Here is a 144179-nt window from a genome sequence, read left to right on the forward strand (position 1 = left end):
GGAAATGCTCCTGATGTTAAGATAAGAAGAGGAGAAGGCGCCTCTAAGTGCAGTATTAAAAACATTTAATGACAACCAAAGTGCATTGCACTTACAGGATCACAGTTTAAAATGGGCATCTCAGATCGTCACAAAGGGTTCCATTCCTGTCCCTGTGGCTTCATCTCCTTGAGCCGACCAGCAGCAAGAAGGGGAGGTGGATGTGGTGAGCCGACCCAGGGAGGTCCTGTGGTCTGAGGCCATGGTGGAACGCATGCCTCACTCGTGAACAGCACGGGGTGTAGTGAGGTCCGGGGGCGGTAACCCGTTTCAGAGCTGATGAAGGAGCTCAACTGCGCATGCTCCGAATGGAACCCTATGTGATAATCTGACATGCCCATTTTACACTGTGATCCTGTAAGTGCAATCCACTTTGGTTGTAATTTAACGTTTTTAATACTGCCTTCTCCTCTTCATATCCTGCTAGTTGGAGTTGCTTCTACTCTTTATAAGAGCTGCCCTGGTGTCAGTATAGCACCCCCTATATGGATGACACTACTTCTCTACATTTGTGGATTGATCTCCTGAATAGAAGTGCCCATGAATAGAAGTGTTCCATGAAATGCGCCTGATGTTGCTGAGGCTCCGAAGATGTAGAAAATTGCGTGAGAGGACTTTGTCGCTACTGGACTCATCCATTGATGCACGCAAGAGCAAGTGGTGAAATTTGTGTTATTTCAAAATTTTTTATGTTCAAAAATGATCGGAAATGTTTTCCCCTTTAAAAATGCTTATAAATGCAGTTTACCACGATTACAAGTAGTTACAAGCATTTGGCATTTGAAATGCCGGTAAACTACAGCCCTGAACGTGACTTTTCTGCTTTTAAAAAAATGCCAGTAACCTCAACTGCCTCTAAACCACTGAATGTACATGTACAAATAAGATAACATAGAGGAGAGTTCAGGGGCTGCTGAAAAAAATTCCCAACTGCTCCTAAACTTCAGTTCAGCAGCTGTAGTGTACATGAGACCTAAGTCTGGCAATTGAATCTGTCAAAAAATTTCAAAAAAGCAGCTGGGCAATGTTTTGCAACAACATTGCTTGAAATAAAAAAAAAGAAACATTGTTTATTTTTGTATCTACTGTTTTTCTTCATCTACAGGTGAAAGGGATGAACTTCGATCTGAGGATAAAGCATCCTGTGGAGTACATAAAAAAAAATGTTGCGTGTTTTTTATTAAATGTTCCTCTGCTTCACCCCTTATTAACAGCTAATTTACTCTAATCAGCCTTAATTAACTCCTTATTCTCCTCAATTGAATTATTATTTTTTCCTGCTGATTTTTTTTTTTTTTGTTCACTTCTATTTTATCAACTATTAATAATTAAAACTTTTTTTTGCTTGATTTGTTAATATTTTTACACCTTTAATATATATTTACACATTTCATATTGAAAAAAACGCAAAATGTAAAAGAATAAAAAAATGATTTCATTTGTAACCATTTTTTCATTGCTTTGTACCACTGCTGAGTGTAAACAAAACAGTTGCGGTGGGTATTGGTAATAGGTATCGGCGAGTACTAAAAAGAAGAAGTATTGGTACTCATACTCGTAAAAAAAAAATGGTATTGGTGCATCCCTAAAGCCTCATGCACACGACACGCTGGTGCAAACTCTGCTGAACACAGGTTTTTAAAAGCTGAAACCGGCGTTTAGAAACGCCCGTTTTGCCGGGTTTGCATGCCACGTTTAGCCGCGTTTGCGTCTAGAAGTGTCTGCAGAGCAGAGAATGACATTTTGCAACCCAACTTTGGGGCCTGGTATCTCAGGGCCACTTGGTGCTAGGAACCCCAAATTTGGTGTGCTAACACAGTGGAACAAACACTACAACATATCCTAGCACTAAGTGGCCCTGAGATATGGGGCCCCAAAGTCGGGTCGCAAAATGTCAAGCACTTCTGCAGCAGAGAATGGCATTTTGTGTCCCGAATTTGGGGCCCCATATCTCGGGGCTACTTGGTGCTAGGAACCCCAAATTTGGATATGTTATATTGTTAGTCCAACTGTGTTAGCACACCAAACTTGGGGTTCCTAGCTCTAAGTGGCCTGGGGAGGTCTGAAAGTGCACCAAAACTCCTGCATGGCTCAGTGCAGGTAATCCAGAGTGCACTAGGTGCACTGTGCTGAACCTGCCAATGCACTGTGCTGAACCTGCCAATCCCTTTGAAAGCAGCCTAGTAAGCACTGCATAAGAGATATGCCCATATATACACTGAGATTTTAGTAATAAACTTACCTTAAATAATAATCTTCCATTCAGGAATCTCCCTTGCTACAGCTGTTGCTGTCCCAGGTGGAGTGCAATTGGTATCACTTCGCCTGTGACAAGAGCTGGCTCTATACAGGAAGCATCGGCTTATGCAGGCTCTGCTCCCTCCACAGCTGTGCTTTCTCTAGCGTTGGCTCTATTCAGAACACTGATGCTCTGGAATGGAGGGACTGGGGCCCGCGATCTGGGCTTACCAACCCGCCATTCCAGAGTAGGAGGTCGCGGGCAACATCAGAGGGCTCATTGGGCCAGTGGCTGGGCATCCCTGATGTATAAATAAATTTCTTTTCTTTATACGTGATCACATAACCTTTGTTCTTAGCTGCATAAGGAGCTCAGAGAGCTAGGATAGGAGAAACAGCAGCACTCTGATCTTCCCAGTGAAAGGCTGTGCAGAGGGGTTTGCCAGGACAAGTCTGATCATTGGAGGAGAGCACACTGAGTTCTCAGCACAGCTAGAGAACTGACCACGGTGTGTTCTCCTGTTTAGTGTGGTCAGTTTTTAATAGGAAAACAGAGGGACTGGCAGGAACATCAGATTATTCTTCGTTCCTCTCAAGACCTCCTGCTCTCTAGCTCCCTCGTCACCTCCTCCCATGGTTGCCTCCAAGACTATTCCAGAGCCTCTCCAATCCTATGGAACACCTTCCTTACCCCAATCTGTCAGATTATCTCCTACTCTATTAGCTTTTAGATGATTCCCAAAAACCCTTCTCTTCAGAGAAGCCTATTCTACCCACACCTAACAACTGTATTTTAATTTTCTCCATCAGCTCACCCCCCACAGTTATTACCTTTTGTTCCACTTGACTCTCGCTCCTAGATTGTAAGCTCTAATGAGCAGGGCCCTCTGATTCCCCCTGTATTGATTTGTATTGTAACTGTACTGTCTGCCCCATGTTGTAAAGCACTGCGTAAACTGTTGGCGCTATATAAATCATGTATAATAATAATTTTACACAAAGAGAAACAAATTAAAGAGAACAGGAGACTGGTTCATACGTGGTACAGCAGGTAATATGAGGAATATGAAATGTTGGGGTAACATTATGATATACTTTCCTACATTGGTGTGCACAGCCTATTGTATTAGAGTGTGCACCCCAGAGCACAAACACACATGTGTGTATATCAGCAGAGCAGCAGTTGGTGACAGTAGAGCAGAGATTGGTGTCAGTAGTTTTTATTTTTAAATTATTTTTTACAATTTATTTTTTTTTAATTCTTTTTTACAATATATATATCTCTACAATTTTTTTAGGAGCCCTGCTAGGGGGCTTTGGTGAAATATCAAGGGACAGAGGACAGAGCTTCCCAGTCCCTTTTTCTGCAGCCTCAGCTGCACTGAACAGTAAACTAATGGGAAGTGCTCTTTGCTGAGTGGCTTTCTGTTCATTCACAAACTGAAGCATAGTAAACATAGTTTACTGTCCTTCAGTTAAAGAGGAACTGCAGTCCGCTCACATAATTTGTAATAAAAACATCTTTGCCATTCTGAAGCTTCCCTCCAACCACTTTGCATATTATAATATTTTATATATACTGTGATTCTGTACTTGCCAATAAGGATGAGCTCCGGCGTGTTTGCACAGCCCACATGCAGAGTAAGGTGGAGCACCGGCGTGTTCGCACACTCCACGTGCAGAGCCCGCCAGGAAGTCGGTGCTGCGCTAATCACAGGCAGTGAGACATTTCCGATTTCTGCAGCTGCACATCGGGAAAATGTCTCACTGCCTGTGATTAGTGCTGTGCTGACTTCCTGGAGGGCTCTGCACGTTGAGTGTGCGAACACGCCGGAGCTCATTCTTAGTGCAGAGCCCGCCAGGAAGTCAGCACTGTGCTACGCTAATCACAGGCAGTGAGACATTTCCCAATCTCTGCAAACGTGCATCTGGACAATGTCTCACTGCCTGTGATTAGCGCAGCAATGACTTCCTAGTGGGCTCTGCACGTGGGCTGTGCGAACACGCCGGAGCTCATCCTTACTTGCCAAATATGCTGCAGAAATCTCCCTCCACTGAGTCTGGCTGCAATCATTTTAACTGTGGGCAGCTGAAGCTGCTGCCTGTTCACTTCCTGGAATTACACAGACACACAGAGGCACACCTACAGCTCTGCAGTCCTCATTGGCCCTCTTATGACTCATCCTCCCTCCCTTCCTGGCAAACTCTCACGAGAGTTGTGCATGATGCCATAAGCCTAGGCTAATGAGCAGACACGAAACAGGAAGTGTGCTGTATAAGGTATTTACTGGCCGAAAAAAAATGTTTTACAATCCAAAGTTAAAACAACAAGGGCAAAAGATTTAAGAGATGGAAAGTTGAAAAAAAATGACTGAAAGTCCGCTTTAAGAATGAACACAGGAGTGATCAGTACAGATCACTCACTATGTTCATTCATCCTGAAACATCCCCCATGGCAGCTGGCGGGAGAGGAGAGGAGGGAGACATGAACAGAACATTCCATAGCTCAACTCACCAACCTGTCTGCTGACCAATCAGATTAACCTGTCCAACAGTTTGCGTTAAAAAACAGGGGTTTAGTTAGCACACATTTGCAAACAGGAGAGGAGGGAAGCTGGCAGCATTGCGGGTGAGCAGACAGGGGGCGCCATGAAGCAAGGGAAATCAGCTCCACACAGAGTGATTAGGGTGTGCCCAGGCACACTCAGCACACCCTGTGCACACACCTATGCTTTCATATTTACTGATGTAAGCAGCATAAGGATTAGGAATAGCCAATGTTGATTAAAAGACTGAAGTTTCACTTTAAAAGTTCTGTCCAATTGGGGACATTCCTCTTACACCCTATCCCTGTGACATTCATAAAAGAAATAGGCAGAGCAGTTGTCACTAAGAAGGGTAGGCACTGACACCAATCATAAGCATGCCTTTCCACAGCAACATCTGCACACATCGAAGTTCTGCGCTTTACACACGCTCCCTCAGAGAACTGGCCTCCCGGAAGTTCACACCCCCTAAAACCATAGACTCGCCAACCCAGTGCCTGGCAAGAACGTCTCTCTGCCTGGCCTCCCATTCTGCGAGAACCGGAAGCGGCGTCCTACAGCCGTGCACGCTTCTCTCTTTGGTGCCTCTGGAGTAAGTTCGAGAAACCGGGCGGCCAATCAGAGTGGAAATCCGTCGAAGCCCTCGCGAGATTTTCCTCGTACTCTTGCGCCTTTCGGAGCCGAGCTCGTCCGCTATCTACACTGAGAGAACGGTAACCGGGGAGCAGCCATGTCTCGGCGGAGGCACAGCGATGAGAGTGATGGTGAGCGACTCTCTATGTGTGGGGCTGTGCTGAGGGAGCTGCTCGTGGTGGGGCTGCAGAGTGTTTGCTTTGGGGGGGTGTGGGTGTATGTATCAATTCATACTCCAAATATGCAGCGCTTTTTTTTTTTTTTTTTTTGCCAGAGAAAAATCCTCTAATGTTGCGTATGTACGTGCGTTTTATGCGCATATGATCAATGTAAATGCATTTTCCGGCCTCTAAATCTGAACATAGAAATGCATTTACTCTCTCATGCACTTGTCTATACACGTTTACACAGGTATATGCATACATTACGCATCTCCTCTCTGCAGCTTTGCTATTGAAGTGTTTTTTTTTTTTTATGCCTCTAAAATGTGCTTTTTAACATGGAAATTCACTCTCTCAACCACTTTAGCTCCTCTCCCAGGCCTTTTTTTTTTTTTTTTTGGCGATACAGCACTGCGCTACTTTAACTGACAATTGCGCGGTCGTGTGACACTGTACCCAAATAAGATTTGTAGTTCCCCCCCCACAAATAGAGCTTTCTTTTGGTTTTATTTGATCACCATTGCGTTTTATTTGCTTTGCTCTATAAACAAAGAAAAAAAAAAAAAGGCCAACAATTTTGTATTTTTTACTTTCCGCAATAAAAAAAAAATCAAATTTCTTCATAAATTTGGGCCAAAATGTACTCTGCTACATATTTTTGGTAAAAACAATCCTGATAAGCGTATATTGATTGGTTTGTGTTAGGGTTGCACCGATGCCAAGGATTTGCACAAGTATCGGTACTCGTGCAAATGCTCCGATGCTTGGTCCGATAACTATTGCCAGGCATCCTCAGCATAGCAGGGGGGCCAGGCAACCTCACAACAGGTGATCGATGCGGCAGTGGGGGGAGGTACAAGCACCGACTCCCTCGTCGTCCTCCGGTTCGCCCTGTTCCAGATATGTCAGGATGGAGAGTGGAGGAAGGAGCTGGTAAATCTGTAATTTACCAGCTCCTTCCTTTTTCCGAATGCACAGTCATTGATCACTGACTGTCCGTTACTGAGCATTGTAAACTGTCCTGTCCATTCGTATTCAATGCAGTTGGGGCTGCAGAGAAAGGGACTGGGGAATCTGTGTACTCCGTTTTCCTGTCTGAAAGGGGAGATGTCAGGGGTCTGTTTAGACCCCTGATATCTCACCAAAGCCCCCCTCCCCCAACAGTGCTGATTTAAAAAAAAAAAAAAAAAAAGAATTTTGTAATAAATATTTTAAAGCTTAAATTGTGAGGGGGGGGGGGGATCAGTACTTGTACTCGGTTTAAAAAAAAAAAAGTAGTATTGGTGCAACACGGGGGGCATGGCCTGGAGAGCGATGGAGTAGGATGTGGTTAGCGGGAGCTCCTCTTGGCGTTTCTCCTGTCTAAAATCTTGACTGCAAATCGGGGTATATATTCACCCACAAAGCCGCCCACAGATACCAGAAGCAAGGGACACCATGTTGCCACCAAAAAAGGTGACAAACTGCAGCGGATAGATTGGCAAAATATTGCCGCCAAGAAAAAGACATGCAGGCCAAAGATGGCGTTGACACGTGTCCAGACGAGGACCGCCATGCAGCAGACACGGCTAAAGTGCTGGACGCCATAGCCACGCTTCAGGGCACACTTACGGCCAAAATTGATGAAGTGAAGATGGATATCTCACTCCTGAGACAGGACCTTTCCAAACTAAAGCACAGGGTTACTGAGACGGAAACCTGTATTGGCACAGCAGAGGATATTTTACACCCCTTGCAGCATGCCACCGAAGACATGCAAAGACAGAATCAACATTTCCACTCACACCAGGATGACATGGAGAATATAATATACTGATGCAATCTCCGATTTATAGGATTGCCAGAACGTACGGAAGGTAAAGACCCGACCGAGTACCTAGAGAACCTCCTCACAACATATGGCCGAGAGGCATTCTCGGTAATGTTTGCGGTGGAACGGGCGTACCGTATACTGGCGAAACCTCCACCAGCAGGAACACCCCCCCCCCCCCCCAAACTTTTATTGCTAAATTCTTGAACTTCAGAGACCGGGACAATTATGAGACTCGCCAGAGAAAACGGAAATAAAAAGGAAATATACAAGTGGGCAATGCCCACGTGGCGTTATTTTCCTGATTATTTTTTTTTTTTTTCCCAATGAAGTGCAAAGGAAAAGATCTCAGTTCCAGGATGCTAAACATCGCCTTCGGGAATTGCACCTTAAGTATGCCATGTTATTTCCGGCCAGACTCAGAGTGGAGGAAGATGGCTAGGTACAATTCTTTGAAGACCCAGCCGCGGCTGCGGCCTGGATAGACCGGCGGGAGCGGCCGGCCTAGTTGATGCACAGAACGATCGCCTCAGTAAGTAAGCTTTGATGCATCCACCTGCGAGCTGATATCCCCTGGGGTCCCCCCCCCCCCCCCATCACCACCTCCTTGACACATGGTGTCATATCTTTCCCTGATTGGCCATGGAACCAGGGATGCAATACAGCAGCAGACCTGGCTTGGGCTGGGGGGGAGTGCACGCAGGGGCACACATATACTGTGTTCTGTAACATGTAGCCTGGGTTGCTCAAATAAACTGTTTACTCTCAATCTTGGACTGGCGGAACAACTTTGTTTTTCCCTATATCGTTCCATGCACCTTGCGCACACAGATCTGGCTTTAAACCTGCTGACAGGCTTGTCCTACTATGCCCTTATATCTTGGAAGCAAGAGACTCTCACAGCAGCGGACTCCCAAGGAGTATTGTTCTCCCCCCCCCCCCCCCCCCCCGTCACTTACCACTCACTGTGCAGTGAAAAATACCCCCCCCAGAAATGGAGCTCACTACTACTCTACACCAAGTACAAGTGATAAGATATGCACCTCCAGGCAGAATAATCTGCTGGACGACATGTTCGTTTTTGGGTACAATATGCTCTCACCAGGTTGGGGAGGTGTGGAGCTGGGAGGGAGGGATGTTGCCCATCTAAGGGGCCAAAGTTATGGATCGTGCTGTTATATTGAATGCAAGTTATGGTTTTGGCATGCACTTTTGATCGCATATGAAAATAATGTATATCCTACAGGTTTATTAGAAATGGTGTTATTAATCTATTATGATGCTGTCTTCTTGATCTGCTCCTCTATATACCAATAAACATCTAAATGACCACAATTAAATTCATGACATGGAGGGGGGTGCATGACAGAATTAAGCACACTGCGACCCTCGCATCTGAAGGCGCAGAGGGCAAATATAGCGTTAACAGAATCTCATGTCACAGGACATTTGCAATCTGCTTTAAAACGTCCCTGTTTTGGATGGGCATACCATGTACTTATACAAACCTGTCCAGGGGGGGTCTCTATTTTGGTGACCAAAGCAACCCCATTTGAATTTGTGTCGATGGAGTCGGACCAGCAGGGCAGGTACTTGTTTTTTACATGCAGCCATAGGAGGTTTTCCTACACTAATAATTGCATGTTATACCCCCCACCCCCAAATATAGTTTGGAGGTCATCAAGGCGGGTCTGTCATTTATTACCCAACGGTACCTGCTATATGGATGGGGGATTTCAATATGACTATGAACCCATTTTTAGATCGCCCAGTGCAAACTGGAAATCGACTCTGTGGGTCAAGACAAACTAGATTAAGCTGCACATTGACAGAGTTTGCCTTGATAGATGTGTGGCGGCATAGATACCCTGCAGCTAGAGCATACACTTGTCACTCTACCAGTCATGCTATCATGTGCACAATAGACTATATATATTAGTTTCTAAAACGCTGCTCCCCAAAGTCACAGGGGTGGGATTTGCACCTAGAGCCCTGTCAGACCATTCCCCATGTTGGATGCTGGCATCACTTCTAACCACAGCCCCCAATCACGTTTGGAGACTTAACCCATACTGGCTCTAGGTACTAACAGAACATGACACTATAGCAAGAGATCTACAGATTTACTTTACTGAAGGTCAAAGTATCGGTGCAACGCTAGTTTGTGCAAATTTTTAGCGTCTTCAAACTATATCATTTTTATTACTAGTAATGGCAGTGTTATGGTGGTATGGGATGCTCCCGAACTGTGCGTGAGACATACAATCTTCTGGTACGCATTCCACTCACTTTGCAACAGGTGTTCTGTCAATATAAAACGCTCGCTCTCGAATAGCGCGTGTGCATTTAAAGAAAAGCCATTTTTCTTTAAATGCTGTTCGTAGCTGCGCATGCACTATTGAGGACATTCGATATCAACAGAACAGTCACAAAGCAAGGGTATGGGACGCATACCGGAAGATTGTATGTCTCATGTGAATGCACACTTTGAGAGCGTCCCATATCGACATGACAGCGGCAATCAGTGACTTATAGTGGGACTGCGATATTGCGGGGGACAGTCCAACTCTGACGCTTTTGAAACTTTTTGGTTACCAGTGACACTAATACAGTGATCAGTGCTAAGAATATGCACTCAGCATGGGCACCATTCAGAGAACATGTATGAATGTAAGGTGTTCTCTGATGTGGAGGTCGAGATGCCTCCACCTCAACTAATCTTTGAAAAAATACTTTGACTGTGATTACTATGCAACAGGGCAGCCGATCGGCACGGTACCTGGAGGACATCAAGGATCACTGCTGTAGCGGTGGCTACTGGAGGGATTGGCCAGGTATGGACTATGTATACTTACATTTGCCCAAGCAGAACCAATTTAAAAGATAGGTTCATCTTTGGGAACATGTTACATGGTCCACCTATGGGTCTTCTTTTTTCCCATTTCCGTCTTTCAGGACAGCACCATAGAGAGACCTTGGCTCCTCCCCTTCTGAGGAAACACCGCCTTCAACTTAAAGCTTTAAACCTCACCGCTCTCCCCCGGCCCCTCAGTTCTGGTGTTTCCTCCGGTGGGGAGACATCGCAAGGAACCAGGGCCGCACAGCTAGGGAGGCTGAGGCTAATTGCAGGCTGACCAAAGGGGGCGCTCTCTCTCTGGCTCTCTCCTGCTCATTTTTTCTAAAGAAAGCTGCAGTCTAAGGGGCTAGGGTGGCTGAGTACCTTTTAGAAGACTGCACATCACGCTCCCCCAGCTTCTCTTAGTGAAGTTGTAAGCTGGGGGGGTCCGTTTTCTTTCTTGCCTAGCAGTGGCATAGGTGGAGGCACAGAAGACCGCCCTGCACTTGCAGCCAGCGTGGGAGCTCTGAGCGCTGGGTCGGAGGACGGGTGACGTCATTTCCGGCGGAGGTCGGTGTTTCCGTCTGACCCGTGACTTCCGGTTCCGGTCGCGGTGTTGAAAACGGACCGCGCGTTCGGCTGGTGCTGCCTCTGACTTGCTGTGGGGACAGTACACAGGGGCTTGGATCACCACTGCACTCTAAGGAGATGTCGGAAGCAGAGGCTTCAAGAACCGCTCCAGGAGAATCCTGCACCAGCCACTCTAAGGTAAGAGGAACCCTGGGGTGGTGTTCCCTTACCGCTTCCTGTAAAGCTCCACAGGTGTAGAACTCCCCCTGGTGGTGAAGGGGGGGAAAGGGTTGTGTCTGGGTCCCTGGTGATGGTTGGTCCCGGGAAGTGCACCCCTGGTGGCCCTCCGTGGTAGTGCTGGTGAAAGTTTGCTGATTGCTCCCTACTTTTAACTTGTTTTCCAGGGCAAAGCTACAGAGAAAAGCAAGTCGCCCCACAGTGCCAAGAAGAAATGCCCCTCATGTAAAATCACAATGGGGGAATCTTGGTCTAAACCCCTTTGCAGGGATTGTATAGAGGGGCTAGTAAGGGAGCAATCTGGAGAACAGTCTTCAGATTTAGCAGCATCCGTGAAAGAACTTTCCAATACGGTGCAGACTTTTAAGACATTATTTGCCAGTCTTCAGTTGCCACAGCCGCAGGTTGTTTCTCCACCAGCACAGCAGAGTGTTCCTCAGGCCTTAATGGATGCTCCCTCGGGAAGTGGAGAGAATCCAGGAGGTGCCAGATTCGAGGTTGAGGAAGAGCCTGATAGCGGGTCCTCAGATCCCCAGGGGGAATCAGAGGGAGAGGAGGCGGAAGGGGAATCCACAAGATCCTCTCGCTACAAGCTTTCCCTGGAGGAGGTGGAGGAGCTCCTAGGAGCCATTCATACCACCCTAGGAATCCAGGAGGAAAGGAAAAAACTTTCACTCCATGACCAGATGTACAAGGGACTAGGGGAACATAAAAGGAAGGTGTTCCCGGTCCATGAGGTCTTAGTTGACGCCATCAAAAAGGAGTGGCAAGACCCCGAAAGGAAGCCTTTCCTTTCAAAGGCACTTAAGCGTAGGTTCCCCTTTGCAGAAGAGGAGGCGCTGGTATGGAACAAATCGCCTAAGCTAGACGCAGCCTTTTCGCAGGTCTCCAGGCACACTGACCTGGCCTTTGAGGACATGGGGGCACTCCCAGATCCCATGGATAAGAGGATAGATTCCCTCCTGAAAAAATCCTGGGACTCTTCCATAGGGAACCTCAAACCTGCCATGGCGTCCACGGTGGTGGCACGAAACATGGAGTATTGGCTAACGCAAATTAAGGCGCATATAGAGGCGGGCACGCCTAAGGAAACAATCCTTTCGTCTTTTCCCATGCTCCTTAAAGGAATAGCTTACCTGGCAGATGCGTCAGCTGAATCGGTGCGTATGTCTGCAAGATCAGCCGCATTGTCCAATTCGGCAAGAAGAGCCCTATGGCTTAAAACATGGCAGGGAGATACCGCATCCAAGGTTAAGCTCTGCGGCATTCCTCTCACGGGGGACTTGCTTTTCGGGCCAGGTCTGGAAGCTGTATTGGATAGAACGGCTGACAGAAAAAAGGCATTTCCTTTTAAAAGAAAACCGGCAGAGACTAAAAGAAAGTCTCGGCCGTGGAAGAAGTTGGACCCCCCAAAATCTGATCAACAGAAAAAGGGGTGGGGACAAAAAGGGAAGGGGCGTGGGGGGGCTATTTTTCGCCCTCCTGAACAGCCCAAAAAGACAAAGTGACAGAATAAGGGTGGGAGGAAGACTGGGGGCCTTCCTGCCACAGTGGGAGATGATCACCTCCAACAATTTTATTTTGGAAGTCATAAGAAGAGGGTACAGGTTGGAGTTTGCAGAACCTCCACCATGCAGACTCCTCGTAACCACGCTTCCGAAATGTGCAGAGAGGTCAGCGGCTCTCCTTTCCTCCCTCCAGGAGTTGGAGGAACAGGAGGTGGTAGTTCGAGTGCCAGAAGGAGAGACGGGCAGAGGCTTTTACTCCCACATTTTTGTGGTGCGCAAACCCTCGGGGAAGTTCAGGCTCATCCTGAACCTGAAGCCTCTGAACGTCTCTCTCACCTACAGGAGGTTCCGAATGGACTCTATCTATTCGGTAAAGACACTTCTTCCTCCAAACTGCTTTATGGCATCGATAGACTTGAGGGATGCCTACCTGCACATTCCCATTGCAGATCAGTGTCAAAGGTTCCTCAGGCTGGCAATAAATACCAGAGAAGGGACCTTTCACTGGCAGTTCAGGGCCCTTCCCTTCGGACTATCCTCTTCCCCCCGCATCTTCACCAAAGTCATGGTAGAAGTCTTGGCTTTCCTACGGATCAGGGGCATTTCTGTGATCGCTTATTTAGACGATCTACTACTTTTTGCCCCTTCCGCGGAACAACTGTCGCTGGACCTGCAGTTGACAAGGAACATCTTAGAGGGTCTAGGTTGGCTCTTAAATCTGGAGAAGTCCAATCTGACTCCTTCGCAAAAAGTAATCTTTTTAGGTTACCTGTTGGACTCAACAAAACAAAAGGTCTTCCTGCCTATGGAGAAGATCCAGAAGGTAGACAGGGCAATGTCGTTACTCCAGGGCAGCCAACAAATATCAGTAAGAAAGGCTATGTCAGCCTTGGGGTTACTGACGGCAGCACTTCCAGCAGTCCAGTGGGCAGGACTACACTTTCGCCCCTTGCAACTATTTATCCTGAGCATTTGGGACCACAGTCAGGAATCTTTGGATTCCCTGATAACTGTACCGGACCAGGTCAAGAGATCCCTATGGTGGTGGCGGAAAGAAGCCAATCTCTCTCAGGGTCTGGAATGGGTTCTGCCGGTGTCCAGATGCGTCACGACCGATGCGAGTGGCATGGGTTGGGGGGCGCATATGGGGGACCGGGTGGCTCAGGGAGGCTGGCGGAAGGAGGACGCAGGAAGATCCTCCAACTGGAGGGAGCTGAAGGCAGTAGCCTTGGCACTCAAAACTTTTCAAAAGGAACTTCAGGGACAGCATGTGAGAGTCCGGTCGGACAACTCCTCAGCTGTAGCCTACATAAACAGGCAGGGGGGTACCAGGAGCAGACCTCTGTGGACCCTGGTAGAAAGCATTCTCAGATGGGCCGAATTAAACGTCCTATCCCTCTCGGCAGTGCATCTGAAAGGAGATCAAAATCTGGTGGCGGATTACCTCAGCAGGAAACGGCTGAGGGAAGGCGACTGGGTTCTGAATCAGGGGGTTTTCGAAGCAATATCCCAGAAGTGGGGGAGGCCATGCATAGACCTCTTTGCCTCGAGAGAAAACAGGAAGGTGCATCTCTTCTTCTCCCTAAACAGGTGGGATGGAGCTCTAGGGATAGACGCACTGGCTCAGAGTTGGGCTTTCGACAGGTGTTATGCCTTCCCCCCACCTGTACTAATCCCAGCCGTCCTAAGAAAATTCCAACTGGAAAACACAACTCTCATTCTTATTGCGCCACATTGGCCCAGGAGGCCTTGGTTCTCCATCCTGAGAAGTCTGGCAGCGGAACCCCCCTGGCTTTTGCCAGTTCAGGAGAATCTCCTTTCCCAGGGGCCAATCTGTTGTCCCCAGGTGGGGAGATGGAGCCTCGCGGCTTGGCTACTGAGGAAGATCTGTTGAAGAACAGAGGGTTCTCAGATAGCTTGGTAAAGACCCTCCTTAACTGCAGGAAAAAAGAAACCCAGGTCATCTACCAAAAAACATGGAGGCGCTTTAATAGCTGGTGTACAGAAACTTCTTTTGATACTCACAGCTCTATAGCGGTCTTAGAGTTCCTGCAGGCAGGGGCGGACAAGGGGTTAGCCCTTGGCACCCTGAAAGGGCAGGTTTCTGCTTTGAGTGTGTTTCTGGAGAAACAACTAGCCTCCGATCCTTGGGTCATTAGATTCTTTAAAGCATTGAGTAGGCAGAGACCTCTGAAGGTCCCCCCCTTCCCAATGTGGGATCTTTCCTTGGTCCTACAAGCACTTACAGGGGAACCCTTTGAGCCATTGGAGACGTGTACACTAAAATGGATTAGCCTCAAAACGGTGTTTTTGGTGGCAATCACTACAGCAAGAAGAGTAAGTGAACTCGAGGCCCTCTCCATTAGGGCCCCCTTTTTTCAGGTATTCCCGGACAGGGTAATTTTTAAGGCCGATCCGGCCTTCTTACCGAAAGTAGCCTCGGTTTTTCATAGAGGCCAGGAAATTGTTTTGCCCACCTTTTGTTTGAATCCTGTGAGGGAACAGGAACATAGGTTTCATAAACTAGATGTAAGAAGGTGTGTCCTGCAATACTTGGAGGATACAAAACCATTTAGAAAATCTGATTCCTTTTTTGTGTTATTTTCAGGAACCAGGAAGGGAGGCAAAGCCTCGAGGCGCACTTTAGCTAGGTGGCTAAGGTTAGCTATCAGTCAGGCTTATATATTTAGCGGGTTAGAAGCCCCTAAGGGTATCAGGGCACACTCCACAAGGGCAGTGGCGACCTCTCAGGCCGAGTGGGCTGGTGCGTCTCCGGAGCAGATCTGTAGAGCGGCAACGTGGTCTAGATTCGACACGTTCGTGAAACACTACAGATTGGACCTTCTGTCAGCAAAAGACCAGGCTTTTGGGCGTAAGGTTCTGCAGGCAGTAGTCCCACCCTAAGGTAAGGTGCTCGCTTATCCTCTCTATGGTGCTGTCCTGAAAGACGGAAATGGGAAAATCGGAGTTACTTACCGGTAACGTCCTTTTCCAGGAGTCTTTCAGGACAGCACAGTTACCCACCCTACTGTAGGGATATTCGTGATGGAGTTCATCGCAGAAGAACGTCAGGTAAGATCAAAGTTATTATGACGTGTTCTTGTGTCTCCCCAGCTAACCGGAGGTCCTCTTGAAGAACTGAGGGGCCGGGGGAGAGCGGTGAGGTTTAAAGCTTTAAGTTGAAGGCGGTGTTTCCTCAGAAGGGGAGGAGCCAAGGTCTCTCTATGGTGCTGTCCTGAAAGACTCCTGGAAAAGGACGTTACCGGTAAGTAACTCCGATTTTTTTTTTTTTTTTTTTTTTTTCTTTGAGGGGGTTGTAGGGTGATTCAGCTCCTGTAGCCGCTACGTGTGTCATTCATCAGAGATCTGTGAATGAATGAACTACAACTATTGTGCCTTACAGCTTGCAGTTCTCAATGAACTACCAGGGCATTGATGAGCACTCTTGGTAGTTCATTGATTCTTCCTGTCACTGTCATCTCGGAGGTACAAGCAGACAGCTTACACTGACAGTCTGCTGTTTGCAAGTGGAATGCTTTACAGGCTCCTACAAAAAAAATAGTAAATGCATATTTTTTTTTTTTTTTTTCTGCAAAAAATAGTTTTTGCCTGGAGTAGAGCTGTTTGTGGAATGATAAAATGAGTGTGTCACCTGAGCTGTATTGATGTGGAACATTGGGGGTTATTTACTAAAGGCAAATCCACTTTGCACTGCAAGTGCACTTGGAAGTGCAGTCGCTGTAGATCCGAGGGGGACATGCAAGGAAAATAAAAAAACAGCATTTTAGCTTGCACATGATTCGATGAGAAGATCAGCAGAGCTTCCCCTCATTTCAGATCTACCCCTTAGATTGAGAGCGACTGCACTTCCAAGTGAACTTGCAGCGCAAAGTGGATTTGCCTTTCGTAAATAACCCCCAATGTGTTCTTCTATAGGTGTCTCAGGTTGGCATACTTGTCATGGAGTGCTGGTTGACGCTTTTCTCTGCTCACTGCATATTAATAGATTTTATTGGACAATGTAAGCAATCTTCAAACAGGTTTAATTATTTTATATAAATATTAAATGTGCAAATGCAGGAGTTTTAAAGTATAACCAAAAAGGAAATAAGTTTTGCTTATAGAGGAAGCATAACACTGTGTTGGATTTTTTTTTTTTTTTTTGTCTATCTCAGGAAGATTCCCTACACTCCATCCTGTAGACTTGACAGAAAGTGAGAGGCTATCTTTCCAATGTGCAAGAAATTCCCACTTAGTAACGGAAACAAGTGCCCCCATTGCAAGAGTTCCCCTCTATTCCTGTTCTGGGGGGAACTCAACATTTTGGATTTACCCTCCCTTTCATTTGCAGTGACACTGGCGAGCAGGATAATTGGAGAACAAATCACTGTAATAGGGACTCGGACACCAATAAAAATCTGACAGTGGTTCTAATCTATTACCACTCTAACCAAGTCTAAAGTTATTCAGCTGCACCAGATTAGCGGGTTCCCCCCCCCCCCCAAAACACACACACACCCACCCAGCAGTGGTGAGGGCAAGGATGCAGCCTTTAGGGGACTATAGCTACCAGGGTTTAAGTGTAGTATACTGATTGGCTCATTACTTAGAAGCACTCAGCAGAGTTATCACATTGATGAGCAACCTTTGATGCTGTGCTACTTGTCAGTGGCTCTGTGGGATCTTGGGTGGCGAGTACAAAGTACCAAAATGTTGCTCCCATAATGCTTATTATTGTGTGTTTTCAGCAGGTGTAGACCTCCAAAAGCTTGTCCTGAAAGATCAAAGCCTATTTCTGGGCAAATAAAAAGATTGCTCATTTTTGTCTAGGGGAACAATATAAGGAAATATACCCAAGCCTCCACTTCTCCTCAGAGCTAGACCGGTCCCTGCAGCTTCTGCACCTCTGTGCTCTTGCAGTCTGGGGTCCTGACATTATCAAGACCAGAGTCCATACATATGTCCTTGGGTACATGCATAGCATTCTCACTTGTCTTATTTTTTATGTTTGTTTTTTTTTTTTTTTTTTTAACTTGTCTGCTTTTACTGCAAAGACAATGTATTCCCAAAATCATTATTTAGTTTACCATATAGTAGTCAGCAAGAAGATACTTTTTAAAATTTTTTTTTGCTTAGAAAATATACAAAGCATAACTTCAGTTCCTTCTTCTCTCTCTCTCTCCCCCCCCCCCCTTTTTTATTTTTATTTTTTAAATTTTTTTCCCCTGTATTCTGCTTTCTCTGCTGTAAGTTTGATGGTTAAGGCACTTTGATAGTAAAGCTGAAGGCAATGTGACCCTGAATGCACCTGTTTTTTTGTCTTTGCACACAGGAGGGCAACCTCACAAAAGGAGGAGAACATCTGAACCACTTGAAATAGAAGGGCGCTTGGAGTCATTGATATGCAGAGTTGGAGAGAAGGTATACATTTAGATCCCAGCCTAAACCATACCCCAAAAAAATTGGAGCCCCATCAAACATAAACACACATCGGCGCTCCCACGCACAAAAACGGTGATTGCGCTACACATATAGGATTTGACCACGCACGCCTGAGTGCAATAAATCTAGTCCCATTATGCACAATTAACTCTAAACGTATGACCTGTAGGGACTTTTTAACTGTCACCTATGGAAAATGTAGGTTATTAAAGTTTTTGGTTGGTGGGTTATGATTCTGTTGGACACTAGGGTAATTTAAAATTATCTGATAGCGAAGATTTTTTTTTTTTTTCTTGAATAGAAGATTTTTAGAAAAGCAAAACTATTTTGCTAATTATGCGGTCTTTAAGATGTGGCTGTGTTAACTGTAAATCAAACTTTGTGGTCTGTTTTTGTCAGAGCTCATCATCACTGGAAAGTAACTTGGAGGGCCTTGCTGGTGTCTTGGAAGCTGATCTACCAAACTATAAAAGTATTATCTTAAGAATCCTCTGTGCAGTGTAAGTGTGTGTCTCCATTATATTTGGAATGCTTTCTAAAATACTGTTTTAGTTTGTTTCCTTTCAGCTGGCCTCTGTTGCACCATAAACCGGGAATATAGTAAATTCATTAGTACCTGTGCTGCTCCATTAATCTAATTCACACAGAATTTGTGATTAATTGGTAATTCTGTTTATAACTAGCTTATAATAAAACCTGTACATGTAATACTTTTTTTCTCTATACTGTACTGTATGGAATGGTAAGAACCTCTTTCAGGTTTTATTGCTATCTGAGGACTCATTGAGTTTCCCTTCACTTCTTGTCCCTGTCAAAAGTTGCCAGACAGAAAAGTAGAAAAATCTCCAACAGCGATACAGATGACCACAGACAGCAATAAAAAGTCTTTGTAGATCAGGTGAAGTGTCTCCTGCCACTGCGAGCAGTACTGGTGATGCCAAAATAGGAGCAGCGGCCGCATTAGGCTTAGAGAGAGACACTGACACCCTGCTGTCTGTTTTTTGTTTTTCATCCTAAAATTGACAAACAGAATGCCCATGCCCATTTATGTGCCCATAAACAAAAATAGTGTGCAGCTTGCCAGTCCTTTCTGCCCCACCCCCCCTTTTTTATTTTTATTTTTTTTAAACTGAGGCTAAAATCGCAGATTTCTTGGCTATAAAGGATAGGAGTGTTTCGTTTCACTGCTCTTTTTGCATTCTGTCTTTAACTTTTTGCAACAGTTTCCAGAGCAAGGACAACAAATGAGTACAAACCATAAAGACAAAAAATAAAATTGGTGGACAGAATACTATCCATAGGGTTCTCTGGGGGGGGGGGGGGGGGTTGGTTTAGTTCTACTTAACAGATTTACCACCCTTTATGACCAGGCCATTTTTTTTGCAATACTGCGCATTACTTTAACTGACAATTACACGGTTGTGCGACACTGTACCCAATTTTTTTTTTTTAAATTCCCCGCCCCCCTTGCAATTGCAAATAGAGCTTTCTTTTGGTGGTATTTGATCACCACTGCGTTTTTTTGTTTTGTTTTTTGCCCTATAAACAAAACCAATCTTGGGGGGGAAAAAAAGAAATGTACTTTCTCTTATAAAAACCTATCCATTTTTATCAGTTTAGGCCAATATGTATTCTGCTAAATATTTTTATTAAAAAAAAATCCAATAAGCATATATTGATAGCATCTACAAACTATGGGATATTTTTTATTCTACTAGTAATGGCGGCAATCTGCAACTTATAGCAGGACTGTGATATTGTGACGGACGCTTAACTGACAATTTTTGGGGACCAGTGACACTAATAGTGATCAGTGCTAAAAATAGGCTACTGACACTGCCTGGGAAGAGGTTAAACTTCAGGGGTGATCAAAGGGTTAACTGTGCCTAGCCAGTGTTTGTGCACTGGGGGGAGGTGCTTTTACTACAGGAAGGCATTTATCCATGTTCCTGCTTTGCAGGAACACAGGAGCAATTCCTTCCCTACTGACAGAACGGCGATCTGCCTTGTTTACATAGGCAGATCACCATTCTGGCTCTCTGCCTAATGGTTGGCAGACATAGTGTGTGGTACCACCAGATAAGCTCCCACTGTGGCTAATTGGAGGGAGCAGGTCGCTGGTGGCACGCTTACGCGCCCCGGAAGTGTCGGATCACATACTAGGTACGTGGTCTGGCACAGTGGCCACCCTGCCGCAGTATACAGTATCTCACAAAAGTGAGTACACCCCTCACATTTTTGTGAATATTTTATTATCTTTTCATGTGACAACACTGAAGAAATGACACTTTGCTACAATGTAAAGTAGTTAGTGTACAGCTTGTAAAACAGTGTAAATTTGCTGTCACCTCAAAATAACTCAACACACAGCCATTAATGTCTAAACCACTGGCAGCAAAAGTGAGTACACCAAAAAGTGAAAATGTCCAAATTGGGCCCAATTAGCCATTTTCCCTCCCTGGTGTCATGTGACTTGTTAGTGTTACGAGGCCTCAGGTGTGAATGGTAAGCAGGTGTGTTAAATTTGGTGTTATCACTCTCATACTGGTCACTGGAAGTTTAACATGACACCTCATGGCAAAGAACTCTGAGGATCTGAAAAAAAGAATTGTTGCTTAACAGATGGCCTAGGCCAGTGATGGCGAACCTTGGCACCCCAGATGTTTTGGAACTACATTTCCCATAATGCTCATGCACTCAGCAGTGTAGTTGAGCATCATGGGAAATGTAGTTCCAAAGCATCTGGGGTGCCAAGGTTTGCCATCACTGGCCTAGGCTATAAAGGTTGCCAAGACCCTGAAACTGAGCTGCTGCACGGTGGTAAAGACCATACAGCAGTTTAACAGGACAGGTTCCACTCAGAACAGGCCTCGCCATGGTCAACCAAAGAAGTTGAGTGCACGTGCTCAGCATCATATCCAGAGGCTGTCTTTGGGAAATAGACATATGAGTGCTGCCAGCATTGCTGCAGAGGTTGAAGGGGTGGGGGGGTCAGCCTGTCAGTGCTCAGACCATACACCGCACACTGCATCAAATTGCTCTGCATGGCTTTCATCCCAGAAGGAAGCCTCTTCTAAAGGTGCTGCACAAGAAAGCCCACAAACAGTTTGCTGAAGACAAGCAGACTAAGGACATGGATTACTGGAACCATGTCCTGTGGTCTGAGGAGACCAAGATAAACTTATTTGATTCAGATGGTGTGGGGCGGCAACCAGGTGAGGAGTACAAAGATAAGTGTGTCTTGCCTACAGGCAAGCATGGTGGTGGGAGTGTCATGGTCTCTGACTACGTGCTGCCGACGCTGGGGAGCTACAGCTCATTGAGGGAACCATGAATGCCAACATGTACTGTGACTGACATACTGAAACAGAGCACGATTCCCCCCTCCCTTTGGAGACTCGGCCGCAGGGCAGTATGCCAATGTGATAATGACCCCAAACACACCTCCAAGACAACCACTGCCTTGCTAAAGAAGCTGAGGGTAAAGGTGATGGACTGGCCAAGCATGTCTCCAGACCTAAACCCTATTGAGCATCTGTGGGGCATCCTCAAACAGGAGGTGGAGGAGCGCACGGTCTCTAACATCCACCAGCACCTTGATGTCGTCATGGAAGAGGACTCCAGTGGCAACCTGTGAAGCTCTGGTGAACTCCATGCCCAAGAAGGTTAAGGCAGTGCTAGAAAATAATGGTAGCCACACAAAATATTGACACTTTGAGCCCAGTTTGCCCATTTTTACTTAGGGTGTACTCACTTTTGTTGCTAGAGGTTTAGACATTAATGGCTGTGTGTTGAGTTATTTTGAGGGGACAGCAAATTTACAAGCTTCACACTCACTATTTTACATTGTAGCAAAGTGTAATTTCTTAAGTGTTGTCACATGAAAAGATATATATTTACAAAAAAAAAGTGAGGGGTGTACTCACTTTTGTGAAATACTGTATGTGTAGTGGTTAACTCTGCAGCAAACACTTTTATGGGGGCTACAATATATCGATAGAGAGATCTCTCTACTATATTTAACCTTTGGGTTAAGATGTTATTTGCAAGCATTGGGGCATGTTCACAAGACATTTGATATTACTTTTACACATTTCAAGCCCATTTTGTTTTAAATATAATTTTTAATTTTTTTTTTTTTTTTTTTTTTTGCAGGTCTCGATGTTTGCCAGAGAAAATGACTGTTTACACTACGTTAGTGGGGTTGCTAAATGCTAGAAACTACAACTTTGGTGGGGAATTCGTAGAAGCCATGATTCGTCAGCTCAAAGAAACTATAAAATCCAATTTGTATACAGAAGCTTCTTATGTTGTAAGCAACTCTTCAAATAATGTACCATTGACAAGCGGGATCTGTAAAATTTAGGCTAGAACTACACAGGCCATCATCCTAGTAAAAGACAAAACTTGTTGGCAGGAATTTCATTGCTGTGAACTTAAATCTGTGTGCTGTCAATGATTGTTATATCTTTAAGTAGCAAGAAATTAAAATGCTTATGCTTGGGTTTAAGAACTTTGTTGAATTTCATAGGAAATCTAACCCATCTATTTTTTTTTTTTTTTTTTTTTTCCCTTTTCTGATTTGTCTTTTTCACAATCTTGCCACACAGGTACGCTTCCTGTCTGATCTTGTGAATTGCCATGTTATTGCAGCACCTTCTATGGTTGCAATGTTTGAGAACTTTGTTGGGGTCACTCAGGAAGAAGATATACCTCAGGTAAAAATTTTCAGTCATGCTTATAAGAAGAGGCAGTAATCTTGAGCGGAGATTAACCACTTGGCACTGGTGCCTTCCTACCCTTTAAGGGATTTAAGATGTCTGGAGTCTAGGCGGGGTTTATGATCATGTAACTGCCTTGATTGGTGGCCACATGATCAGAAAGCTCCCAATCACAAGTAGCGATGGAGAGCTTTCTGTTAGCTGCCAGTAACTATGCAGAGAGCACGTAGGGCTGGTACGCAAATATGATTTTATACTTTCACTTTAATCATTCATTCATGTTGAAGAAAGTTGAGTGAGGAAAAAAGAACTTCCCTCTGTACGTGTTTGGGTTTCCGGCATGAATGCAGACTCTCCTCAGTTAGCGTCACCCCATACCATCTTTTAAATGTAATGGGTATATCCCTCTTTGGTCTGCATCTATTAAGTGGCAGATTGGCCCTTCCACAGCAATAAAGGAAAACGCCACTTTCGTTAAAGACCAAATGCAGAAATAGGCAAAGCTCTTTTGGCAATATTTCTCCTGTGGGTCACAGGAGAGCACTTAGTTCTGCAGTCCTGTTAAACAGATTCATCAGACAGCAGACATGTTCGGCTCTGCAGGGTTCCCCACAATAATGTTGGGATCTGACCAGTAGCTAGCCCAGCTTTTTGACGTGCTGCTGAGAGCGTGCGCCAGCCACTCCCACCCCATCCACAGGCCTGTGCTGCAGGGACAGAGCACAGAGTGGTGAATGACAGTTACGACTTTGTGCTCAGTGGACCTGAGAACTGATGAGCAGTCCTTGATTGCTTTGCTCTTGGTGTAGAGCTAGCAGGGGACAGCTGCAGCCATTGATCAATGCTGCATCTGCACAGGTGATAAAACCGATACAAAGCCATTTTGCAATTAGTTATTAAAAATTACATTTCTATTGCAGTCTGCAGCCACTATATATTTTTTTTTTTTTTTTAACTGTCCAAAAATTGAATGCAATATTTTAACCTGAAGGTGTTTATCCCCAGCAATGTAATTTCTTGCTTCAGTGATTGACTGATTTTCTCAGTAATCTGCACTAGGATACAAGTAAAATTTTAGGTATCCCCTGCATTAGGAATTTCATTTTGGTGAGATACTCCCTACATCTTCTCCACTAAAGGGATGCAGACACTACAACTTTCCTCAGAACAGTGTGATTTTATGCAAATGGTTTTGATGAACCGGACCATAACATTCAGGTATAATTCTATATTGAACATAGTGGGGGGGAAAAAAACTGCAATTTTGAACAGGAAAAAGCAAGGCTCTACACAGCAACCTATATTTTATGAATAAAAAGTAAAAACAAGGCCTCAGTGTGAAGTAATGTTGCATTGCTAGGCAATAGAACGTAAATGGGGGTTTCAGTTTTATTCTGCTTTGATAATTGAGTTTTCTGTAATCGGACTAGTAGTCTCCTAGTTTTTTCTGTTGTGGTCTTTTGCCTTCCAGACAGAAAACTGAAATGGACAGCAGGAGATAAACGTGTTGTGTACAAGCTATAAAAATGTGTTCAGTTTCTTATAAGTTGTGGCTTTCACTCATATATCTTAAGGTGGTGATCTTAGCATGTTTTCTATTTTAGGTTCGATCTGACTGGTATGTGTTTGCTGTCCTCTCCTCCTTACCCTGGGTTGGAAAAGAACTTTATGAGAAGAAGGATGTTGAGATGGACCGTATTTTCTCACAAATTGAAAGTTACCTCAAGTATGTATTCTGTTCAGCCCTCCTGATGGGCAGGCATGTTTTAGCACTTCATGATTATGCCAAAGTATGCCGGCCCCTTCCTACCTACTGCAAACAAAAATAAAACCTTTCATAGTAATGAGCCAATAGGAATGTGTGAAGGCAGGTCTTTGCGGTGCTTGGAAATGCCTAAAAATACACTTTCCCTTAGGGTAAATGTGCTCTATGTTAACCATAATTGACTGAAGGCTATACTCCTCCTGTACAAGTGTACTCATGTACACCTATTGTGCTGAGGTGGTAAGATGGTGTGTCTGAAAAGGTCTGTTAGCTTTTGGAGTACACTGAGCAACACTGTCAAACACTCTGCTTATTGGACAGTGTGGACATGGTGTTTAGTATAATGTCTGTATGATTATTTATTTGACCACACTTTAAGGCTAGGTTCACATCTAAGCGAAAAATTTTTTTTTTTTTTTTCCCATGTGCACAGCAGCCTATTCATTTAAAAGGGCTTTTGTACATTTTATTTCCTACAGGAAAAATTTCCCTGCACTTTAAGAACGTGGCCACAAGGAAACCACATGGTAAACCACACCGCATTTTCTCTTTCGTTCATTGACAGACACAGCTCTCCATTATTCAGAACCATAGGGTTATTATACCGCCCCCTCTACAGGAGTAGGACACTAGGCAGAAAAATAAACTTGGCTACGCCTATGGGCAGTCTTAGGTGGTATACACCCCCTCTCTGCTATAGGCCTTCAGTTTTTTTTTTTTTTTTTCCGCCTAGTCAGGAGTTCCCTGCTGGGATCTCTAGTCCTGGGAATTTTTTTTGTTTTCTTTTTTTTTCCTGGATTTTTCTCTGGTGAGATCTACAATCAACTTCCTGGCTGTGTGATGGGCTGGACACTAAAATCCAGTGGTCTCCCCAGTCTGGCCAGCAAGCATGTGCAGACCGCAGCTACGTGACATAGCCCCACTGGCTGGGGGCTGGCCCTGCGAGTTAAATGTCTCGCGAGGTCGCATACGACTGGGTCTCGGCCTGAGTCACAGCGTTCCTCATGGCCGACAGCCCCCCCACTCCGGTGGTGTAGGGATCTGTCTGGGAGCGTTACCTGCACGCTTCGCTGAATCAATAAGTATGGGGCCCCCTCCTCTCCTCTCCTTCCCTGGACGTGGTGTGGGGCGCAGGTACTCGGTCCCTCCGGGGTTCTCCTCCCTTCCTTCCCGAGTGAGGCCCAGGCTTCTGGCCCCTTTCCACCCTCAGGGTTGCCACTGGGAGGCGGGTGACCGGACGTCCGCGATTGGGGGACTGCCTGCGGTGGCCCTACCGTAATTTAGGCCGCGCCTTTGCTGCCTACCGACTGGGCACCGCTTTCCATTTTTGTGTGTTCACCCTCCGTTGCTCGGTCCGGTACCCTCGCGGGCGGCGGCCAAAAATTTAGGCCGCAGTCTGCTAGGCCTTGTGGCCGTCCCCCTACCAGAGGGGCGGCACTGTGGGGGCTCTGACGACGATCTCATTTTGGGGGTCCTTTTAGGTGGGCCAGGCGTGGGTGCTCCTGGCGCCCCCCTGTGAGGGGCCTCGATTGACATCTCCTGTGAAGGCCATGGGCAGTGGGAGTCTCAGTTGGTGGCCACCTCCTGAGTTTTTTGTGGTGGCACTTAGGCATATAGCCTAGTAAATGGCACCCCCCACCGCCTCTGTCTAACAATCCTATATCTGGCTCTTCCGCCACAGACGTGGCCCGCCTTGTGGGGGGTTGGTGGCCACTCTCCCTGTCAGGGAGTGTGGATGATTCCTCCACAACTGCAGCGGTGCACGAAAAGGCGCTGTTGTCGCGTTTATTACATCTGTGCGGTAACCTTTCAAGATGGTGGATGCTGCGGTGGAGGGCTGGTTCCCCTTTGGCACCCATAAGCTGTCTTGCACGGCGAAAGCGTTACCTTCTCCCTCTTATTTTGACAAATTTGTCCATGAAGACTGGGAGTGTCCAAAGTGCCATTTGTGCTTCCAAAAACTCTCTTGCTGTGAGGTACCCCTTTGAGCAGTCCCTCCTTCAGATGTGGACTGTTCCACCAGTACTGGACCACCCTGTCTCTAGGCTGCTCAAGACAACCATGATTCCAATAGAGGAATCTCTAGCATCTAAAGACCCAGCAGACATATCTAGAGGGGGAGCAGAATCCCCCTCCCTTTGCTGCATTGGCGGACCTGTTGGTCTAGGCGCTGCAGTTTGTCTGCTATACTTCTTGGCCGCAGTTCCCCTGATTGCTGAGCTCTGTTTCCGCAGTGGTGCTTAGACATATATTGTGGGGGGCTACCCTGGATGACATCATTACACGTCTTGATTTTGTCCGTTTACAAGATGGTTTTCCGGCCTTGTTCCCCAAAAAGTTTTTTTGCTTTCAATGTGCGTCTGTCGCCAGACCGTTTGCTGTTCTCCTTGTGGGGCTGTGCAATCCCTGTTGCTTTAGAGTGTGATTGTCCCGGTTACCGTGTCAGGAAAAGATTTTCAGGGGTTTTATTCAAACCTGTTCAGTCCAAAAGATGGAGGGCATGGTACGTCCTGTTCTGGACCTCAAGGCCCTGACCTGCCTTGTGTGGGTACAGAATTTCAGGATGGAGTCTGTCCTCACGGCGGTGGCACCCCTTCATTACGGGGACTTTCTGGCTTCTGTTGACATCACAAATGCTTACTTACGCATTCCTTTATGTGTCTGACTCAGCACTTCCTCTGTTTTTGCTGTGGGTGCTGAGCATTATCTGCGCGTGGTGTTGCCTTTTGGTCTTGCCACCACTCCTTGGGTGTACACGAGGTGTTGGCCCTGGATCTGGCGTGGTTGCATCAGTGGGGTTTGGGGTCCTGGTCTGCCAGGATGGTCTTCTGTGAGTCCTCGACTACCCTGAGGGGCAACATTGCTCCAATACAGACTTTGACAGATTCAGTTGACTTCTTTACAATCTGAAGTCTGCTTTGGATCCTTCCAGAATATTGGATTATCTGAGCCTGAGCCGGGCTTCAGCTCTGACCAGAGTGTTTCTTCCTCTGGACAAACTCCAGAAGTTTCATGCTGTTTTTCATTTTACTGTTGTCCGGCAGGTGGGCCTCCTTGTGGACCTGCATGTGGGTGTTGGGTCCATTTGCACAGTTCCTTACAAGCTCCCTTCAGGGAGATCCTGGCATAATGGGACAAGTGCCTGTGGTCTCTGGACAATTGGATTCGGCTGATCCAGGAAACCAGCGGTTCCCTGGTCTGGTGGCTTTGCTCTCGAGTTCTTCGGCGGGGTAAATCCTTTCTCCTCTTGTATTGAACAGGGTGACCACCAATGTCTGTCTGGGTGGGGAGATGTCCTGGGACTGAGCTTTGCTAATGGTCTCGGGATACTGGTGGAATCCGGACTACCGAGCAATATCCTGGAACTTCGAGCGATCAGACTATGTCTGGATCATGGACTAATCGAATTCGGGGCTCCTGGTACGGATCCAGTTGGGCAATGCAACGGTGGGAACTTATGTCAATCACCAGGGCGGGCCAGTATCCTCCGATGGGCAGAACATCTCGTTCTGGCCCCCTCCGATGTACGCATTCCAGGAGTGAAATACTGACGGTCGGATGCCTCAGTCGGCTAGGGTTGGACCACAGGGTGGGCCCTTCACAGGGCCATGTTTCATCGGATATGTCTCCGATGGTGCACTCCTGAGGTAGATCTGTTTGCGTACTTGCTCAACAGGACGGTACCAAGGTTTCTGGCAAAGTCATGGGATCCTCTGGTGTGCACCTCAATTGCTCTGGTGGCCCATGGGGCCGGTAACGTTTGCTCTTCGCCTTTCCTCCTCTCCAGCTTCTGCTGTGGCCCTTGTGCAGGATCATGGCCGCGGGGATTTCGGTCATTGTATTGGCTCCGGATGGGTACACTGACCAGGTGCGCCTGTTCGCTGATGTTCCTTGGTAACTGCCTCTCAGGGAGGATCTACTGTCCCAAGGGCCGTTCTTCCATCCTGCTTTAGAGTCGCTGGTTTTAATGGCCTGGCTGTGATGAGCCAGGTGCTACTGATGCTGCTGATGGCTAGGGAGTCTACCTCCGGATGTGGAAGTCGCATATATCCTGGTAAGTCACTGGGCATTCATCCTCATTCTTTCTCGGTGGCTCTGATTCCGACCTCCCTTCACGGGGGTTGAACAGGAAAGGGCCAGGTGTCAGCCTGGGTGGTCTTCATCGTTCCCTGGTCTCGCACTCCCTATCACCTCTGCATGCAGGGTGTCGGAAATAGTGGCGTTTTCTTGTAGTACACAGTTACCCAGGGTTACACTAGGTTAAGGTGGTTCTTCGCCCTTTTCCATCGTTCCTTCCTTGCATTTCCTTTTTAATAAGGACATTGTATTGCCCTGGTCAACACATCCTAAGGAATTTGCCTTATCTGCCCTGGATGTGGTTTGGGGGATTCGGGTGTATTTTTGGAGGTCAGACTCACTGTGATCACAGACAGGCCAAGAAAGGGGCTGTCTGCTTCTTCTGGGACCATTTCTGGATCGATCAGAAAGATAATGACTGGCATTTCTGTCGGGGATCGGGTTCCTCCTTTCCCTGTTATGGCGCATTCTTCTCGAGTGCTAAGCGCTTCTTGTGCCTTCTGTCAGGCGTCCGTTGCGCAAGTTTGCAAGGCGGGCGCTGGTCGTCTGTGTACACTTTCACAACGTTGTACGAAGTGGATGTGTTGGCATCTGCAGTTGCCTCTTGGCTGCAAGGTTTTGCAGGCTACTGTTTAGAGTCTATTCCCTCCTTGAAGGGGTATTGTTCAGGTTGGGCTCCAGCTTGTACTGTGAGCTCCTGTTACCTGGTTGGCTCTCGTGTTAGCCTTGAGATTTTTTGTTGTCCCACTCATGTTTGGCACTGCTTTGGGACGTCCCTATGGTTCTGAATAATGGAGCGCTGTGTCTGTCAATGAACTTGGAGAAATGGATTTTACAGTAAGTCAAAAATCCCATTTTTCAGTTTTTGGGGGTGCCATTAAGAGTTAATAGCACCCCTGCGTGTTTTCTTAAAAGCACTGCATTTTGTGTGCGGGTACATGTGCAATTTACCCGCACAGATGAGTAGGAGTTGGTCACTTTTAGAATTGTAAAAAATAGAATGACAAAACTATTTGTAGCAATTCTATCAGGATGTACTGGTTTAGTCATTAAAAATTGTATGTTGCGTTTTATTCTTTAACCATGAATGCCGGTTCACACCAGCGCGGCTTTGAAGCCGACATCCCTGCGTGACTTCATCCTAGCTTGCATACGACTTTAACCACTTCCCGCCCGCCCACCGTCATATGACGTCCTGGGCTTTGGCAGGTATATCTGAATGATGCCTGTAGTTACAGACATCATTCAGATATTGCCAGTTTCAGCCGGCGAATCTCTACACATAGGAATGATCATAGCGGCCGTTCCGCCGATTGATCGTTCCTTTGGGAGGCGAGAGGGGACGTCCCCCTCCCGCCGCCCTCCGGTGCTTGCTCCGACTCACCGTTATGATCGGTGAGGCGGAGAGCGGATGCGCCGGATGTAGATCATAGAGATTTCCGGCGGACCAGATGGTTGCCGGAGTCTCTATGATCATCGGAGGCCGGGCGCGATGTTATGACGTCACGCCCGGCCTCTCCATTCAAAAAAAACGCCGCCGCTTCGGCTGGGAAGCGGTGATCGTTTTTATTAATTTTTTTTATTTCAGGCTTCCCAGCCTAGTGGGGAGATATGGGGTCTTATTGACCCCATATCTCACTATTAAGAGGACCTGTCATGTCATGTCATGTCATATTCCTATTACAAGGGATGTTTACATTCCTTGTAATAGGAATAAAAGTGATCAAAAATGTTGTTTTTTTTTTTTTTTTTTTTTTTTTCAAAAAAGTGTCAAAATAAAAAAAAATAATTAACAATAAAAAAAAAATTTTTTAAAGCGTCGCTGTCCCCGTGTGCTCGCACGCAGAAGCGAACGCATACGTAAGTCCCGCCCACATATGAAAACAGTGTTCAAACCATACATGTGAGGTATCGCCGCGAACGTTGGAGCGAGAGCAATCATTTTGTCACTAGACCTCCTCTGTAACTCAAAACATGTAACCAGTAAAAAAATTTCAAGCGTCGCCTATGGGGATTTTTAAGTACCAAACTTTGGCGCCATTCCACGAGCGTGTGCAATTTTGAAGCGTGACATGTTAAGTATCTATTTACTCGGCGTAACTTCATCTTTCACAATATGCAAAAACATTGGGCTAACTTTACTGTTTTGTTTTTTTTTTTTTTTTTTTTAAAACGCAAAAAATCCCAAAAAAAAACGCGTTTGAAAAATTGCGCAAATACCGTGTGAGATAAAAAGTTGCAACAACTGCCATTGTATTCTCTAGGGTCTTTGCTAAAAAAAAATATATAATGTTTGGGGGTTCTATAATTTTCTAGCAAAAAAATGATTTTTACATGTAGGAGAGAAATGTCAGAATTGGCCTGGTAGGGAAGTGGTTAACAGACGTCAATGCAAGTGGTGAGGAAGTCGCCCAAAAGTACGCAGGGACCATTTTCTAAGTCGGAGCGACTTGAGTCGCACTGATTAGAAGGGTTCCATTGCCGTTTAATGGGGTGTGACTTGTCATGACTTGTTATGTGACTGACTCATGACAAGTCGTGGTAGTGTGAACGAGGGCTAATTTAGAGTACATAATACATGTTCCATTAAGTAGCTTTGAGTAGAATTGAAAATGGGTAAAAATCTAATTTTATCATTTTTTATTTATTTTTTTTTATATATATATTTTAGACAACGTCAAAAAATTCATGTGCCCATGTTACAGATATGGTCTGCGGATAAACCTCACCCACAGGAAGAGGTATGGGGATTTCTGTGTTTATTTAGAGACTTAAGCATTTAAGCTGAACTCCAAGCAAATACATTAATGCAGCTCTATATTCATTCGTAAATCATTTCATCAAAAAAAAAAAAAACGCACAAACATACTTTTTGTTTTTGTTTAGCAAGCAGTGTAAGTACCTCAATTTTGCCTTTGGGTGTGTAGCAGAGCAAGGAGACCTGCTAAGAGAGCAGAGTGACCGAGATAAGCTTATCATTTTTGCTGCTTCTTCTTTCACTGTCCAGTAACAGGTAGGGGAGGGGTAAGACCTGTAAGTATTAAGCAGGCCATACGAGTCGAAAAATGAACCAATATCAAAATTGCCATTCGCTCTCCTCCTTCCTTCTTTCTTCCTTCTTCCTTCTCCCTTGAAACACAATCAACATACAAGGTTAAAAGGCCCCTCCCTTCCCCCTGCACCTCAGTTCTTGATTGTTTCCCAGCAGCGAAACGTTTGTTGTTTTTTTTCTCAGACCTGACGCTGGTAGCGGATGGTCATTTCCCCCCCGAGGGCTGGACGCCAAAGCCGGGGAGGGTGGCAGGTCCAGCCAGGGCCCTGTCCTTATCAGGGGGCCCCCCCCAATGGCCGGGGGAGAGATTCTTCCCCGGTAAGGAGCCTGCCGGGTACAGAGGGGTATCCCAGAAATCCTGTGAGCACATACCTCGTGCTTTTACCTTCCACCCAGTTAGTTACGGAGGTGATGAAGGAACTGGGGCTCAGGCTGGTGGCTAGGCTGCAGAGGGGGTAGAGGACGCCAGCTCAGGTCGGTACCTGTGGTGCCTTGTAGGGCTGGTGGACGTCTTGGACTCCTAGGGAACGCTGAAGCTCCTGTGTATGGAGGAAGCATTCCAGCCGGGTGGAGTAAGATGGTGGCGTTTCCGGGCGCTGTGACTTCCGGTCTATGCCAAAATGGCGGATTTGGACACTAGAGGCCAAAATCCCCCTTCAGACAGCGGCTCGCCAACAAAATGGCGCGGATCACCGGTGTGTGGGAGATAGACACTCAGCGCTCCAGAGAAAAGCAGGAGGCCTCACGATTTTCCTCTTGTTAGCAGCAGATATGGATGGAGAGGAGGAAACAGCTGCACCCTTAGCCCAGGAAGAGGCCACAGGTAATCCTGGCAGCTTTGCTCAGGGGTCTCACAAGGCGAAGGGCAAAAATCCCCCTCCTCCCAGGTCAAAAAGATGTGAGAACTGTAATGATAAGCTCCCACAGGACCATGTGAAACCTTTTTGTTATAGGTGCATACATAAACTGTCTAGTAAGGAAACCTCACAGGTTATGAGGGACTTCCTTGCGGTACAGTCGGAGATGCTTTCTACCCTCCAGTCTATCAAGACAGCTATAGCACCTAAGGTGGATGATAGAGAAATCCTGTCCTCTACAGAAGGCACTTCCTCTCAGGAAGGTTTTTCAGGCTCGATTCACACCTATGCAGTTTTAGTGCTTTTTGCATTTTGCAGATTTGCACTGCAATCCATTTATCATGCAAAAATGCACAGGTGTGAATTCAGCCTCAGACGGGTTAGAAAACCTGGCAGAGACCCTTTTCCTCTGTCACTTCGGGAGTTGAGGACCCGGAAGAGTCAGAGGAGGACTCATTAGAGGAAGGGGAAGACACAGACGCTGACAGCCAGAATAGTGACAGTCCTAGAGCTAGTAGCCACCTCTTTCCCTTGGAAGACATGGGGCAGTTACTTAAGGCGAGCTATGTCTCTGAGGATATCCCAGAACCTCCGGTTCAGGCGTCGGCCCGGGACAAGATGTACAGGGGTTTGGGAAAGCCTCAGTCCAGGGTGTTCCCAGTTCATCAGGCCCTAAAGGAGGTGATTTTGAGAGAGTGGAAAGACCCGGAAAGAGAGGTTCTTAGACTCAAAACTTGGAAGAGAAGGTTTCCTTTTGGGGAGGAAGAGCAGCAGAAATTCTTTAAAACCCCGAAGTTAGACGCAGCCCTATTGCAGGTCTCTAAAAAAAAAATCTGACTTGTCTTTTGAGGATTCAGGGAACCTAAAAGACCACATGGACAGAAGGACGGAGACGCTTTTGCGCAGAGCGTGGGATGCCAATGCGGCAGCCATGGCTCCTGCTTTAGCGTCAGCATGCGTGGCAAGAAATGTGGATGCATGGTTAGGCAGATTTTTCCAACCATGTTTCTAGAGGGAGTGATTCTAAGGAAATCACAGATTTGCTAGCAATAAAAGGGAAGGCTGTGGCATATTTAGCAGATGTGGCAGTGGAGTCTAAGGAACACTAGCCAAATCTGCAGCCCTCCTTAACTCCGCAAGAAGGGCAGTCTGGGTCAAGTCATGGGAAGGGGGCCATATGTCTAGATCAAGGCTATGTGGTTTGCCCTTTGAAGGGCCACAACTATGGACCTGGCCTGGATCAGGTGCTGTCAAGGTCAGCTGAAAAGGGTAAAAAGTTCACGGTTAAAGCTAAAGGAGAAAGGGGCAGGAAGTTTTTTTCGTGCCCCCCCCCCCCTAACCAGGGTTAATTCAAAGGGAAAAAAGGATGCGAATAGAAGGTGGGGAAAGGGAAAGAGCGCACAAAAAGGTAGCCTGCTCTTTTCTGGACCTAAAGACGCCACCAAGCAGTCTTAAGTGACGCCAGCTGATTGCAGATCTTAACAGAGGGATATCGTCTGGAACTTCTCTCCCCTCCCCTCAAACGTTTTTTTCTGACCCGTCTCCCCAAGGTAACTTCAAAAGCTGCCGGGCTGTTGGACAGCTTGCAGGGATTGGCGTTCCAGGAGGTGATCATCCCCGTTCCACCAGAAGAGCTTTACCAGGGGTTTTACTCCCATGTGTTTTGTCGTTCAAAAACCGTCAGGGAAATTTCTCCTGATATTAAACCTCAGGAAGCTGAACAGGTTTTTGCGACAAGAGATTCCGGATGGAGAGTATATACACGGTGCGCAGGCATCTATTAAAGGATGTGTTCTTAGCCACGATAGATCTGAGGGATGCTTACCTCCATATCCCGATTGCCAGGGAACACCAGTCCCTGCTGAGATTTGCAGTCCTTACGAGCGAAGGGATTCAACACTGGCAATTCCGAGCTCTTCCCTTATTGGATTAACTGCAAGCCCAAAGATCTTCACAAAGGTCCTGGTGGAGGTTGTAGCTTACATACATCTACAGGGGGGTGCCCCTTATACCCTACCTAGACGACCTTTTGATATACGGGCAATCTCTAGAGCAGGTGGTAGTAGACGTAGGCAGAGTGATCTTCACTCTGGAGTCCTTGGGTTGGCTAGTAAACAGAGAGAAATCTTCTCTGGCACCGTCCCAAATAAAAGATATCAGGTGGATACAGAGGCTCAAACTGTTTCTTCCAGAGGAAAAACGATTAAAGGTGGTTACAGAAGTATCCTCTTTTAAAAGAAGTCAGGGAGTGCTCTCGCAGGCATATCATGAGGGTTCTAGGTCTAATGACCTTGTGTATTTTAGTGGTTCCCTGGGCTCAGCTCCACTCCAGGGAGCTGCAGTTCTTCCTTTTGTACTCCTGGGACAAAAGGAGAGTGTCATTAGATGGAAAGGTGTCTATCCCAACAAGAGTAAGGACCTCCCTAGATTGGTGGCTGGATCAGGACAAGCTCAGGTCGGGTCTACCCTGGGACCAGTGGAATCCCACAAGAATCGCTACCGATGCAAGGGGTTGGGGCGCTCACCTGGGGGACATCCAGCCACAGGGGGCCTGGACTCCTTCTCAGGCAGGGGCATCCTCCAACCACAGGGAACGCCTGGCGGTGGGCCAGGCGTTAGTAGCCTTTGGAAACAGGATTCAGGGCTTAGAGATCCAAGTCCTGTCAGACAATGTGACAACGGTCTTTTACCTAAATCGTCAGGGGGGCACCAGATCCAGGAAGCTACTGAGTCTAGTCCTGAACATCTTAAACTGGGCCGAAGAGATCTTCAGTCCATATCGGCGGTTCACATAAGAGGAACCGCCAATGTGGTGGCAGACTTCTTGAGCCGGCAACCCATCCTCCAGGGGGAATGGGGAGTTAAATCAGAAGGTCTTTATCCAGATAAGTCAGAAGTTCGGGATTCCGGATATAGACCTTTTTGCCCACAGAGAGAACAAACAAGTGGATCGTTTTTTTCTCTCTCAACAGAGAAGGGGGATCTCAGGGAGTGGACGCTCTATCTCAGGACTGGGACTTCCATCTAGCATACACCTTTCCCCCACTAGTCTTAATACCACAGGTCTTACAAAAACTGGCCCGCTCAGATTGCGGAGTGATCCTGATAGCCCCATGGTGGCCAAAAAGGACCTGGTTTGCCACTCTCAAAAAGTGGTCATTTTCTCCTCCGCTCAGTCTTCCAACCAGACGAGATGTTCTCCTACAGGGACCAGTCCTCCACCCCGACCCAGGATTCCTCAGTCTGATGGCATGGTTCTTGAGGGGGAGATCCTTAGGGCCAAGGGTTGCTCTGATAGGGTAATTGAGACCCTCTTGGGCAGCAGGAAGCTGGTCACCAGGAGGATCTACTCCCAAGGTTTGGAATTGCTTCTCACATTGGTGCCGGGATAAGGAGGTGTCTTATCCTCCGGTACCAGTGGTACTGGAATTTTTACAAGCAGGGGTGGATCAGGGGATTTCCCCGAACACCCTGAGGGTACAGATAGCAGCGTTATCTGTATTTTTGGATCAGAGGCTCGCACTAGAACCTCTGATTAAGAGATTTCTTCTGGCAAGGGAGAGGTTAACCCGTCAGGGTGAATGTATTCCCTCCATGGAGTTTAACTCTGGTTTTGGAGGCGCTAACGAAAGCGCCCTTCGAACCAGCGCAAGAGATTTCAGTTAAGTTTTTGACTCTTAAGTTAGCGTTTTTGTTGGCCATAACCACGGCCAGAAGGGTGAGCGACCTACAGGCCCTGTCAGTTAAGGAGCCTTTTCTGTTGTTTTTGGAGGATAGAGTGGTTCTTAGACAGGACCCACTATATCTTCCCAAGGTCGCATCTAAGTTTAATAGGTCTCAGGAGATCATTTTACCCTCCTTCTGTGATCCAAAAAATGAGAAGGAGAGGAAATTGAATCTATTAGATGTCAGGAAATGTCTGTTGACATATCTAGATAGAGTAAAGGACTACAGAAAGTTGAATCCTCTTTTAGTTTTATTTAGCAGCCCTAGAAAGGGAGGGCAGGCATCTAAATCTACTGTGGCTAGGTGGATTAGGCAGACAATAACATTGGCCTAGGAACAGACTGGTTCTCCCGTACCAGTGAACCTTAAGGCCCACTCAACAATATCCTTGGTGGCCTCTGAGCAGAGAGAGCTGGGGCCTCGATAGAACAGGTCTGTCGCACAGCCACTTGGGCGAAGCAGGATACCTTTTTGAAGCACTATAGATTGGAACTGCTGTCGCCCCAGGATCTGACATTTGGAAGAAAGGTGCTATAAGCGGTGGTCCCGCCCTGAGATAGGCCTTGAACTCCTTGTCCATCCTCTCAGGTTATGCCGTCCTGGAAGATGACTAGAGAAAATTGACAGTTACCGATAACTGTTTTTCTAGGATATCTTCCAGGACGGCAGGCCTACTTCCCACCCATGTTTTAATATAAGTACTACGGGAAGAGTTTCTCTCTGTCACCTGGATAACCTATTACTTTGGGAGAACTGAGGTGCAGGGGGAAGGGAGGGGCCTTTTAACCTTGTATGTTGATTGGGTTTCCTGTCAGGTGGACCAGTGATCTCTCAGGTTATGCCGTCCTGGAAGATATCCTAGAAAAACAGTTATCGGTAAGTAACTCAATTTTTTTTCCTCGTACAATTTTGCCAACGTTTTGGAAATTGCCCTGGGACAACCACATTCCTCCTTTTTATTTGCTTTTTTTTTATTTTTTTTATTTGCCTTTTGTTAATTTTTTTGACTGAGTCTCCCATCAACGATTAGAAGATCATCTTTCTTAACCACTTCAGCCCCGGGAGGATTTACCCCCTTCCTGACCATTTTTTGCGATTTTGTAATGCATCGCTTTAGCTGACAATTGCACGGTCATGCGACGTTGTACCCAAACAAAATTGACGCCCCCCCTCACAAATAGAGCTTTATTTTGGTGGTATTTGATCACCTCCTGCGGTACAGAGCGGTAATTTTGAAAAGAAAATCAATCATTTTTGCTATAATATATCATATAGCAAATTTCTTCCACAGTTTCAGTCAATATGTAGTCTACATAATTTTGGGAAAAATCGTAATAAGTGTTTGTTTTTTTATTAATATAGAATTTTTTTTTTTTTTTTTTTTTCTTTTTACTAGTAATAGCGGCTTTTTTTTTTTTTTTTTTTTTTTTTTGGACTTCGACATTATGGCGGACACATAAGACACTTTTGACACTATTTTGGGACCATTGTCATTTATACAGTGATCAGACTTACAAATAGCCACTGATTACTGTATAAGTGACACTGACAGGGAAGGGGGTTAAACACTAGTGGGCGATCAAGGGGGGGGTTAAGTGTGTCCTAAGGAGTGATTCTAACTGTGGGGGGGTGGGCTCACTAGAACCTGACAAGAGATCACTGCTCCTGATGACAGGGAGCAGTAGATCCTTGTCATGTTGCTAGGCAGAACAGGAAATTGCCTTGTTTACATAGGCATCTCTCCTCGCCGCAATCGCGGGCCACCAGCGAACATAGAGTTTGTGGTACCTGCGGGCACGATTCCGCGGCGCGCACCTGATAGCCGGCGAATTCCAAGGGATGTACAGGTACGCCCATTTGCCTGCCTGTGCCATTCTGCCGACGTACATGTGTGTGCGGCGGTCGGCAAGTGTTTAAAGAAAAATTTCTAAACGTGTTCAGTCATTTTCGATGGCTGCACAAAAATAGTCTGTTGCTGTGGGCACACTGTTAATTTGAAAATCGAACAATTGTTCTTTCGACGTGAACATTTTTATTTTTTATTTTTTTGACTCGTGTATAGTTTCCTTTACTGAACTGCAGCAGTAAAAAATAGAGTCCAATGCTAGACAGGGATGTGCTGTGTGACAGATTAGTGTAACTCTCATGGGTGAATAGACAAATGCAAGTCCTTTTGGCAGGTAAAACAACTTATTGAATTTCATCTGTGTATTTAGCGTTTTGTCTGGAGTTCAGCGTTAATTAGATAACATGTACTATTCCTGAGACATTAACGGGCTTAAGACTGTGTGTATTTATGCTCTAGTACTTGGATTGCCTGTGGGCACAGATTCAAAAGCTGAAGAAGGATCGCTGGCAAGAGAGGCACATCCTACGTCCTTACCTAGCTTTTGACAGCATACTGTGTGAAGCCCTACAACATAACCTCCCACCGTTCACACCCCCACCTCACACAGAGGATTCAATCTATCCAATGCCACGTGTTATTTTCAGGATGTTTGATTACACGGATGCACCAGAGGTACATACTTTGCTTTTGGCTTTTACAACTTGTTAACCCCATTGCACCTTTTTAAGATTGTTTTCTGCTTCTATTTACACTGATGGCAGTTAACTTTGATATTCAAGTGTAAACTGTTGGTCTGAGTAAAAAAATGAAGGGGTTCTCAAGGTTATGAGGTATTTATATTTTGTTTCTTGCTTTAGGGTCCAGTGATGCCTGGAACTCATTCTGTTGAGCGATTTGTTATAGAAGAGAACCTGCACTGTATTATTAAATCACACTGGAAAGAGAGGAAAAACTGGTAAATTACACATTTATTGTTTGTGCTTTAAAGTTTTGCAGGAAAAATGGCAGCCTACTCTTTACTAGACTTCTTTTTAATAGGGGCAAATATAATTGTACAAGATTTAACTGCTTCCTACCTGGTCTATTGTAAAATGACGTTCGGTCAGAAACCCTATTCTGGGATGACATCTTTTGACCTCCTTCCGGGAATAAGCTTTGTGGCCACCGAACACAGTGGATGACTAATCAGTGTACCGGCCCGCAGCCGGTAACATTGGTCACAGCGATCACAACATGACAGTTGTAAACAATGGCTTCCTTCTATTTGCCGTTCATTGTATACAATTGTGGTGCTAGCTGTGATTTATCACAGTGATCACATGGTACAGACTGGGGCAATCGCAGCAGCCCATTTGTGCCATTTGATTAGCTGTCGCCAATCGCAACAATACAGTGTCTACACACTGTCATTCAGTAAAAATATTTGCTTATAGCCATGAAATTTACTGCCATAAGTAATCCATAGGATGTAAAATAAAAAAAATCCTGTTCAGCTCCCCAGAGTGGTACAGTGTTACTATATTGCTCTGGTCTGGTGTGTGTTTTTTTTTTTTTTTTTCCATACTGTCATCAGTCCGTGTCACTGCCACACTTATGTGTACTGTACTGATGACAGTATGTTAGAGAAAAAAAATACAACTTCAAAGAACATGCCATGCCTCTTACTAATTACTTCAGACTGTTTACTTTTCAAAAAGCGGACATTTTGGGGGGTATTTGTACTGTCCTGTCATTTTCGGGAACAAATGAGCCGTCAGTACATCAGGATTGATCTGATCGTGTTACAGAATGTGTATGTGTGTGTATATATAGATAGATAATATATATATAAATATATTTTACAGACATACCCCACTTTAAAGTACACAATGGGATTTATTTACTAAAGCTGGAAAGTGCAAAATCAGGCTCACTTCTGCGTAGAAACCAATGAGCTTCTTATCCCACCTTTTTCAATTAAGCTTTGGTAATAAAACCTGAAAGCTCATTGGTTTCTATGCAGAAGTGAGCCTGATTTTGCACTTTTCAGCTTTAGTAAATAAACCCCATTGTGTACTTTAAAGTGGGGGATCGATCTATCTTTCCTATAGACTAATTATACACTGATTTGGGTTATTTTCACCGAAGAAATGTAGCAGAATTCATTTTGACCTAAATTTAGAGATTATTTGCAAAATGTTATAACATAAATGATAAACACTTTTTTGAAAGAAAGTTTTTATCCTTTTCTTTTATTTATAAAAAAATAAATAAAAACCCCAGTGAGGGTTAAATCAGGGCTTGACAGATTTGCTTGGAATCTAGGAGCCAGCTAAAAAAAAAAGTTAGGCGCCAGGTTTTTTTTTTTTTTTTTTTTTTTTTTTTTTTTTTTTATGCCCGACAAAGCTTTATTTTCAATATAAAAGTTAACCAATCTTAAATTTACACAGACTAGAACAAATGTGACTGCTTTTATTTCCTGCCATGCAGGGACACAAGACCGCCATATCCCCGCTAAGGGTCCAATCAGGTCCGCCTGAAAAACTGACAGGCGAACCTGATCAGACAGCCCATGTGAAAGGGGCCAAGCAAGGAGATGACAAATAATAAATTCATTTTAATTAACCGCTTCCTTCCCGCAGGACACCTATATACGTCCTGTCTTTGAAGAGAAATAGCGTTATGGTAGCAGCTAGCTACCATAACCCCGGTATCCTCTTCAAGAGCCGGCGGTTCTCTCTCAGATAAAAGTGGTCTCTGCAGCAGATTCGCCGCGAGATCACTTTTATCAGCGGCAGGAGAGGGCCCCCCTGTCGCCGCGCTCCGGTGCCGTTCACCACTTACCGTGGCCATCGGTAACGGCGGAGGCGATCCGGACCTGTCCCTGGCCTGACATGGAGACGAGGGAAAGATGGCCCCCCGCCCGTCACCAAGTCATTGCAGGGCGGAAGCGACGTCAAATCATCACTTCCGCCCATAGCTCTTAAATGGACATTTTATTGTTTTTTTTTTCAAATGACCATTTATTTATTTTTTTTAATGCATTTTAGTTTAAATACGAGATCTGAGGTCTTTTTGACCCCAGATCTCATATTTAAGGGGACCTGTCATGCTTTTTTTTTTCTATTACAAGGGATTTTTACATTCCTTGTAATAGGAATAAACGTGACTTTTATTTTTTCACTGTTCTTTTAAAAAAAAAAAAAAAAAAAAAGTTAAAATTAAATAAGAAAAAAAAATAATTTTAAACGTGCCCCGTCCCGCCGAGCGCGCATGCTAAGCGAATGCATACGTAAGTCGCGCCCACATATGAAAGCGGTGTTCAAACCACACACGTGAGGTATCGCCGCGATCGTTAGAGCGAGAGCAATAATTCTAGTCCTAGACCTCCTCTGTAACTCAAAACATGCAATCTGTATGTTTTTAAACGTCGCCTATGGAGATTTTAAACGGTAAAAGTTTGTCGCCATTCCATGAGCGGATGAAATTTTGAAGCGTGACCTGTTGGGAATCAATTTACTTGGTGTAACATTATCTTTCACAATATAAAAAAAAAAAAAAATTGGGCTAACTTTACTGTTTTATTTTTTAATTAAAAAACATATTTTTTCCCAAAAAAGTGCGCTTGTAAGTCCGCTGCACAAATACGATGTGACAAAGTATTGCAACGACTACCATTTTATTCTCTAGGGTGTTAGAATAAAAAATATATATAATGTTTGGGGTAAAGGGAAGGAAATGAGCGGGCGGTGAAAACGGGCAGGGGAAGCTCCATTAACATTGGTGTTTGTCTTGTCATACCAACGGCCACCACAAGAGGGTGCCTGACTGCAGAAGGAACCATAGGACTGCAGAAGGCCGCAAAGCCGCGGCCTCAATTACCGGCGCGGCCCAACGCGATCGCGCCGGGAGGAGAGGGGGGGTGTCGCACGGAGACAGGCAACCCCAGCTCTGCCGCGCCAGGTTGCTAATTCTAGTCGCAAATGCGACCTGGCGCCCATGGTTTGTCGAGCCCTGGGTTAAATACTACCAAAAGAAAAAGCTCCTATTTGTGTGAAAATGGGGTAAAAATGCCAGCTATTGAAGTGGTTAAAACTGCTAAATACAAACATTTTATACCCGCTTCTTCCCTATTTTGAAGCTATTATTTTCAAGGAATCTTCCCTAAATGATACCTGCTCAGTACTACAGGCATACAGGTTGCAATCCCTCCGTAAGGTTTTTATTGCGGTCTTTGTCCTGCTGTTACACACTGTGAGCAAGCAGACTTTTTTATTGCAGAAGGCACATGCAATGTTTTTCCTGCAATAAACTAAACCTGCCTGCTTAAATTGATCACTGGATTTTAAACTGAGCTGCCCATACACAACTCGGCTTACAGCAGCTGGTTTGATCCCTGTGTGCCGGAATGACTGTGCAGGAGTGACATCCTCCCATGCCAGCCAATGAAGATGGCTGAAAACCGGGAACACATGAAATGCTGATGAGGTACTGTTGGAAAGTTGAGTAACACTTTTTTTTTTTTTTAGTTGCGCAACTTTTTTTAGTTGGGTACTTAACGGTGACCCCACTTGTAGAAACTTTAGCAAACGCCTCCTATCTTATGATCATATGTCTAACCTCCCTACCCCTGGCAAAAAAAGGTGTGGGCATCTTAATAGAAGACATCTGGAACAGCGTTTTGGAGCAAGTCCTGCTTGTATCCCTGTCACCTTCAGAGACTATCTCAGTTTATAGGAAACAAGAGTATACTGCACTCCTTTGAAAATTTTGAGTGTAGGCAAGACCATCCAGAATGCCCTAGGTGCCTGGGGACACCAGCAGAATTGCTACCTATGCTTTTAATGTCCCAAGCTAGTTCAATACTGGCAATCTGTGGTGGACATCATTATTGGAGTGTATCAAATAAAGCTCACCCCCTCACCCCTTTTTTAGTTTTTTTGCATTTTGGGATACTTAGATGAGCGAACTTATCCACCGGAGACTTTGGTTCCAGTCTCTAGACTCCTCATTGTGGCCCGCAAATTCATAACTATAAAATGAATTTCTCAAAATCCTCCCATGTTGAAAGAGTGGCGAACACACGTTCATTCTACACCTCTAAACGAACGTGCACTCTTTCAATGTAATTTTAATATATTATGGGACCTGTGGTTATCTGTTCCGGGTTTGGCACCTTTTAACCTTGACTATGCATATTTTACTCCAATACAGGGGGTCCCCGGGTTACAAACAAGTTAGGGACTGTAGGTTTGTTCTTAAGTTGAATCTGTTTGTAAGTCGGAACAGGTACCTTTTTTAAGTGTAGCTCCAGCCAAAAAAACTATTTTTAAGCTTTTTGGATAGCATAGGGAAGGGTTATCACCCCTGTAACATTTGTTTTGCTGTCTGTGCCCCTGTTCAGATGATTTCACCTCACTTTCTGTTCCAATGACAATTGGATTTTGAAAATTTTGGGTTGTTGTGGAAACAAGCCTTGGTGATAAAGCATCAGTGGAGGTACCTTTTCCCCATATTAGCTCTTACAGGAGTTTATTTCCCTTCCTAGGGGTAGATTTCCTCTCACTTCCTGTTGTCTCCCTCTGTTTGTAAGTAGGAGTCGTTTGTAAGTCAGATGTTTGTAACTAGGGGACCCCCTGTATTGAGAATAAGGCTATTTATCGTGGGACTGTGGTGGGGAAGATCTAAGGAATAAAGAGGACACAGGTGAAGTTCCTGGAAATGGCTTTAATTCTACAATGGTTATATAAAGCATAATCACTCTGTTATAACTTGTTATACACTTGTAATATTCTACCGAGAAATTTGGAAGAGACCTCTAATCTGCTCGTCAGTGTTATGAGTTACTTATAATGTCTTGCACATTATTGTAATGCTATGATATACAATAATATTCATTCACTCTTTTAGACATTAAATTTATCTAGCCTAATGTTTCTAGATTAGTCTTCATCCATTATAACTGGAACCTTTTGGTTGTAGAGTCCTTAGTTATGCTGAATACAAACTGTGTATTTTTAAGTAAGAAAATGTTTCAAAGTGTTTAAGGAAAAAAAAAATTGTTTCTTTTTTTGTTTTGTCTAAATGTGGGGGGGACTGTTAAAATACTGCTGAATGGATGAACCGATTGCTTGAATTTCACAGACCTCCAAAGGATCAGAATTATGAGGTCTACCCCCTGTGAGCCACTGTAGGTGAATAAAAGGCACTTCTAATTAGTATTTTTCAAAAGGTTAATATTCTTTCCAGTTTGGGTAGAGCAAGGGAGGGTTTTTAAATCATCTTCGTCTTCTTCCCCTGCAAATTAAGGGAGTTTCTTGGGGACCCCCGGGTTACCAGAACTAGTGACCCTATTGTAAGATTTCCCCTCTATTCCTTTTCTAGGGACAACCTAAAATTTGATTTTCTTTTACTTTCAATGATAAACTGTACAAATGGAGAGGGTGAATCTCCTTAAAGGGGGCCCAGACAACAGTAAAAACTGACCCAGATGTTCTAATCCCTCTCCACCCCATCCAAAACTAAAAAAAAGTTTTTGGTTATACTTTAATTTTCCTAAATGCTTTCTTTGTGCTGTAAATGTCTTAACTGATTTTTTTTTTTTTCCCACATTTTACTTTTTAGTGCTGCACAGCTGCTTAGTTACCCTGGAAAAAATAAGATTCCGTTAAATTATCATATTGTTGAGGTATGTGTTTGCCGGTAATGTTCTGTTCAGGTATTTTCCATTTTTGTTGTGTTATTTGTGTAGTTGTGTAAAGTATCGAAACTGGTACTCTTGCGATCAGTCACATTTCATATTGTAGCCTTTAAGAAAAATTAAGCTATATAAATTTGATTCAGCACTATAGGTGACAACTAAACACTGCTTTTCTGATGTTTTCAAGTCATTTGTAAAGTCTCTCTCTATCTATATCTATATCTATATTATAACAAACCTGTAATACTTACCCGCTCTGTGTAGTGGGTTTGCACAGAGCGGCCCAGATCCTCCCCTTCTTTGGTCCCTCTTCAGTCCTCCTGGCCCCTCCCTCCTGTTGAGTGCCCCCAAGGCAAGCAGCTTGCTATAGGGGGCACCCAAGTCGAGTCACAGCTCCCTGTGTCCATTCGGATTCCTCTCTCTCTCTCTCTCTCGATCTAGACTCTGACAGCTGTAGGAGCCAATGGCGCCGCTGCTGTGTCTCAGCCAATCAGGAGGGAGTGTCTCGGACAGCCGAGACATTCATGGACACCGCAGGACAAAGAGGGGGCTCAGGTAAGTATTAGGGGGGGCTGCTGCTGCACACAGAAGGCTTTTTATCTTCATGCAAAGAATGCATTAAAATAAAAAAAAAAACTTCTACCTTTGCAACCAATTTTAACTCTGCTCAAATGCTGCAGTACCTGAATAAAAGTTTAAGTATAGATCAATCGTTTTTCAGGTTGTGGCAAAAACCAAACAGTAGAATAACCTCCTTGCTTCCTATATTTCTGAGCAAATCGACATACTTTCCGTAGCGCTTTCCTCAAACCATTACTGTTATTTGTTTTTACTTTTTATGTACCATGGTAAGGTTACCTTGCATGTCCCGCGTTGAGATGTATGGTAATACTTATTATTATTATTATTTATTTTTATTTTTTTATTTATTTTTTTTAGCCCACCATTGTCCACTCAAATGATTTGCCCTTTTAAAAGCTTTGCATTTGCGTTTTTTTTTGTTTGTGTGGGGTTTTTTTTTTCTCCAAAAGTAATTGGCACAATATTGTTTAATACAGATTGTTTTGTTATCTCAAAGCATTTAAATATTATTCTAAATGTGGCTTGTGAAGATAGGTATCTGTCTTTTTTTTATTACATTTCAGGTCATCTTTGGAGAATTGTTTCAGCTTCCCATGCCTCCACATATTGACGTTATGTATACAACACTGTTAATTGAACTTTGCAAACTGCAGCCTGGATCTTTGCCACAAGTGGTATCCTTTGCCTTAAAAACTGTATGTTCTATTTTGTTCATAAATGCTGGAAGGGTTTTTTCCACTATATGTAGGCTTCTAATTGTACCTATATTTATTAAATCGTTGTACCTGAGAGTTCTGGTCCTGATTTGGACTACAAACGCATCACCGCTCTTTATTGTTATTATCTAGAGGGGAATTGATTCCGGAAAAGGCTGCAGCAAGTCCATGCACCTCCTCCCTGGGTGTCGGCAACTTTTGAGCAGAGGCGTATGGCGTCCCTGACTACAGCCAAAACCGGAAGTTTTGACTGTAGACAGAATATATATTTATAATTAATTTATTTTTTTTTTATATTACACACCGTGTATAGTGATATTAGTTGTTGTGTTTTTTTCTTTGAGTGCATGATTTGTTTGGTTTCTTGTTTGAATTCACCTTAAGGGTGCATTAACATCACGGGCAGTGGGGAAAAAGCACTGCGCATATCCGGCTGGGCCGCTCCACACATTGGCTGCTGCGTTGCATCCACATAGATCATGTGTGCAATGCTTTTGCAGATTCCTATGAGTAAAAAAAAAATGCATTTTTTTTCTTACCTGAAAAAACATACATTTATTTTTATAAGCAAAGGGGAACTTATTCTTTATAGGTGTTTATCGCCAGTTTGTTTCGTGTGTGCGTGTTTGTTTTTTTTTCAAACCTGTTCTGTATGAGCCTGCACTGTAGTAATGTTTTTCTTTGGGTGTCTGGTGCATTCAATAGCACCATCCAGAAGGGTTCATGGCCCTTCTTGAATCATCTGATACTGTTTATGTTCCTTAATTTACCTTTAATAGCTTGCCCAAGCCACAGAGATGCTTTACACTCGATTAGACACAATGAATGCAACTTGTGTGGACAGGTAATTATTTTGTGTTGGTGGTACAGTTGATAATGGTTTTTAATTTTTAGAATGATGGAAGGTACTCAACGGGGACTGTCCCGGCAAATGGTAAACTTATACTAGGTAAAGGATCAAAGGAAGAATTGATATGCTAAATTGCATTATCTTTGCTTGTTTAGGCAGCCTACTGAAATAAATAAAATGAGCTGCCAATCCACCAGTACACACAAAGTAATGGACGAGCGCCATTTTTTTTTTTTTTTTCTGATGCAGGGTAGTGTTGTGGTATGTTGCAGTCAGTGTGCTTTTGAAGGTGTTGGAATGCCAATGACAGGTGTGCATTGGCCCTTAATATGTGAGGTCCGAAATGCAAAAGTGGCATTCTTTTGGCACAGTGCTTTTAAAGCCTGACAATGTATATTTATTTTATTTATTTTTTTTTATTCTTCACCAGGTTCATAAATTGGTTTTCGCACCATCTAAGTAACTTTCAGTTCCGATGGAATTGGGAAGATTGGTAAGTGCATTGATATATAGCTGTGAGCAAAGCTACCCCTGGTAAGCACTTTTAAAGCCCAACTCTTGGGAAAGTAAAAAAATGCCCTTGCAATGGCGCTGCACACCACCTTGCTTGGTTATGGGCCCTGCATTGGTCTTGATGAAGTTTACAGCACAGAGAAGTTAATTGGAGTGAGGGATTGGATAAGTAAAACTGGTTTCAAAGTCCCCGAGACAAAATAGAGGATTTAACTTACTGTGCATGCAGCCCCACTTCGAGGGAGCTATTTTTACTTTCTTTCTCGAACATCACGGGACACAGAGCCACAGTAATTACTGATGGGTTATATAGGTATCACTGGTGATTGGACACTGGCACACCCTATCAGGAAGTTCAACCCCCTATATAATCTCTCCCCTTGCAGGGATACCTCAGTTTTTACGCCAGTGTCTTAGGTGATGGACGTGTAAAGATGTCCTGTGCTGAGCTCCAAAGGGAATATCCTAAGATCCTATACTGGGGCAAGCCAGGCGAACCGGATCCATTCAAAGTGTCTTTTCATGGCCGAATTGAATGGTACCCGGGCCTCGTGTCCGAAGAAACGAGGTTTTACCCGTAATGCTTCTCTTTTTAGAGAGCTGGACCCCGCAGATCAGAAAATGGCTTTAAACTTCCTAATTTCTGGCGAGGTGCTTTACGGTCCCAGAACTGTTGGGTCCCCCTACTGATGGGGGCCCCAGTCTCTGACGGTTTTTTCAAACGGAGCCCACCGTGAGAGGTGAAGATTGGGTCTGTGTAAACAGCACCCTGCGGCTGGATAAGGTAAGAGGAGATTCCACAGAATTTTTGAGTTCTAGTGGCTTTTCTCCTTTAAGGTAAATGCATGCTATGCCTATTGTGACCACCGGGGGCTGCCAAGAGCACAAACCTACACATGCTGACTCTGTCTCAGGTGTTGTAATCGCTGTTTATGTCCCAGCGTCTCAAGCAGACTGCAAGCAGGTAAGGTGGAAAGGGGGATTTCTCATGTTTGAATGTTCCCCCCAGGCTAGAGAGGGGCCACAGGGGTCTAGAAAGTGGTTATACCACCCGGGCTCTGCGGCCTAATGGCCACCATCTCTCAAGATAGCCATTCAGGCAGATCTTGTTACCAGCCTCCCCCCATCCCCAGCCTTTCTCCGGAAGCATGACAGGAGAGTCGGTAGCGCGGGAAGCGCTCGTTTTTTTCAAAACTCGGGGGGGGGGGGCGGGATGTCAGCACAGAGTGCTTAGACTCCCACTCAGGCCAGCTGCAGGCTATTAAAGGCACTCTGTACAGGTGCACTCAGCCTTCTGAGAGACACAGAGCTGACGGTCGCATGTAAGGTGGGACACAGGCATTCTCCTAGGCAGCATTTACTGAAGTAACACCAGACTGAGCATTGGGTAGCAAGGCTTTTAGCCAGACTACATCGCTCAGCGGGCAGTGTTCATTTGTATACCTCACACCTTGTTGCTTTGCACTATGGGTAGAAGAGGTTCAAGCACCCCAGGAACCAGAGACACTAGGGGATCTCGTTCAGGTTCTGAGGGCCCCCTGTCGGCAGCATCCTTCCCCCCCCCCCCCCCCCTAAAGATGGGCCAGGGACGGCTAGCCAGGGAGAGCCATCGGGGTCAGGGGCTACACCTGCTTCTGCCACTTCAGCCCCTGTATATATTACACAAGAGGTTTTTTCCTCAACCATTAATGGTCTAGAGCAGTGGTTCTCAACTCCAGTCCTCGGGACCCACCAACAGGCCAGATTTTAAGTATTACCTTGGGGAGTTGCAGACTAGAATACTGCAATCACTGAGCAGCAAGTGATATCACCTGTGATGTATTTCAGCTATCTTGCAAACCTGACCTGTTAGTGGGTCCTGAGGACTGGAGTTGAGAACCACTGGTCTAGAGGAAAGATTAATGGCCGTGATTACGTCTTCACTCAGTGGAAGAAAACGCACTAGGCTTTCCTCTGTTCCCCAAGACCCTCAGACAGAGGAGCTCTGGGATAAAGGAGATGAATCCCTTTCAGAGGATCGGGATGGGATGGATGATTCCTCTTCGGAGGATTCAGGTGGAGAGGGACCCTCTGCGACTTCCCAAGAGGAGAAAGTCTTAGTGCAGATCCTCACTGGATTGGTCCGCTCCACATTTAAGTTGCCTATACCTGAAACTGCTAAAGAATCCTCTTCTGCTTTGGGGTCACTGAAACCTTTCCAAGCAGCACATGCTTTTCCTGTTCATACTTTACTTGAAAAGCTTATTTATTCTGAGTGGGATCACCCAGACAAACGTTTTTTTCCGCCGAGAAAGTTTTCAACACTTTATCCGATGGAAGAAAAGTTTATTAAAATGTGGGGAATACCGGCTATTGATGCCGCCATTTCCTCCGTAAATAATAGCCTGACTTGTCCTGTAGACAATGCTCAGATGCTCAGGGATCCTGTAGATAAAAGGATGGAATCCCTATTGAAGGATGTTTTCTCCTTAGCAGGATCAGTGGCCCAACCTGCAGTAGCAGCGATTGGAGTCTGTCAATACTTAAGAGACCATGTTAAGCAGGTCATCAAAGTATTACCTGAACAGCAGGCCCAGGGGTTTGCTAACCTTCCAGCGGCCTTATGCTTTGTGGTTGACGCCATTAGAGATTCTATCGTGCAAACCTCCCGTCTTTCACTGGGGTTGGTGCATATACGTAGAATCCTATGGTTGAAAAATTGGTCAGCCGAAGCACCATGTAAGAAGCTACTGGCTGGGTTTCCATTTCGTGGTGCAAGGTTGTTTGGAGAGGACTTGGATAACTATATCAAGAGAATCTCTTGTGGGAAAAGCACTCTCTTACCTGTCAAGAAGAAGAGTAAGCATCCCTCTTTCAAACGGACTCTTTCCCCAGCGCCGGGGGCTTCAGCCTCCAGGCAGTCTCGACGGCCGCCTCCATCGGGGTCCAGAGACAAGAGTCAACCCCAGGGACAAAAGAAGTCCTGGGGAAAGAAGCCTACTAGGCAAAACATTAAGACCTCTGCATGAGGGGGCGCCCCCGCTCACTCGAGTGGGGGGAAGACTGCGACAGTTCTCAGAGCTCTGGCAGGAGGACTTCCAGGACAGATGGGTAATCTCCACGGTAACCTTAGGGTACAAGCTGGAGTTTCAGGAATTCCCCTCTCCTCGGTTCCTCAGATCAAATGTTCCCAGAGACCCAGAGAAGAAGCAGTCGCTCCTTCTAGCGTTAGAGCGACTTTTGTCGCAGGAGGTCATTATGATAGTTCCCGCAAAGGACCAGGGATTGGGCTTCTATTCCAACCTTTTTACGGTCCAAAAGCCAAATGGGGATGTCAGGCCCATTCTGGACTTAAGGGATCTGAACCGATTCCTAAGGATTCAATCCTTCCGCATGGAATCAATTCGAACAGTAGTTCCCACCCTGCAGGGAGGAGAATTTCTGGCATCAATAGACATCAGAGATGCATATCTGCATGTGCCCATTTTTCCTGCTCATCAGAAGTTTCTGCGCTTCGAGGTAGGAGGGCGCCATTTCCAGTTTGTGGCTCTGCCTTTCGGGATAGCCACTGCACCTCGAGTGTTCACAAAGATCTTGGCTCCTCCTCTGGCCAGATTAAGGGCTCAGGGTATAGCTGTCATAGCATACCTAGACGACCTGCTCTTGATAGACCGGTCGGTAGCCTCTTTGAAGGGAAACTTGAGGACCACGGTCAGGTATCTAGAACACCTGGGTTGGATCCTCAACTTAGAAAAGTCTTTCCTAAAACCAGTAAGAAGACTGGAGTATTTAGGTCTGATTATAGATACAAGCCAGGAGAAAATATTTCTACCCCAGGCAAAGATCACTGCTTTGAGAGAGCTGATTCTGACAGTAAGGACCAAGAAGGGTCCCTCAGTCCGCCTTTGTATGAGGCTACTAGGGAAGATGGTGTCTTCATTCGAAGCAGTTCCCTATGCTCAGTTTCACTCAAGAATGCTGCAACACAGTATTCTGTCGACCTGGAACAAGAAGGTTCAGGCATTAGACTTTCCGATGCACCTGTCGCATGCGGTGCGTCAGAGCCTCAATTGGTGGCTCATACCCGAAAACCTGCAGAAGGGGAAATCCTTTCTACCGGTTACCTGGACGGTGGTAACAACAGATGCCAGTCTCTCAGGTTGGGGAGCAGTTCTGGAACAGGCTGCGGTCCAAGGGGTATGGTCCAAGACAGAGAGGACCTTACCCATCAACATTCTGGAGATCCGGGCGATACATCTAGCTCTAAAAGCCTGGACTATCAGGCTACAGGGTTGTCCGGTCAGGATCTAGTCCGACAATGCCACAGCAGTGGCTTATGTCAATCATCAGGGAGGCACCCGGAGCCGAGCTGCTCAAAAAGAGGTGAACCAGATCTTAGTCTGGGCAGAGATGCATGTGCTATGCATGTCAGCAGTTTTCATCCCGGGAATAGAAAATTGGCAGGCGGACTATCTAAGTCGCCAGCAGTTACTTCCAGGGGAATGGTCTCTGCATCCCGACGTCTTTTGGGCCATATGCCAAACATGGGGGGTTCCAGATGTAGATCTCTTTGCATCCCGATTCAACAAAAAGATAGACAGATTTGTGGCAAGGACAAAAGATCCTCTTGCATGCGGGACGGATGCGTTGGTGATTCCGTAGCATCGGTTCTCACTGATTTACGCATTCCCGCCTATTCTGCTACTACCACGACTCCTTTGCAGGATCAGGCAGGAAAGGAAGTCGGTACTTCTGGTGGCCCCCGCTTGGCCCAGAAGGACTTGGTATGCAGAAATAGTAAGGATGACGGTGGGTTCCCCGTGGACCCTACCGGTACGCCCAGACCTGTTATCTCAAGGTCCAGTGTTCCATCCTGCCTTACAAACGCTAAATTTGACGGTTTGGCTATTGAGACCCACGTTCTGAAGAGTCGTGGGCTCTCAGGTCCTGTCATATCTACCTTGATTAATGCAAGGAAGCCAGCTTCCAGGATGATTTATCATAGAGTCTGGAAGGCTTATATAACCTGGTGTGAATCCAGAGGTTGGCATCCCAGGAAATATGTCATAGGTAGAATCCTTGATTTTCTACAGATGGGATTAGAGATGAAGCTGGCCTTGAGTACCATCAAGGGCCAGGTTTCTGCTTTATCAGTATTATTTCAGCGGCCACTTGCTTCGCATTCTTTGGTCCGAAACTTTATGCAGGGGGTGAAGTGTCTTAATCCTCCGGTTAAAGCGCCCCTAAACCCCTGGGACTTGAATTTGGTCCTGGCTGTGTTACAGAAACAGCCTTTTGAACTAATAAGTCAGATTCCTTTGGTCTTGTTGACAAGGAAATTAATTTTTCTGGTGGCCATCTCTTCTGCTAGAAGAGTATCAGAATTAGCAGCTCCTTTCTGTAAGGAGCCTTATTTGATTATACACAAGGATAGAGTGGTACTACGCCCTCATCCTAGTTTTTTACCGAAGGTGGTTTCTGATTTTCATTTAAACCAAGACATTGTTCTACCTTCCTTTTTTCCAGATCCCTGTTCTCCGGAAGAGAGATCTCTACATTCGTTGGATGTAGTAAGAGCAGTTAAGGCCTGTCTAGGGGCAACTACTCAGATCCGCAAGACGGATGTTTTGTTTGTGCTGCCAGAGGGTCCCAATAGAGGACAGGCAGCGTCAAAAGCTACCATTTCTAAATGGATTCGACAGTTGATCATTCAAGCTTATGGTTTGAAACAGAAGATTCCTCCGTTTCAGATCAGGGCACATTCCACAAGGGCTATTGGTGCTTCTTGGGCAGTGCATCACCGGGCCTCTATGGCTCAAATCTGCAAGGCCGCAACCTGGTCTTCAGTTCATACATTCACCAGATTCTATCAGGTGGATGTGAGAAGGCATGAGGATATTGCCTTTGGGCGTAGTGTGCTGCAGGCAGCGGTACAGGGTCCTCAGGTCTGATTGCACCCTACTTGGTCGTGGTTCCCCCCCCTCAGGTAGCATTGCTCTGGGACATCCCATCAGTAATTACTGTGGCTCTGTGTCCCGTGATGTTCGAGAAAGAAAATAGGATTTTTTAAAACGGCTTACCTGTAAAATCCTTTTCTTTCGAAGGACATCACGGGACACAGAGGTCCCGCCTCTCTTCTAATACACTATATTGCTTGGCTACAAAACTGAGGTATCCCTGCAAGGGGAGGGATTATATAGGGGGTTGAACTTCCTGATAGGGTGTGCCAGTGTCCAATCACCAGTGATACCTATATAACCCATCAGTAATTACTGTGGCTCTGTGTCCCGTGATGTCCTTCGAAAGAAAAGGATTTTACAGGTAAGCTGTTTTAAAAAATCCTATTTTTCGTGGAGTTGAACTTTTTAGAGTGGTTGATGGGTTCATTTTAAAGTGAATCTGTCATGAGTAAACTAAGTTTACATTGTTCCAGAACATAAGTTTTTATGTTAGAATTGTTTTAGCCCTTTATATATGCTGCTATTGCAGAGTAATTCTAGTTGAAATCCCATGTTTTTCTACTTTCCATTAAATCCTTTTGTTGGAGTCCATTGAACACATGAAGTCTTCTACTGTTGGGTTGTACTGCTACTTACAGGAATATTGGACAAGCTCACATGCAGTTACAAGAGTGATCATAAACCTAGAACAGCAGTGGAAACTGCTGCCAAATAGACTTGAAAAAAAGGATTTTACAGTGAGTACACAGGAAGTCATTTACTGTTGGGACGCCCAAAGGCAGCCCAACTGTGAAGAGTGGGCAAATGGCAAAAACTGTTAACGTGTCCAGCAAAAAACAGAATGGAGGGCTGCCTAGAAACAACCCGAGAGCTGCTTAAAGGGCCCAATGCCTGAATTTTTAGATGCGGCCAAACGTCCTACCCAGTTGGGGGACCTGCCAGCATGACCAAAAGTGACTCCTGAGGGTAAGCCCCCGTTCACATCGGCATGATTTGACATGTCAAATCACAGCCTATTGCCAGCATTGGCACTGTCCCAATCGGTGTGACGCCGACTTTGTGGCGCCGCACCGATTTGCCAAAGTAGTTCCTGCACTTCTTTTGGCAACTTCATGGGCTATTTCAGTAGATATCTGTGCATGAACCCACACAGATGTCTTTCAAATTGCCCCCTAACTCGCACTGAAATGCGGGTTTGAAACTCGCACGATTTTAAACCTGCCTTCAGTGTGAACGAGGGCTAAAGGTACAAGGGAAACGCACAAAAGTTAGACCCTAACCATACACTGATTAAATGGATTACAACCCTGATGGAGCAGATGCAGCTGTACACATTCTCACCAGTAGGCAAGAGGCACCGCTAAGTTGAGTCTTAAGAGGGATCTTGCTGAAAAGCAATACTGCTTTTCCTTGACCTCAAGAATCGCAGGATTAAGGATGCGCTTGACACCCCAGTTTCAGCAAAGCAGCAACATTTGTGAAACAAGGGGTAGTGAATTCAGAACATGGGGAAACTACCAGAGAACCCTTCCCAACAAGTCTGTTGCCCCTTTTTAAACTCCCGTCTAATGCTGAAGGGTACTGAACTATCTAACTCCCCTGTATTTGGTGTGGCTTATAACCAGAATAGGTAGACGTGCCTTTCTTGATATCACCTGTCACTCCTTGCACCGTGGCTCATAGACTGGGAGAGTGAGGAGGTGCATTAGGATTTATTTGAGATGTGCTGCATACATGTGTGTTGCCTTGTCCATTTACCAGATTTCATGTGTGGTTGGTGTTACACAATGTTAACAAGGCTGAGGTGTGTGATTTATATCTGTTACAAGTCTGTTTTACAATCCTTTGGTAGAAAACCGTTCAAATATATGTATGTAGCTTTAGTTCAGCTTTTATGGAATTCAGGGGCTCTAAATAAAATGGTTGAACCATTTGAGACATTGCTCCTTGTGTATATGGGTGGGCATTTAAGCACACTAAACTCTACAGCCAAAACAGTACTGTCAGTAGTATAACAAAATGCAAGGGTAGTCCAGAAATGAATGCTGCACTAAAAAATAAAATGAACAAAGGATTGCTTGTGTAGATTTTTTTTATAAATTAAAGTAGAATTCCAGCCTAGTGCTAACTAGTCTTAAAGATGTTCCTGCCTCCCTCCCTGCTACCTATGCTCTCTAAACTGATTAAAAAAACAAAAAAATAAACTTGCCTATTTTTAGGCCACTCCAGTTCCATGCATGTGATCCGCTGCTCTGGTTCCCCTTTGTCAGTCCATGGCAGCTGCAGGGGAGAGAAGGGAGTGCCGACAACGGCTGTGACATGGAAGGCTTTGAGTGACATCACGGTTCCTGGAATTCCCAGTGCTTTTAAGAGAGGAAATGCATATGGAAAAACAGATACCCCTATTGCTTACACATACAATATTTTTTTTTTTTTTTTTTTGTACCTCTTGAAGGCAATCCAGATAACGATAATGCATATCAAAGTTTAAAGATGATTGGTTACAGAGGCTGCAGGTTAAATAACCCTAGAGTAAAGAACAGGAAAAGGAGAGACCACCTGTAAATGTGCATGAAGACACCAGGGAATGTTAGCTTGCCATTAAAGCAATATTAACCACTTGCCTCTGGAAGGCCATGTTTTTGCGAAATGACACTGTCGCTTTAACAATTGTGCCGTCGTGCGACGTACCCAAATTTGATGTCCTTTTTTTTTTTTTTTTCCTGCAAATAGTTTTCTTTTGGTGATATATGCTAGGGCTGGGGAAAAAAATCGATTGAAATCTTGAATTGAGTTGAGAGGTCAAATTGATTCAAAAGTTAAGCAAATCGATTTCTTTAGATCTTTTTTTTTTTTTTTTTTTTTTTCTTCACCGCGCCAGTCCTGAGGTGCTGTGGGCATGAGTTTTTAGGCGAGGCTACGGCTTCGGTCGGACGCCGCGTACTAGGCCGAAGCCGCGGCCTCGCCTAAAAACTCCTGCCTGCAACTCCCCAGGACCGGCACTGACACCACACCGGTCCTGAGGAGCTGCGGGCAGGAGTTTTTAGGCGAGGCCACGGCTTCGGCCTAGTCCGCAAGGTCGGACGCCACGGACTAGGCCGAAGCCGCGACCTTGCCTAAAAACTCATGCCTGCAGCTCCCCAGGACCGGCGCGGTGTCCAAGGAAAAAAAAAATTCGAATCGTGAATCTCCCAGCCCTAATATGTGCTATAATATCCCAATTTGAAAAAAGAAAAAAAAACAATTTTTTTTTTTTTTCTTCCGTTTAGGCTGATATGTATTCTTCTACATACTTTTGGTAAAAAAAAAATTGCAATAAGCGTATATTGATTGGTTTACACACAGTTATAGCCCCTACAAAATAGGTTATTATTTTATGGCTTTTTTTTTTTTTTTTATCGGGACTGCAACATTGCGGCGGACAGATCGGACACTTTTGACACTTTTTTTTTTTTTTTTAACCGTTAACATTTGTACATTGATCAGTGCTATAAATAGCCATTGATTACTGTATAAATGTCACTGGCAGGGAAGGAGTTAACACTAGGTGGCGATCAAGGGTGATTCTAACTGTGGGGGATGAGACTGACTGGGGGAGGAGAGAGATCGGTGTTCCTATATACTAGGAACACACTATCTGTCTCCTCTCCCCTGGCAGGACGTGGATCTGTGTGTTTACACACACAGATCCATGTTCCTGCTCCTGTCACAAGCAATCGCGGGTGCCCGGCTGACATCACAGCCGCTGGGCACGCGCATCGGCTCCTCAGGGACGTGGCAGGCGCACGTGCCCCCTATACCGCCGGGAAACTGAGGACGTCATATGACGCCCGCCCAGGATGCCATCTGCAGACATCATATGACTATATGAGCGTGATGTGAAGTGGTTAATACAGGTCTGTTTGCAGGAGTAGATAGTATTACCTGACAAAAGGTTCCTTTTTAAATCCAATGTTTTAAAGGCATGTGCAGATAATTGAATTCTTTTTATTTAGGTCGGACTGTCTTGCGCAAGATCTAGATAGACCTAAACCACAGTTTGTTCGTGAAGTTTTAGAGAAGTGCATGAGGTAGGAACATGCTTCTCTGTTGCAGCTTTTTAATTTCTCTTCTGTTTATTGAAAAACATAGCTGGATCTTTAGATCATTATCATTTGGTTAATATGCCACCTGCAGGAATAGAATGCGTGGTACAACAAAAAAGCGCACAACCTAGTGGGGGCCCTTGCTGGTGGTCAACTTCCCTCCCCATCTGAAACATGCAGCTCAGAATTTTTTTGCCTCAAAAAATTGCCACATGAGAGTTAGGACCTGGAAGTTTTTCTGCTTCTATATTTCCAGGTTTTTTTGTTCCTGTAGATCCTGTCTTCATTCAACTGCAGTGATTGGGGACAGGCCAGATATATAGATCCTGGTAGTCTTCCCTTCGAGCGCATGCAGTACCCTGCCTGGGTAAGATCAGCTGCGTTTCGACAGATCAATCATTATTTTCTTTTTTTTTTTTTTTTTTTTTATGTCGTCCTGCAGATGGCATAATAACTCGCTGGTCATGATCTAAAGATCCAGATGTGTCCTTCAATGAATGCAGAGAAAATGTCTTTTGGCGAGTACAAAAAACACCATATATTTTCTTCTAATGACTTTGTTTTAGCTTTGGATGTCCTCTCTCTCTCGATCTCTCAATCTCTCTCTCTCTCTCTCTCTCTCAGTGCCACACTCTGGCCATTATGGGGGTTGATGTACTACAACTAGAGTGCAAAATCCAGTGCAGCTGTGCGTAGCAACCAATTGGCCTCCTTTTTTTTTTTTTTTGTTTTTTTTGTTTTTTTTTTTCGCAAAGCTTAATTGAACAAGCTGAAAGCGGGGTTCCACTCAAATTTTTAACTTAATCTTACCCCCTTCAGTTAATTGCATAGATGTTCAAATGCCGCACAAATTTTTTTTTGTTCGCTGTAATTACCTTTTATATTGTATGTGGCACTTCCTGTCTCTCCTCCCATGGGAGTAGGCGTGTTTATTGCCTTTCCCCGGTGCCGCACTGTCTCCTGGGAGCTTAGTGTCAGGCTTCCCAAGATTCAGTGCGGGAACAATGATCATGCGTGTGAACAAGCTGTGAATGAACAGCGTTCACCGCATCCAGGAAATCAATGCTTGTGGGCTTCACACAAGCAAGATGGAAACAGCCAGCATCACATTTTTAAAGTTATTCTTCAGTACGAAAACAGACAGAGGAGGAAATATTACACCCAAACTGTGAGTATTATTTTGGGATTAGCAAAGTGTCTCAATGACCTTAAAAAAAAAAAAAAAAAAAAAAAAAAGATTGGTCGCCGGACTCCCACTTGAAGTTAGAAGTTGATTGGCTACCATGCACAGCTGCACCAGATTTTGCGCACTCCAGTTTTAGCCTCCGTTCACACTGCTGAAACTTGGGATTCGACTTGTGAGATCCCAAGTTGCTTAACATGCGAAATCCCATGTTTGTCAATGAGAACTGTCTTTGCACTACTGAAGTCACTCCGACTTTGAAAAAAAAGGTTCCTGTACTACTTCAAGGCAACTTTATCCGACTTGTGCCAAGATTACGCAGACTTTTTCTGCCGTGTAACCCCTCCCTTGCTTCAGAGTCGCATCGAAGTAGTACTTAGGTCAGCTCGCAAAGTCTCGCGACTTTCATGTCAGTGTGAACCGAGCCTTAGTAAATCAACCCCTATGAGTCTAGTCCTCTTCCTTCTTTTTTTTTTTTTCTTTTTTATGATCTCGGTACCTGAGCACTGTAAAAACAAATGTTGGGTACGAACCTGTGTTTTTCCAGCATATTTTCTTGAACTACAATGTGTCTTTGTTCTTTGCCTAGGCTTTCTTACTATCAGCGGATATTGGATATCGTACCATCGGCCTTTTCTGCCTTGTACCCAGCAGAGCCCAAGTGCATTAACAAATATGGGGATGAGAGTAGCAGTAAGTTTTTTTTTTTTTTTTTTTTTTTTTTTTTTTTTATGCTAAGCTTTAATTTGTGATAATGGCCTGTGGCTTTTTGTCTTTTGATTTTCATTTAGTCACTCTGCCAGGAGCTCTTGCTACTAGATATACAGTATCTCACAAAAGTGAGTACATGCCTCACATTTTTGTAAAATATTTTATTATATCTTTTCATGTTTGTCACCTGAAGAAATGACACTTTGCTACAAGGTAAAGTAGTGAGTATACAGCTTGTATAACAGTGTAAATTTGTTGTTCCAGCTGGCAACAAAAGTGAATACACCACTAAGTGAAAATGGCCAATTTGGACCCAATTAGCCATTTTCCCTCCCCGGTGTCATGTGACTTGTTAGTGTTACAAGGTCTCAGGTGTGAATGGGGAGCAGGTGTGTTAAATTTTGGTGTTATTGCTCTCACTTTCTGATCACTGGAAGTTCAACATGGCACCTCATGGCAGAAGAGAGTTTAATAAGACTCGGGGCCACTCATTACAATTAGAAGAAAACTACGTAGAGGGTTCTTTACTGTAAGAGCGGTAAGGATGTGGAATTCCCTTCCACAGGCGGTGGTCTCAGCGGAGAGCATTGATAGCTTCAAGAAACTATTAGATAATCACCTGAATGACCGCAACATACAGGGATATGTAAGGTAATACTGACACATAATCACACACATAGGTTGGACTTGATGGACGTGTGTCTTTTTTCAACCTCAGCTACTATGTAACTATGTAACTCTGAGGATGTGAAAAAAAGAATTGTTGCTCTACATAAAGATGGCCTAGGTTATAAGAAGATTACCAAGACCCTGAAACTGAGCTGTAGCATGGTGGCCAAGACCATACAGCGGTTTAACAGAACGGGTGCCGCTCAGAACAGGCCTCGTCATGGTCGACCAAAGAAGTTGAGTGCACATGCTCAGTGTCATATCCAGAGATTACATAGTTACATAGTCAGGTTAAAAAAAGACACAAGTCCATCCAGTTCAACCTTAAAAATAGTAAATAACAATAAATAAATGTCTTTGGGAGATAGACGTATGAGTGCTGCCAGCATTACTGCAGACGTTGAAGGGGTGGGGGGTCAGCCTGTCAGTGCTCAGACCATATGCCATACACAGCATCAAATTGGTCTGCATGGCATGGCTGTTATCCCGGAAGGAAGCCTCTTCTAAAGATGATGCACAACAGAGCCCGCAAACAGTTTGCAGACAAGCAGATTAAGGACATGGATTGCTGGAACCATGTCCTGTGGTCTGATGAGACCAAGATAAACTTATTTGGTTCAGATGGTGTCAAGCGTGTGTGGCGACAACCAAGTGAGGAGTGCAAAGACCAGTGTGTCTTGCCTACAGTCAAGCATGGTGGTGGGAGTGTCATGGTCTGGGGCTGCATGAGTGCTGCCAGCACAGTTCACTGACGGAACCATGAATGGCAACATGTACTGTGACATACTGAAGCAGAGCATGATCCCCCTCCCTTCATAGACTGGGCTGCAGGGCTGTATTCCAACATAACAACCCCAAGCACACCTCCAGGACGACCACAGCCTTGCTAAAGAAGCTAAGTGTAAAAGGTGATGGATTGGCCAAGCATGTCTCCCAGACCTAAACCCTATTGAGCATCTGTGGGGCATCCTCCAATGGAAGGTGGAGGAGTGCAAGGTCTCTAACATCTACCAGCTCTGTGATGTCATGGAGGAGTGGAAGAGGACTCCAGTGGCAACCTGTGAAGCTCTGGTGAACTAACTCCATGGCCAAAAGGGTTAAGGCAGTGCTGCAAAATGGTGGCCACACAATATTGACACTTTGGGCCTAATTTTGACATGCTCCTCTTTTGTTGCCAGTGATTTAGACATTAATGGCTGTGTGTTGTTATTTTGAGGGGACAGCAAACTTACACTGCTATACAAGCTGTACACTCCCTACTTTACATTGTAGCAAAGTGTCATTTCTTCAGCGTTTGTCACATGCAAAGATATAATAAAATATTTACAAAAATGTGCGGGGTGTACTCACTTTTGTGAGATGCTGTAAATATTCAGAACAGTAGGGCTCACACTAAACTAATGTTCTAACATGAAATCGGACATTGACGAATTTGGAATAATGTTACATGTATTCTTGGTTGTAAACTGCTGTATGTGTTTCTTGGGTATGGATGGCCTTTTAATAAAAATACATGTAAATAAATGAACAGGTTATTTAGAATAGGTAAAATGTTTACTTTCTTTGCTGAGGAAGCACAGCAGTCCAGGATCTGATGGAATTCATAGAATAGCATCAGATTGAATTCAAATATGCATTGCTATGGATGGGAAATCGATGTGAACCAGTTGCATTGATGTCTATGTACTGTGGGAGACCAGATATAATGAATGCAGGTTCTGTGTTTAGTTCAATACATAGAAAATCCAGCAGCAAGAGTGAGATTATCTTGTGGTGACCTGGAGCTGCAAACTAAAATCTTCCAGTCTCAGATATTAGATGAATAAACCCAGCAGAATTCTCAGAAAACTGAGAGCACTGGTAGCCTTATCAGCATGAAATTTTATATAAAGTGCTACGTTCTAAGAAAAATGTGAATATTTTTAAGCTTAAACTTGTCTCTAATGTTAACAGCTGATTTGTTTTTAGCAGTTGTTGGCTTTGGAAATATTTAATGGTATAGTCAAATTTTCTTTAAAGTGAAAGATAGTAAATCTGCTCATGAAAACATATCTTAAAGTGGATGTAAACCCTCACACTATACCCTGTTAAGCGAACAGCTTCAGATGATACAGAGATGAAACATAAGTTTTACATGTATATCTGCTGTCTTCAGATAGATATATAGTCTTTAGAAAGTTCAGATCATGTTAGATTTTCTCTTCCTTTTCAACACTGCAGAGTAAAGCCTGGGCATACAGCCAAGATGGCTGATTGGAGGAAAGGCGCGTGCGTGCACACACACCCCCTCTCCTCATAGGTAGAGACTTTCAGATCTGTTCGTCGACTAGTTCAGTTCTCTGCTAATCTATTTATAGCATCCTCCCCAACACAAAACTATGGCTGCTTTTATCACATATGACAGAATTTGTCAGACGTTATTAGGCTGATAACAGAAGATTGGTGCAGGAGACAGCTGCAGGAAATAGTGCTTTGAAGAGAGATAAGGAAACGCTGCAGATATGTGCCCAGCTCAAATTTCATGAATCGGGTTTACATCCACATTAATCATACAGTATAGGACACCGGCAACTAATTCAAACACCGTGGGTTATAAGCTTATACTTTCAGGTGACTGGACACTGGCAAGCTTTTGAGGACATGCAGAGCTATGTTTGGATTGTAAACTTTTCAAACTTTGCTCTAAAATTCTACCAGTTTCAAGTGCATAACCATGTGTTGCATCACACCACTGGTTGCACATGTTAACGCTACTCTCACAATTAGGGCCTCCACCTGGTCTTCTGAAGAATAATAATACATTTTTTTTAAAGCAGAGCTCCACCCAAAGGGGAAGTTCTGCTTTAAGGACTCGTCCCCGCGCTCCTCTTGAACAATTGGCACGTTTGAGGAGCAGGTACCCGATTTTGACAGGTACCTGCTCCTACCGCCTGGGCCAGGGGTAGGCAACCGTTACCCTCCAGCTGTGGGTGAGACAAGTCCTATGAGACATTGCAAGACAATAACAGGCATGACTCCTAGAGGCAGAGGCATGATGGGATTTGTAGTTTCACCACAGCTGGAGTGCTGAGGTTGCCTACCCCTGGCCTAGGCGATTGGAGCGAAAGACGTGATGGGTCCCAGAAGACTGCACCCACCATTCGCCATGTGCAGCGCTGCTCGCACATGCACAGTGGGCACTAGAGGTCGACCGATATGGGTTTTTCTCTGGCCGATGCCGATGCCCATATTTAGAAATCGCGATGGCCGATATATGATGCCGATTTTTTTGGGCCGATATATTAGGCCGATTTTTTTTTTTTTTTTTTTTCCCTTCATCTCATAAAATCTAACAGTTAGACCCCTTTCACAGTGGGGCGTTTTTCAGGCGCTTTTGGGCTAAAAATAGCGCCTGTAAAGTGCCTGTAAAACGGCTCCCCTGCAGTCTCAGTGTGAAAGCCCGAGTGCTTTCACACTGAGGCGATGCGCTGGCAGGATGTTAAAAAAAAGTCCTGCAAGCAGCATCTTTGGAGCGGTGTATACCGCTCCTCCACCACTCCTGCCCATTGAAATGAATGCGCACCGCTGCCGAAGCGCCTGCAAAGCGTTTCGGCAGCAGCGCTTCATGGGCGCATTTAACCCCTTCCTCGGCCGCTAGCTGGGTTATAAGCGCCCCGCTAGCAGCCGAATAGCGCCGCTAAAATGACGGTAAAGCGCCGCTAAAACTAACAGCGTTTTACCGTCAACGCATGCCCGCTCCAGTGTGAAGCAACCTTAAGTAATAAGTGATACAGAAAATTTTTTACATTTAAACATTTATTAAACAAAACAAACCTCCAATCAGTTCACTTCTATGTATAATTTAGATTTAAAAAAAATAACTATCTTAAATACACAAAAAACAGGTAATCAAAACTTTTGGACGAAAAAAAATGGGCTAACTTTACTGCTTAGTTTTTTTTTTTTTTTATTTCATAAATTTTTTTTTTTAAAAGTTGCGTTTGAAAGACCGCTGCGCAAATACCGTGTGACATAAAATATTGCAACAACCGCTTTTTTATTCCCTAGGGTCTCTGCTAAAAAAAAAATATATATAATATATATAAATATAATAATGTTTGGGGGGTTCTAAGTTAATTTCTAGCAGAAAATACAGGATTTTTACTTGTAAGCAACAAGTGTCAGAAAAGATTTGGTCTTTAAATGGTTAAACTGAGAGCTTCTACACAAGAAGCTCAGTTCATTGATAAAAAGAACTTGAAAAGATACAATGTTTCTTCTTATCAGACTTGGCAGGCTGCCCAGGGGGGAGAGAGAATCCTCTCCACAGATAACTACAGGAAACTTGCATTGACTTCTATTACAGAAGTCATTTGCAAGTCCCGATGAAGTTATAATCAGCTTTTTTTTTATAGCACAATCGGCTGATGCCGATTAAGTAAAAAAAAAAAACAAATATCGGCCGATATATCTGTCGACCTCTAGTGGGCACCCAGCTGTGAAGAAGCAGGCTGTCCCACCTGCGTGCTCATAGTGAAATTGCTGGCCCCTAAGGAACGAAGACAGCGGGTGAGACCGACTGGGGTGAGTACACTGCTGGATTGTGGGGCAGGTGAGTGGCTATAAAGTCAGCCGCTATAGTTTTTGTAGCTGTTGAGTTTTGACTTTTATTCTCTTCATAGGAAACTGGAACTCTGCTTTAAGTTTTACCAGGCAGATACCCAATCTTCTGTGGATGCAGCTTTTTGCCACAAGGTTCTTGCAACATCACTCTGAACCTGGCTCTTTTAGCCCTGTTTTTGGACCAGTTGGCAGAGTTCCATTTACCCAGTTGTTGCCTACCCTTGTATTCATTGTCCCATGGTGTATAATACGTTGCCTGTGTCCTGTACTGTACTATTAAGATCGGAGGATTTTTTTTCTTGCCTGTAAATTCCATATCTTAGAATACAGTACAAGACACAGGCCATGCTCCCTAAACTTTGTTACCCTGCATTGCTTGCTATAAATGAGGACTCACTGAGTGGGGTAGGGTTTAGTGGTGGCACCTCAGGGGTGCATGTCCTCAAAAGCTTGCCAGTGTCCAATCATCTGAAAGTACAGGCCTATATGCTATATGAATAAGTTGCTTGTGTCTTGTACTGAACTGTAAGACCAGGGGCCTCCAAATTACGGCCCGTGAGCTGGAATGTGGCCTTTGCGTGCCTTTATCCAACCTCTGGGGCTTTATTCCTTCCACTGACTCCAACAATGGGATACTATTACTCCCACTGATTCCAGAGATGAGGAACTAATTTTTCCCCCTGACCCCAAATTATATGAGGCACTATTCCTCCCACTGACCACCAAACCTATGGCCTTGTTTACTCCCACCGATGCCAGGGCATTTTCTAATCCTACTGGCCAGTCTGGCCCACCTAAATGTTTAGAGGGTAGTGAACTGGCCCTTTTGTTTAGAAAGTTTTATAGATACCTGCTCTAAGACAGTGGTTCTCGACCCTGTCCTCAAGAACCCCCAACAGGCCATGTTTAAAGGTTTTTCTTTATCTTGCACAGGTGCTGTAAATCAGAGTCAATGGCTTGGTATTTTGGACCGCTATTTTATCTTAGAGAAATTCCCAAAACATGGCCTGTTGGGGGTACTTGAGATATGGATCTACCCAGGTTTTCTTTGGTAACCTTTTTTCTGTTGAGATGTGCAGGATACTTTGGCTTAAGTGCTGGTTGGCAAAGCAACAGTTAAGAAGCCCTTGTCCTGCCTACACTTTGTGTGAGATCATCTTTTCAACTCTTTGCTGGAGAAAACCTTTAAAGTCATGACAGGGAGGAGGGGAGCTTAAGAGTATTTGCCTAACCCAGCTATGCAAAGATGAGGATCGATGCTGCAGGTTGGCACGTTTCTATCCTGCATCAAAGCATTCCTTTGTCCACCAAGTCAGGTTTTAATTACTGGATCCACAAGTCTTTCACCCCCTTGGGCACAAGGGTTCAAAACACCCTTTGCAAGCCAAGGGATCAGAGCTTGTGGAAATTTGGGAAACTTGCATAGCTAATGCATTGATGTGGGAGGTAGTGTCTAAAGGTTACAAAATAAGTTTGCCTTTGTTCTCCACCTTGATTTTTCGCTTTGCGTACTCCCATGTTTTAGCAATATCAGATGCACCTTGTTTTAGTCATTCAGGGATTATTGAACCAGGGGATTATCATTCCCATTCTTTCAACCCAAAAATATCAAGGTTTTTGTTTACTCTTTCAAAATCCAAGTTGGATCTAATAGTTCCCAATGACTTTTTTTTCCCCTCACATTTCAGACTGAACTTATATGGTCAGTTATTGCCTCCCTTTGTCTCAGAGGCTCTTTAGCATCCGTCAACCTTAAAGGATGTGCATTTACACAATCCCATTATTCCAGCTCATCAGCGGTTTTCTTCGCATTGCTGTGGGTGATGGCTACTGTCAGTTTGTGGCTATTCCCTTAGGCCTTGTCTCTGCCATGAGAGTGTTCACAAAGGTCTTTGCACCAGTTCTAGGCCTTCATCACAACATTATACCTTGATGAACAGCTGCTCAAAGAGCGTAATGTGCACCTTTAACCACTTAAGCCCCGGATCATTTGGCTGCTTAAAGAACAGAGGACTTTTTACAATTTTGGCACTGTGAGGCTTTAACTGGTAATTGCGCGGTCATGCAATGCTGTACCCAAACTAAATTTGCGTCCTTTTGTTCACACAAATAGCTTTCTTTTGATGGTATTTGATTGTCTCTGTGATTTTTATGTTTTGCGATATAAACGGAAAAAGACTGAATTTTAGAAAAAAAAATATTTTCTACTTTTTGTTATAAGAAAAAACCAAGAAACTCAATTTTAGTCATACGTTTAGGCCAAAATGTGTTCAGCCACGTCTTTGGTAAAAAATGACAATAAGCGTATATTCGTTTGCGGGACCCGAAAACTAAGCACCGCCTTCAGGATTTCTAAGGGCATAAATTTATGATTTCACTCACTACCTATCAGTTTTGAAGGCCATAAAATGCCAAGATGGTGCAACCCCCCCCCCATGCACACACACAAACGCACAAAAGACCCCATTTTGGAAAGTAGACACCCCAAGCTAATTGCTCAGAGGCATGTTGAGTCCACGGAATATCTTCTATTTTGCCACAAGTTGCGGGAAAATGACAAACTGTTTGTTTTTTTTTTTTTTTTGTTTTTTTTACAAAGTTTTGCACTAAATTATATATTGCTCAAACATGCCATGGACATATGTGGAATTGCACCCCAAAATACATTCTGCTGCTTCTCCTGAGTATGGGGATACTACATGTGTGGGACTTTTTGTGAGCCTAGCTGCGTACGGGGCCCCGAAATCCAATCACCACCTTCAGTATTTCTAAGGGCGTAAATTTTTGATTTCACGCCTCACTACCTAACCATTTCGAAGGCCATAAAATGCCAAGATAGCACAAAAAAACCCCAAATGACCTCATTTTGGAAAGTAGACACCCCAAGCTATTTGCTGAGAGGCATGGTGAGTATTTTTCAGCTCTCATTTGTTTTTGAAAATGAAGAAAGAAAAGAAAAATCCATTTTTTTGAAGATTGCAAAAAAAAAACTAACAAAGCGAGGTCTGCAAAATACTCACCATGCCTCTCGGCAAATAGCTTGGGGTGTCTACTTTACAAAATGGGGTCATTTTGAGGGGGGGGGGGGTGATACACTCTGGGCATTCCATGGCCTCCGAAACTGATAGGTAGGCAGTGAGGAGTGAAATCAAAAATTTACATCCTTAGAAAGCCTGAAGGCGGTGCTTGGTTTTCGGGGTCCCCTATGTGGCTAGGCTCCCAAAAAGTCTTACATGTGGTATCCCCGTACTCAGGAGAAGCAACAGAATGTATTTTGGGGTGTAATTTAACATATGCCCATGGCATGTTTTGAGCAATATATCATTTAGTAACAACTTTGTGCAAAAAAAAAAAAAAAACTTGCTTTTTTCCCGCAACTTGTGTCAAAATATAAAATATTCCATGGACTCGACATGCCTCTCAGCAAATAGCTTGGGGTGTCTACTTTTCAAAATAAGGTCAATTGGGGGGGGGGGGTTTGAACTGTCCTGGCATTTTATGCACAACCTTTAGAAGCTTATGTCACACATCACCCACTCTTCTAACCACCTGAAGACGAGGCCCTTTTTGACAGTTTTTGTTTACATGAAAAAATTATTTATTTTTTTGCAAGAAAATTACTTTGAACCCCCCAAACATTATATATTTAAAGCAAAGGCCCTAGAAATTAAAATGGTGGGTGTTAAAAAAAAAAAATTCACACTGTATTTGTGCAGCGATTTTTCAAATGCATTTTTCTTTTGGGGAAAAAACACACTTTTTTTTTTATTTTTTTATTTAATTTTAATGCACTAAAACACACTATATTGCCCAAATGTTTAATGAAATAAAAAAAGATGATCTTAGGTCAAGTAAATGGATACCAAACATGACATGCTTTAAAATTGCGCACAAACATGCAGCGGCGACAAACTACATACATTTTTAAAAGCCTTTACAGGTTACCACTTTTGATTTACAGAGGAGGTCTACTGCTAAAATTACTGCCCTCGATCTGATGTATTGACCAGCATACAAATAACTTTGGTCCACAATAGATCTATAGAGATATTCGGTGAAAAACAGTGAATAAAAATCAAGTGACATAAAATAAACTGTTTCCACCTGAATGCCGGGTTGGCCAGTGAACGGGGGAAGTACGGGTGCTGCAGAAGTGGTGGGTTCCCAATTTGGATTGGCGAATGCAGCAGGAAGGGCACTATGGGCTCCTTGGGCCTGTTTTTGTCTTCTTGGTGGCAGCGGGACACTACTTGTGCTTGCCACCTCGCCAGCTTGAACTGCACTTATGGGACTCGCCACGTCACCACGTGTTACTGCAGTGCTGGTTTGCCTACGACCATGGTGTACTAGGCCGCTGGTGCTTGCCAGTTCACCAGGATGAGCGGCACTATTACGTCTCTGCTCCATACGAGAGCCCTGCGGTTCTTGCACCTCAACAGCAGAAGAACATCGGGGTCTCGTACGCCTGACCTTGGCAGGGACCACAACTCCGTCGTCAGAGCTATCTGTCATGGAGCCGCTGTACTCTACAGGATCGTATTCTGAGCCTGAACCTGACAGATGAGTGACTTCCTCTTTACTATCTGTCATGCTCAGAAACGTGTAGCCTCTTCACTAGTGTACCTTAGATTTGCCATTTTTGGCTCTAAATTTACTGGTACACTAGTGAGACTCACAGGTAAAAAAGCTCCTAGGCTGTCAGCAACTGTAACAAACGCTACCAAAAAAACTGTTAGCGATCGCAGGGATCAGGCCTGACTCTGCGAACACTGCAGTTATGGGTGTTGTGTTTTGTAAGTGACAGTGATCGATCGATACTGCACTTGGGTGGGCTGGGCTGGGCGCAGGGGAAAAATGCAGGTGCTAGCAGGTATCTGGGCTGATCCCGTTAACACTGCGTTTTTGGGAACCCTAAACTGCTGGGGATGCTAGTATAGATCAGATATTGATCCATTCAGATACTATACCACTAAGGGAGGTTTATGCTGCGTGCGTGGGTGTTAGCGATACTGGTACTAATCTGTCACTGCCTGGGGCGACGCAGACCCTAAAACCTAACTGATATCACCCACCGGGCGATCAGGGGATTAAACCTTTATTAGGTAAATAACGGCGGGTATAAAAAAAAAAAAAACTAACCAGCATCACCCGTAAGTAGTATATGGGGGGGGTACCTGACGCTATAAAAAGCTGATGGTGAACCTAAATACCTACCTGGCTAACTAGCGTCACCTGTGACACTAATATGGCGATCAGAGAAAAGATTGCTTAGTAACACTGGCGACGGGATGAAAGGGTTAACTAGGGGGTGATCAAGGGGTTAAACCTTTATTAGGGAGGGGGTACCCTAGACTTAAAGGGGCCTACCACTAACACTTATAACAGTCACAAATGACACCAATGCAGTAATCAGTATACAAATAAAAACAGCTATTGGTGTCACTGTGACAGGGGGGGGTGATGGGGGGGGGGGTGTTTATGTGCCTATGTGTGCTAGTGTTAGTGCAGACTCACTGTGATGTCTTCTCTCCTCGGGAGCCGGAACGAAAAGACTCCACGAGGAGAGATGACATCACTTCCTCTGCTTCTGTTTATAGTTCAGAAGCAGAGGAAGCTTCTCATTCGCCAGGAGCGATCGTGAGGAAGAGGCCATGAATCAGTGGCCTCCCCCCTCAGGACGGATCGCTCCTGGATGCCGACCACCTCGGGCACTGGGGGGGGGGGGGGGGGGGGTTGTTGGGCAATCGTGCCCCCCGCCTGCAGGATGGGAGTGACGTGCCCATACGTTACTCTGCCTGCCCGTGCCATTCTGCCGACATATATTGCCATGAGGCGGTCGGCAAGTGGTTAAAGACTTTGGACAGATCCTGGACTTCAAGAAGTCTGATTCCATAATTCGGGGTACTAGGGCTTTTTTTTTTTTTTTTTGACAGCTTGGCTCTGTACTGTTGACAGAGAATCGCAGTAACAGCTGATTAGCATAGTGAGGGGGGTTGTATCGAGATTGTGATCTTTTAACGATTATTCGCGCAGCTCTAATTCAACTTGAGAATTTTGTTACGGAACGGTCTCACAGTGTGGGGGTAAATCCAGTTTTTTTTCTGGATAAGATGATCTGGTTACAGCCTTGAACGCAGATGTTCTATCATGGTGGCTTCTGTCTCTGGCTTCTACAGATCCGCCAAAACTGTCCTCAATAACCAATTTCCCACTCCAATTCTCGCTTGCTTTGATGGCCTGGCTGTTGAAACCCAGGTTCTTGGAGACTGTGGCATTTTGAAACCTGTTATTTCTGACAATGCTTAAAGGTTGTAAATCTACTTACTGCAAGATTTTATCATTGACTGTTGATTTTCACTGGTGCAAATCTCGGAACGATTGCACACATTGCACCCCCTGTTTGGTCTCCACTCCAACTGTGAGATATAAATGTAGTGTTGATGTTACAAAGACCCCTTTTTAAATCTATTCAGGAAATTCCTTTGATGTTATCCAGTAAAGTAGCCTTTTTTGTGGCCATTGCTTCATCCAGAAGGGTTCCTGTGTTGTCAGTGTTGTCCTGTAAGGATCCCCATTTGGACTTGCATAAGGAAAAGGCCAAGATATCCTTTTTTACCCAAAGTGGTCTCTGCCATTTACCCTAATGAAGAGATCTGCTTTTACAGATGCTTGTTGCGGTTCATAGGTTCTGTAAGTGCAATTTCTTTGGTTTCCCGTTTTTTTTTTTTTCCTCGCATTGGCTGGTTCACCTGTTTTGGATGTGCTAACCACTGTTTAGACTGCTTTTGGACCTCCCTAGGTTTCTTACTTTTAAGCTGTGTCCCTCGATGGACAATAGAGAAAATGTAATATTTTTCTCACTAAAAATCCTTTTTTCCCTTTTTGACATAGCTCTCTCCCCTCATATGTGATCATTCGCTGGATTGCTTGGTACACCTGAGCAGATGAGATGGTAGGGGTTATAGCCTCATGGGGGCTGGCCTTTCAGTTTTCTATGTACCTCTGATCTATTTGTCCTGCAGCCAGCAGTATAACCCATAACCATAGGTTTCTTACTATCCAGCTGCGTTAGTCAATAAAAATTTTTTTGATTGATTATAGATTCTAGTGTTGCTATCTTAAAGGAGCAGTAAAGTGTAAAAAAAATAAAAAATACAAATAAATCCCCCCCCCCCCCCCCCACAGGTTAATGTCATGTTGCGCTTGTATGCACTGCATACTAGCACATTATGACACTTAAATGTTATATTGAGCCCTCCAGCAGTGAGCTGTTACTGCTGTAGGCGCTTCCAACTTCATGCTCCCGGACTGTTTGAATGCCCAGGCCATAATACCGTCCCCCACGCACACGGGAGTCAGGATCGCAGCACATTGAATTGATGCCACATTCAGTGTGCCCTCAATTCAGAGCACACTGTGCATGTGCTGGTGACCTCGCTGGCTACTGCAACTGTGAATATCTCCTAAAAGGTCCAAGTTTAGGAGATATTCACTGTACCTAGGTAAGCCTGATTAAAATTTACTACCACTTTAAGTGATGTATCTAGTTGTAGTAAACTTGTTTTTGATATTACAATCAGAATCCCCAATTTTTTATTTTTTTCCCCTAGTACCTGTTGACACATATTGGGAATGATTATGATGTTTTGTTTACATTTCAGGTGCTCTACCTGGATATGCGGTTGCTGTGACTTTGACAAATTCTATCAAAAATAAGGCCGTGAATGATGATATTTTTAATATTTTAAAAGATTTACCAAATCCAAATCAAGATGATGATGATGGTAAGTATGTCCTGGTTTTCCAGCACCATGCTTTTAGATAAATCCTATTGCATACTGGACAGAATAAATTGAGGAATGTGGCAGTTTATAGACAAATCAATACTTTGTGTGATTTTACTTTGCTTTTCTAATCTTTTTAATTTTCATTGTGCTTGTAGATGAAGGAATCAGCTTTAATCCACTCAAAATAGAAGTTTTTTTGCAGTGCCTGCTCAACCTGGCTTGTAAATCTTTCAGTCATTCATTTAGTGCACTTGCAAAGTAAGTAGGACCAGTTAATTAATTTGATTATCTGTTTTGTAGTGCATACCTTTTTTTACAGACTTTCAGAATATTTACTGTTTACATATTTAGTGTGTTTTTCATTTTTTTTTTTTTTAAGATTTCATGAAGTATTGAAAGCACTAACTGACAGTGAAGAAGGGAAGCTTCATGTTCTGAGAGTCGCTTATGATGTCTGGAAAAACCATCCCCAGGTATGGATTTTGAGAGGAGTTAGATGTCTAGAAAAAGGGTGCCCTCTTAAGGGTTTGTTTAAAAGCAAAATCCAGCAGTGATATGTCAATTATGGGTGCTGGTGTGGTGAATCTATTGTATACATATGCCTGTCTGTGCAGAAGGCATAGCACATACCATGGTTTTCTAAATGTGGTGGTTATGGTCATGTAAGTATGTGTTGACTAAACTTTGTAAGTGCCCCCTTACAGTTAATTTATAGTCTAGAGGGTGTTAAATCGTGGGAAGCAAATTCGGATCTTGGTTTACACCACGTTAACTTTAAATAGAATGTTAGTTTACATTGTATAATGACACACTTGGATGCGAACAATTTTTTATCCCCCCCCCAATCCATAGAGGGATACAGTTTGATGGTAAGAAACCTATGGTTATACTGCTGCCTTCAGGAGAAATACACTAGGCACATAGAAAACTGAAGGCCAGCCCTCTTAAGGCTATAACACTTCCTGCCTAATGCAGGGGTTTTCTCAGTTCATTAAGTATACTGGTGGTCTCTCTGTGGCACCATTTTTAGGTGATTCAGTGCCACCTGCTTGATACTTACTTCATATCCCCAGACATAGAAGCCACATCCCGTCTAGTCAGATTACTCTCGCACTCTCGCATCACCACAGAGCAAAAGGAGAGCTCAGTCCTAAGGATCGCACGTGCACCGTGAAGCTGGACCTCTTCAAAGATCTGAGATTAGAGCCTGTCTCTAACCCCAGAACTGGAGAGGGAAGGGGCCTCACAGGTGGTGGATCTGAGAATGGAAGCCTTTCCCATCACCCACTACATTGTCCACTTCCTTGGTCTGCCCTCTTCTGTAGTAGCTGGCTCCACGCACGACACCATGCAGCAGATTACGCTTTTGGAATCTATTTTGCTTTCTGCCTGCAGTAAAGTGGTCACGCAGGCTTTACCTGCTGTGCACCTCTTATGGTGCAGAACCTTTTTTTTCACTCAGCTGGTCTGAGAGTATTCCTGGAGGAGGTGGGTATCCCCTTTTTTGCCTGTGGTACAGCACCCTCTGTATATTTCTGTCTCACAGCAGAAATATTTTCTTTTGTTATGCAAGGTTTTGTGTGTCAGTGCAAAATTTAGCTCCTCCCCAATCACAAGGGTTTAAAGCCCCCTCTGCCACCTGTCTCAACAGATTTAAAAAAGTGTTCCTGCACAGGCGCACAGAAATCTCATGGTGCTTTTCCACCATGAAATTTTCATTTGGGGGGGTAAACCGCAGAGTGTTTTTCAGCGTGTGAGGATGCCAATAAGAGTTAATGGCACCCCTGAGTTTTCTATGCAGCACTGCATATATGTGAACGTAGCCCTATTATGTTTTCAAAGACTGGTTTATCTGTTCTAGGTAGGGCAGCTAGAAAGTCACTGCGTCCCCTTTTATCATCGTTAACTGTCCTGTGTGCCCCATAGTCTTTTTTTTGCTTACTGGAGCCCTATGGCTTGGAGAGGCAAAATATGAAGCTGAGGGCTTTGTGTTCTCTCTATGGGTTGCAGGCCATCAAAGGGAGAATCTGACAATTGGCCGGTGTGCTCAGGCTGCTGGGCGTGTTTGAGCACTCAATACGGAGTGCCGGCTCCATCTTGGGACTGGTGGGGCCCCTCCAGCTTGTTTTTCTTGTGGCACATGATCCTGTGTTGGTAGGAAGTGTAACCGCTATGGGGGAGAAGTGGTGGCTGCTGCGGCTTTAGGTAACTGTGTTTCTCTCTGCATTTGAAGCACAGCTCTCGAGCGGCCATCCCCGGTACCATTTAAGCTACACCTCCCCCTTCAACTGAGCATATGGGAGGAGTTATAGCCCAAAGGCAGACTGGCCTTCCTTCAGTTTTATGTTCCTAGTGTCAGTTGCTCCTGTAGGCTGCTGTTCCTGTACCCCAGGTTTCTTGAGATGTTTTCCTGAAGTGGACTATACTAGGAAAAACATTAGACAAAGCTGGCCTATACCAGCTTGTTTTAAAAATGTTGTACTTTTACAATTGAAAATTTTTACTATAATGCCTGAATTATTGTCTTTCCATTTTCCCTCTTAAATTTGTCTGTTGGCTTGATGCGACAAATTATGCACCCAAAAATAGTTTGTCCTAATTTTATATGTGAAATAACTTCACCTATTTTTGTATTTTACAGATGACTGCAGTTCTTGTAGATAAGCTTATACGGACCCAGATTGTTGACTGTGCTGCCGTGGCCAATTGGATTTTTTCACCTGAGTTAGCCCCTGAGTTTACAAGGTAATGTGCTCCCCTCTTTGGTGTTCAATGATCAAAGTATCTTGACGCTTGTATCTACCATTGTGATTTAACTTCCGCTTTTACTTCAAGAATTCACATTATTCCACACATGGTTTGAGGCTTATGAGTCCTAGCAACTTTTAGAGACAAATATATTTTTATTGTACATAGGGTTGTTCTGATACTATTATCGGTACTGATACCGAGCATTTGCGTGAGTACTATTACTCACACAAATGCTCCCAATGCCTAATCCGATACCTGGGAATGAGGCGGCATTGCTCGCAAACGGAAGTCAGCAGGCGGAGAGCGAGTCCTCCACAGGCTGGCAGCAGTGGAACTAGGTAAGCTGGTAGGGGTGCAGGGCACAGCCACATGTTCCATCAGAATCGGTGACCGGGGCTGTCGCATTCGGTAATGGAAGTGACGGTCCGTGTCTCCGTCAAGAGGTTGAACATCACGACGCCATCTTTGTACACCCTGCACTCGATGGCAGTAAGCCAGCAGCGGACATCCCACCATGGAGGAACCTAATCCCTGAGGCAAGGCGGGGTTATCGAACAATAAGGAAATGGGTTTATAAGACAAGAGGGAGCACAGTCCTCTTTTATACCACAAACCAGAGAGCAGCAGTAGTTAAAGGAGATACAGAGGAGAGTCCCTGCAGACCCTGTGCTTGACCCCAGAGGAAGGCCCGTAAATCGAGTGAGGAAAGGTCCTGTTTGAACATTGTAGATGCTTTAGGGAAGGGATGAGGAAACCATTCCAACACCTGCGCTATTACAGCTGCTCTATTGGTAGAGTTCAAAGCCTGGCAACACGACGCCCCCTTGAAGTTTAGGGTATATAATGTGTGACGCATACAGGAAAGGCCAGATGCCAAACAAAACTTATAGAAAGAGCGCAAAGAAACATTTAGGGACAGTTATTGGGACTATCTGGAAAAGATAAAGCAGTTTTTAGAGAGCGTGCCCATTTTTTTTAAGAGTATTTATACAGCCAAACCAGGGTATGGAGGATGAGTTCCAGGTATCAAGATCCTTTCGTATGCAAGCTAATAAGGGAACATAGTTCCGGGTGTAAAGGTCCGAAAGTTTAAAAAGAAGTTCTACCTAAGTAGGAGATGCCTTTGGCGCTTCATTCGAAAAGAAAAATTAGAACGTAGTTGAGCGAGGGTTACCGCTGATAGGGATATGGCAAGGGCTTCTGTCTTGGACATGTTCAATTTAAAGATACTAAATTCCCCAAACCTATGGAATTCTTGCAATAAGGAAGGTAGGGATGTATGGTGTTGCTGGACATAAACCAGCAGATCATCCGCGTAGAGGGATAACTTATGGTGTAAAGAAGTCTGGATGCCAACAATGGAGTCATTTTGATGTATGGCCCCCTGACCAGGTGCTCTCACTAAAACAAAAAGTAAGGGTGATGAGGGGCAGCCCTGTCGAGTTCCATTCGAAATAGAAAATGGTTCAGAGGAAGAACCATTGACTAATATTGACGCCGAGGGGCAGGAATACAATGACATAACCTTGGAGACAAAGGCCTTACTGAGGCCTATCTGTTCTAAAGAAAGATGTAGAAACCGCCAGTTAACTCGGTCAAACGCCTTCTCTGTGTCAAATGAGAGGAGGCAAGTCTTCACCTAACCTCTTATGTTCAGAGACATAATTTGAATTGTTTTTGTAGTGTTGTCCCTAGCCTCCTGTCCAGGGACAAAACCTACCTGATCTTTGTGTATAACTGTAGGTAGGAGAATAGAAATGTTAGCGGATAAGAGATCTTTAGAGGGAAAGCGAGAATCATCTGTGGAATTGAACATCGCCGTCAGTAATGGGGCAAGAATTGGGGCAAATGATTCATAAAACCTAGGCGAAAAACCATCTTCGCATTTACCAAATTTCAAGCCTTTAATGGGCGCCAAGAAATGTAGTTTCCAACAGTGGTTTGTCCAAGTCCGATGCTTCTCGGGAATCCACCGTTGGCAAAGCGGTCTCTAAGATGTATGCCTCCATAGTGGAGGAGGAGGAATCTGAGTCAATCGGGCAAGTTATATAATTGAGAATAGTACTGTTGAAATGCCTTTGACATACCCTGAGTGTTACAGATCCGCTGTTTATCAGCGGTGTGGATTAGCTGTATGGGATGACATGGAGGGCGAAGGTGAAGGACCCTCGCTAGGTACCGTCTGCACTTGTTCGCTAAGGAATATAGTTGTGGTCCTTGTCTCTAGCTATAAGAGTTGAGTAACCTAAGTAAATCACGTCGAGCATTAGAGAGAGCTACATAAATAGACGGATCTAAGTCACGCTTATGAGAAGTTTCAAGAGTGGCTATAAGAGCAAGAAGTCGAGTAATGTCGACGGACCTAGCCATCTTTAAATGAGACCAGTGCTGAATAAGAACGTTGCAGATCACACATTTCAAAGACTCCCATTTAACCAGGGGACTGGTATCGTCAGACCTGTAAACCACGACAAAGTCGTGAATCGCCTATTTGACAGCTGCAACACAAGGCACGTCCTTGAGTAAGTTGTCATTCAAGCATGAGGAAAAGCCTGTATGGACCTCAGGCAAGCATGCCTGGCGCAAGTGTACAGGAGCGTGGTCAGATCATAGGATGTTGCCCATAGACGTCTGAATAGGAAGGTCCAATAAGGTTTGGGAGATCACTCCTATAGTCATATTGACTATATTATTTTTTTTTTTTTTTTTTTAATGGGCCACTGTAGTAGTAGCTTTAGTCCCTTACAAAGGGATGCTCTACATGCCAGACATCTACCAGTTGTGTAGAATGCATGAGAGACTTGATGTGTGTGAGTGCAGAGTGAGGTATGGAAGACTTACCAGAGGAGGTATCCGTGAATGGAGACGGAGCAACATTAAAATCTCCACCGAGTTTGAAGCAGGGACCACCAAAGGAGAACAGTCTGTCAAGAACAGCAGACATGAAGTTACCTTGCTCTTGATTGGGTTCATATACATTAGCCACTGTGAAAATGGAGGAGCGAGATTTTAATTTTGAGAAAAATAAAGCGATTAGAGGGGTCAGTGAATGAATGGAAGACCTCTGGATTAAATGTTTTATGAAAATCTATAGATGCCCCCTTCGATTTAGCTTGCGGGTTTGTACTGTGGAACCATGTTTGGTAATGGTTATGTAAGACAGGAACATGATCACCTCTAAAATGCGTTTCCTGGAGGAGTAGTAGTTTTTTTTTTTTTTTTTTTTTTTTTGTCTGTGCCTTATGAAAGTGATAAAGTATCTGACCCCCCTTCTCCGGAAGTATTTAACCCCCTACAATTCAAGGAAGGTAATGCAATTTCACTATCGGACATCATGGCTATAGGATTAAAATGGATTATCGGGACAAAAACCCACATCTATAGCTGGTAACAAGTTTGCTTAAGGGAAAGAGGCAGTAAAAGATCTGGAGAGAAAGAGAGGAGAGAGCAAAGACAAAGGTAGGCGAGGCTTCCATTTCCAAGCTGTAGTAACAAGGGAAGGCTGGACTGTAGGAAACAGAAACCACCTACTAAATAACAGGCCACTAGGTAGCAGCAACAGACCATAAAAGAAAAGCAAAAATATGAACATAGTATAAAACTGTCTGTAATACGTACAGTGCACAATTGAGCACTGAGGGACCTATAGGGGGAGTTGTGTGAAGCAAACATAACAGCCCCCAATACCAGTTTCCCAAGTGGAAACAAATTAACTACAAAACACACAACCCTCTATGACAAGCAACTTGAAGTCTGTGTAGGCCCCAAGGGACCCCCTATAGTGACAGAGTTAAGGGCATAGGACTGTAAGGGTAAGCAGTGTCAAAAGACAAAATGCTGTTTAGTTTGTATCAAAATGTCCTAAAACAGTAAAAATCTTAAGGAGAACATAGGACAAGGAAAGTTCTCTAGCAGCATTGAGAACCATACAACCAGACCTAGAGGGGTCGCCAGGGCAGGGTATGAGCCCCGACTAAAAGTAGAAAAGGGGAGAAAAAAAAAATCAGGTTAGGGAGGAATCTGGTGATCTATGGGAAGATCTCGAATTTTTCTTCTTGCCCTGCTTCTGCCATTGCGGTAAAAATGGTAAACCAGGAGTCACAGGGGTGAAGGGCCAATCCGTGGACCCAAAGCTGGATGGGAAACCGCCATTGATACTTGATGTTTCTCCTGTAGAAATAATGTGAGCGGTTTTAAGGAACATCTCATAGCCCATGTTTGGCGAGACAAATCTGGCAAAAGCATGACGGGGTCCCGTTCAGCAGAATAGAATCCTGCATGCTGGCAGCCTGCATGATCTCCTCTTTAATCTTTTGTAGAAGTGCACCCTGCAGTGTGTCGCGCAAAAAAGATGATTCTGGATTTCTCGGGCCCGAGGTACTGTGAACTCTGTCCAGTTGGAGGGGAGGGTCCTTAGGTTTTTGAAGTAACTGGTTAAAGAAGGCAGCAACTGCTCCAGCCAGGTCTTTATGTTTCACAGTTTCAGGGATACCCCCGAATCCTTATAATATTTTGGCGATTTCTATTCTCTGTCATCCTGCTAATACATCAACTGCTGCAGCAAAATGGTGTGAGAATTCAAAGTCTCTTCATGAGACTGGACAGCATCACAAAGACCGTCTGTGGTGTTTTCAATGTCCTCCATTCGGACTCCCAGGTCCTTTTTTGAGCTCAGTGATCTCCTTTATAAGTTCTCTCAATACGTTTCACATAGTGCTCAAAGTCCGCTTTAGTAGGCAGAGATTGCATATAGGTGTGGAGGGATCTCATCTGGGATTCTATGTCTCAACCGTCCCCGGAGCATAGTGAGGCCTGTGAAAGGCTGTGGGATTGGCACGCAAGCCGATCAGTGCCCTCAGGGAATGTAGATCGGCCCCATGTGCTCACCTGAATAGCGCCTGCTGACTTGAAGCGGGCCGGGAAGGAGGATGCCGGCGCCCTCTTGGATTTTGCCTGGCTCTGAGAAGTGGCTGCCGAATGGGTGAAAAAATGCCCCAGATCACTGCCAGCCTGACCACCACTGGTTGAGTTCGGTTCCTTGAACTTATCCTTGCCCATCTGTGTGGTTGGATTGGGAGGGAGAGAGAACGGAGCCCCGTGGGAACCTCTGGGACCAGGAGCTGCAGAGAAACAACACGTTTTACAGCTCTATGCTCCAAGTCACCCCCCCCCCCCCCCCCAGCAACTTTTAAAACCTTTTGACTATTCCATGTTTTTCTACTGTAGATTATTTACTTTGGACATGACTAGTAGAATTGATTCACATTCAACTGAACTGGTAATGTAATGCTGATGTAAATTGTGTTTTGGAATTTTCTTTTAGATTGTACATTTGGGAAACGTTGCATTCTACAATTAGGAAAATGAACAAACATGTTCAGAGAATACAGAAGGAGTTAGAAGATGCAAAGCAAAGACTGGCCAAGCAACACAAACGTGTATGTAATCTAGAGGGTGAATATGCCATTTCTGGGATTTTAGCCTGCAACTGAAGGGTCTAATGCCATGTGGTAATTGCTAATATAGAGGGCTGTTTAGCAATAACAAAATGGTTAAAGGGGTTGTAAACCCTCGTTTTTTCACCTTAATGCATCCCCCCGTTTTACTCATCCTGAGCCCGTTCCTGCCCTCAGCGGAGACACGCTCGCCTTCTCTGCCTGGGGTTCTCGGCTCTTGATTGGATAGATTGATAGCAGCGCAGCCATTGGCTCCCGCTGCTGTCAATGTATGATATGTTTCTTGTTTGTAAACCTTTTTTTTTTTTTTTTTTTTATCACTTTAAGATATTGTGTCGGTGGAATCCGTTTAAAATACTTAAATGCTTTACTGCGTTCATTCACAATTCATTTGACCTGCAGCTGATCTCCTGACCCGCAATCGACTTTAAGCAGGTTTTGCAATCCCATATACTTTTATGGGAATGCAAAACCTGTTTTGACATGAACAAAAAGCTCATCCACACAAGGCCCTTAGGTGTATAGTCGAGTTGGGACTGTTTTTTTTTTTTTTTTTTTGTTTTTTTTTTTTTTGTTTTTTTTTTAAATTTGCACATACTTCATCTGGTACTGGCAGAATTATCTGTTTTACAGCAGTGTTAATTTAGTTGCCGAAAATATTTTGGTCATGGTTTTCGGCAGCTGCATGTTTTAGTGAAACTAATATAAAATTCAGTTTCAATTCATATGACTAAAACTAAAATGTAATTTTAGTCAAGACTGACAAACAATCGAAATTTGACGTTAAAATTTAAGTGGTCAAAAAGCAATATTCTTGTTTATGAAACTTGGTTTTATTTATAAAGATGTTACTTGATTGTTGAAAACTTGAGAACTGTTCATTTTTATATTAGGGTAATATGTGCAACAGCATTACAGTTAATAGAGTTTACAGACTTTTGTCTTATATTTTAACGTTGCACTTCTATGTGTAAAAAGGCAATATTTCTGTTTGTAGTTAATACTGGAGGTTGATTACAATTGATTACAACGTACTGGAGATTTTAGTGGACTAAAATACGACTAAAACTAAATTTAAATTTGATGTAAAAATTAACACTTACAGTAGTGATCATTGGCAGCATTGGATGAATATAAATATCGTTACCTGCATGGCTCACTGAGGGTCATGAATGTGGAATGGGTGAGCTATGCTTTGCTCATTGAAAAATCTATCTGTACAAAATCCAAATCTGCAACTCCAGGCAATGGATGTATCTGGCTGAACCCAGTGTCTACAACTATATCAAATCTGATTTGAATAAGGATCCAGTGCATACAGAGTTAATAGATTTCCTTCAGAAGGAGGACTGAGGCCCCTTATAAGACAATTTGATGTTAACTCTACCTTTTCATGCTAAAGTGGTTTCAGAAAGAAAACCTCATCATGCTGAATACAGTGTACTGAATTTTCTAGGACCGTAATTTTAGGGTCGTAGAAGATACGAGCAAAAACAGCTTTAGGTACTTGGGTATTGAGGCAGCTAGGTGCAGAATATTAAAGTACAGGCGGTCCCCGGGTTATGAACAAGTTGGGGTTTGTTAAAGTGGTTGTAAACCCTTTACAACCACTTTTGACTACAGGTAAGCCTATAAGGTTTATCTGTAGCTATCCCGGATATCTCCCAAACTTGCACGGTCTTGGAGATATCCCCTGTATCTGCATGTGCCAACGTCAATGGGCACATGCGCACTGAAGCAATGGCACGTACGTGCCATTGCTACGGTTAGTGTGCCGTTACCAGGGGCTCCCGCACACATGCGTGGGAGTGATGTCATTGTGGCTCTTGCCAATCACAGCACCAGAGCCCGCGATACCCGGAAGCAACACCTGGAGTGATGTATGAGGAGCGCTGCGGGGGTTTCGATCTAAGGTAGTAGTTGCTTTTTTGGTAGTGGGTTTACAATCACTTTTAAGTCAAACTTGTTTGTAATGCAGAACAGTACATTTTTAAGTGTAACTCCAGCCTGTGCAGTGATGTGGGATGTTGCAGGTGCTTCTGGGCATGCAATCGTGTGATTTAGAGCTCTTGTGGCCATGCAGTACTGCAGTGGCTGGTTGGCAGTATCCGGGACCAGCGTGGAGTGCAAGCGACCGGCAGTGACATCGCGCCGCCTCCATTTGTAAGTAGGAGTTGTTCGTAACTCGGATGGCCCGTATAAATCTTAAGCCATACAGGCATTACCATGTTGTTCTGACTCTATTTAGCTGCAAATTGTTCTAGTTTGACTGGCAAATGTTTACATTTATATTTCCAAAAATGTAATAAACTTCTGATTTTAGACAAGCAATGCTGTTGGGGTGGGGTTTTCATTGTAACATTGTAGTTCTACTCATCAGTCTTCATTAACTACAAATAAAGTTTTGATGTTTGTTTTGTTTTTTGTTTTTTTTTTTTTTCTTTTTTTTTTTCTATGGTAGTCAATCAAAAGCATAAAACCTTTTAAACAAAGCTATTATTGAGACACCCACATAGACGTTCAAGAACACTAAAGATTATATATCTATTCATTGAGACGTCCTGGAAATAGTATGCAGCCTATTAGCCAGTGAATGTGCTTTAACAGACAGGTGACGCATATATGTGTAATTGTTTTTAGAGAGACAATGATGACGATAGTGGAAGGGAGGATGGACCCCTGGAGGAACAAATAGAGCGCCTGCAAGAAAAAGTGGAGTCTGCTCAAAGTGAACAGAAGAATCTTTTCCTTGTCATTTTCCAGGTAATTAACATAACTAAACTTATTCACTGTTCCTTTCTCACTCATGGTTTAGAAGATTTAGTAATGGTGATTCTCTTTTAGCGCTTTATCATGATTCTGACTGAGCACTTAGTACGCTGTGAAACTGGAGGCATTGATGTGATCACTCCATGGTACAAGAACTGTATAGAAAGGCTTAAGCAAATCTTCCTACAGGTCAGTCAAACCTTTCCTGAATGGTTGTGTTTTTTTTTTTTTTGGTGTTGGGGGGGGGGGGGGGGGGGGGTCCAGAATTAAACTGCTGTAGCATGACACTAATCACTTTTTTTTTTTTTTTTTTTTTTTTTTTTTTTTTTTTTTTAGCATCATCAGATTATCCAGCAGTACATGGTGACACTGGAAAACTTGTTGTTCACAGGAGAATTGGACCATCACATCCTGACAGTCTTCCAGCAGTTCTGTGCACTACAGGCTTAATACACACATCGGCAATTTGTCTGCACCTTAAAGAGCTGGAGGCTAATTGGACATTATGGTGATTTTTAAAAAAACTATCAATGACACATTTTACATGTGGTTATAGTAGATTAAAGGAAGATTTTTTGCTAGTATTTAAAATGATCTGGCTTCAGTTTGGGAATACAATATGGGTTTCTAGCAAAATAATACTTTTCTTTTGGCTTTTCCATGAAGCTTTAGCATTCATGTGTTATGAATTTCCCCATTATCTTTGTAGTCCTATTATAGAATATTTTAATGTATTGTTATGCCTCCTTGTTGCAATGTGAAGATAGGAATACAATTTTGTAAAGGGGCTGTACAACTTATATTTTTTTTTTATCTACACAAATTTTTGGAGTTGTGAAACTTCATTTGCTTGCTTTTCTTTCCCCATAATGTCTTATTTTTGACAAATGTCTCAATTTGAATACAAAAAAATTCTTTGTTTTTAAAAATTTATCGTGGTGTTTTTCTTATTGTCTGCATGTATAAAATCTCTAACAAATCAAAATATCTGTGTAGGAAGTCATAGAACAGGCCAGTTCAGGATGTTGATGTATTTCAGTGAAGCTAAATAGAATCTGATCTATTTGCTTTATTCAAATTTGTATCATTCTTGATACTGCTTCTAACATGGAGCTTCCAATCCTGAATCAAACGTGGTTTCTATGTTTTAATATATAGTTTTTAGGAGTGAACCTAACAAAAATCCTAAAAAAGTTCACAAAACAGTTGAGAACCAATAATGAACATGTGGTGATACCACACTGTGTCTGATGTAGAACATAAAATGTTTTTAAATAGGGTCATGTGTGTTTTTTTTTTTTTTGTTTTGTTTTGTTTTTTTTTGTTTTTTTTTTTTTTTTTTGTTTTTTTTTTTGTTTTTTTTACTGTGTCCCCCTTGTACCGACGCAAGAACCGACTCTAACACAGGTCTCCGATTCCAATTCCAGCACACAACAAGCAGCCTACTTGACTAAAGCAAAATTCCCTGCATCTACAGTATGTCACATTTTCTTGGACAGATTACAGCCATCTTTGTCCAGGGCCCAAAAACACCATGCCTCCTGTTACTCCACCAGAGTCTGATTCCAGTATGCCAGTCTTGGAGGTATGAAGAGGCAGCATTGGAGAAAACCGCAGAAGATTTTTCTTCCCTGGATTGTCACAATAGTGAAGAGGGAGCTTCACACAACATGCTTGCTAAGGTTGAAAAGTTAATTGTCCATGTTTGCAAAAGCCTTGGTATTGTGCAACCCCTTCCTCCTCCCATTTCACAGGAAAAGATACGACATGATTATGCGTTTTCTCCACTTCAATGACAATTCACAGTGCCCTCCCCGAGATCATCCCAACCATGACAAGATATGCCCCCTAATCAATTCCTTTTCCCAGCGATTTAGAGAAGTTTTCATCCCAGACCAAAAAATTTGTGTGGACGAGTCACTCATACATTTCACTGGCCGACTGCACTTCAAGCAGTATATACCAAGCAAGAGAGCCAGGTATGGGCTGAAGATAAATAAATTATGCGATCGAGCCACTGGATATGTCTTCACATTCCGGATCTACGAAGGCAAAGACTCCCAGCTCCAGCCCCAGCCCCAGCCCCATGATTGCCCCACATATATTGGAACCAGTGGGAAAATTGTCTGGGAGCTGGCATACCCCCTATTCCACAAAAGATACCATTTATATGTCGACAACTATTATACCAGCCTGCCCCTTTTTCGTCACCTTTATAGTAAAAAGAACCCCGGCCTGTGGTACCTTAAAAAAAAAAAAAAAACGTAAGGGATTCCCACAAAATCTGTTGGCAAAAAAATTACAAAAGGGAGAATCGGCATTCATGAGGAACGAGGAGGTGTTGGCCATGAAGTGGAGGGACAAGAAAGATGTCCACATCCTCTCCACCATCCACAATGACACCGTGGTGGAGATCCAAAGAAGACGTGGCCCCATTGTAAAGCCCGAATGTGTCCACGACTACAATATGTATATGGGGGGTGGATTTAAACGATCAGATGCTACAGCCCTATTTATCAAACAGAAAGTCCCGTTACTGGTACAAGAAAGTTGCCTGTCATCTGTTTCACATGGCCCTTTTTAATTTGTTTGTCTGCTACCAAAAAGCAACTCAAAACCAACAAGTCACCTACCTCAAGTATATTGAATATATCGTCACTGCCCTCATTTACCAACAAGGTCCCGCCCCAGGAAGCATTCGCTCGGATAATGTGAGTCGACTTCACGAGCAACACTTTCCCTATAGCATTCCCCCCACAGAATCTGGAAGAAGAAGCCAATTGAAATGCCGTGTATGCAGCAGAGGAGGAGTAAGAGATTCCAGCTATTATTGTCCCCAATGTCCCCAAAAAAAAGACCATTGCGCAGGTAGTATAATAAATATTCCCTATGAACTAGGGGTAAACTTCACTCACACTTTCCCGCAGAATGAATCGCTTATAATAAGGTCAGTTGCATACAGCTAACAGCTGGGATCCCCATACACACCGACAGTGCACACAAAGCGCTGCTTGTGATGTCACTGGCTCCTTCTGACACGTTGCGTCACTAGACACATGACTTTTTCAAGGGTGACCATGTGACGGACTTGCTCAATATTTATAGTTTGCGTGCCGGTTGCCATAGTGACCAGGAAGTTCAATGCATCATCATGCCGCTATATGAAGAAAAAATCAATTAAAAAGGTTATCCCAACCCCAACCTAAAATGGGCTTTAGGTTGGGGTTGTAATAACCTTTTTAATTTATCTTTTCTATACATGTTTTATTGTAAGGATTATGTATGTTTTATAAGTGTATTAAATTGCTACTTTTTAGGTATATTATGTTGTTTGAATGAAGTGCAGACGCATATAGCGGCATGATGATGCCTTGATCTCCCTGGTCAATATGGCAACTGGCACACACACTATAAATATTGAGCAAGTCCGTCACATGGTCACCCTTGAAAAAGTCACGTCTAGTGATGCAACACGTCAGGAGGAGCCAGTGACGTCACGAGCAGTGCTTTGTGTGCACTGTCGGCGTGTGAGGAGATCCCAGCTGTTAGCTGTATGCAACTGAACTTATTATATGCAATTCATTCTGCGGGAAAGTGTGAGTGAAGTTTACCCCTAGTTCATAGGGAATATTTATTATACTACCTGCGCAATGGTCTTTTTCTTTGTTTTTCATACTGCGGAAGTTTTTTGAGAGCCAGAAGCCAGTCCATGCTAATGAGTAGTTGAATCTATGAATGAACCATCGGTCACTGGGTTTACTCATTGAGGCTTGTCTAATTCATCAAACAGCAGAGACATTGTATTTGTTTACAGTGTTATGCTGTCTCACTGAGATATTTGTGCACTGTCTCATTAAGATTTCATTGTATTGTGTATTAATATTTTATCATTTTATTGTGTTCGTCATTCCTATGGTTTTTATTAGGATCGTTTATGGTGAAGGATGTTGGTTTATATTTAATTACACGTTTTATTTATTTTTTTATTATATATCACTTATGGTTTATTATCACCTTTTAATTAATTAATTATTACCTCTTTGGAGGTTACACCTGTCTTACTAGGAGGTTAATATTAGCGCATTATTTATTTGGATTGTATCCCCTGACCGTTGTTGTTGGGCCTGCTTTCACAGTTCTGTTTGCCTTATTGTTGCCCACCCATTCTATTCATTGCTTGGGGACATCACATGGTGTTTGAACATTCTGCCTGTGTCCCGTACTGTACATTTAGGATGAGAGTAATTTTATTACTTTTATTTAAAATGTTACTAAAACCAGGACCCTGCATTCACTATATCTGATCTCCCACAGTACACAGAACATGGAAATGCAATTATTTTAGTAAATATAAACTGCTAAATACCTTTTCTCATCAACAGTATACAGCAGTCTTGTGACTTCTATGAGTGTCTGGTAAAGCTTGTAGGAGTTTTCATTTGCCTCTGACTGTCCTATGAGGCTGCAGAACCCCTGATCCTCGTCTCTGGACAGTGCTGATTGGCCCTGTGCTGATCACATGCACCCTCCCAAGGAAAATTAAAACTCTAGCAATACACACCAAACTGAGCATGTGCAAAGTGACTCCAAAAGCTCTATCTTATCAGGAAATGTTTTGGGGACAGTGGAAAAAGGGGAGGATCAGAGCAGACCGGATCAAGCAGGCTTTTTACACAATGCACAGTATTAACCCCTTAGGTTCCACAGTGACTATAACAAGAATGCTTTACTGCATATACAGACTGATTTTACTGTTGTGGGTTTAATAACACTTTAACCTGTTCCGGACACCCCCCCACGTACTTTTCCTGCAGCAGGGTGGCCTGGCTGTGCAAAATCAAATACTTGTACGTGTTGAAAACATGGTTGAATATCCTATATTTCTGGAGTTTTACTGCCTGGTGGTTGATGCAGCCATTTGGCCTATGTTGGAGATTGCCGTCTTGGAATGCCAGTACAGGAAGTTTACCCAGTACAGTGTTCATGACAAGGAGTCATAAATGGGAATTCATATCCTAACAGGATGTTCTTACATAGGCCTCCTGATGTAATGCATGGGGGGGGGGGTAGAGGAGCACCAGATGAGACCTCCTGGGGAGTTTATACCAACATCAAAGGCCAGCTATTACTGAAAGATGACCCAGGTCAAAAAACGTGATTCATAGACTAATGGTGCCCCTAGTGGAGACTACAGCATGCTTCCTGGAAGATGGGCAAGAGAAGAAGAGGATGGCCTCTTATGGATTTTCATTTGTCAGAGTGCTAGACAGGCGGGCAGTGTTTGTGTGGGTGGTATCTGAGTGCGATTTTTAAAGGTAGTGGCCAGCTAGAGTTACTCCTCTTTGCTCTTTGTCCTGGATCCCAGCCAGAACTTGAACCTGAAAGGAAGACTTGCGGTATTGTATCACCCGCCTCTTTTGTTTTATATGCTCTGTAACATTCTTTTAGTGTTTTATGTTAGCATTTTTTACTTTCTTGGAAAATAAATGAGATCCTTGCTTATTTAAGCAGCGTGTTTATATTTTTATAGCTAACATTGTTATTGTATAGTCACCATTAACTTTATCAGAGCTTTGATAGACTAGCTAACTGTAAGAATAGACAAAATAATAAATATTTATAAAAAATAGGGGAAATCCAAAACCACCCCATATTTATTTCATTTGGCACCCCAGAAGCAGTGTGGAAAAAAATTCTGCACAGAATCCAAACCCTAATGTATTTTTGAGTTCCTATCAGCTAAGAAGTCCTCTACGAGACCCAGAACTAAAAGCATTCCTCTACTGTGGACAAGATTCATGCTGGACGTGAATTCTGAAGCCCTGCTTGAGTGGTCCTGAAAGTTCTGTGAAATATTCCATCAGTGAGCGGATGCACATATCTGGTGAGTATAGTGTTTGTATTTTTGGCTGGTATATGTGTATGTGTCTAAGTTTATTGTATTGTTAATAAGGATGAGCTCAGGCGTGTTCGCAACTCCACGTGCTCCCGCCCACCAGGAAGCTGACACTCCGCAGCACTAATCACAGGCAGTGAGACATTTCCTGATCCGCGGCTGCACAGATTGGGAAATGTCTCACTACCTGTGATTAGTACTGCGGAGTGTCAGCTTCTTGGCGGGCACAGGCATGTGAAGTTGCGAACATGCCTGAGCTCATCCTTAATTGGTAATGCAAACTGTTTTAGGCCTGTTAGCTGTTCAGGTGGGCAAGTGAAGGGCTGATCACCCTTGGTTAAAGCATTTGTTAACCTAAAAAAAACAATGGAGATCCTGGTCCCTTAAACAGCACAGTTCTTGCGCTGAAAACCTGGCTGATCCTGCCCTTCCTGTGTCCCCCTGTGTGCGCTGACCACGATAATCAGGGCTGCTGAGGCCTGACCACTGTAGTCAGCGTACGTCCCTTTGTCATCCGCAGCTCTCCTCACCTCCTCCCTCCCTGCCTGTCAGCTCCGTGTCTGTGTCTCTGTCTCCGACCCCCTGCCCCTCCGCTGCTATTAGTAAAAATAAACTTTATAAATGGTCACTGGCAGCTCCTCTATTAAAGATAGGAATACCACACTGTATAAGTCTTTTATAAAAACGAGGCATGTAAATATGTTTTTAGAGTGATCTTCAGGCCGGTCACATGACTCTCGGACGGTCTCCAGGGCTACTGCTGGAGGGGCTGACCATATGACCTTCCCGGCTGACGTCAGAGAGAGAGCTTGGCCCCTCCGGCAGAAGCCATGTATCAGAGATGTAAAGCGGCCGCAAGTCACGTGAATGGCCTGAAGACCGCTCTAAAAATGTATTTCCATGCCTTTTTTTTTTTTTTTTATAAAAGACTTATACAGTGTGGTATGCCTATCTATGATAAGAGGGGCTGCCAGTGATTTAGATATATGGGTTCACAAAAACTTTAACTGATATACCCTGAAAATTTATAGGATAAACCATACATCTTTGAGGAGAAAGTGGGAGAAATATAGATTATATTTTAGATTTTTTTTTTTTTTTAACCACGGGAAAGGGAGGCAGCTTTCTGCTCCAACAGAAGGTCCATGTGGCCTATGATCTATGGACTACAATTTCCATATTAGCTTGGGAACAGCTGTGTGTGCATTGTGTTTGCAGCTGCTGCTGTATAGACTGGTTAAGCTTCAGTGTGAACTTAATTAACATATCAATGGAGGCCATTGGAATTTTCCTTAAAAAGTATGCCTCTGCTAATTTTAACACTTCTGCAGAGAAGGCCACCAAATTAATGATTTATTAAAGCAATATGACGTTCAAAATGATAATATGAAGGATAAACTGTCATCTAAGAATAGCAAGAAAGCAATAATGGCGAATGTGGTATGCATGCTATTGAGAATGAAGGAGATTGCTGAGCACAAAGAGATTCAGTGGCATAGTGAAAGAACACAATAAATAGAGCAGATAGAAAGTGTAAGTAAAAATATATTAGCGATAGCTACAAAAGCAGATGCAAAGGTTTGTGATCAGATTGAACAATTGGTGACTGAGAAGTGTGTATTGGAACAGAAAATAGATGAATTGGAAGAAACGTGTAAACTAAAAGAAAGTTGTATTGCCTCTTTAAAACAGAGAGAGGTTGAGTATAAGCATATTATAATACTGCTTAGGAAGGAGCTATATGAGGCCCAGGCAGCCATAACTGAGTTATTCTCCAAACATGCAAAGGTTGACCAGTCTCAATGTTCAGCACAGATAGAGGCTCTAGAACAACAGTTAGGGAAGCCTAATGCTCTTGTTGCTGCAAGTGATGTTGCTATGGTGGGAATCAATGTTGGTGAGTATTCAAACAAACATGTTGTAACTGCTCTTGAAACTGAATCAGGAGTTGAAATTGAAATGTGCCTGATCTTTTCGAGAACAGTAACACGGTGACAGTGAAGACTTCTTCTGAGTCCATTGCTAGTGACTACTTCTCAGGCAGTGAAAGTGTAAAGTCTGTCTATTCCAATCATAGTAATGTTATGCAACAATGTGAGTCTCCATTGCCATATGCTCAGAGAGGGGCCTATGCAGGGAGACCAGCTCTCAAATGTTTTGCCTGTAAAAAGTGGGGTCACGTTGCCAGGTATTGTTTGGTGTCCAATAACAATATGCAAAGAAATCTCAGTACCCTAAAACTACAACAAGGCATTTATGAAGTTTATTCTGCGAGATGGAGTAGCAATCTAAGGCATAGAGGCCATAGTAGTCAAACCCAAGTCCCTTTTAAAACCCAAATGCTGAGATTACAAACTGAAAATAGTCAGTTAAGACAGGAAAGGCATCAGTCTGTAGAACAACCGAATAAATGCAAAATGGAGGTAGCCTCATTTTCACGGAGGTATAGCACCGTGGGAAACAAATCTTTTGTTAATAGCCCTTAATAAATCGCATGGGTGGTAAGAACTTTCTGGTTAATGTTTCTTTGCTATGGTTTAGATGCAAGTCTCAGAGATTTGGCCTCAATTTTTGGAATAGTATGGAGGACCTTTATGTATTTTGTTTTTTTTTTTTTATTTTCAAGAATAAGCCTCTGGATTTGGTGTTATGTTTCTTGTTTTTTTTTTTATTTTTTGTTTTGTTCAGGTGCAAAAAGTCCAAATTGTTAGGTTTAAAAAAGGGGGGGGGGGGGGGGTCATTGGCTATGACCTAAGTTAGCAGCTGAATACAGTTTGTTTAAGACAGGAGTTGGTAGAAAGCCATACTAGCTGCTGGAGTTGATGTCATTTTTTTTATTTTCATTCATGTGGAAAAAATTCCAAATGTTTAACTTAAGGGGCATTAAGTTAACAGCTGCATGGATTTTTTTTTGGTTTAAGATAAGAATTTCTGAAAAGCAGCATTCAGTTTATTTTTTTCCCCCTTGTAATGGGGATCCATTTAATCATGGTTGTTGTAATAGTTTGTTCAGAGTTGTAGAAGCTAGGAAAACTAGGTTCCTGGATTCAAAGGGAGGTTATATAAGCAAACAGCAAGCAAGCTAACGGATATTGTGAATAAGAATTTGATTCTGCTCTTGTTTTTCTATTTCCAGAGTCCTGGTGGAGCAAGAGATTGGAGAGGTCTCTGGAACATGGATGAAAGATGTTTATCTGGTTGGCAGTTTGTCTGTGCCGTGCCATATCGCAAATTTGTTTTGAAAAACATTCAGGGGAGAAGGGACAAAGAAAAAGATTCAGATTAATACTTGCAATATAAGGTTTCTTTTCCTTATGGACAAGTTAGTGCTAATGCTGCATCTGAAAAACTTTGCCCATCAACAAGATTTGTAAAACATCCTGCTGGAGTTTCTCCTGTCACTTATGAATGCAAATATATTGTAAAACACAAGTGCAATGGATTGGAGGTTGTATAACCTATCCATTCCTTCAAAATGAGAGATGTAAACTATTGTGTTTTTGGTGAGAAATTAAAAGTAAAGAAAATATTTTTTTAATGTGATATGTATTGGCATAACCAAATTAATTAGTGCAGGTACCCAGGAGGCTGACACTTAGGTATAGTAAGGTGTCTGTTGGCCAAACTAGAGAGCTCCAGATGGCACATCAACGGGGTGAAATTTTCCTTGTGGGGCGGTGTCTCAATCTTCTTAATCCTACAGACATGTGGGACGCCAGAGCTGGACATAGGGGAGATGCACACGGTGGATCTCTCACCTGAGCATTTGGAACCCTGCATAGGTGAAGCCAGTGTCTACCCACAAAAACATGCTCCGTCAGAGAAAGGGGAACCACTACAAATAGATCTAAGCTCTTCCCAAATGCTGGCTTCCAGGGTACAGTATGCCTTCACCACATGGTAATTCAATGTCTCACAGTGGTTATTAAAAACCTATTACCCTATATGTGCTGAATATACACTCAATCAAGTGCGGTCATTGTACCAGTGACTTACTCCCAGAGATGTGCGGGCACAGAATGATGTTCATTCAGGACACTTATTTCTAAGGAGTAACCCAAAGAGGAGGGATGTATTCAGCACTATATTGAGGGGATTAGGAGCGGGGATGGGTGTTATTAATGTGAACATCAGTATCTATCTTGAGGAACAAACTCTCGGCCATAGCTTCAGACAGTAAGTGGGGCTTTGTTACTCAGAGAGATTAATGACATCCTTAATAACATCCAACAAAGTCACATAAATACCCAGGTTAAAGTTGCTCAAGATTCCATCCACCATTTTAAAAGGTTGGTAGAGAGTGTGGTAGTACAGGACAAAAATGCGTCATGGGCTCTGGCATGCGCGCAGGGGCAGGTGGCATTATCAAACAACATTAAGCTGACCAGTGGCCTTAAAAGTTAGCATCGCAGCTCAGTAAGATTTTGCCCAAACACATCACTTTCAGTACACCAAAGTGGTGGTCGAATGCCTGGATGGGCTGTGCTCGTTTGGATTATGAAAGTTGTCATGCTTCCTCATTGATTCCATATACAGAAGTGCAGACTCGGTCTGTATATTCGGTGGTATCAATGGGCTTACTGACTGGGGATTCTACCTTGTTGCATCAGAGGCTAAATTACCCACATGTGATCAGAGAGGATGGAAGCTGGAGTCAGGTTGATATTTTCCTCTGTCGGAGGAATGACCGTGATGTCCTTTGTATGCCAGGTCAACACGCAGTGGTGAATGTGAAATGTTGCGAAGATGTTTCACTCTGTGTTCTGGGTGGGGAGAACATTGCTGGGAAGTAGGGTTGTCCCGATACCACTTTTTTAGGACCGAGTACAAGTACCGAAACTTTTTTTTCAAGTACTCGCTGATACCGATTACCGATACCTTTTTTTTTTTTAATGTCAAGTGACAGTGTTTTTTTTTTTTTTTTTAACAGTGCTTTCTTTTTTTTTTGGGGGGGGGGGGGTGAACGGTGTATGTGTGTGTTTTTGTTTTTTTTTTTATTTACAATTTTTATTTTTTACAATAATATTTTTTTTTCTTTATTGCAATATGTTTTTTTTTTTGTTTTTTTTTAATCAGCCCTGTTGGGGGGGCTTTGGTGAGATATCAGGGGTCTTAACAGACCTCTGATATCTCCCCCTTGAGACAGAGAAAAAGACAGAGGATAGAGATTCCCCAGTCCCTTTCTCTGCAGCCTCACCTGCACTGAAAATGAATGGAGAGAAGACAGCGGCTCCTCTCCATTCATAAACTGACACATTGTAATCACAGTAGATTACAATGTTTCAGTTATGTGAATGGACAGATTCAGCTGACTCTATCCATTCACAAAGGAAGGAGGAGGGGAACGGCACAACGGAGGGGGAGAGCGGAGAGGGACAGAGAAGGAGAGGAGGACAGCAGAACGGAGGGGACAGCGGAGAGGCACAGCAGAACTGAGGGGACAGCGGAGGGGGACAGAGAAGGAGAGAAGAACGGAGGGGGACAGAGAAGGAGAGAGGAACGGAGGGGGACAGCGGAGAGGCACAGAGAAGGAGAGAGGAACGGAGGGGGACAGAGGAACGGAGGGGGCATGGAGGAGGATGCGGTGACCGATCACCGCTGTATGTCACTAAAGCCGCTGGGGGAGAATCTTGTAAATCCCCCACGCGCCGATCACAGCTGTCTTCTAGGTATCGGATCAGGCATCGGGAGCATTTGCCTGAGTACAAGTACTTGGGCAAATGCTCGGTATCGGTGTTGATACCGATACTAGTATCGGTATTGGGACAACCCTACTGGGATGGAAACACCTGTGTATTATTTGGGACATATAAGAGTTTGTTTCTTTGACTTAAAGGATGCCAATGTATTGTTAGTCATTGAATTAAGATGTTCCTTGAACCTAACAATAGCTAGAGGTGCATGGTGTATCCTGGGTAATGTCTCTGAAATCCAGGCACAGGGGTGGAATTATGTAGTATTGCATTTTGCCAATCTGTCTTTGGACATCAAATATAACTGCCCTGTTAATCTGAGAGCCCTGAATCTGGGTATGGGAAGAAAGACACAAGAATGAATGACATATTGGGATAGGGATGAGAACCTTATGAGGATACTGCAGCAAGAAAGAGCTAACGCTACTATAGTCATCTACCATGATCAGAATAAAATAAAGGAGGTAGTGCATCAACTAGAGAATGATGCTAAAGTGTATTGGTGGGAGATAATCCAGTAAGGCCAACAGTATTTTGAATTATTTGATACATCCCGTTGTAGTATTACCCATCATTGCTGCAGTTTCGCCATTGGTTCAAGTTGGCATGTGTTGTTGGACCCAACATTTATATAGGAAGGTCTCACATTTATCTATGAATGTTGAAGGACGAATTGACAGTAAGGTCTCTTCGTACAAGTTAGAGGCTTTGCTGTCGATTAAGTGTCCTATAGTACCCCTGACATGCCAAAACTGCAGTAGAAAAGGCAATATTGAGCAAACTTGCCTAATCTCGACCCGTATACACAATGAAGGGTTATAGGAGGTTGGGAGAGGGATGCTTAATTTGGTGGGTCGCATATATATATATATATATATATATATATATATATATATATATATATATATATATATATATATATATATATATATATATATATATATATATATATATATATATATATATATATGTGTAGCGAGTGTCTGCAGCTATGAGTTTTTTCCTCCTTCTCCCTTTTCTTTTCACTGACTGCATGTATACAGGCTTTCCAGCCTAAAAGAGTGAGAGAGCTGCCTGTCAGTTCCTGAATGGGCTTTTCACCCCCCCCCCCCCCCCCCCTTTTCCTTTCACACACACATACAGGCTATTCTGTTCCTCCCCTGTGTTCTTATTGGCAGGAGGAAAAAAGCGAATTAAAGAAGCAGTTACAGAAACCAACCAATGGGGCTTTAACAAACAGCAGCTGAAAAGGAGTCTAGTATATGAAGTCCCAGCTCAAAGCTGCTCACTGACTTTTAAAGGGACAGAACTGCAAATCCCAGCCTGCACAGCAGAAAGAGAGGAGAATGATGGGAGAGACTATAGAATAATCTGCAGACCAAGCCCAAGGGCTTCTGTTTCTTGGATCCCATTGTGAAAGCACCCTTCTGTTGCTGTGTGAGGGGATTGAGGCTTACCAAGGGGCACACAGCCTGCAGCTCCAGCCCAGAGGGTCAGAACTCCACCTGCTTCCAGAAGGACACTCTGCAGCAACGCTGAACATCACGGAATTGGCTGGTTCACCAGGTCAGCAGACTGAAAGCCATCCTGACACATCTGCAGCCAGGAGAATAGTTTGATCGCTCTTTGGAGGACTGCTGAATGCGTACAGGATTTGCCCAGGAATCCTATTGCCTTCCATAAACACCACACTTGAACACTGTGCACAGACACCTGTTATCCAGATCACATAGAGGAGTGCTATATCGCAGTACCAGCTATTTTACATTGCTCCTCATTACTCTGTTACATTGAGGGACCCTTGTCCATAGAGCTCCAACGTGCCGGTGAAGAAAATCTAGCAAGGCCTTGCTTATAGAACACTATTGTTGTTATTCTTAAAGGGGACATGCTACTGATACCTATAGTGCATTATTCCCAATAGACCTTGACGTATTACAGGCTGGCCTGGTGTTCCCCTTTAGTAATATTAATACCTACAACTATTGTTGGCTTGCTCAAAGATTTGTTTATTACTGTTTAACACTGTACTCACTGGTGTTACTTTAGTTGTTCCTAATTGCCAGTTATTGCTGTAATAGAAATTGTTTGAACCAAGTCTTGGCTACTTATACAGGACTTGGCTGACTAATATCACTTTAAACACCCCAATACAGGGCACTTACACCCCCTTCCTGCCCAGACCAATTTTCAGCTTTCAGCGCCCTCACACTTTGAATGACAATTACTCAGTCATGCACTGTACCCATATGAAATTTGCGTCCTTTTTTTCACACAAATAGAGCTTTCTTTTGGTGGTATTTAATCACTAGTGGGTTTTTTATTTTTTGTGCTATAAAAAAAAAAGACCATAAATTTTGTGAAAAAATTCCTTTTTCTTTGTTTCTGTCATAAGATTTTGCTAATTAGTAATTTTTCTTCATAAATTGTGGCCAAAATTTATACTGCTACATATCTTTGGTAAAAATAATCCAAATTAGTGTATATTATTTGGTCTTTGTGAAAGTGACTTTTTAGAAAGTAGACATTCCAAGGTATTAAGTAGCATGTTTTTTTTTAGTTGTAATTTTTCCCACAATTCTTTGCAAAAGGAAGATTTTTTTTTTTTTTTACAAAATTGTCATATTATCAGGTTATTTCTCACACACAGCATATGCATACAACAAATTACATCCCAAAATACATTCTGCTACTCTTCCCGAGTATAGCAATACCACATGTGTGAGATTTTTACACAGCCTGGCCACATACAGAGGCCCAGCATTGAAGTAGCACCTTCAGGCGTTCTACGAGCATAAATAACACATCTCATTTCTCAACCACCTATTACACTTTTGAAGGCCCTGGAGCACCAGGACATGGATTTGTCCACAAAATGACCCCATTTTGGAAAGCAAACACCCCAACATATAATCTATGAGGCATAATGAGTCTTTTAAACGGTTCATTTTTTTCCAGAAGTTTTTGGAAAAAATGAAAACGCATTTTTTTACACAAAGTTGTCAATTTATAAGATATTTCTAACACATAGCATGTATATAGCAAAAATGACACCCCAAAATACATTCTGCTACTCTTCCCGAGTATGGCAATACCACATGTGTAAGACTTTTACGCAGCCTGGCCACATACAGAGGCCCAACATTGAAGGAGTACCTTCAGGCGTTCTAGGAGGATAAATTACACATCTTATTTCATTCCTACCTATCACACTTTTGAAGGTCCTTGAGCACCAGGACAGTGGAGTTACCCACAAAATGACCCCATTTTGGAAAGCAAACACCCCAATGTATATTCTATGAGGCATGGGCTGCAGATAGGTACTCGGGTACTCTGATGGGCTGCAGATAGGTACTCGGGTACTCTGATGGGCTGCAGATAGGTACTCGGGTACTCTGATGGGCTGCAGATAGGTACTCGGGTACTCTGATGGGCTGCAGATAGGTACTCGGGTACTCTAATGGCCTGGAGACAGGTACTCTGGTAACTTGATGAGCTGCAGACAGGTACTCGGGTACTCTAATGGGCTGGTGACAGGTTCTCGTGTACTCTGATGGGCTGGTGACAGGTACTCGGGTACTCTGATGGGCTACAGATAGGTACTCGGGTATTCTGATGGGCTAGTGACTGGTATTCGGGTACTCTGAATGGCGGTGACAGGTACTCTGTACTCATATGGACTGTGACAGGTACTCATATGGACTGTGACAGGTACTCGGGTACTCAGATGGACTGTGACAGGTACTTGGGCACTCAGAGGGACTATGACGGGTACTCAGATGAACTGTGACAGGTACTCATATGGACTGTGGCAGGTACTTGGGTACTCAGATGAACTGTGATAGGTACTTTGGGTGGTGACAGATCCTCTTTATTGGGGGGGGAATCAGTGTGATTGGTGTACACTGTAAGTGGTAACGAGATGTTACCACAATCTCCTCACACACGATCGGTGTGTGAGGAGGAGAACCCGGTAACATCTTGTTACCGCTCTATGTTTACATTTAGTGATTGGCTGTGAAAGGATCACAGCCGATCACGTGGTAAACAGCCGCCGGCCAATGGCTGTTTACCAGCGTCGGTGACGAGTAGTGTTCCCGGGACGATGCTGCCACCGGCGCGCATGCGCCGTGCAAAGTGGGGCAGTACCATCTGTGATCGGCCGTGACTTCATCACGGCCGATCACGTGGTAAACAGCCATGCCCAATGGCTGTTAACCCCCCTCGGTGGCGAGCAGTGTCTCCGTGACACACCGCCTCCGAAGGTACAGGGCTGCGCACACACACGATCACGTGCATTCCCTGTTTAAATGGCAGGACGTCATATGACGCCCGCCCAGAACGAGAGCCGCGCCGCCTGGCCATTATATGACTACCGGCGGGCGGAAAGAGGTTCAGACCTCTTATCTTTTCCAAGTAAACTTGAGAGAGCTGAACTGTGTCTGTGTGTTATTACATTAATCACATTGCTAGGTGTGCCAGAGGGGCTGGGACAGTACTTTGGGGTTTAGAGGCAGAGTAACGGACTGAACGAACAAAAGTAGCTTATTGGGATACCGCTACACATGGGGGCATCGTCTGGGATAATACCGCTATTCTGCAGTCAACTCCTCAAGACAGCACCCCCTACAAGTGCCAAGATGGACCCTGCAGCCGTGATTCAGTGGTGCGGGGAAGAAAACGGGCAAGTGGAGCTGTGTGTAGTGATCAGTGCCCCCGGCAGTGACTGGACAAAAGACCGAGTCCATCAAGCATGAGCTGCCTCAGGCCCAAGCCAGAGAATATCTATACTGGATGTGAAGGCAGCGCTTAGCTCAAATCGCACCTATGTCCTGACTGAGTGGAAGAAGGGAGTCCCTGATGTTCTGCGGAAAGATAGCTTACAACTGACTGCAGATATTAATGCTGCACTAATTCATCCGGGTGAATCAAGCTCTATCCCAGATACACACTGACTCCTGGGAATTCTGACACCAAGCTCCCAGGAGACAGTGCGCCGCCGGGAACTGACGTAATTAGCCGCGGGTAGGAGAAGGAGGAAGTGAAATTGATCAGCTTAGAAACAAGGTAAGCTGACGAAAATGAGTAAATTATTGGCAATAATAGATTGAATGAGAAAAAGTTAAAAAAGTGGGTGGAACTCTGCTTTAAGAATCCAGTAGTGCTAACCAATTATGAGTATCGCAAACTACAGTTCGTCTCAGGGAAAGTCCCCACACCTACAGGAGAAGATGATTTTGATACTTGGATTGTTTAAGCCATCCAAGCAGTTGAGGAGTGGGAAGTGACTGATGCAGTAAAGAGATGGGGTATTTGAGTGTCTACAGACCCCGGCTTCTGATGTCATTCGGAATCTAAAGAGGGATAAACCCAACTGCTCCATTTCTGAGTGTCTAGAAGCGCTTTGTGAAATTTATGGGAGAATGGAAGAATGCACGGAGTTTGTCTACCTCTTCCACCACACATACCAATTGGAGGGTGAGAGCCTATGTTGCGTGGCTGGCCCAGATCCTTCAGCAAATCATTATGAAGGGTGGGATGGAAGCCAAAGCTGCCAGTAAAGCCTTAATGACACAGGTGCAAAGGGGAGCATAGCCATTGGATCCCATTGTGCTACAGTTTCGAGCCAGGAACCCAGGTGACCTTCATGAAGGCTATTAGAGAGGAGGAGGCTCTCACTGCAGCCAAGACACAGAGGCCAGAGCCTACCAAGAGTCTCAAACATGGTGCTATGGCCTACATTATACAGTCAGGACCCGAACTGGAGACCAGACCAGATGGAGGCCCAGATACCGTTGTTGACACTTTGGCCCAAACCAAAACCCAGTTGGCCCAAGCGCAGACTACTTTACAACAAACATTCTGTGGAATTCAGAATGAGACAGTGGGGCAGGTGATGGAAGCATGTGCTGATATGCAACAATCACTCTCGGAAGTGAAACAGAAGGTGTTCACCTTCGCTATTGAGAGGAGGGGCGCTGCCTCCTCTACAGCTAAGAAGTGTTATTACTGTGGGGAAGTAGGACATTTCATCGCTCAGTGCCTGAACTAAGAGAACTTAACTGATCTCACAGCAGAGGTGGTGAAAGCATTGAGAAAGCTGTCCCTCGCAAAGCCAGCGGGAAACTTCAGAGGGCCCTGGTGAAGGAGGCAACTGGGTACTCATCTACTTTAGCTAGCTCCAGAAAGACAAGTGACTCGAAGAGACAGCACAGGAAGTCCAAACCCTTGCAGAGGGCTCCCGTTATTGCCTCCGAGCAACCCAGTGTCCCGTTCCCTTTGACACATGCAGCCTGGCGTCGGAGTCAGGAAGACTTAGACCAAATCAGAATTTCCGCAAGAATGAAGCGCAAATAAATACCACCAAACAGGCCAAGGCCACCACTTCCTCCAGGCTCCCTGACAAGCTGGTGGGACCTTCTCCTGTTGTCCCCATCCAAGTAGAGGGACTCTACACCAAGGCACTCCTGGATACCGGAGCTCAAGTTGACCCCTCCTCTACAGAGACTTCTATGAGAGGCACCTCAAGCAGCTGCCATGATTAAGATTATGAGGGAAAAGATAGCAGCGTGGAGCCCCCTGACTGGCCAGACTACATAGGGAGCAGCGGCAAGATTGTTTGGGACTTGGTGTCACCCTTATTTCGAAAGGAGTACCACTTGTACGTGGACAATTATTGTGCAAGCTTGGGCCTCCATGGATTGGATTTGTTTTTCCAACACATCCCACAAATGCTCGTTTGGATTGAGATCTGGAGAATTCGGGGCCAAGTCAAAACCTCTAATAACTTCAATGCACACATATACATTGTAGGTGTTTTTGGCTGTGAATATGGGCAGGGCACCCTGACTGGTCTGTGGCTTTGTAGCCCCTTGCACAACAAACTGTGATGCACAGTTTCTTCTGGCACCTTTCTATTGGGAACCAGCATTAAAGTGGATGTAAACCCTCACATATACCCAGTGAAGTGAACAGCCTCAGATGATACACAGAGGTTAAACAAATCTCCCTACATAGGTTTTACATGCATATCAGCTGTCTTCAGCTTGCTATATTCTTTAGAAAGTGCACATCGTGTTAGAATTTTTTTCTTCATGTTCAGCACTGGAAGTGAAGTCTTGGCATACACTGTGCGACAGCTGATTGGAGGAAAGGCACACCCCCCCCCACTCCACATAGGCAGAGGAAGGAAGGAATGTGCAGATTTGTGCTGTGAATAGACCAGCTCTCTGCTAATCTGCACCCACCCTGACACAAATTTCAGGCTGGTTTTATCTCGGTTGTCGGAGATCTTGTCAGAAGTTATTATGCTTATAACAGAAGAATAGAGCAGCAGAAAGACACTGAACTTAGGGTACTTTCACACTGGGGCGGTGTCGGTGTTAGCAGTAAAGGGCCGCTAGTTTTAGCGGCGCTTTGCCGCTGTTATAACGGCACTTTTCGGCCACTAGCGGGGCGCTTTTAACCCCTGCTAGCGGCCGAAGAAAGGGTTAAAATCGCCGTGTTGCGGCGCTGCCAAATCGCTTTGTAGGCGCTTCGTCAGCGCTGCCCATTCATTTCAATGAGTAGGGCGTTTTGGGAGCGGTGTATACACCGCTCCCACGCTGCCCCAAAAGATGCTGCTTGCAGGACTTTTTTTTTCACGTCCTGCAAGTGCACCTCCCCAGTGTGAAAGCACTCAGGCTTTCATACTAGGGAGGGATGAGAGGCAATTTTCAGGTGCTATTTTGCCTGAAAAGCGCCTGTGTGAAAGGGGTCTTAGGGCTTTGGAGAGAAATAGGTAAACACTACAGATATATGTGCTTAGGTCAAATTTCATGAATCAGGTTTACATCCACTTTAACTTTTTTAGCAATTTGAGCTACAGTAACTCTTCTACTGGATTGGACTACTTGGGCCTGTCTTCATTCCCCACCTGCATTATTGAACCTTGGTCACCCATGACACTGTTGCCAGTTCTCCAGTTTTGGTAGGTCCTGACCACAGCAGACCTGGAACATCCCACAAGAGCTACAGTTTTGGAGTTGCTTTGACCCAGTTATCTAGCCATTACAATTTGGCCCTTGTTACAGAAATCCTTACACTTGCCCATTTTTTTCTGCTTTTAACTCATTAACTTCAGGGACAACATGTTGTCACAGTCTGGAGTTAGGCACCGAGGCCAGTAGCTATGCCAGTAGAGAGACACCCACCAACCAACTGGATAAGTTCAAAAGTAGTCTCACCCTAGCAGATGACATGGGTTCACCTGAGGTGTGGAGTCATGGGCAGCCAAGGCTGATTGATGCACATAGGGAATGAAGAATGGCTCAAGTAGTCCGTGTTCACCAGAGCTTCTGATGGTAGAGGTTTTGCTGCATGTTAGTACCAGTCATGGTCCTCAGGATCGCCCCACCAGGCGTTGAGCAAGCCAGGGTCCAGTAGCATATATAGCAGGTAGGGGTAAGCAGAAATGTAGTCCGTAAACAAGCCAAAGGTCGGTAATGAGTGGGTGCAACCACTTTAATTAGTATCATATCTAAAGTATATATTAAGCTTTTTTTTACGTAGGTCAAAGCACTAGGTGAGACGATTGTGGTAAAGATGTGTGGAGCGGCCGGGAGGGGGGCGTGACCGGATGGGCGGGTGCGTGCTTTGTTGCAGCATGGAGTGAGTGAGAGCGAGGACGCTGTGTGCTCTATCCCACCTCCGCTCCCTTCTTCCCTTCGCATGTGTGGGCGGCTTGCCGGGGGAAGCTGGATGCTGTCTGCTGCTCGCGTGGTGGGGTGTGGAGGGGCGCCTGGAGACTTGGTGCCTCGCCGCTTCTCCTGCTGGGATCCTTCACTCTCTAAAGGGCTGTGAACGCCGATGAAATCCCCGGGCGTGACGTCATCCCCTGCACGCCAGTGTGAGACACACGACAGATGGCTCTCATCCTCATGCTAGCTACAGAGCTGAAGAATTCTAGAGCGGGTACAGTATGTGGACACTAGTTTGTTAATCAGATGATGTTTAAGAACCATAGATAATCTTTGGATTGGATTGACCCCTGGTAAGCAGACATTTTCACAATAATACAAGATACCTATGTGTTTCAGTGACTTGCTTTGCTGGCTGAGTGAGTAGTACAAAGCTCAGGAGATAAAAGAGCTAAAGGAACTAATACAGAGAGTAAATACCTCCCTGCCTGTGCTGAGATTGGCTTGGGATCAGGAGCAGCAGGGGGGAATATAAACCTTCCATCCCCTCATCCTCAGGTGGTGTCACCCCCAACTCACCAAACATGAACTAGCCAAAAGCCTGGGATACTTTATACTTGGGAGCTAAAAAGACATAACATTGTGAATAAATATCGCTCATCTCTTGTGCCGAGTTTAGGTTGGGTTTGGGAGTAGCAGGGTAAAGTATTAACCCTTCCTCCATCCTGCCGTCCTTAAGTGGTGTTACCTTCTATTTATTACCCGCGAACTTGCAAAAGCAAAAGGCTCTGTTTTTTTTTTTTTGCAACTGTAAGGGCGGCAGGCTTGGTGGTGGGACGGGATATGCAGTATGTGGACCCCAGCCATTGCATATTGCTGGTACCTGCTTGTGCCGCCTTGGACAGTTTTTGCATTCTACTGTGGAGGTTGGTGGGGGAGTAGTACTGTCGATTAAGGCGGCTGGGGTGTATAAGGGTGGAGAGAACTATCTCGCTTCAGGCACTTTATTCTTTAAAGCATTGTGGTGCACTCTCCGCACAAAGGGCAGATAGGTGTAGAGGCTTTCCTTCTCCTTCCCCTTAGATTCTCCCGGGCTTTTGGATGCTGACAGAAACTAATTTGTTGCTATAAGAGTATACATATAAGAGTAAATGATGCAGAATCTACGCTCTTCTAAAGAGAAAAACTCGCAGCATGCCGCAGCAGCAACAGCAGCAGCAAAATTGGAGCAATATGCTCATGCCTCTGCTCTGACCCCTCCAAAAAAGGGGGCACAGCTGAAGTCACAACAGGGTGGGGTATCGGATAGGAAAAGCCAGGGCCAGCCTCATCCACAGCCCTCTGGGGTTGTGCCGGCTACCCAGCCTTCTAAAACACATTGTAATAAAGGTCCGGGGCTAAGTGAACAAAATATAAATGTGAATATGGAGCCAATAAGCGACCCGAACTTACCCCTGGATAGAGAACCAACCTTAACGGATGTATTCATGGCTGTAGGGGCGTGCAACGGCTCGCTTAAAGATCTCTGTGAACAGATGAAAGGTGTTAAAGCAGACCTGTTACTGGTCAGACAAGATCTACAGAAAACGGCAGAGAGAACAACAGCCCTGGAAGAAAGAGTCACCGGGCTAGAAGATAATGTGTCCCCAATAATCAAAGAAATAAAATGGTTGAAGGAACAGATATCCAAACAAGCCTCTAAATTGGACGAGATGGAGAACAGGAGTAGAAAAGATAACGTGAGGCTGATAGGACTACCTGAAGGAAGCGAGGGCGCCAACCCGATTGTGTTCCTAGAAAAATGGTTGGGGGAGCTATTTGGGAAAGAATCATTCTCGGCCTCGTTTTCCATTATAAGAGCTCACAGGATCCCCTTCAGGGCACCGCCGGAGGGGGGCCACCCTAGACCCCTCCTTTTGAGATTTCTCAATTACAAGGATAAAGTGACTTTGTTACGGAAGATCAGGGAGGCAGGGGAGGTTCTCTTTAAAGGCGCAAAAATATTGTTTTATTCTGACTTCTCTCCGGATCTGCAGAGGCGAAGAGCAGAGTTTACCCAGGCAAAACGCAACCTACAAAAATTTAAGCTGCCATATGCCCTTCTTTACCCGGCAAGGTTGCGGGTTACGGCCCTGGGGGAGACTTTGTTTTTCAACTCTCCTGCTGGGGTTGAGAAGTGGCTTGAAGACAATAGAGAAAAATTACAAATCTCATGTAGAGAGATGGGGAAGATGTAATAGGCCGGTGTATCAATAGGGTGATACGATAGGGTATTGGGAGGTATAGGGGTTGTATTTTTACTTTTTCTTTCTTCTTCTTTGTGGGTTGTGTTCCTTAATATTCCACCCCTACCTGCCATCTGCTAATGGTCTTTGTTTATTGGGGGATGGGAGGGGTTGGGTGCACATAGTTGTCTGCATGAGGTGTGGTGGGTGGAAAGACTCGGTGTAAAAGGGTGGTGTTAGTGGATGAGTTAACGGTCATGGTAAACCCCCGGGAGGTACACCTAGATAGGTGGGTGCGGGTGGGGGAGAGGGGGGGATGGGGGGGAGGGTAGGGGTGGGCGAGTGGGGAGGGAAGGGATGGGAGGGCGAGGAGCTAGGGAGGGTAAATCATTATTCACGAATACTTACACCACTAGAAATAATTCTGGAGTTATCCAGACTTTCACTTATAGATTTTTTGATCTTAATACATGCACATGCAAGCACTTTCTGTGGTAAATTTTTATTTAAAGTAGGGTAGACATGGCTAAGTTGAGCACGTATTTTAGAGTTTACAACATGTATGCATTTAGAATTGATACAACATACACTAGAAAAAATTTTTAATTTTGAGTGAAGGGGGTGCATAAATTTTATTTTACAAAGAAACTTGATACATATGGTAGCACTTGTTGGGGCAATGTATGTTTTTCAGAACTCAGATGTTAGCTAAGTCCTTGAAAATAGGATCCTGGAACGTCAGGGGCCTGGGATCTCCTCTTAAAAGGTTGGCAGTGTTCTCTATGTTGGAGAGATGTGGGGTAGATCTGGTCTGTCTGCAGGAAACCCACCTAACCAAGGATACCACTCAGCAGCTACAGATGAAAAAATTTCAACACCAATTTCATGCACTTCACACCTCTTTTAGTAGGGGGGTGAGCATCTTGGTGCAAGCTGGGGTGAAATTTTCCTGCAGACAGGTCAGTATAGATGAGCTGGGTAGATATATCTTTCTACTCTGTTCCATCGATGGTGTCATGTATGTGGTGGAAAATATATACATCCCTCCGCCATTTAATCTGGATGTACTGCTTAAATTGTACGAATTTCTGCTAGATAAAAAAGAGAGCCTGATTGTAGTCGTAGGGGACTTTAATGAGGTCCTAGACAAAAGGCTGGATAGATTCCCGCTACGAAAATCCTCAGAAGATTCAGGGAGGAGCCGGTTAAGTCTATTTTTGGAGGAAGTGGGGCTAGTAGATTTATGGAGGGTGCAGAACCCAGGCGTGCTGCAATACACCTGCTGCTCTGCGTCATACTCCACGCTCTCAAGGATAGATCTAGTCCTGGGAAATGACAGGGCACTCCAGATGCTAGAAAAAATAACGTATTGGCCAAGAGGTATTTCAGATCATTCCCCCATGGTGGCTACACTAAATCTAGGAGAGCCTAGACCCCGGAAGAGTTGGAGTATAAGCCCGTACTGGTTCGAAGTAATTAAAAAATCGGATGGGATTCTCCCCATCCTAAGGGAGTTTGTTGAGCTCAATCAGGGAACAGTGTCCCCCCCTGTGCTATGGGACGCCCTCAAGGCGTTTCTTAGAGGGGTCCTAATACAGCATATAGCTAAATTCAATAAAGAGGCTGGGAGTGAGGAAGAGAGCTCTCTGAGGGACGCTCTTGAGGCCGAAAATAATTTTATTAGAAATCCAACCCCGGAGTCGGAAAGTACTTGGCAAGAGAAACAACAAAAGTATAAATTAGTGGTCATGCAGAAAGCCGAGACTAGGCGCCTACTTCAGAGACAGGAATTTATGGTGGAGGGGGAGAGAATGGGAAGGACACTGGCTATGCTAGTAAAATCAAATGCAGCTCCATCCACGGTCCTCGCCATTAGATCGCAGAGTGGAGATATAGTATCAAGCACCCCAAAAATAGTACAAGCCTTCAGGGATTATCATAAAAAACTCTACTCCTCGCAGAAAAAGGGTAAGGTGGCTAAGATGGAGGACTTCCTGGGGGGGGGCTGTCTATCCCCACCATATCACAAGAAGAAAGGGCCACATTAGATTCTCCAATAACTGTAGCAGAATTACATCAAGCAGTGGCGGACATGGCAAGCCTTAAGTCACCTGGGCCTGATGGTCTTCCAATCGAGACATATAAACACTATGGCGAAGTGTTGATCCCTGAACTGCTAAAAGCTCTGGGGGGGGGCGCTTGAGGGGGGCCAGCTGCCTGCATCAATGCTAGAAGCAACAATCATTGTGCTACAGAAAGAAGGGAAAGACCCATTGGACGTGGCCGCTTATAGACCAATCTCTCTACTATGCACTGACGTAAAAGTTCTGGCCAAAGTTCTGGCAGCAAGATTGAATGGAGTTATTCATAAATTGATTCATGAGGACAAGGCGGGTTTTATAGCCAACAGATCTACGAGCTTGAACATTAGAAGAGCATTTTTGAACTTACAGTCTCCAACGGACAATGTGGGCTCGAGAGTGTTAATGACCCTCGATGTATCCAAGGCATTTGATAGCGTGGAGTGGGGCTATATATGGCGTGTGCTGGAGAAATTTGGATTTATAGGTCCTTTATAGGGTGGATCAGACTGCTATATACCTGCCCTAAGGCAAGATTAAAAATTAATAACGAATTTTCAGACTGGTTTGAGTTGGAAAGGGGGACGAGGCAGGGGTGTCCACTCTCCCCTCTGCTGTTTGCGTTAGCGATGGAACCCCTGGCCATCTCCATAAGGGAAAGCCGTGCGATAACTGGCTTCCAGAGAAAATCAGGTGAGGAAAAAATCGCGCTCTATGCGGATGACATTTTGTTATTCCTGGGGGATTCGAGAAATTCACTACTGGGTGCGATGAGGATAGTGGAGGACTTCGGTAGTTTTTCTGGCCTAGAGATAAACTGGGAGAAATCCGAGTTTTTGCCGATAGACCCCATTAATGAGTTAATAGGATGTGATATGCCCCAGATGGTAATGGTGGATGCCCTGAAATACCTGGGAATTGTTCTAACGAAGGACCCCACCTTATATATCAGCAAAAACCTTGTTCCTCTATTAACAAAATTTAAACAAAAAATAGGAATTTGGAGACGTCTGCCTCTGTCAGCCGCAGGAAGATGTAGTTTAATAAAAATGGTATGGATGCCACAATTGCTATATGTTCTGCACAACTCTCCAGTCTGGATTGGCAAGAGGTGGTTTAAAAGAATTGATAGCCTCTTTAGGGAATTGATATGGAAGGGGAAGCAAGCCAGGATTCGTCTTAGAGTGCTCCAGCTTCCCACTCGGGAGGGGGGCTTTGCCCTCCCACATCCTGAGCGCTATTTTTTTTCAACTCAGTTGCAGCAGTTATTGGGATGTGGGATACCGAAAGGAGTCACCCCCAATGGCAAGTTGCTATTGCTAAGTGCCCCACATAACACAATAATTGAAGCTCTAGAGGCGGACATGTTCCATGACGAATTTCCAACTATTAAACTGTTAACTAAACTCTGGAAAACAGTTAAGAAAATGATGAGGTATGAAGATCCAACAGTCTACTCTCCTATTTGGAACAATCGCAATTTACAGGAAGTCCTTAAAATAGGTACATTCAGAGAGTGGGAGAATCTTGGCATCAGAAGGCTAAGTCAACTTTATAACGGCACCAAGTTAAAGAAATTTCCTGAACTAGCCAGGGAATTTAAGTTACCACGGAGTTCTCTCTTTCTGTATTTCCAGCTAGAACATGCCCTTAAAGCTCAATTTAAAGCCCAGACTCTGAGATGGGAAGAAATGCCTCTATTTCAGAGCATAATGCAGGTAACCCCTACTAGAGGGATAATATCAAGAATTTATGATCAATTAAGTAAATCAGACAACAGCGGGGGGATACTCCACGGGCTAAAGGCTAAATGGGAAGAGGATATAGGAGGAATGACCCAGGAACAATGGGTGAGAACCTTGGAGTTGGGAGTTCAGGTCTCTGTGTCCCCTTCACAGCGGCTCTCAAATCTGTTGTTGTTAAATAGAGCCTATTATACACCTAAAAGACTTTTTAAGTTTGGGAGAAGGCCTAATGACAATTGTCCCAGATGTCGGGGGACGGGAGATCTCATCCATATGCCGTGGAGGTGTCCCAAGTTGTTTAGATACTGGGAGGAGGTGATCGGGAAGTTGGGAAATATTTTTGGCACTACAGTGGTAAAGGAGGCCATAGTCTGTATTCTGGGGCATAGAAGAGTGATGGGAGAGAAACTGAGCATCACGCTTGCCATTACGCGGGCTTTGTTTCAGGCCAGGAAGATGATAACACTAAGATGGCAATCAAAGGACCCCCCCACGGTGAAAGATTGGATCTCTACAATTAATGAAACTCTGGGTAGGGAAAGATTGGAGTACATAAAGAGGGGCAACCTTCAGGAATTTGAAAATATGTGGAAGCCATGGATAGAGAAAGTGGGGCGCCCCTAATAGTGGGAAAGGCGCGGATTAGACCAAGAGATGGGCTTAACATAGATATATGGGTAATTGGAACCCTTGATGGCAATGAGTGCTACAGTGAAGTGGTTTTGATATGTATATTTTTAGCCAAACAAATAATCTAGATGGGCACATGTTAAACATTGGGGGAGGTGGACTTGGGAACAGGTAATTTTCTCGTATAACACCGGTTAAGTCAGTAGACGACGGGCATGGGGAGCCCATAAGTTTGCTCTTATATACCCTTCTCTTTTTTTTTTTCCCTTTCTTGTTTCTCTTTTTCCTTCTACTCGTTCCTTTTTTCTCCAAACTGGCTCAGAAAAAGATAAGCTTCACTTGATATCGGGCCTTAGCATAGCTACAGCTGAGCTTAGGAGGTTGGAGAGATAAGGGATTTGCTGGTAAAGCTATGTAATAAAGTTTTTTTTGTGTTGGCATAAAAGGAAATGAGGAAATGCATAATCCACTGTGATGTGAACCTGAGAAGGCGACAGTTCATGAACATCGAGCTGATTTAGCCCTCTATTTATTGGTTGCTGAAGTGGAAAAAAAAGAAAAAGAAGAAAAAGTATATATTAATATCTCTGGGCATCATAGTTGGGTGGGTCTACTCAATGCAATTCTTTGCCCCCCCCCCCTCTAGATTTGATTTATTTATTGCATTACACATTGCAAAAATGTTTGTGAATGAAAACTATATTATATCTCTAGATTCTGTTTCTGCTTGGTCTCTCTTTGAGTAGTCAATATCCTTTAGTGTGAGGTGTTGTATGTGGTGCCCCTGCCTCTGCCCATAGGGATTCCATTGGCCTCCGGTTATTGTGGAGTTTACAGACATCCAGTATGTTAAATAAGTATAATATACTGAATTTTTATCCTGAAGAAGCGGAATCTTTCCAAGAAGCACATAGAGGAATTGGGATCCTTTTGTCCAACGCATCAAAAAAACCTACTCGTCAATGTAAAAAAATGTAAATATACTCTAAATTTACATACTTGAAATTGATGTACATACGATGGGAAGACATGCATGGGGCGGATGCTCTATGTGGCTGTAATTTTTATAATTTTACAATGATATTTTTTACAATATGGTGATCAACCACAAATCTTTGTACTTTTATTCACCAAATGTCCTTGGGTACCTATAAAAGTCCATTCCCCTGAAACACATTAAATACTCTATGATAGGATTTGTGAATTAAAATTTGGACTAAAGATTCTGAAGTGTCTGGAGCCTGTGTACAGGGTGCTACTCAATACTCACCACGATGCCCCTGGAGGGCATTTTGGTAATTCTCAGGGTTTCAGACTGGCCCAGTTGGATGTGGTACACTACCTTGGTAAGATTCCTGGAAGACTCTCCTAGGGCACTGTCAGATTGTCAGAATCTTCTGTTTCAAGAACCAATTTCACATCTTGCTTCTTCTAGTTTGGCTGTTAAAGTCCAGGTTCTGAGAGACAGGGGCATCTCTGAGTCTGATTCTCACTATGTTAAAAGCTAGGGAGTCTACTTCCTTCAAAGTCTATCATTGCACTTGGATGGCATATTTTAATTGCTGGGAATTCTGGGGCTTTCACCTCAGGAGTTTCTCTGTGGGAAGAATCGTCCTCATTCCTGCAGCTGGGTTTGGACAAGCGTTTGTCTCTCAAGTTTCTGCCCTTTCTATCCTGTTTCAGAGACCATTAGCCTCTCACTCCTTGGTTAAGGCCTTTGTACAGGTGGTCTCTCATATAGCTCCCCCAGAGACTATAAGACCTGAATTATTTTTGTGTTCAGAAATCATTTGAAAACATTTTAAACTCCTTTACTCCACCCGCAAGGTGTGTTTACCTTGTAGCCATCACCACTGTGAGGTAAATATCTGACCTGATGGCCTTATCTTTTAATGAACCCCTTTTGGTTTTGCATAAGGACAAGGTGGTACTGAGGCCCAGGACTTCATTTATGCCTTTCATCTCAGCCAGGACATTGTTCTCCCATCCCTCTGGCTCCAGATCACCAAAAGGAAATTTCCCTCCATTGTGGTTCGGGCTGTGCAAGTCTACCTTTCAGCCACAGCTAATTTCAGAAAGACTAATTCCCTTTTTGTCATTCTAGAAGAGTACTTCAGCTTTTCATTCCATTATCTCTATGTGGCTTAGACAAACCGTCATTCAAGCTTATGGTCTAAAGGACCACCCCGTCAAGGCACACTGTACTAGTTCTGTGAGCACCTCTTTATGACTGTTTTAAGTGCTATTGTGTGCACTTTAATGTGCATCGACTCACCTGTCTCCCACATTTGTTCCAGAGGAAGGCAGAGAATATTTGAATAGTCTTGTGTGTTTTTGATTATGCTATGAGTAAGGGTCTACAACTGAAATAAGTCAGCTTTTTTTATTGCTGTATTCTTAGTGCCGGTTCACACAGGGGCGACTTGTCAGGCGACCTAGCCGCCTGACAAGTCGCCTCCCGTTCTGTACAATGGAACCGTTCTAATAGGAGCGACGCAAGTCGCTCCGACTTAGAAAAAGGTTCCTGTACTTCTTTTGGGGCGACTTGAGGCGACTTGCATAGACTTCTATACAGAAGTCGTTTTGCAAGTCGCCGTGGATGTCGTGTGCAGGTCGCCTCGGTGAGGCGACCTGCAAGTTGTGCCGCCCTTAGTGTGAACCGAGCCTTACCATGTAAACAGTTAAGATTGATTTACAAATGTTACCGTCTTGATCTAAGATTGTTCAATTATCTCATGGAATGCGGAGGCACTTTAACCAGAGCACCAGTATTTCTATCTCCAGAAGGTCTGTAAGGTGTAGCGCTGCTGTTTCTTTTAAGCAGCTACTAGCAGGCCCAAGAAAATAACAGACAACTAAGGACTGTCTGAAGCATAAAAGTGCTCTTCAGTTGAACTGCTTTTAGATGTCCTTAAGGTTAAAGTCTTCCTACGTATCTCAATGGACAAGAAAGTATATAGAAAATTTGTACTCACTGTATAATCTTTCATGAAGTCTTTTGAAAGACACAGGTCCCTCCATTCTAGGTTTATGATCATGCTCTTGGTACTGCTTTGCTACATAACTGAGGCCTTCATTATCTTAATTGCACATCTTGTTCCATCAATGCACACCTGCTATTTGATACTGGGACTGTAACGAAACATCCCACACTCCGCTTGAGTGCTTTCGTCATATACCGCTTCCTCCAGTCTGAATTTAGATATTAGCCTAGTAGACAACAAACTATAGTAGGAGTAGACTGTCTGGCTCCTACCCAGTTCTAGAGGCCTGTGATCAGCTCTTTATATATATCCTGGGAGATATTGTGGATAAATATTACTGTTATATTTAAGTAACCACCTTCTCATTGTCCATTAAACAGCTGTCCATCATTTTCTCATTCACCCTGTGCCCCTAATGGACACAGTGTGACTTAGACATAGGAGGTGCATGGGGAGCTGAAACAAGGGTTTCCCAACCTCTCCAAGGGATTCTGGGTTCCACGGGCCCTCCCGTCACATCTCTCCCCTTTCGGCAGAAGACTAACACAGGAGGAGACCCCAGATGGGTTCACTCCGAAGTTAGTCCATAGTTCCAGTCCCCCAATGCCTGTACCCACACAGTACCCCAAACAAATTGTTCCAAACAGAGCATTACTCACCCAGCCAACCTCTGCCTCTTTCATAGAACATTCTCGCTGCTGGGGGAAAGTGCGGACTGGTCCGTCCCCCTGGAGTCCCATCAGCTGCTGGAGAGAAGACAGGGTGGCTGGGCTCGCTCCGTCATGCTTCTGCTGGGGACCCCACATCATCTGCTCCAGCTAACTGTTGGGGAGCGAGGCCGACTGCCCTGGCTCCCTGGAACTCCGCAGTTGTTGCCGGTGCTGGGCAGAGGTTGGTAGCACTCTGCCCTGTTGCCAGCACTTCTGCTTGTTTTCTGTTTGTGGAGACCGCAGGCCCATGCACCGACACCAGATCAAGCTGCAACCGCTATCTCCTCACCCTGGCCTCCAGAACTGCCGCAGGTGTGGGGCAGAGGTCTTGGACCCTCTGTCTGGTTGCCAGCACGTCAGGTGGGTTGGTGTCATCAATCCGGGGAGCCATCTGCTGCTGGAACTCCCTTTCTGTTAGTTGAGGGCAGAGGTTAGCAGCACTCTGCTGGGTTGCTGGCATCATTCTGGGGTGCCATCTACTGCTGGGAAGGGAAGCCGGCTGCTTCATCTCCCTTACCCTCATCTGGCTGCTGGAACAACATGTCTCTGGTACTGTCTCCCAGGTGCATGGATCCTTGCTTGGGAGGAAAGACCACCGCCTTCTCACCTGGGCCTCCGGAACTGCCGCAGGTTGTAGGGCAGAGGTCTTGGACCCTCTGTCCAGTTGTCAGTGCTTCAGCTGGAGAAGTTTCTGGTAACTCCACAGATGCTGCTGGCAGAAAATCCCAAATCTCTGTCAGTGTTGTGGGAGAAAGGCCGACTGCCTCTTCTCTTAGTGAGGCTGAAGCTGCTGTTGGTGCTGGGCAGAGCTCAGTGATTTCTGTCCCTGATGCCAGCTCTTCTGCTGGAGGCTCACCAGGTTGTTCTTCCTCAGCAGAAAAGTCTATCAAATCCCCAGTCTCTATAACTGATGTATGGGGATAGAGGTTCACCATCTCCTGTCCGTAGAACCCAGAAGATGTTATTGGTGCTGGGCAGAGGTTAGTAGAGCTCTACCCTGTTGTCAGCACTTCAGCTTTGGGGACGGCAATCTCCGGAGTTTCCACTGCTAATTCTCTGGCATGCTGCTGAACATGTTCTAGCAGTTTCCTGTATGCCCTTTTCAGATGCTGTTCTTTACTTAGCAAATATTCCAGATCAGGTTTAAGCTCTGAGACCCCTGCAAGACTGAGCATAGCCTCTCTATAATCTCGCAGGTCCTCAAGGGTAGGTTCTCCTTCATCGCCAAACCCAAAACGATCTGTAAGGCTCTCCCACAGCAATCCAGGGACGCCAAAGTCATATCCCTCCGGAGAGCATTCTCTTGCCTCCCCTAAATAACCCTGCTCTACGCGCCATTGCAGAGCCCGATAACGATTGTCCAGCTCTATCTCCTGCTTGACCAGCCTGTCCAACTTAGCTACCCATTGCTCCTGGGGCCGCTCTCCCAGGAATGGCATCCGTAACTCCTGTTGGTTACTGGCTCTTTGATCTGGGGTTGGAAAGCACTTGCCCTGTTGCATACCAGCGACCTGGAGAGCTCCAATCCAGAGCTCCACCCAAATCTGCTGCCTGATCTCCAGCTATTCACCCACAGACACAGTCCTGGAGTATGCTGAAAGGACAATCCGCAGCAGCCCCGGGAACTCTGATGCCAGATCCATATATCCGCTGGGGTGACTGAAGTCTGCTATCCTGATCTTAGATTCAGGTAGGGGTTTGGCTGTCCCAGACTGCAGGAAGCGTCCCACTGCTTGCCACCAATGTAACGAAATGTCCCACACTCCGCTTGAGTGCTTTTGTCATAAACTGCTTCCTCCAGTCTGAATATAGATATTAGCGAATATTGTAACCAAGATCCAGATGAGACTAGCCCAGTTACACAGCTTTAACATGGACTGTTTTATTTTGAGATCTCACACAAATATATACACCAGAATGACAATACAAACTGTAACCAAAAACCTAATTAACATGAGCTAATTAACTAATCATTTAGACAGCCTAGGTGACACCTTTCAGGACAGATTTGCAGTCTTTTAGCTCAGAAGACACAATCAATATCATCATAAACACAGCAAACCTCACAATAGCAGAAGCTAATTACAATTAACAATACAAACACTGATCTCCCCCCTCCTCAGCCTAGTAGGCAACAATTTATAGTAGGAGTAGACTGTCCAGCTCCTACCCAGTTCTAGAGGCCTGTGATCAGCTCTTTATACAGTGCCTTGCAAAAGTATTCACCCCCTTGGCATTTTTCGTGTTTTGTTGCCTCACAACCCGGAATTAACATGGATTGTTTGAGGATTTGCGTCATTTAATTTACAGAACATCCCCACAACTTTGAAGATTTTTTTTCCATTGTGAAGCAACAAATAGGACAAAATAACAGAAAAACTCAATGTGCATAACTTTTCACCCCCCTAAAGTCAATACTTTGTAGAGCCACCTTTTGCAGCTATCACAGCTCCAAGTCGCTTTGGATAAGTCACTATGAGCTTGTCACATCTTACCACTGGGATTTTTGCCCAGTCCTCCTTGCAAAACTGGTCCAGCTTCTTCAAGTTGAATGGTTTGCGCTTATGAACAGCAACCTTTAAGTCTGACCACAGATTTTCTATTGGATTGAGGTCTGGGCTTTGACTAGGCCATTACAACACATTTACATGTGTCCCCTTAAACCACTCAAGTGTTGCTTTAGCAGTGTGTTTGGGGTCATTGTCCTGCTGGAAGGTGAACCTCCGTCCTAGCCTCAAATCACACACAGAGTGGTACAGATTTTGCTCAAGAATTGCCCTGTATTTAGCACCATCCATCTTTCCCTCAACTCTGACCAGTTTCAACTGCTGAAAAACATCCCCACATCATGATGCTGCCACCACCATGTTTCACTGTGGGGATGGTGTTCTTTAGATGATGTGATGTGTTGGGTTTGGGCCAGACATAGTGTTTTCTTTGATGGCCAAAAAGTTAAATTTCAGTCTCATCAGCCCAGAGCACTCTCCTCCATACATTTTGGGAGTCTCCCACATGCCTTTTCGCAAACTCAAAACGTGCCATTTTGTTTTTTGCTGAAAGTAATGGCTATCTTCTGGCCACTCTGCCATAAAGCCCAACTCTATGAAGCGTACGGCTTATTGTTGTCCTATGTACAGATACTCCAGTCTCTGCTGTGGAACTCTGCAGCTCCTCCAGGGTTACCTTAGGTCTCTGTGCTGCCTCTCTGATTAATGCCCTCCTTGTCCGGTCTGTGAGTTTTGGTGTGCGGCCGTCTCTTGGCAGGTTTGCTGTTGTGCCATGTTCTTTCATCAAAGATTTGGATATTTTTTTATAACCTAACCCTGACTTGTACTTCTCAACAACATTGTCCCTTACTTGTTTCGAGAGTTCCTTGGTCTTCATGGCAGTGATTGGTTACTGGTGCCTCTTGCTTAGGTGTTGTAGCCTCTGGGGCCTTTCAAAAAGGTGTGTGTATATGTAATGGCAGATCATGTGACACTTAGATTGCACACAGGTGAACATCATTTTACAAATGATGTGACTTCTGAAGGTAACTGGTTGCACCAGAGCTTTTTATGGGCTTCATAACAAAGGGGGTGAATACATACGCACATGCCAATTATCATTTTTTTATTTCTGAAAAATAGTTTTATGTATATATTTTTCTAATTTTACTTCACCAACTTAGACTATTGTGTTCTGATCCATCACATATAATTCAGATGAAAAAAACAACTAAAGGCTGTAATGAAACAAAATAGGTAAAAAGCCAAGAGGGGTGAATACTTTTGCAAGGCACTGTATATATCCTGGGAGATATTGTGGATAAATATTACTGTTATATTTAAGTAATCACCTTCTCATTGTCCATTAAACAGCTGTCCATCATTTTTTCTCATTCACCCTGTGACCCTAATGCACACAGGGTAATTTAGACATAGGAGATGCATGGGGAGCTGAAACAAGGGTTTCCTAACCTCTCCAAGGGATTCTGGGTTCCACGGGCCCTCTAATCACAGGGACTTTATCATTTTAATTGCACTTTTTGTTTTACTAATGCACACTTGTTATTTGAGATTGTGTTTTTTTAGCGCTGCTTTTGTGTGTTTATAATATGTTTTTTAAGAATACTTACCTTCGGTAGGTTTATATAGCAGCTGCTTTTTACCTTAACGGTCAATATTACTGATACTAATCATTTAAGATATATTTGATTTCCACCTCACCAATCCATAAGCGCATGATATAGTCGGAAAGGTCTTGATATTGGTTGTTTGTATAACCGAGGCTTGCTGATAGTAGCAAGGGTTTATCCTGGGCTGGCCTACAGTTTTTTAGTCTAGTCCTTATGTAGGTGTCAATATATCATAAAGGGTAAGGTGTACCTGTATCCCTCACTACATTCCAAGAAAATAATTTTACAGTAAGCACAAAAATCCTTTTAAAGCTATACTGTGTTGCACGTAAAAGAAAAAAAAAAGTGTTGGAATACATTGCTAGCAAACCATTGACATAAGACCAAGTTGGGATTGTGTGGACACAAATTAGAATGACAGTAACATTTTCAGAGATTCGCGATCAATAAAATTCGTAATGACAACTCTAAAGCTGAGCGGCTTTCTAGCTCAATTCAGAATCCTCAATGTTATTTCATATCTCACACAAAGCAATCTTATTTAAAGTGGTTGTAAAGGCAAAAGTTTTTTTAACGTCACGCATTCTATGCATGAAGGTAAAAAACTTTCTGAGTGCAGCTCCCCCCAAGCCACCCCCCTTATACTCCCCTGAGCCTGATCTTGATGCAGCAATGTGCACGAGAGCTGAGGCTCTCTCAATTCTCACTGGCATAGAGACAGCAGGGAGAGCCATTGGCTCCTTCTGCTGTCAATCACAGCCAGTGAGGAGAAAGCAGGGGGGTGGAGCTGAGCCACGTTCTGTGTCTCTTATGGACACAAAAAAGCAGCTCAGGAGTAAGCCCACATGGCAAGCAGCTTGCTATTCTGGGCACTTGGTGGGGGGGGGGGGGGGGGCACTTGGGGACCCAAGAAGAGGAGGATCGAGGCTTCTCTTTGCAGAACCATTGCATCAAGCAGGTAAGTATAACATGTCTTTTAAAAAAAAAAAAAAACCTTTAGACTAAATTTAATATACGACTGACACTGCTTTACTGATGTCAATGTAAACATGTTTACCATAACCCCTTAGCATAAGAGATCCTTTTACCTTGCCCATGCAAGTCACTCCCCAAACACCTTATACACATCCCACCTGCAGCTGTTGCTGAGATCATTCATTGTGTCAGCATCCCAGGGGAAGTGATGTCACTTTCCTAGTCAAGTAACAGTGCTTGGGCCTAGCAATGGTCTGCTAGGCCCTAATACCATCAAATGGACGCAGGTCACGTAAGCCTCCACAAACGTAAGTGGCAGGTATTCTTGCTGGCTGCAGAGGAGTAAGGAGCTTTAAGGGTGCGCATGTAAGGTAAGTATAAGGGTGTTGAGGAATGCTCTTTCTAGAGACACTGTCACTTTGCCCTGCATTGTAAATGTGACAGTACCACTTTAACCATTTAATTAACTATGAATGGGAAAGTTCACCTTTGTAGTGCAAAGTTTCCACTTGTACAAGCAGTTAGGCACAAGACAGTTAATGCAATTATACATTTTATTATAAATATAAAGAATTCATTGATTTGCTAGGTGTTCACATCTTTTCAAAATTTAATATATGACCACACGTTTTGCAAGTCTTTTTGTACATATCCTCTTCAATATGTTCCTCTGGACCATACTCATGTTGGTGACCAGCAGTGTCTTTTCTCCACAAGCTACTGCGGACAGCACGACGCAATTCTAGGGCACAACAAAAATAAATTGTGTAAAATGTACTTATACAGCCACAATAGGCAAAAAATTTTTAAAAATGCTGTCTAAAGGAGCTTTCACTTCTTTTAAGCATCAGTAGAACACCCATATTGCTCTGTTTTACACTGAGACTTTGCCTAAGGCAGAACCTGAATTAGGACAGCTGAACAGCCTACATAGCATGATTTTTTTTACCCTGACAGATAAAAGTTCAATTTTTTATTTGGTTTTTAAAAGCCTTGCGAGAATAAGTAAAGTTAGCAAGCTGTGGACAACATAAATTAGAAGTCTGGGATAAATCTAACTAATCCTAAAAATGCTTATTCCCCTCCTAACACCTATGCTGACTAACCTGTGTAACAAAGATCTGTATACTTAACTATTTTCATGCCCCTCTGGTCTAGTCCTGTGATCTGGCTCCCCTGTGTCAGCCAGTGGTGCCTGCTGGGAAGAAGAGGGAGCGCCGATGATAGATGGGCTATAGTAAACATATGGGTAACATCAGCACTTCCAGCCATTGAGGGCTCTCTCCTCTTCCCTGCAGCTGGAGCTGGCTAACACAGGGGTGATCACATGACCGGACTTCCGTGGCCTGAAAATAGGTAAGTGTACAGATCTTTTTTTGTTTTATTATTACACAGGTTAGTCAGAATAGGTGTTATGAGGGGAAGGGAGCATTTTAAGATTAGTTTATCCCAGAATTCTACTTTAAGAGGCATTTTTATGTCATAGCCATACTTTTCTAAGGTGACTACTGACAGCCAAACTAGCCATTCACGGTCACACTGAGGAACATTTGTATGCCTTTTGGTCATTCCTGATGATGAATTCTTGGGCCTGTATACATTTTCGCAATTGGTTGGTGTCTCATGACAGGCTGGTATTTGCAGGATTATATATGAATGAGACGTAAATTGCTCTGAGGAAATTGTTACAGAGCCACTGGTAACAATATCTGCTTCCTAATAAACTGTTTTAAAAAATGGCCTTTAACCCTAACACATGTAATGGGAAATATGATTGTTATATGACATAAACAGTCATTAAAATTCAGTCAATTCTAAACAACCTAGGATAACAACTCTGTTGTAGCAGAACCTGGATGGGAGATTTCTCTGGGATATTTTATAGGCCAAAAGGTAAACTCTCCCTTTAACTGAGATCTCTTTTTCAGTAAACTGACCCTTTACCACTCTTCACCAATTCAACTCCTTATTAATATTACTGCACAGAAACATGTACGAGTTGTTTATTAAAGTGGTTGTAAACCTTTACAGACCACTTTTTGCTACAGGTAAGTCTATAATAAGGCTTACATGTAGATACCCAGGATATCTTCTAAACCTGCACAGTTTAGGAGATATCCCCTGTATTTCATCGGCACATGCGCACTGAAGCAATGGCACATATGTGTGCCGTTATGCGCGCAGGAGTGATGTCATCGCGGCTCCGGCCAATCACAGTGCCAGAGCCACGATACCCAGAAGTAACCCCCGGGAGTGATGTTGCCGGCCGGTGCTGTGTACGGGCACCGCAGCGAGGGCTTCAATCTCAGGTGAGTATTACATAATGAGCTAGTATGCTATGACTTGCAGGTGTTAGTTTTTTTTTTTTTTTCTTCAAAGTGGGTTTACAACCACTTTAAGAAGCAGCCAAGTTTGAAAAAGGACGTCTTCAAACATAACTACTACTAAGGTCTTAAACATGAACATCTTCATATCCTCCACATGTCTGTGTACTTATTTAGATAAGTAATACTTCTATAAACAAACAGGAAAATAGTTTTTATACCAAGCACAACTGCTCACTTTACCCTTTACTTTTTTGTCAAACCGCTTTTGTTTCATTTTATTCTTATTATCCAGTCGAGCTTCTTTAGCTTCTTCAAGAGCTTCCTCAGTGACCCATACTTCTAAAGAACGTTTAACTATCTGAAAATAATACGCACGTTTACTATTAGAGCAAAAGAAAAAAAAAAAAAAAAGAAAAGAAGAACATAAAAAAGTAAGAATTATAAAACAACAGAAACATATTTTAAGGTAGTCAGGTTATAAACTAAAACCTTTTTGGACTAAAAAATGATTTATTTTAGCTCTGTAGGTTTAGATAATCAATGTTGACTTCAAATGGCAAATAAACCTAAGCAAAAGCAACTGTAAAATACATATTAGAAAATTATTTATACCTGAGATTTTAAGTACAGCTTCATATCACCCCAATGAGTATTGTGAGGGTTTTTCTTCAAAATGAATTTTAACACAGGCTCCCTTTTATCAATATCACAGTCTTTCAGCAGATACTCTTTTTTGGCTTCAGTCCGTGTTATAAGCTTGTGCTTTTCTTCTGAATCTCTAAAGAATTAATAATAATAATAAATAAGACAATTTAGGAAAATCATGGTTTACATGGGAGACAAGGTTTAGTGTCCGATCTACTGGATGATGAGAATGCAAATATGTAGTTCTGCACCAAACTTTATGGTATGGGTAAATGATAGGGCCACTTGCCCAGGCTTGTACTCATCTCTCCCCAATCCAGCAAGATATCACTCACTAGGCTGCACAGCCACTTCTCAAGTTCTTCCTGGATGGCCTCAAACATGTGCTTTATATGCCCATTCAGTCTTACGGACTTCCAAACACCGATGCCCTGTACACAAGATCGGACATTCCGACAACAAAGTCCATGGATTTTTTCCGACGGATGTTGGGTCAAACTTGTCTTGCATACACACGGTCGCACAAAGTTGTCAGAAAATCCGATCGTTCTGAACGCGGTGATGTAAAACACGTATGTCGGGACTATAAAAGAGGCAGTAGCCAATAGCTTTTGTCTCTTAATTTATTCTGAGCATGCGTGGCACTTTGTGTGTCGGAATTGTCCACACACGGTCGGAATTTACGCGAACATATTTTGTTGTTGGAAAATTTTATAGCCTGCTCTCAAACTTTGTGTGTTGGAAATTCCGATGGAAAAAATTCGATGGAGTCCACACACGGTCAGAATTTCCGACAACAAGCTTCGATCGCACATATTCCGTCGGATAGTCCGACCGTGTGTACAGGGCATTAGGCTACTTTTACACTAAACAGTTTTTGAAGCGCTTTTGCATTAAAAAAAAAAGCAAGAAAAGCTGAAGAAAAATGCATCTCTTTAAATTCTATGTATGTCTTCACACTGCTTCCGTTGTGGTGTAAAATATCCTGTTTGCTGCATTTTCGGTGCATATTTGGTCAGTTGAAAAAAAATAGCACCCAACCTCGGCCGCTTTGTACACTAGATTTAAAGATATAGAACTTATGGTAAAACTAACGGCTAGACTTTACCATAAACTAGAGCCCATAATCATATCTGGGAGTTGTGACATCTTAAAGACCCTTCCTGATGGCCCTATTTCTAAATTGCAACACTCCTTCCTTCCCCTTATTTTTCCTTTCCTTTCCCTTTCCGATGCATTTTCTTATTTGTGGTTCTCTCTTCTATTTTTTGTTTTAACATCATGGAATATTTGGTACTCCAGATATTGCAACTTACTCTGTATGCTTAACTGAGTCTCCTTTCGAAGTTGAGATATGTCCATTTATATTACATTAATAATGCTGGAGACTCCCTTCGCTTTAGCTCCTCTAATAGAATGTACCGGTACCCACATACTCTTTAATCCAAAAGGTATGGATAAAAGTAAAATCCCTTTAGGGTGTTACCGGGTTCATCCCCTATAGTCCCATTTGGAACAATTTAATTTACCATGAACTGGCGAAATTGTCTTATGCGGGTATATGGAGATGATGGTGTATCACCCACCTTCACCATATTTTTCGCAATGGTTCCCTTCTATCTTTTGCTGAACTTCGATCTATGTACCACCTCTTGTCCTCTATGAAATTTTACTACCTTTAGCTTCAGCATGCTGTGCGCTCATAGGGGGCTGGGTCAGACTGGAGCTTTTCCCCAACACCCTTTTTAATTATATCCAGTCGCTGAAACTGAAGGGTTTATTTCCAGTTTCTATGACATGCTCCTTCTGTCTTAAATACAGGATTATCCCTGCAAAGCTAAGGAAAAGTGGGTACAAGACATAGGCAATCTAGATGACAATCAATGGGATAATGCTCTGGAGTCTGTGTTAACCAGCTCTCTAAATTCTACCCAGCGGTTATCGCAGCTTTATATTATTATACGTTCCCATTTTACACCAATCAAGCTATACCGTATAGGTGCACTGCAGTCCCCTCTGTGTGCAAATTTCGCAGAATGCAGAATGCAGAACGTCGCAGGGCGACCACACACACTTGATATGGCGATGCAAAAAGCTTCCCTGATATTGGGTGAAAATATTAGAAACCCTTGAAAAAGTCTTCCACACTAACATCCTTTTAAGGCCCAACTACTGTATTCTAGGTATATTGGATGACCTTGATCTTACTGACTTTCAAAAGGTTGCCATTAATAGAGCCCTTTTTCAGGCCTGGAAACTTATCCTGCCCCCAACATACAGAGAATGGGTTACTCATATGGGTGACACTCTCGAGTTGGAAAAGGTTATTATTCAACACAGAGGATGTCCAGGAAAATTTGAGAAGCTATGGGGAGACTGGCTATCAGTCCCTGGCTTATCAGCTATTGATTTGGTTACTGATAGAATTTTGGGTTGATCGGCTTTCATGCCTCCCCCTCCCCTATGTTCCTCATACCACCTTGTATGGCAGCGCCTGAGCTGAGGGGCTACTGCAACTCTCTGGCCTTCCTAAACTCAGTTTGTTTTTTCTTTTACTTTATTATTCGGGTCAATATTTTTATGTGCTGCTGGTTTCTTTTAGGTAAAATTATCTTTTGGCAGTTTGATGAACATCTTTTCCACTGGAACATACCTGTTTTTGGTGTACTGTTTATTCTGTATGCTTGTTAAATAAACTCTTCTTGATTTAAAATAAATAAACAATGCTGAAGACTCCTACTGAAGTTTTTCTTATTTGTGGACCGTTCATGCTTCTCATTCAAAGTCTTCCATTGTTCTTTAACTTACAATATTGTGTGTTCGGATTGTACAATGAAGCAATGTATATCATGTTTGTACTTCCTTTTATACAAACTTTAATAAAAACGTTAATGATAAAAAAAACCGCACCTCCCATTGAAATGAGTTGAAAGCGCTGCAATAATGCATCAAAAACGCACCGTGTTGCGTTTTTGAATCGCATGTCCTGTGAAAAACGCAATGCAAACAGTTTCTGCCTTTTGGCCACTGATCAGTGTGAAAGTAGCCTTAGAGCATGTAGAGCACATGCACAAGCTTGACTGGAAAGATTTTCACAAGCGGCTGTGAGATCTAGTGAGTGGTAGTTAGCTGGATCAGTAGATACATAAGTAGAGGTTACCTTTTGTAAAAAAAAAAAAAAACACATGTAAAAATGATTTTGTTTGAGAGAGCTAAAAAGATATGCAGATCCTGTCCATGCCTCTTTCAGCCTCATGGACTTCCTATTAATCAGAAAAACTGGCAACCAAATTAAAAGACCAATAGGGAGGATCAGGAAGTGGCATGGCCAAAAAAATATACATTTTGACGCACCTGTAAATTCCATATCTATGGGGTACAGTACAGGACACAGGAATTAATTATTAGACCTTGCGTTATTTGCCACTACCTTCAGATGATTGGACATTGGCAAAAGCTTTGTGGCAAACCACTCCTCCAGTGTACCCATATAACCCACTCCATTCCCTGAGGCTCCATTTTTTTTTTTAGTACACAGTAAGGAGATCACAGAGAAAAGAGGGGAGGAACCTGTGTCCTGTACTCCAAGATATGGAATTTACAGGTACATCAAAATTTCTATTATTATAAATACATAGTAAGAGACAGAATCGTTCTTAAAGCATGGGACTTCCCCAAGCAATAAATCAATGGGTGGGCGACAAAACAGCCAAAACAATGGCAAGAGAACCACAGGAAAAAAAGGGGTCAACAGACCCAAACAGACTACTAACAGCATAAGCAACTTGTAGCTGAAAAACAGATAATCAGAGGCTCAAACAGTCACCTGTCAAAAAAAATGGTTTTGAAAGAATGAACAGAAAAACAGGTGGTAGATCATCGACTTATGAGGAGCAGATATGCTAGGTGCTGTAAAAAGCCCAAGAACCTCTACATCTTTTAGAGAATGGATTCATTAGGGAAGGTAGGACTTGTTCCCCGAGGGCAGAAGCCTTAGAAAAAAAAAAAGCAAAATAACTGCCCAGCTGGGTGGAAGAGGAGGGAGGAATCCCATAGAGACACCGCACTGTGAGGAAAGAAAGTGGGGTCAGTTTGCAAGAGAATACATCTCAGACAGCCATAGATGACAGTCTTTAACTCTACCCATAAGGTGAATCATAATTGTTTGACATGCATTAAAGGTAGGCAATAGAGTGATAAGTGCAGCCCTAGGGAAGCAAGAAGGACTGGCTTCCAGGAAACTTTGTCCTTATGTAGTGTAAGAAAGGAGGTGCCCCCCAGAAAGAAAATGGGGGAGCCAAGGCAGAACTACAACTGCCAGGGGCAATGGAGAAAGGAAGGTTTTTTTCTTACCTGTGAAGGCAGTAACTCCTTTGAGAGTAAAGGGGGGGGGTGTCTTTGCATGCACCTGAGGAAGGCGCCAGAGGGGTTAGGCAGAGGATACACAAGGCCTAACCAAAACCTGCAGGGTACCAAGGGCTAGGTAGAAACTGGGAGAGCGCACTGCTCAAAAAGCGAACAGTGGGAACCTCCCTGCTGTATAAAGCCAGGCGCCGTCTGGTCAGCAACCAAGTCCACAATGGCAGAAGAAGAGAGATGGCGGCACTTGAAGCATGTAAAATCAACTCTTTATTGTGTATCCATGAAAAGCAGAGACATGACATACACCTGCGACCCACGAGATCAGCAAACGCATTTCACACTCCTATGCTTAATCATTGCTCTCTTCTTCTACCAAGGGCTAGGTGTTTGTCAATTCCAAGAAGTTGTAGAATGAGAAATGAGAACCATTTATACTTATAGGATGGGGTTTCCAACACTAGGGATTTCTAGTACACTAGATGTGAACTACCTCATGTGATAGATTTCAGATTATGGTGGAAGTGATCTGCATGCCCCCCGGCAGAGGCGCATCCAACCTAGAGATTGGAACATTTCTAACTGGTGAAAATCAGGGAATTACTGATGCTAGGAGACCTCTGTGTGAGAGTGTGTAGAGCAGCCATAACTGAGGATGGTTGGTGAAAGAGGCAGGCAAGTGCCAGGACCCCTTCAGACCGTACGTGGAGGGGAAACAAACACAAGAGAAGTACTGAAAATGAGAATTATGTCAGTTTGGAGAAGGAGCCAGAGAAGGATGTAGTATCAACTGAAGGGATAAGTCCAAGCACCAGCATTTGGGCATATGGTTCAAATATTTCACTTGGGAACTTTGTAAAAAAGTCTCTCCAAAGTACCCTGGGATATGAATGTTCAGGATGTTCATTGTGTGGTTAAGGGTACATTAATATATTATTGTTCTACATATACAGAGTACGCTTGTGTGAACTATGGTGTGTTTTACAGGATGAAAGGATGTAACGTAGTAATGTAATGTACTACAGATCCAAGGTCTGGGTAGGGTCCAGGTATTGTTCCGAAGATGTATCCAGAAGTTTAAAGCTATAATAGAAAACAAATAAAATTCTCCAACAGCAGAAGTCATCCATCGCCCAAGGACAGTAGCAAATAGAGTGGGTTATATGGGTACACTGGGGAGCATTTCCCAGCCAAGTCTTTGCCATTGTCCAATCACCGGAAGGTAGTGGCATATAACCCATGGTCTAAGAATCAATTCCTGTGCCCTGTGTGATTAAAATATCAAGATTCATATGTAAATTCACCTGCCTATATCTGTGGATCTACTGAGTGTTTTGACATGAAGTGTTCACTTAAAGTAATCTCCACATATGTTTATGCCTTATGCACAGTCTACATTGAGTTTTGTGTCACCTTTACTTTCAGGGGATTTCACTTTATTTTAAGTGGAAAGCCCCAGCAGAATGTGAAAAGTAACACAAATACAGTGTAAGGAATACCTTTACTGTTATCCTGAAAATGCAGCAGTGCATACAACATTTTAAGACAAAAAATAAGCTAGGAGTCGCAGCTTCACGTGCCAGAACTATTTTTTATTTCAAGAAAAATCTTGAAAATCCTTATATTAGGATGAAAAATGAAATAAATTACCTGCAGGCATCACATACAGCCAAATCAAATTGATTGCTTAAGTATGAATCCATAAAATCTTTGCCGCATTCCTCACAAATTAAATAATCAAATTCTAGTACAGGACCTGCAATGACAGAAGGTAACATTTTTTCCTGGTTTGGTGATGGTAAAACTATTTACATTTAACCTCACAAACATAGGACAACCTTTCAAAATCAAATAGACGCTCTACACAACTAGTGGATGTCTGGCGCTTACAGCATCCCATTAAGAGAGACTACAGCTGTTACTTGGTAGCCCATAATGCTTACAGCCACATAGATTATTTTCTTGTCTCACAATCTCTACTAGATCTTCCCCTTACAGCTTTGCTAGGCAATATTTTATGGTCTGACCATACCCCTATTAACCTTTGCTTAACGCATCTGCCTAGGGCACATAGGAAGTCTTTGTGGCGCCTTAATGACAACCTACTTAAGGATACACCTTAAGTGTAGCAGCGATCAAACAGACGATCCGGAACTTTGTCCTGGATCACAGGTCTGATGACACTAACCCGTTAACTAAATAGGAGGCCCTAAAGTGTGTGCTCCGTGGGATTTTTATACAACACGGCTCCAGATTAAAGAAAGCTAGAGCCGCTGACATTGCTCAACTTCTCTCTACCATAGGCGCTTTGGAATTGTCCCACAAACAAGCATTGGACACTAAGGTCTATGTGGAACTTTCCAATGCTCGACATGAATTGCTCGGGATCCTAGACTCTCATTCCCTTATAGCTAGGGATAAGGCACGTAACTATCACTATTCTTTGGCTAAAAAATGCAGGCACCACCTAGCGAAGACCCTACACCCCCGTCCTTTACGTTGCCTGGTACAACTCATTCACACCAATGATCAACAGCGGACCCATAATCCCCAGGGCATCTCCTCCGCCTTTCGACAATATTATTCCGAATTGTATAATCTGCTCCCCTGGCCTAAAGCTTCTCAGGCTGGTTTCCCCCCTCTACCATGGAGGAATATATCCTAGAAACTGCCCTACCAATGATGGAGGCTGCTGACCTAGAAAAACCACTGTCTGAATCAGAATTTTTGGGGGCCATAAAAAGATTTAAAACCCAGTAAGTGCCCTGGTCCGGATGGGTTTTCCCCCTGATTTTACAAAGCATTTGCTCTTTCCCTTGCCCCATTATTAGCGGCGCCTTTCAATTCAATAGATGACTCCTGTATGCCTTCCAAGGATCTCCTATCTGCTAACATCTCCATAATTCCTAAACCAGGCAAGGATCCTTCCCAATGTAGTAGCTACCGCCCGATCTCCTTCCTTAATTTGTGAGTGAAATAATTTGCAAAGGTACTGGCCAATCACTTGTCCCCCCTCCTTCCTGCAGTGATCCATAAAGATCAGGTGGGCTTTGTACCTGGTAGAGAGGCACGAGACAATACCACTAAAACTATCCATCTCATCTCTTACATCCAGGGACACAATCTGAAAGCATGCCTTCTGACGCTGAGAAGGCGTTCGACCAAGTGAATTGGCAGTTCTTGCGTCTCTCTTTGGAACAGATTGGCCTCGGTCAGGCCCTTGTTATTAGTCATGTCGCTATACTCCCAACCTTCAGCTTCTGTGCTGGTCAATGGCACTTCCTCCATACCACTTAGCATTTCTAATGGAACCCCCCAGGGCTGCCCCCTATCACCCCTCCTTTTTGTCTTAGTGATAGAACACCTAACTAGGGCTATTAGACAGAATGACTCTATAGTTGGCATTCAAACTCCATCTTCCCACCATAAGTTAACGCTTTACACGGATGACTTATTATTGTGCATCCAACAACCACACACATCTTTAACTTCTTTGATGCAGGAATTCTGCAGATTTGGGGAATTTAGCAATTTCAAATTAAATATGTCCAAGACAGAAGCACTTAACACATCCCTACCATAACTACCCTGACCCATATACAAATTAATTTTTCTTTCCCATGGAGCACGAGAGGTATCTCCTACTTGGGCATCATGATACCCTCCAAGTTGTTGGATCTCTATTCTCTAAATTATGTCCCCTTACTTGCCCGTATTAGGAAGGACTTAGATGCCTGGGGTTCACTCTCTCTACCATGGTTTGGTCGTATAAACACACTTAAAATGGACACCCTCCCTAAATGACTTTATTTATTTCAGATAGACCCCATTACGGTTCTTAAACGCTTCTTCACCTCTTGCGATCCATGTTAATCCGATTTATCTGGCATCAAAGACTTTTGCGCATTCGCTATACATTGCTCACTTTTCCCAAGCTTCAGGGAGGAGTGGGGTTGCCAGATTTTGAGCTTTACCACAAGGTGGCGCTTTTAACGCGGGTGCTGGAATGGTTTTCTCGTCCCTTCACCAAGGCCTCTACTATGGTGGAACAAGACCTGTCAGCATCCGATCTACGGGCCTACCTTTATCACTCAGTTGTACGTGATTTTGTTTTTTTCTACTTCTGTTATATAAATTGTACAAATGTTGTATACAAGATGGATAAAAGGATATACCTCTATTGCTCTAATTTTATCTATTTTTGTTTTTTTGTACAATAAAAATATATTTACCTCTAAATGGAATTGTAGTCCAGAATTCTACTTTAGAATTCTGTCATGTCTCACAGCCCCTTCTATTACATTCGTTAGCTGGCCACTCCCCTTTGCACTCCATAAATACACGCCCAGTAAACCCCTCTGCCCTTCTGTTCGGTTTGACGAAGGAGCTGACGTTGCCGCCCACCTTGTGATGTCATCACGGCCCGACATCTCTTCAGTCAGCGAATCCACGCTAGCCTATATTCCAGCCTGGCACGGCTCCAGGCTTTGGCTTAACCTGCCTGTCAACCTGCTATCATCCTTGCTCCTTTGGAACCGCAGACATCTGTCTGCCCGCAGCCTGCCTGTTCATCCAGAAAAGATGTTATGGTGACACTCACTTGTGCCCCTGCACACTAGTAGCCGTGACTGAGGACTCATCCATCCATCCCTCCTGGACTTCTGCCGACTTTCAAAGGATAAAGATATTCTGCTTGCACCACGTTAACCCTTGCGAATGCATTCTTCTTTTAACTATTGTGTTTTTATACATTTAATCATTACACTGAGATGGCAGCGCCTTCTCTTTTTTGTTTTTAAAGCTCGCAGAGGCATTCAATACCCACATTCGAGAAGAGCCGCAGCCATTAATAAAGTGGACCCCTCTTATATATACTTTTATCCCATGTACTGACATTTTAGCACCCATGGGTCCAAGACCCACTCTTTGTTTGTGCAGGGATTTTTATTCTTCCCAGCCAGTGTCATTAGTACAGTGACAGTGCATATTTTTAGCACCGATCACTGTATTAGTGTCACTGGTTCCCACAAAGTGTCAAACATGTCAGTTAGTGTCTGACTGTTCACTGCAATATCGCAGTACCACTATAAGTCCCTGATTGCCATCATTACTAGTATAAAAAAAAAAAAAAAAATCCCAGTATATATACACCATAGTTTGTAGACACAAACCAATCAATATACACTTGTTGGGGCTTTTTTTTTTACCAAAAATATGTAGCAGAATACATATTGGCCTAAATTTATGAAGAAATTTGTTTTTTTTTCATTTTTTATATGTTTATAGCAGAAAGTAAAAAATATTGTTTTGTTTATAGCACAAGTTAAAAAATGCAGTGGCGATTAAAAACCACCAAAAGAAACCTCTATTTGTGGGAAAAAAAAATTATATAAATTTTATTTGGGTACAGTGTTGGATGACCGCACAATTGTCAGTTAAAGTAACGCAGTGCCGTGTTGCAAAAAAAAAAAACAACAAAACGGCCTGGTCATGAAAGGGGGCAAATCTTCATTAGGTCAAGTAGTTAATTAACACTAAGGCTGAGATACTATGGCCCATTCATAATATAGGCCAGGGTGCAGAGCCTGAAGTAGGTTAGTTCTTTTTTCTTAACGTACCAGAGAGAAAGAACTCCATGATTGAAGGACAGACCAGTAACATGGCAGGACCAGAATGCTGTTTTATGAATATGAGTTTATCTTGCAGTCACTTTGTTATGCTGATTTTGAAAAGTGTAGAAAATCAATAGAGGAGTTCCCCAAAGTCATCAATGACATTTTAGTTTTTTCTACTTCAGAACTGAAGCAAGCACCTGAGTTGTGACTGAAAGGCCTCTTGTACACTGCAGCTTGAGAAAGTTCAGTACAGCTTTTTTTTAATGAGCTAAAATTAGAGGTCGACCGATATATCGGCCGATATTTGACGTTTTTTTCTTAATCGGCATCGGCCGATTGTGCTGATAAAAAAGGCCGATATAACTCAGCGGACTTGCAAATGACTTCTGAAGTCAATACAAGTTGCCTGTATTCTTCTCTGAAGCGACTTCTCCCCCTCTCTGGGCAGCCTGATAAAAAGAACCTGAATTGATACAATGTTTACACTTCTGAATGAGCTGAACTCCATGTGTAGAAGCTCTCAGTTTAACCATTTAAAGACTAAATCTTTTCTGACACTTGTTGCTTACAAGTAAAAATCCTGTATTTTCTGCTGGAAAATCACTTAGAACCCCCAAACATTATATATTTTTTTTTAGCAGAGACCCTAGGGAATAAAATAGCGGTTGTTGCAATATTTTATGTCACACGGTATTTGCGCAGCGGTCTTTCAAACGCAATTTAAAAAAAAAAAAAAAATACACTAATAAATTTACAAAAAAAACTAAGCAGTAAAGTTAGCCCATTTTTTTTCGTCCAAAAGTTTTGATTACCTGTTTTTGTGTATTTATTTTTAAGATATAGTTATTTTTATCTAAATTCTACATACAAGTGAACTGATTGGAGGTTTGTTTTGTTTAATAAATGTTTAAATGTAAAAAATTTTCTGTATCACTTTAGGTTGCTTCCACACTGCAGCGGGCATGCGTTGACGGTAAAACGCTGCTAGTTTTAGCGGTGCTTTACTGTCATTTTTGGCGTTATTCGGCTGCTAGCAGGGAGCTTATAACCCAGCTAGCAGCCGAGGAAGGGGTTAAATGCGGCCCTGAAGCGCCGCTGGCGAAACGCTTTGCAGGCGCTTTGGCAGCGGTGCGCATTCATTTCAATGGGCAGGAGTGGTGGTATACACTGCTCCAAAGATGCTGCTTGCAGGACTTTTTTTTTACATCCTGCCAGCGCATCGCCTCAGTGTGAAAGCATTCGGGCTTTCACACTGAGACTGCAGGGAAGACGTTTTACAGGCACTTTACAGGCGCTATTTTTATCCCAAAAGCGCCTGAAAAACGCCCCAGTGTGAAAGGGGTCTAACTGTTAAATTTTATGAGATGAAGGAAAAAAAAAAAAAATCGGCCTGATATATCGGCCCAAAAAAATCGGCATCACATATCGGCCACCGAGATTTCTAAATATCGGCATCGGCCAGAGAAAAACCCATATCGGTCGACCTCTAGCTAAAATACAGCCCAAAAATTGTCCCTATGCACACAAGTGCAGTGTATTCATCAGTAAAAAAAAAAAATTAGAAAAATCAGCATTTTTGGTCAGTAATTTGTGCCTCATGTGCGCAAACGCATGCGTATGTGCACAATCGTCCATTTACATTATGCGAGAATAAATTTGCGCACATGCATACGAGAATGCGTGGAATAGCGCGAATGCATATGCGCGAAAAAGAGCGCAAATACATACAAAAAAAAACACCTGAAAAAATAGATGCTCAAACAGGAGTATCATGTGCAAGAGGCCAAAATGTATTCCTCTCTTACAGCTTCAATAAGAGATCTCCACAAGGCTGCTTAGGTGTTTTGGCTATTTTAAATGGCCCAACTCTTCATGAACTCATGGATTTTGACACATCAAGTCTGTTAGAAGATTCTCTATGGCCTCTTTCACACGGATGATCCGTATGTCCGTTTTTCATCCATCCGTTTTCGGATGAAAAACGGACATACAGTCATCCCTATGGAGCGTCGGATGTCAGCGGTGACATGTCCGCTGACATCCGACCCCGCTCCGATCCGAAAAGTGTAACGGAGGAAAAACCTACTTTTCCCTCCGTTTTCGGATCGGATCGGATGACGACGGACACTACGGACCGTCATCATCCGATCCCCCCATAGGGGAGAGCGGCGCTCTGACAGGTGCGTCGCTGCACAGCGTGCAGCGATGCACCTGTCATCTTCCTGCTCAGCGGGGATCGGCGGAGCGATCCCCGCTGAGCCAGCGTGTGTTCACGGGGCGGATCATGACTGATCTGCCCCGTGTGAAAGAGGCCTAAGTCTTCAGGTTGTTATTTATAGCTTTGTAAAGTCTGTCAACCCCAGAGCCTCTATTGTCCCCATCTTATTCAACCTTATACCTTTCCCAACATTGAGTCTTTTCCATGTGAACATCTACTTTTAAATTCAACCATATTTCAGAGAGTAAATAGAAGTTTTTACCTGGCTGATGAATGACATTTTCAGCTGGCTTTACTTCGGTTTGCTCCTCTTCTATAAAGAATCCTCCACCGGAATCAACAATCCTTGGAGGAGGTTTCACAGTTGACATTCCTACGTAAGAAAAATTTTAGTGATGATTTTTATTTGTCAATAGCAATAGTTAATCTAACTGGTGATGTTATAAAACTGTAAAGATTTTCCATACATTTCTAGTTATAGAAAACTGATATAATTAAAGCCCAACTCAGGGAATTACACAAAAATTATCCATCGAGTCCTGCATTGATCCAGCGCTGTGCCCATCTGCAATTCTTCTCTCCCTGCTCTCACAGGCTGCATTGAAAGCACTGGAAGCCAAAGGCTCCTGCTGCTGTCAGTCAAGTGCTGTGAAGAGGGAGCAGAGAGTGGGCCCGAGCCACACTGTGTGTGTCTATGGGTGCACACTGCCCAGCTCTGGCGTGCATAGCACACAGCTTCCTATGGGTTAATATGCAGAGAGGAAAAGCAGAGTTCCAGCAGGGGACTCCAGAAGAGTTCTAAAGCCTTAAGGTTTTTTAACCCAATACATTCTATGCATTAGGGTAAAAAAAACTTCTTTATCACAGACTCACACCCTCACACCCCTTATACTTACCTGAACCCCATCGCGCTCCAGCTACAGTGCCTTGCAAAAGTATTCACCCCCCTTGGCATTTTTCATGTTTTGTTGCCTCACAACCTGGAATTAACCTGGATTGTTTGAGGATTTGCATCATTTAATTTACAGAACATGCCCACAACTTTGAAGATTTTTTTTTTATTTGTAGAGCCACCATTTGCGGCTATCACAGCTCCAAGTCGCTTTGGATAAGTCTCTATGAGCTTGCCACATCTTACCACTGGGATTTTTGCCCATTCCTCCTTGCAAAACTGATCCGGCTCCTTCAAGTTGGATGGTTTGCGCTTGTGAACAGCAATCTTTAAGTCTGACCACAGATTTTCTATTGGATGGAGGTCTGGGCTTTGACTTGGCCATTCCAACACATTTACATGTTTCCCCTTAAACCACTCATGTGTTGCTTTAGCAGTGTGTTTGGGGTCATTGTCCTGCTAAAAGGTGAACCTCCATCCTAGCCTCAAGTCACACACAGAGTGGTACAGGTTTTGCTCAAGAATATCCCTGTATTTAGCACCATCCATCTTTCCCTCAACTCTGACCAGTTTCCCAGTCCCCACTGCTGAAAAACATCCCCACAGCATGATGCTGCCACCACCATGGTACTGTTTGGGGATGGTGTTCCTTGGATGATATGATGTGTTGGGTTTGCACCAGACATAGTGTTTTCTTTGATGGCCAAAAAGTTAAATTTTAGTCTCATCAGACTAGAGCACCTTCCTCCATACATTTCTCCATAACATAAGTTAATCCATTAAGAAGAGCTGACCCCCAGTAATGGGGACTTCAAGTGTGTAGGCTAGGGGGGGTGAAATACATAGATAAGCACATCAGAGATTCTGGGACATACAAGAAACTATTTTGTGGTTTAACTGCCATAAATTATTCTCCAATTTAACTGAACCTTTAAAATGCTTTACCCTTTTAAACCTATTCTGAATCTACCTGTGTCTCTTTGAAGACATAGCAAAAGAACATCACCTGCACACTGTGGATCTCCAATGTAAGTCCAAAGCTTTATTCAGCAATCACATTGTTACAGCAAGAGCAACGTTTTCGTAGCCTCGCAAACATGTGTGATGTCACATGCCTGGTGAAGGGGTCCTGCGAAATGTTGCTCTCGCTATACCAATTATGATCGCTGAATAAAGTTTTGGACCCATATTGGAGATCTACAGTGTGCTGGTGCCTTGACTATCTTCGGTTTCAGCCGATTGTGCTACAGCACCTGCTTACATACACAGCCATTTTTCCAGGAACGTGTGCGTTGGGATTGTGCATTGTTATCTCTTTGAAGACGTAGTCATGGCAAGTAAACAGTTATGTTATGATGTGAGAGTACCTAAGCAGTACTGTCATCTTGTAATCACCTTCAGCAGTTGGGTATGGCCTGCTGGCAAGCCTTGCTTGTCTTAACATCAGTGCTCTTTGTCTATTACGCTCTATCTTAGCTCGGACAGCAGCTGGTAATATCTTCTCTTCCTCCTGATGAGGTTCCGCCACCGGTACGCAGTCCATCTCTGCTACTTTATATTCAGGTCACAGTTAAAGACAGGACACCACTGAACCTGCAACATAAGACTGTTACTCACAACAGACAGCCAAAAAATATCTCCCTGGCCAAAATGACCCTTGAGAGCCTGTGAACGGATGATAGCTAGAACTGTACTTTGGTTATAAAAATCGAATGCCCAATAATGTGACATAACTGTTATGTGCTGTATGTTTTTCAACACTCACCCTTGATTATTTTTGCAGTATGTCATGCCATGAGATACTGTATTGCCTGCATGGAATATGTGCAAAACTCCAATAAAATATTTTGGAAAAAAAAAATCCAGCCTTCCCTTCAGTTCTGCAAGTTGTATGCTCCTCTCCTGTTCTGAAAATGCTTACTCGGATTTCACTGAACAGTGTGAGCTTCTCACAGTGTGCATTAGAAGCTGCAGAAAGTCAGATGTAACCTGTCTCATTTCCTGGCTGGAGGACATCCAGCATTATCTAGCTCTTTCCTCCATAGTCTTACTGTCCCTGGCCTGCCTCATTCATTCACTTTTTTCAGTTTGTTCAATCATAGAGACTCTGCATCACAAGAGGGCTTTACCTTAGGGCGGTCTGCCTGTAAATGCAACCTGCCAAGGAACACTCGCTCTTACAGACTGACTCCCACATATCAAGACATTTTAAAGTGAATCTTCACTGCATATGAGCACCACAAACCAAAAACACTATTTAATTAATTTTTAATATTCAAAGCAAACCCCCTTCCCCATACATGATTTATTTTGTTGAGAAATTACTTTGAAAAACAACCCCCTAGCACACTGATGGTGAACCTGTTTGGAACTACATTTCCCATGATGTTCAACTACACTGCAGAGTGCATGAGCATCATGGGAATTGCAGTTCCAAAACATCTGGGGTGCCACAGTTTGCCATCACTGTCCTGGCATTTCTAGCTGCCGCCATCTTGAGTAAGGGCAACTGATTAATGTAGCATTTTCCTCCTGGAATCCATCTGCCCTAAGCCCAACCATGAAGGCAGGAGGGTGTGTTTAGCTGAGAAAACCCCTTCCCTGAAGACTCATGAGATGTATTATATAATTTGCCTATGCAAAAAAAAAAAAAAAAACACACAGGTTATAACTTAAGAAATATAAAAAAGAAAAAAAAAAGTTTAAAACAAGTAAATGTGATAATCAATGTTGCTTTGGAGATTGAAGTTCTACTTTAATATTTCCATAATTCCTCCCAAGAGCCACTGTTTGCACCAGTATGGAGGCAGGGCAATGTGATGTTTTCAAAAGGCTAAATACAGCAACCTGCCAGCCCTTATCTGCATGCATTGCATAGAGAAGTGCAGAGATCAAAAGAGGATATCACTGCATCTAAAAACAAAAATATTGAATACTTACCTTTCTGTAATTTTCCTTTCCTGGTGCCTATCCATGGCAGAATACACCCATATGTATGCTGCCATGGAGGCACCAGGAAAGAGGTATTTAATGAAAACAAAAAGGTGTTATTTAAAAGAGCAGTAGCATGTTCGATGAGGGGAAAAGGAGCAAATAGAAAAGGCAGAATGTAAGCAGATAAAACTTAAGCTTTGAGATGGCTCAGGCCTTTTAAAGCCAGCAGTAGGAGCTTTTATAATTGCACCCTGACAGGTTCGCTTTGCTAAAAACAAAACAAAAAAACAAACAATGCATATTGTTACAAGGTGGCAGTTTTATTAAGCTCATAGTGCAAACAGTAATAGTGTGTCTATATACAGTAATAGAAAACATTCGTTTTTTTTTTTTTTGGTCTCTTACTGCATACTACCAAAACTTTGATGAGAAGCCATTACAGGAAAGCAATATATATAGCTTTGATGGCTGTTCTCTGTCAGATATAATCGAATACAAAAGCAGCCATATCCTGTCTATCAGTGTACCATTCAGCATAAGACCAGTCTTCCGCCTCCCCACCGATCCGCCCTGACACATGACCATGTGCGGGACACAGGTCAGAAAATACTTCTCTGCCCAGGACACAGCCAAGAGCCCCGTACGGGGTTACCATTACACAACCTACCCGGCTCTCCAGCACCCTCTTACACAACAACCACCTCCCCGGATGTTGTGATCACGTTCACTTCCGTGCTACAGAAGCACTCATTTCCGCCCAATTCTGCAGTGGCATGCCGCTTGCTTCCGGTGTGTGACGTCTCAGGATCCTGAAATGTCCATGTATCCTAGTGACAGACTAGGGGACAACCAGAAGTAAAGCTGACGCGGCTGCACACTGGCATTGCAGGTCTATAGCAGGGATAGTGGTGTGCCAGATCTTAGAGCTGTCACCCCTTGTGCAGTGACCAGGGTTGACAACCTACTACTTTTTTTCACTCACAAAATAGGAAAAATTTACAGAGAGCATTTTAGTTTACTTGCAACCTGAAACATGACAAGACAGAAACTCCTATTACAAACTAATAGGAAACTATTCAGCACTGCACTGCTTTAACTGGCGTTTGCTCTGTCATTCAACATTGTACCCAAATGACATTTTTATCATTATTTTGAGACAGATAGAGCTTTCTTTTGGCCACATTTAATCACTACTGGGCTTTTTATTTTTTGCTAAACAAATGAAAAAAAGAAAAAAAAAAACGTTTTTCTTCGTTTCTGTTATACAATTTTGCAAATATGTAATTTTTCTTCTTCACTGATGTGCACTGATGAGAGGGGCGGCACTGATAAGGAGACACTGATAGTCCACACTGATGAGGGGGGTGGCACTGATACGTAGACACTGATAGTCCGCACTGATGAGGGGGGCAGCACTGATAAGGAGACACTGATAGTCCGCACTGATGAGGGGGGCAGCACTGATAAGGAGACACTGATAGTCCGCACTGATGAGGGGGGCGGCACTGATAAGGAGACACTGATAGTCCGCACTGATGAGGGGGGCGGCACTGATAAGGAGACACTGATAGTCCGCACTGATGAGGGGGGCGGCACTGATAGTCCACACTGATGAGGGGGGCGGCACTGATAAGGAGACACTGATAGTCCGCACTGATGAGGGGGGTGGCACTGATAAGGAGACACTGATAGTCCGCACTGATAAGGGGGGCGGCACTGATAGTCCGCACTGATGAGGGGGGCGGCACTGATAAGGAGACACTGATAGTCCGCACTGATGAGGGGCGGCGGCACTGATAAGGGGGGCGGCACTGATCAGTAGACACTGATAGTCCGCACTGATGAGGGGGGCAACACTGATAAGGAGACACTGATAGTCCGCACTGATGAGGGGGGTGGCACTGATAAGGAGACACTGATAGTCCGCACTGATGAGGGGGGCGTCACTGGTAAGGAGACACTGATAGTCTGCACTGATGAGGGGGGCGGCACTGATAAGCTGCACTGATGAGGAGACACTGATAGTCCGCACTGATGGGTACTGATAAGCTGCAATGATCGGCACTGATAAGCCACACTGATAGGCACTGATAACCTGAGCTGATTGGGCTGCACTGATAATTAGGTCACTGATGATTACTGCCCTGATTATCAGTGTAAACAATGAACTCACTGTGCCTTGCCAGCTTTGTTGGTTATGGGCTCTCCTTTCCTCATACAGAGACAACATGTGAGGAAAGGAATATCGATAACCGGCAAGTCTGTTTACATGTGATCAGCTGTGATTGGACAAAACCAATCACATGGTAAAGGGCCACTGTGATTGGCCCTTTACCACGATATGTGATCAGCTCTGTCCAAAGGACACAGCCGTCACAGAGCGCGCCCTATGCCCCAGAGCTAGAGAGCCGTGCTGTAGCTGTCTTTCAGCTATAGCATGGGTGGGAAGAAGTTAAAGTAGAACTAAAACGTTTTATTTAGGATAGATTAAGATAAGGTTATAACCCCTGTCAGTTTTTTTGCCATCTGTGTCCCATTGGGGAGATTTCCCTTTACTTCCTGTCCCATGGACAAAACAGGAAGAGAGAGGAAATCCCTCCCAAGTGAGGGGATCCTTGGTTGTTAGCGGGGTCACCAGAGCAAGGAAGATTTCCACTCTATTACTGTTCTGGGCATGGCCCAAAATGTGGGATTTTCTTTTACTTTCACTTTCAGTGATAACAGCATAGAGAGGGTGAATCTCCCTAACAAGGGCACACACAAAAACCCGAAAGGGGTTCTAATTCCTCTCCATCTATCCAAAACTAAAAATAAAGTTTTGCCTTTAGTTATACTTCAACTTTGCCCATAACAAGTAATCTGTCTGACTTTACAATAAAATAGTCAAAACAGCAGGACAACTTTAAGCATGAGAAGGATTATGAAAGACCCGGGAAACCCTGGGATAGAGCCAAAAAGCAAGCCCTGTGAGGCACATAGTACATGGGCAAAGAGTGGTCATGATCAGGTTGCAGCTAACAGTGGGAGTGGCTTACACTGGGATGAATAAACAGAACCTGAGCCTAGTTACTGTAAACACTGCAGGCCTATGCCACAAGCCTCAAAGACACACATGAACCTCAGGACAAAGGATCATTTAAAAAAAAAAATCTTCAATTAAATTTGCTTTTCTGGGCCCAAAAAGATATCACTCGTGTGAGCCTACCTCAAAGAAGAACTTCATTAAAACCAACAACTGTTGAGGCAATCAACACTTTGGTGAAAACTAGGTAACGTATAACATAATGTATAGAGTGCAGAGATAAGTAACATACAACACAACATATAGAGTGCAGCAGTCAGCGTTAGGTTGAGGAGAGAAGGATGGAGAGAGAGCAATAAAGTGCAGAAGGAGGGAGGAGCGAGGGAGAGCAAGTAGAGAGAGAAGAGAGCATGAGAAAAATAAGAGGAGAGAGCGCGAGAGAGAGTGCAAGACAGCAGACAGGGAGAGGAGAGAGGAGAGGACAAGATGAGAGAAAGCAGAGTGCAAGATGAGAGGGAGGAGAGCTTGAGAAGAGAGAGGGAGCACAATGAGAGAAAGCATGAAAAGAGAGAGAGAAAAACACAAGAAGAGAGACAGAACATTAGGAGAGAAAGAGAGAAAGGAGGGAGCAAGAGAGCAAAGGGGGTGGGGACAGAGAGAGTGAGATAGAGAGAAGGGAGCGCAAGAACAGAGAAAGGAGAGTGCAAAAGAACAGAGAGGGAGAAGACAGAGAGAGCAAGAGAGTGTGGAGCGCAAGAAAAGAACTTAAGAAGAGAGAACAAGAGAAAAAAGAAAGGAGACAGTAAAAGAGAGCGTGTGAAAGAAAGCAAGTGTGAGAGAACAGAGTGGGGGGGGAGGGAGAGCAAGAAACAGAGTGGAGTGCACCGGAAGATAGAAAAATTAAAGCATGAGAAGAGAGAGGGAGCTCAAGAAGAAAAGAGAGTGTGGGAGAGCAGAGAGGGAGGGGTTTGAGAGTGAGAACGCAAGAGAGCAGAGAAGGAGAGCATGCACTAGAGGAGGAGAGCAAAATGAAAGAGAGGTGAGTGAAAGGAGAGAGAAGAGAGCACAAGGAAAGAACAAGAAAAAAGAGGGAACGCAAGAAGAGTGTTGGGGGGGGGGGGGGGGCAGCTTATTCAGATAAAGGAACAAATCCAGCAGGATATGAGGGGGTCCCCTATTAAGCACTACCTTAGAAAGAGGGGGCATAAGGCTGAATAGAAGAAGGGTGGATAGTGCAAGCCAAGAAGCATGAAGCTGCTGTAGCCGCAGTGGGTGGATTTTTAACTTGGACTCGAGCCACACCATGCCCAACATGTTCTAACTCTGCCACATGTCAGAGCCAGTCAATTTAAGTTCAGCTGAGCTTGGGTATTGCATGAGTCACACTATGCCTGATCTCAGCGGAGCTTGAATCGACTGGCTCCGGACTCTCGCATGAGCAACGTTTATTTACCGCTTGATGGGAAATTGTTGTGGCCGCTGCTCCTGTCCACAGACTTTTATGGACAGGTGCAAAACACCTTGTTTTGCAGCTCCTGTTATTTTAGTTAACCCTGTCGCTTCTGGTCTGGGATTCTTTAGCTAGTTTTTACTCAGGGCTCAATAACCAGCATAGGCTAGAGCCATGTTTGGCATCCGACGGCCACCTCTGGTACTTAGAAGTCCGGTTGCATGTCAGATTAGAAACTACAAGGGACTAAAGTTCAGAGTAAATTGGCTGACTCTGAGTTCTAGTACCACATGATGGTTTCCGCGTGTGGGAAGCTGTGTTCCAGGCTGGTTGGACAATGGCTGGAGGATCTCCCAATCACCACTGATCTTGTCTTTAGGTCTCTGACACTAATAGGGCGTACACACGGTCGGACTTTGTTCGGACATTCCGATAACAAAATCCTAGGATTTTTTCCGACGGATGTTGGCTTAAACTTTTTTGTCTACACACGGTCGCACAAAGTTGTCGGAATTTCCGATCGCCAACCACGCGGTCACGTACACCACGTACGACGAGACTAGAAAAGGCCGGTTCAGAACCAAGCGCGGCACCCTTTGGGATCCTTTTGCTAATCTCGTGTTAGTAAAAGTTTGGTGAGAGACGATTCGCGCTTTTTCAGACTCGTGGCTTTCAGATCGTTTTCTGCCGTTCAGTTTGTGCTTGTGGGTTTGTATCTGCTCTTCAGTGCGTGCAGCAAGTTCCGCGTGACTTTAGGTAGTCATTGTATTCTTGTTCGTTCGTTACTGTTTTTCAGGTCGCTCTTCACAGGCCTTGCTGTTCTTCAGTGCGTTCTGTTACTTCGTTCTGAGCAGCCGACTGTTTTCTAGCCATGTTTCGTATGCGTACTCCTCGTAGAGTTCGTGCTGTGCGGGGGCTTGGTGTTGGGGTCCTGACCTTGACACAAGTCCAGTCCATGAACAGGGTGGGGAGGAGTTCATGGACCAAGAATTGGTTGCTTCAGCGTGACCAGTTCTCTCATATGCCTTTGCTCCGTGAGATCCGTGAGAATAATCCTGATGATTTCAGGAACTTTCTCAGGATGACGGACCCTGTGTTTCACCGTTTGTTGGCTTCGCTGACCCCCTATATCAGCAGGCAGGATACCTGCATGAGGCAAGCCATCACTCCGGAGCAGAGGTTGGTCGCTACCCTGCGGTATTTGGCCACAGGGAGAAGCCTGCAGGACTTGAAGTTCTCGACAGGCATCTCCCCCCAGGCTCTGGGGATCATTATCCCAGAGACCTGTTCTGCCATCATACAGGTCCTACAGAAGGAGTATATGAAGGTAAGATTTTTATCCTTTAATATCACATTTTATTGTATTTAATGTTTGATAATATATTGTATTTCTTTCCTCATTCCCTAATTACCATGATTGTAATATGCTGTGAATGTCCCCTTTGTCCTCATTCATGCAGGATTTTTATGTAATTATTATTTTAGGTCCTTCATACATATTTGCCCTTCAATAACCTCCCCAGCATGGTGTCTCCTGCCCTATATTCACCTCATGTAGTCACTTAACAATGTATTTTTTCTGCTCCATAGTAGTGCTTTACCCCAAACACCCCCTAAAATGTTT

The 144179-nt window shown here is 44.0% G+C and overlaps 2 protein-coding genes across 5 annotated transcripts; one reads left to right on the forward strand and one right to left on the reverse strand.

The window, feature by feature from the left end:
- The first annotated feature begins 5322 nt into the window (after window positions 1–5322).
- Window positions 5323–84288, forward strand: NCBP1 (nuclear cap binding protein subunit 1). The gene is made up of 23 exons (XM_073591245.1): window positions 5323–5587; window positions 17911–17999; window positions 18420–18520; window positions 22176–22332; window positions 22631–22738; window positions 24346–24467; window positions 31255–31324; window positions 38524–38739; window positions 38925–39022; window positions 44671–44734; window positions 45892–46002; window positions 46824–46888; window positions 47325–47387; window positions 57342–57416; window positions 59204–59307; window positions 72258–72380; window positions 72539–72641; window positions 72763–72856; window positions 75025–75128; window positions 80458–80572; window positions 83231–83353; window positions 83435–83548; window positions 83696–84288. The coding sequence occupies exons 1-23, from the start codon at window positions 5554–5556 to the stop codon at window positions 83807–83809; spliced, it is 2367 nt and encodes a 788-aa protein (XP_073447346.1). The 5' UTR covers window positions 5323–5553; the 3' UTR covers window positions 83810–84288.
- A 35345-nt stretch (window positions 84289–119633) lies between these two features.
- On the reverse strand, window positions 119634–138897 carry XPA (XPA, DNA damage recognition and repair factor). 4 transcript variants are annotated; one of them, XM_073591246.1, is made up of 7 exons: window positions 138751–138897; window positions 136545–136742; window positions 134520–134630; window positions 128075–128180; window positions 122033–122198; window positions 121661–121778; window positions 119634–119835 (listed from the first exon to the last, which is right to left on the reverse strand). In XM_073591246.1, the coding sequence occupies exons 2-7, from the start codon at window positions 136690–136692 to the stop codon at window positions 119687–119689; spliced, it is 798 nt and encodes a 265-aa protein (XP_073447347.1). In that variant the 5' UTR covers window positions 136693–136742; window positions 138751–138897; the 3' UTR covers window positions 119634–119686. The 4 variants fall into 4 exon arrangements, with proteins under 4 accessions (XP_073447347.1, XP_073447349.1, XP_073447348.1 ...); XM_073591248.1 differs by having other exon boundaries at window positions 121656–121778; XM_073591247.1 differs by lacking the exon at window positions 138751–138897 and adding an exon at window positions 138611–138744.
- Between the last annotated feature and the right edge of the window lie 5282 nt (window positions 138898–144179).

This window comes from Aquarana catesbeiana, linkage group LG01, assembly GCF_042186555.1.
Source record: "Aquarana catesbeiana isolate 2022-GZ linkage group LG01, ASM4218655v1, whole genome shotgun sequence".
NCBI lineage: Eukaryota > Metazoa > Chordata > Amphibia > Anura > Ranidae > Aquarana > Aquarana catesbeiana.

What these genes read in the sequence shown, in the direction of transcription:
- NCBP1 (XM_073591245.1), top strand. Translation starts at nt 5,554, where the DNA reads ATGTCTCGGCGGAGGCACAGCGATGAGAGTGATG. An exon ending in AGGAAGAAGATATACCTCAG is followed by an intron (nt 22,739 to 24,345) that starts GTAAAAATTTTC and finishes TTTCTATTTTAG; the next exon opens with GTTCGATCTGACTGGTATGT. An exon ending in GTTTTAGAGAAGTGCATGAG is followed by an intron (nt 57,417 to 59,203) that starts GTAGGAACATGC and finishes TTCTTTGCCTAG; the next exon opens with GCTTTCTTACTATCAGCGGA.
- XPA (XM_073591246.1), bottom strand. Translation starts at nt 136,692, where the DNA reads ATGGACTGCGTACCGGTGGCGGAACCTCATCAGGAGGAAGAGAAGATA. An exon ending in AAATGTCATTCATCAGCCAG is followed by an intron (nt 128,181 to 134,519) that starts GTAAAAACTTCT and finishes CTGTCATTGCAG; the next exon opens with GTCCTGTACTAGAATTTGAT. An exon ending in GTTTGACAAAAAAGTAAAGG is followed by an intron (nt 119,836 to 121,660) that starts GTAAAGTGAGCA and finishes GTTGTGCCCTAG; the next exon opens with AATTGCGTCGTGCTGTCCGC.